This window comes from Ursus arctos, unplaced genomic scaffold (genome assembly GCF_023065955.2).
Source record: "Ursus arctos isolate Adak ecotype North America unplaced genomic scaffold, UrsArc2.0 scaffold_12, whole genome shotgun sequence".
Lineage (NCBI taxonomy): Eukaryota > Metazoa > Chordata > Mammalia > Carnivora > Ursidae > Ursus > Ursus arctos.
This window is the reverse complement of record NW_026622786.1, coordinates 9,627,996-9,771,855: the sequence shown is the minus strand read 5'-3', so window position 1 is coordinate 9,771,855 and position 143,860 is coordinate 9,627,996. Positions and strand designations below refer to the sequence as shown.

The window sequence follows — 143,860 nt, the reverse complement described above, 5'->3', positions numbered from 1 at the left end:
CATGACCCTGAGACCATGACCTGAGCTGAAACCAAGAGTCAGATGCTCAACTGACCAAGCCACCCAGGCACCCCAAGACATTTATAATTCTTAATGCACACATTAAAAAAGAAGAAAGTTTATCACTCATCCCAAGAAAGCAGAAAAATTTAAGCGAATGGAACCCAAAGAAAGTAAAGCAAATGAAATAATAAAGACAAGAGCAGAAATGTTTGAAATATAAGACAAATATACAATAGAGATAGTCAATATAATCATAGGTCAGTTATTTGAAAAGATTAATAAAATTGTTAAATCACTGGCAAGACTGATTTGAAAAAAAATAAGATATAAGTAACCAATGTCAGGAATGAAAAAGGTAGGGAACCAGGCATAAATACCTTGACCTCAGGCTCTTCTTTTCTCCAGTCTCCAGTGGGGCTTATCTTTTTAATGCAAACATTACGAAGACAGTAGGAAGATATCAGGAACAACTTTATGCCAATAAAATTGAAAATTTTGATGAAATAAACAAATAAAAAAATACAGTTTACAAAAAGGATAAAAGGAAAGAAATCCTAATAATCACAAACTATTATAGAAATGGAAGCCATAATGAAAAACCTTCCCTCAAAAAAAGAAATTCCTGGAGTGCCTGCCTGGCTCAGTCTGAGGAGCACGCAACTCTTGATCTTCGGGTCTGTAAGTTCAAGCCCTGCATTGGGTGTAGAGATTCCATCCATCCACCCATACATATATTAAAAAAAAAACAAACCCTCCAGGCCTAGATGACTTCACCAGCAAATTTTACTAAGCACTTACAGAAAAAATTAATAATGTCGATATTGTACAAACTCTTTTGGAGAATAGAAAATCAAGGAACATTTCCCCTACTCATTTTGTGAGGCAGAAATAACCTTGACTTTAAGGTTGTTTGACTAGTTCATAGCAAGAAGGGAAAATATCAAGCTGATCTCACTTATGAACACAGATGTAAAAATCTTAAAATATTAGCAAGCCAAATCCAGTGGTGTATAAAAAGGATACCACATCATGACCAAGTTGGGTTCATTTGGGAATGCAAATTGGTTTAGCTTTCAAAAAAAAAAAAATGTAATCAACACAGAAAATAGGAAAAGTCATATGAATACCTCATTTGATTAAATTCAACATGTATTTGTAATTTAAAAAAACACAAAATTTTTAGCCTTGTACATGAAATAAAGAATTGGGGGAAAATTTGAAAGGATTGGAAAAAATAAATAAAACTACCATTATTCACAGATAATATGATTGTGTGCAGAGACAATCCCAAAGAATATAACTTATTAGAATTTTTAGGAAAGGTTAGCAAGTTTGCAAATAAAAGTTCAACATACAAAAATCTTTTGCTTTTATATATATTCAGCAACAGAATTAGAATTAGAACATGAAAAATCACTTAACATCAAAATATACAAAATTTTTTGTTATAAATCTAAAAGTGATGTGTGGGTAACTGGGTGGCTCAGTCAGTTAAGCATCTGCCTTTGGCTCAGGTCATGATTCCAGCATCCTGGGATTTGAGTCCCATATCTGGCTCCCTGCTCAGTGGGGAGTCTGCTTCTCCCTCTGCCCTTCCCCTTGTCCCCTCTCGTGCACTTGCGTGCACGCGCACTCTCTCTCTCTCTCGCAAAAATAAATAAATAAAATCTTTAAAAAAAATAAAAGTGATGTATAAGATTTGCATGCAAAAAACTACAAAGCATTTTTTTTTAATTAAATGCCTAAATAAATAGAGTGGGGTATACAATATTCATGGATAGGAAGACTCAACACTAAAAATGTGTATTTTTACAAGCTGATCTATAAATTAAATTTAATTTCAGTAAAAATTCCTAGTGTATGTTGGAGATTTCTTGGTGGAATGTGACAAATTCATCCTGAAATTTATATGGGAATGCAAAGACCCAAGGATAACATAAACTCTCTTGAGGAACAAAGTGTGAAGGCTTGTTCTTGAAATCTAGACTTATTACAATACTTAAGATGCTGTGATATTGGTGCAAGAACAGACTATGAGACCAATGATAGAAAAGAGAACACAGGAACAGGCTCGTACATTTACGGACACTTGATATGACAAAGGTGGAAATGCCAGGCTAATCAATTCTGCCTCTAAATGTGAAATGTAAATAATAAATCTTCTAGAAATAAAGGAGAATATCTTCATGACTTCAAGGGAAATATATATATTTTATTATTTATATATATAAATATATAAATATTTATTTATTTATTTATTTATATTTTAAGTAGGCTCCATGCCAAGCATGGAGCTCCAACTCACGGGCCCAAGATCAAGAGTCGCATGTTCCACCAACAGAGCTGAGGGAGTAAATATTAAAAATGGGACACAAAAAGCAGTAAGCACAAAATATTTGATGAGACTGCACTAAAATTAATCATTTGTTTATCAAAAGACATCATTAAATGAGCAAAAAGACAAACCACACAGTGAGAAAAGACATTGGCAACACAAATAATTGGCAAAGGGCATATATTCAGAATATTTAAATGCCTACAAATCAACAAGAAAAGGTGGCAGGAAAAAAAAGCATTGAGTAAGCATTCCACACATCCCCCACACAAGGAACCCAAATGGCTAAACCCATACAGAAAAGATGTTTTTATTGGACTAGATTATCTTCCATTTAAGCCTCCAGATTCAGCAAACATCTCCTCCCTGTGGGGAGTCCCACAGGAATTCAGAAAAAGGAGGAAAGTGAGGTCAGGGTATTTATCGCCTGGTTCCTTTCCTCCCTCCCACAGAGCAGTGCTTTGAGCTAGCTCTATCCTTCACAGGTCAGTGCTCCTCTGAAAGTAGTCTGCTCAATGGGACTCTTAACTCCATCTTCTTGGCCTTAGGGTAGTGACAGATTCACTGCTGCTAGCGTTGAGTTTCTACATGACCTCCAGAATTCCTCTACACCAGCCCACATCTATATTAAACTACTCCTTGTGAATGCACGCACGCACGCACGCACACACACACACACACACACACACAGAACGTTATCCTAAATTGAATACGTTGCGTATGCCATCCTTTTCCTGTTGGGGCTGTCTCTTAAACATTGCTCGATCTCATTACTGAAAAGTGAAATGTAAATTAAAACCACTAGAAAGTACCACTTTATACCCACCAGAATAGCTAAAGTAAAAAGACTGACAAAACTAAGTGTAGACGAGGTATGGAAAAACAGGGACCCTCATACATTGCTGTTAATGTGTAAATTAGCCTCATCATGTTGGAAAACAGACGGACTTTATCTAGCAAACTTGCAATGAACCCAGCAATTTCACTCCTAGACACATACCCTAGAGTGCAGTTCACAGACTTTACTCTGCCATTAGCACACCTGGAGGGCTTGTTAAAACACAGATTGCTAGAGACACCTGCTGTCTCAGTCCACAGAGCCTGCAATTCTTGATCTCTGCATAGTAACGAGCCCCATGTTGGGTGTAGAGATTACTTAAAAATAAAATCTTCAAAAAAACACACACGGGGGGCCTGGCTGACTCAGTTAGGAGAGCATGTGATTCTTGATCTTGGGGTTTTGATTTCGAGGCCCACTGGGTGTAGAGATTACTTAAAAATAAAATCTTAAAAAATAACCCAGATTGCTAGACCCCCTCTCCCAGAATTTCTGATTCAGAAGGTCTGGAGAGGGAGTCCAGATTTTGCATTTCTAACAAGTTTCCAGGAGATCTGGTGCTGGGACCACATTCTGAGAACCACTCCCTTGAGGAATTCTTGCACATGTGCAGCAGGAAACATGTACAAGAAAGTCCATAGCATCATTGTCTTCATAACAAAAAAATGTGAATAATCCAAATGCCCATCAACTGTAGGTTAGACAAAAAAATTGCAATATATGGAATGCTAATGAGCATTACAAAGAAATGAAACACAGCAACACACATCAACATAGATGATTCATGAATAAAAGTAGCCAAAGACAGATACATAGAATACAATTCCATTTAATTAAAGTACAAAAACAGACAAAAAAAAAAAAGCTAAGAAATGGTCTTTAGGGATGTAGATGTTAAAACTATAAAGACAAGCAACGGAATAAAGGAGCTGCGATTGGAAAGCATACAGGGTGCTTGATCTGGAAATCGATGTTCTATTCTGACTGCTGATTGATGACACAGAAACTTGTTTTGTTTTAATTATTGTTTAAACTGAATCCATCCCCCTTGCCCCCCAGGCTCTGCGGAACACTGCCCTAGAGCCTCACAATGGATCCAGCAAAGCTAAGCATTCTACACCAGCACCTTCTCCCAGTCTGGTTCACCCATTCCTGGGAAGTGACTGTCACATAGTCCAAGTGTGCACCCTTGTCCAGCTCAGGGTGAAGGCGGGCTGGCCTGGCCCTCCCACCACCTTCTGAGTCTGTCCTAAGCAACTGCTGAGGCCAGAACACACATTCCCACCTCCACAAGTCACAATATAGCAATGGGACATGTAATCCAAACCCACATCTAGGAAGCAACATTTTTCTCCCCAAAACACAGTCAGTAGAGATGTGATTTTCCCACAAAAAATGAAAAATATTTTTCATTATTATGTGACGTAGTTTAGCATCCAAGAGCCAGGCTCTCAAACCTGTCATTCCAGAAAAGGGTCTTAGTCCTGTTGCATAACAAAAGGTTCTTTAGGAATGTTTTTTTCCTCCCCAGAACAATGAAGTAGTCTGCCTCAAAGTTAACCCAGGGCAGAAAACTAACCTTCTAATGAAACCGGACTGTGTTGTTACCTGTGTCATGAAGCCTGTTTTTTCTTTCTTCTCTCTCTCCCCTCTCTGCCTTTAAATCAGCAGTAACTTCCTCCTTCACACCAGTCACCTAACATCTGTGGATATTCTTGCCCTGTTGGAAAGTTCTTTATTGAAATATTTCTCACGAGGCGCTTTCAGCCAGTTGGTTCTGTTTTACCCCTTGGAGCCAGACTATAAATCTAATCCCTCTTCCACATGACAGCCTTTCAAATAGGTTAAGGCAGTTGTCACGTCTTCCTGGTGTTTTCTCTTTCTCTCAGTCCCGCGGCCATCCCCCATCTGGCAGGTTTGAACCCCTTCTCCATCCTGGCTGATGCGTTCTTGGGTTCTACTTTGTCTCTGCCCAACAGAAAGAGGGGAGCCTCACCTTACTGCAAGTTCCAGTTGTAGAGCAGGACAAAGTTTCCCCTACTTGTCTTACATTCATAGGCAGGCCCTGCAAATTACACTAATGAAAGACACATCAGGGGCACCTGGGTGGCTGGGTAGGTTGAGCCTCTGCTTTTGGCTCAGGCCATGGCCCTGGGGTCCCGGGATCAAGCCCAGCGGGAAGCCTGCTTCTCACTTGTGCTCTCTCTCTCTCTCTCTCAAATAAATGAATACAAATCTTTTTTTTTTTTTAAGACACATTAATGAGAGCAAAACAAACGTGCATCACGGGTACAGATGGGAGTGCTCCATGATGAGTAACTCGGAGGGGTGGTTAGAACTTAGGCTTGTATAGGATCTTAACTGAAGAATGATACGTTTGTAGAGAAGTGATGAGACAAAGGAAGCAATGAGTTTCTAGGGTGGCAAATATATGGGAAAACCAATGGTAGTTAAGGGCTAGTTTTAGCAAGATTTGTTACGTGGATTCCTTTGGTGCTGATCTCTGGGCTGATGAGGGTCTCCGTTATCTCTGGTGATTGACTTCTCTCTTTCCCAGTGGGGGGGGGGGGGCAGGGGGACACCTTTACAAGTTTACATTCGTCTTTAGGTGGATGGGGAGGGCAGAGAGCTTTCCTGTATCTGCTTCTTCTCAACTGCCTCCAGCCCGAAATAATCCTTGTGCCAAAGTGGCATCTTTGGGGGTGACATGTTCTGCTTACCCTTCACAGTTCTCAGATGACCAGGCTGGACTGCAACAGGATTACCCACCAGCCTGTTCTAGATATCATACGCCTACGAATGCCACGGGTTTAATGATGACAATGTGCAGAGTATCAGCAGCAATTATCGACTGATGCCAAGTGTAGGTACTGGAGGAGAAAAAGAGGAGGAAATGAGTGTGTCTTTTCAAAAGCAAAAGCTATTACAACCATTTTGGTGAACTGTTTATTATTGATGCCTAGTTGTCATGCGGCACAGTCACAGCTGATGTCAAAATCTGAAGGGCTGCCAAACAATGAGGGATTTGTCAGATTACATTTGCCATGCATTGAATTTGACAATAGCAGTTAACTCTAGATAAGTGTCCTCAGTCTTCATGGTGTGAAGCTCATTGTATTAGTAACAGATAAACCCTGAAGGCTCGGTGATTTAACACAATAAAAGTTTATTTCTTGTCTCTTTCTTGCAGCTTCTCTATAGGTGGCTCTCTCCTAAGCAGGGATTCTGAGATCCAGCCTCCTCTTCTGCCATTGTCAGCAGGCTGTCCCTGAGATTGTCCTGTGCTGGGGAATGGGGGGGGGGGGTGTGGAGGGAAGCCCAATTCATTCCAGCCAGCCGGAGGGCAGACCATGTATGGTCACCGAGGGAGGCCTTTGGGCCAGGTGAGGGAGTGGAAGACGTCACTCCTGCCGACAAGCCATTGGCTAGAGCTCAGTCACAGGGCCAACCTAAGCACAGGGAGGCTGGGAATAATGCAGTCTAGGTATGTCCCTAAGGAGCAGGATTATTCTGTTGCCTCTTACCAGTCCAATGTGAGCGGCTCCGTAGGGGTGGCAAATGATGTCTTCAGTTACTGTGAAAGTCACTTGACCTCACGAGCCTCTGAAAGTGTCTCTGGGACCTCCAGGGGTCTCTGGACCACACTTTGAGACCTCCATCTTAGAACATCAGATGACCCTTAGGCTAATTTCACAACACTAAAGGAAGATATTAAAAGGACATGTGGTAATCTTTGTCTTCTTAAACATTTCACATCCAAAATTAAAATGTCCTTCTTCAGTTTTCTGCCTTCCCCAGGCTCCGTTCTAGGGGACTTGGCTCACTGCCTCCCCTCCGCGTTCCAGGGACCCCCACAACTCCTCCTGCCTTCTCAGTCCTTGATTACGTCAGTGCTCTGCTCACATCTGTGGCTAGTGACCTCTTCCCATCTGTTGCTCTCAGCTCTCCCTGGGGGCAGATCTCAGCAGTCTGTCCCTGCTGACTCAGTTCCCGTCCCTGCTCTTGGAAAATGACCAACATAGGAGTATCCACACTCCCCTCTGACTCCCAAGACCCCTAATACCAGCACCCCTTCTCCTGGGCCCTCCTGACAGGCACTGCCGTCCCACTCTGACCCAACAAATTGGACTGGAGCCCTCCCTCACCACTCAGGAGACTGCGGTATCCCATGCCTCAGTGGCCTGTGCGACCCTCTGTCGCTTCCCCATGCCCACGCGCCACAGGCACCTCTGTGCACTTTCTAGAACTTCCCAGCAGGGAGCTCCTGAGACTCCACGCAACTCTATTTTAGATCCTGCCTCCCATGACCTTCTGGTGGGGGATAAAGATGGGGAGATCTTCCTGCGCCTGCGCTCTATGAGAACTCTCCCCATCTCCTCTCCCATCACTGCTTTCTCCAGGTGTGTGTCGAAAGTGGGGAGGGGGCCCTGGACAGAAACCTGTTCTGTCTCTTTGTGCTTCGAGTCTTTCAGTGTCGCTAGATATGGGGATTTTGAACCCCGAAGTCAGGAATCAGGCACCTTTCGTCGGTCTGTTCCTTGCCTGACAAGGCCCCCTGGGGGCAGGCAGCAGCCTCACACCTCCACATATGAATGCCAGTGGAGGAGAAGACAGCAGCCAAACAGCGTGCTCAGTGGCTCAAGTTATTAGTCTGCCATGGACTAACATGAGCACAAATGGGTTAAGTGGTTTCTGGGCAACAATTACCCTTAAAGGACCTTTTGAGAGAAAGAAGACTGATTCCAAAGGCATGGCTCTGAAGTGGGCCCTTTGGGGTTGTTCGCACCAGCCTGCCCGCAGCCCGTGGGGTCAGGGGCCCGTGTGTTTGGGGAAGACGAGAGGAGAAGCAAGTACTAACTCTGAAAGTGCCCTGGGGAGGGAGATGAGAAGAGCTAGGGCCCCTCTGGATCATTTTTATCTGGAAAGTTCTCTTCTTCCAACCCTGGCTCCTGCCCTCTGCCGCTGTTCTGCTTCTGCAGCCCAGACCCGCCCTTCTTCCTCCAGTCCTCTGCTTCCTTAGTCTTGACTGGGCCATGGCTGCTTGGTAGAGGAAAGCCGGGTAGCAGGAAACACTGAGAATGACGTAACCAGCGCCCGATCGGTCCCCCGGGGCCCAGGCCCAAGAGGTGCCAGGCACATATTGTCACGATACCTGAATTTCTGAGCACAGATCAACACCTGCTCTCTGACAAAGCCCTTCTCCTTGAGCAAATTCTGGCGGGGTTCCTCTGAACTCTCTTTTCAACAAGGTCCTGAGGTTGGGCTTCCATGTTTGGCTCTGCGTTGCCCAATTTTAGCAAGAATCCTGCTGAGTCAGGTTGGCAAGAATAGCTGGTGAGCCACATATCTGACCGGTTTTTCATCCTCTACCATCCCCCCACTGGCTTGCCTTCAGCAAGACTCCTGGGATGTCAGTGTAGCCAAAATCCTTCCTTAGGCTTCCTCTTCATTTTCCATCCATCACCCCCTGCCCTGCTCCTCGGCCATAAATTCCCACTACTTTTCCTTGTTGTATAAAGAGTTGAGCCCACTCTTTCCCTCCGATGCAAAACCCCATAGCAGTGGTTTCTACACCTAGCACGACAGTCCCCCTGACTAAAGTCTGCCTTACGTGGCTTTAGTGGGGCCAGGAATAATTCTTCTTTAACAGACACAATATTGTCTCTGTACCGTCTCATACCAAGAGCTCACATGCGCAACAGGAAGCCTGGGAGGCTTCTAAGGACTCCCAGGAAATATGCAGACGAGCATATTTCTCTGAGGAAGCAGGCTGATGATGTGTCCTCCCCCAGTCTTAGGTGGTTTCTTCGTGCCCAGCGAGAGAAACCTCCACTCTGTCCACCAGAGAGGATGTGGGCACTGCCTTCTCTGCTCCTAGACCCCAGAGGAGCTGGAGCCACTGGACAGAGGCCGCCCCTGCAGACAGGCTGCAAAGCCACAAAGGCTAGAGGGAAGAATAAATCCAATACAGAGTCGACCATGGGAACACAACTGCTGTGTGACCCACAGAGAAGGGAATTCCAAAGTCTAGAACTGGAATTTCTGCCAGTCTGCCGCACACACTGGACACCGCAGTGTTCCCGCTCATGCCACCAAATGCAGACTCAGGTAAAATTTGGTTCTGATACAATCGACGCTATGGTCTTGTAATGGCAGTGACAGAGCAGAAGGAATGCTGAGCTGAGCGGGCAGGGGGATGTGACGCAGTACCATTTGCTGCAGAAAAGAGGTGGAGGGCAAGATGGTGGCCGAGACGCTTCTCCTTTTGACAAGGACGTTAGAGAAGGTCGCCTCCTGAGCATAGGAACATCCAGCCAGGGCAGTAAAGCTGTACTCAAAGAGTGACCTAGCTTACAGGGCGTCCAAAAGACCAGGGGAGTGATGGTAGAAATAACTGCATTTCTTCATAGGTACCAATAAAAATCCTAGTACTTAGAAGTGTGCCAGATCTAACAGGGGCATCACAGATGCGAAAACGTTGGAATGACGCGGGGATCACCGTGGCCCCCGCCCCAGGTGACTCGCATCTTCATGAAGCACTCCCTACTTGCGGGCACTTTTCTGTGTGATTAAGTATTTCTAATAAATACAGAATATTTCTTGGTTTCTCCAAAATAACCAACAAAGTGGTAAAAAAGAGAAAAGACTGGGGAGCCTGAGTGGCTCAGTCGGAAGAGTAGCTGACTCTTAACTTCAGAGCAGGTCATGATCTCAGGGTCGAGCAAGCCAGCTGGCATTGGGCTCCTCCCTGGGCGTGGAGCCTGCTTGCCTTTGCCTGCTTAAGATTCTCTCTGTCCCTTTCCCCGGGCCCCTCCCTTTACCATCCCCCACCCCTCACCCCCAGCTCCCCACCTCCACCTCCCTCCTACCCCCACGCTGCCCTCCCACCATGCTCAGGCACTCAGGCTCTTAGAAAGAAAGAAAGAAAGAAAGAAAGAAAGAAAGAAAGAAAGAAAGAAAGAAAGAAAGAAAGAAAGAAAGAAAGAAAAAGAAGAAAGAAGGAAGGAAGGAAGGAAGGAAGGAAGGAAGGAAGGAAGGAAGGAAAGAAAGAAAGAAAGAAAGAAAGAAAGAAAGGGCAAAAAGACCAGAAGAAAGTCAAGATGTCCGTGGTGGTAATTCCCAGTGTGAGAACATGAATGTCTTTTTGTTGTTTGTACTTTCTACATCTTTTTAATTTTCTAAAAACAAAATGAAAAGGCATCAAAATAGTAAAAGCAGCACAAACTGGTTGAAACCCCTAGGGCGTCACAGCTGTTATCTTCCTTAATCCTCAAATCATCTCTATGGGACACAGATTATTGTCCCCATTTTCAGATGGGGAAACTGAGGTTGGAGCTGTTAAACTGTCCCTTAAGCTCACATAGCTAGTACATGAATGAGTCTGCACTAGAACCCAGGTCTGGTTTTTTTTTTTTTTCTTTGAGAGAGAGCATGAGGCAGGGGGAGGGTGCCGGGGCAGCGGGTGAGGGAGACAGAGAACCTTGTCCAGCATGGAGCCGGAAGTCGGGCTCAATCTCACGACCCTGAGACCATGAGCTGAGCCAAAACCAAGAGTCAGATGCTTAACCAACTGAGCCACCCAGGCGCCCCTGAACCCAGGCCTTTCAACTCTAGATTCCATGTTCCTTCTTCTACTCTCCCTGTTTCCCAAGAATAGCAGATTCTTCCAATAGCTAACACAACAAGATACGTCGGGAGGAAAGCCACCAGTCCTCTCCTGCTCATACCCAGAAGGAGCAGCAGGGCTGCAGATGCCCGTGAGTGACGAGGAGAGGATACTGGCCCACCCCAGACACAGAGACAGGTGACTCGGGAGACGTAAAGAAATACCGCCTCTGTTGGAAGGACCATGGCTTGCTCACGGGCTCAAGGAATCCTCAGATCAGAGCTTAGAAGGCAGCCTCTATTCTGCCAATCTCTGCAGAATGCTATAATTCCTGGGCCTCCCACAATCTTGATTAGGCAGCTGTCTAGAAAAAAGCCTTCAAGGCCTTTACACCCGCTACTTCTGCTGAGTCACAGATTACCGCAAGCTTGGCATCTTAGAATAACCATATTCGTTTACTTAGGATTTTCAGGGGGAAATCTCAGGAAGGACATGGCCAGGTACTTCTCACACGGGGTCTCTTGTGGTTATGTTGGCCGGAGCTGCAGTATGGAAAGCCTCAGCTGGTCTGAGCAGGCTGTCTGCACACCGCCTCTCCAGTCTAGCCACCTCGGCGTGGTAGGACTTCATACCCAGTGTCCGAGAGAACCCCGCAGGAGCTATGAGGCCTTTCTGACCCAGCCTTGGTCGTTCCCACAGCACCACTCCCTTGGCATTCGGTGAGTTAACAAGTGAATCATCAGACCAGATTCTAGGGGAGGGGAATGAGGCCCCACCTCTTGAGGGAGACTTGGAAAAGTCACGTTGTAAAGGAGCACATGGGTAAGGAATATTATTTCAGTCAACTCTGGAAAAATCTCTCAGTCATTTAACCCAATGCTTCCCAACCTTTGTCACCTCACAGCGCACAGGAAGTGGGAATATATGTGTGGCTCGAGACACAACAGTTAGGAACCGTCTGTGATTAACGAAGCTTCCTTTCCTTACTCTCTGACTAATGTGCACTCAAGAGCAAGACGTCCCACGTGCTTCAGGGTAATGTTTGAGCCAACGGAAAAGAAACTCCCCAGCTCTGATTCCTCTGTGCTATAGGTTTCTCTGCTCTAATGTGTCCAAAAACTTTAAGATCGTTTTCCATCTTATCTCCCACAAATGTTAAAGGGGAGAATACACGAGTTCTTCATGCATTGGATCTGTTTAAAATATCGGTGGCCAGTCATCAAGAATAATAATGCAATGGACCGAGCACTTCAAATATGTTAAATTCGTAAGTTGATAATGATTTCAAAACAACAACGATAGAAATCATGATGGCGGTCTTTGGACATTTCCAAGGCACTAACTCATTCAGAGAAGTGGAAACTAAAGGGAAGGACAAACCGTCTCTCCTGCCTTTCCTGCGTGAACTATATTTCATGGCACGCCAGTTACGAAGGTACTGCCTCTCGGCCCCCGATCCTGGTTCTGCATGGGGATACTGGTGCTGGACCCTGTAAACAACCCTCCCGCTGCCACCTGGCATAGTATTAAGCATTTATCAGCAGAGGATGCTAGAAGGACAGTGCAGGAGGAAGGAGTTTCTCCTGGCTCCCCCGGGCTTTCCTGCCTGTTTCTGTGGGTGCACAGAGGCTGGGAGTGTGGAGGACACCTCAGTGAGCTCCAGCAGCCCCCTGCGGGCAGCTTTCCATCGAGCTGTGTCAGCACCCCACTGGGCAGTTTCCTGCTTCCAGCCCTGGCCTGAAGTATTTCGGTGAACTTCTCCAGTATCCGGTGGGCTACAGCCACCCTCTGTCCATCCTTGGAGGTGGGGAGACCCTCTTCCGGTTTGTCACCCCTTCGGGTGCTCCGACTCAGCTCTGAAGGTGTGGTGATTCCCCGTATCTGCTATTCCTATATTCTTTAGAGTTACTTAACCCTTTATAGCTAATCCTCCATTATTAGTTAATAATTTCTTACATTAATTTTTTTCTATTCAAATGACTATGTGGTTTCTATCTTCTACCTAGACCTTGACTGATTCTCAAGGTAATCAAATAATTGAAACAGGAAGACAAGCTAATAAATGTTCAAGGAATGGTAGAATAAGAAGATTTTACAGTTTAAAAAAAATTGGATCTAGGCAATGACCATTAACGGATAACACAGGCATTCAGTGAAGGGTTGACAGGGAACATAATAAGCGATGGACCGTGCTGATTTCATCTGAATCCAGATGGAGATTTCCCGTGAGCTAACAAGGGTAAGTTTCAGTACCCCTCACTGGCATGGTCCCCTCACCAAGGCCTAGAACCTAATTTTATATTTGTAACTTCGATTTCTTGCTCTTAAAAAGGAAGCTCCTCAATCTGGAAACTTTGATCTTCAGAAAACCAGGATCACTGTGTGAATGCCCTGATCAACCTTAAGATCACAAAAAGGAGACAACCAAATGTGTGCTTCCTCGTGTGGTGGAAATAATGCATCCATGAGATATTTTCACCACAACTTTATTCACAAACTGATCAGACCTACAGATATAGCCAGTAGTTTGCGGCGCCTGGGTGGCTTAGTCGGTTAAACGTCTGCCTTCGGCTCAGGTTATGATCCCAGGACCTTGGGATCGAATCCGGCATCTGGCTCCCTGCTCAGCAGGGAGCCTGCTTCTCCCTCTCCCTCTGCAGCTCCCCCTGCTTGTGCTCACGCTCACTCTCTCTCAAATAAATAAATAAATAAATAAATAAATAAATAAATAAAATCTTTACCAAAAAAATCACTAGTTTGTACAAACACTTAAGATAGAAGAACATGAAAAAGACACTGTGAGAATATAGCCAAATACAAAATAGGGGAGATTTTGTAGGACAAATTACCCCATTTTTTTCAACAAATAAATTGCAAGTTTCAAAAAAGCTGAGGCCAGAAGGGAGACTCTCATATAGATTTTTTAAACTCAAGAAATATCACCAGAAGGAATGCGTGCAGCTTGTTTGGATTGATTCAGATTTAAAAAAGACATTTATGAGATCATCAGAATTTTGATGCTGGCTGGATATAGAGATAGTATTAAGGAATTACTGTTCATTTCGTTTAGATGTGATAATAGTATTGTGGATATACTTTTTAAAGAGTCTTTATGTCTTAGAGAGATAGATTTAAGTATTTTTTTAAAGATTTTATTTATTTATTTGTTAGAGATTGAGAGAGCACAAGCAGGGGGAGCAGCAGGCAGAGGGAAAAGCAGGTTCCCTGCTGAGCAAGGAGCCTGATGCAGGACTCGATCCCAGGACCCTGGGATCATGACCTGAGCCGAAGGCAGACGCTTAACCGACTGAGCCACCTGGGCATCCCAGATTTAAGTATTTTTTAATGAAATGATATAAAGTCTTACGACTCTTGATCTTGAGGTCGTGAGTTCGAGCCCACATTGGGCATAGAGCTTACTTTTCAAAAATAAAATGTGAAGTGATATGAAGTCTGGGATTGTTTTAAAAAATAATCTAGTCAAGGGTGAGATAGTAGAGGTTACCTAGTGCACATGATCTTATGTTGGTAAACGGTGAAGCTGGGTGATGGGTACATAGAGGTTCATTATAAATATGTTTAGTATATCCAAACACACTGTAGTGCGTGTTTGAAAATGTCATCATAAAAAGCTTAATGAAATAAAATGCATGCTACCACAGGTGACATATTATCTGCATATTAAGAATAATCAAATTCGTCTTGTACATTGCTGTTTACAGAGCACTTTCTATACGTAATTTACTGTAATCCTCACCTTCGGCCTCAGAGATGGGTTTTATTATCTTCGTTTCACAGGTCACAATTTCAGAGAGGTTAAGTCAGTGGCTCAGAGGCCTGGAGCTAGTACGAGGCAGAGCTGGAATTCAGATTCCAGGCCTTCATTGCTAATACCCATGGTCTACCTGGGGACGTAGGAGAAGGCTAGATGCTCCTGGGTAAGTCATTTAACTTCCCAGTCTGAGAAAAATGAGAATACCACTTAGCCTGCCTTCTTAGTTGCTGCGAGGTTCAAGTCTGGTATCTAGACAAGTGCTTTATAAATTGTAAAGTGCTTTATAAATGTGTCCTATACAGATGAGTTTTCTATCAGGAAGGGCCTCTCCAACAATGGAAGAAAGGGGAGAGCTTCAGGGGTTGGTCCTGGGCAAATGCGAAGCGTGCTCTTGGCAACCTCGGTATCCCCTTTCTGTAGACCTCCTCACATTCCAAATTCCATCCCTCCCATCAGCATCAACTGATAATGGTTAAGATGTTTTTCCTTGTGGCGTGTCTGAATGTTGCCACGGTCCCGGGTGTACTGTGTTGCTATGAAGCTTGTGGGAGCAGGGGCTTCACAACAGCTGTTTATAGCGGAAAGTTTTATGGCTTGTTTTTAGTAAAATGAGTAAGAAACTGCATGATATTTTCCACTGTTGTCCAGAATTCTCTATTAGATTATCTAAACTAAGTCATCGGTACCCGTGAAGTTTTATCAAGCAACACAGAAACACAAGAGGCACTCCGGATTCTCCAGCGGGCGGAGGAATGGAGTGGTACAGTTCAAACTGCTGACGTTAAACCACCACACTAACTGCAGAAACCAACAAAAACAAAACCTCTTTGGAAGCTCAGCGTGGACATCTAGACGGCCCCGTCAACATGGCAGCACGCAAACGACCCCTTCAAGACATCTTGCTCTGAAATACACCTGCGTGAGTGCAACGGAAGTCTGCTAGTGTGTACCTTCTGTCCTAATGAGAGCACTTAAATATAGCTATTTTGTTTTAAATATACACGATAAGCTATTTCACTTGTAATTATTTCTTCTATTGTCATAATTTTTGCCATAAATAACTTTGGAGGTCCCATTGTCTCCTGCCTCAATTTTCATAGGCATAAGTTAGGAACAACAATAATATTTATTTCATGGGTTAAAAATTAAATAAGATCATACATGTAGAGGCGCCTGGGTGGTTCAGTCAGTTAAGGACCTGCCTTTGGCTCAGGTCATGATCTCAGGGTCCTGGCATCAAGCCACGTGTCCAGCTCCCTGCTCAGCGGGGAGCCTGCTTCTCCTCTTCTGCTCGGCTCCCCCTGTTTGTGCTCTCTCTCTCTCTCTCTGTCAAATAAATAAATAAAATACCTTTTTTAAAAAAAGATCATGTGTAAAATACCTTATGCCTTTCTCAGGGCCTGGCACAGGCAGATACTAAATGTTAGTGCCTGTTTGAATGTAAGTACTTATTAAATTGTGCATTTAGGTCTACAGTTGCATAGGGGCTTGGAGAGGGAGAGTTTTGTGGACACCGCAGGACCCTCATGTGGTGACCGATCACCAGCGGTACTCAAAACAGGAGGCCCGCCCACGTGTCGAAACAGTGTAAAATGTCAGTTTTAGAATCTCGGTGCTCAGTATATGGCTGCTCACTGCAGCATTTTTAAAAAAACTTTTCTGAATGTTGGAAATTGTTATAATAAAATGTGAGGAGACAAAGTTAAAAATAATATCAGGTGGCCCCTCCGAGCTGCCGTGGCCAAGCGCGGCCTCAGCCGGTACAGGGAAGCCAGCTGTCCAGATCTATCAGCCCAGAGGCACTAGGGTCGGAGAACTGAAGTTCGGGGTGTCCCGGGGAGACGGAGGAAGCCGCTCTGGCCTGCCCGTGCACACGGCGCTGGAACCCCAGCGCACAGAGGGTCTCGCTCGCGGGGCCAGGAAAGTTTGCATCACTTGGAACATCTGCGCGGGACTCGTCCCACCAGCCGAGCCATGATCTTTTCCAGATCCACTTCCAGCCTGCCTGGGGGAGCGCGTTACAACGTCTCTGCTTTCGGAATGGAACATTTCAGCCCCAGGATTTCAGCAGGAACTTCTGGAGCTGGTGAAAGGCACCCCGCTCCTTGAGAACGCAATGGTGAGACTGCAGAGCTGTTGGTTACAGGGAGCCTCAGACGTCCCGAAAATGAAAAGAGCGTGTACATCACTGCTAAGTGCTATGCAGGTGATTCATCGGCACTCTGATGTCATGTGTTGGTCTGCTGGATCGCACAGGGCATCAGTCAGGAGAACGGCGCAGTATTTATGCCAAACCCAGAGCCGGGGCTTAGTATCAGAGCAGCAGTTCCAACGAACGGAGTAACGGTTCCCTTAGCATTTAGTGAAATGAGAGTACACATGTATATTTTAACTCTGGACAAAGGTTTAAATATTTTAAATATTACTGAAGCTAATAAAACCTGTCGAGCACCTACTCCCTACCCTGTCAATATAAGGAAGTAGAGCAAACACTCCTTTTTCTATAATGCGTGATTATGTCATTCCAGGAATGTGTCACATTCCAACCTTCGGCAAGCGCAGTCTCTTCACCTACATGTTCCTGTGAAAATCCCTGTACTCTTTACAGTCATCCACGGATTAAGTCAGAAGCAAAGTTGAGACTCTAAATTCAGCTGGTAAGGAGTTCTTATTATGCTCCCTTCTTGTATTGTCTGAGCGATATCATTTGTAAAACAGTTTTTAAAGTAACAATGCCAGGGATTTGAAAGGATAGAAACTGAAAAGTCAAGTCCATAGCCACGCGGCATCCTCAGTCTCCCGTCCCAGAGGTCGCCCTGATAACATTTTGCATACAACTTCTAGAATAGTTTACACATGCACAGCACATGTGTGACCCAGATGTTGGCCGGCTACCTCATCCGCATGGCTGTCTCTCCTTTGGTCCCATGCCATGCTTGACGCAAAACTCAGCCCCTTGACCAGCATTTACAAGAAACCCAATCATACCAAATCAGACCAAATATATTCTGATGTTTAAAGTAGTGTTTAAGATCAATGGGGTTGGGGAGAAGGGTCTCATTGTCTGGCATCAGCATCTCTCACTCAAACAAAACACAACTATGTTCAGTATGTATCTCCTCCACAGTGTTGCCAGCCCATACTGGGCATACTCCAAGGCCTCTGTATCCCCACCCCAACCCCTACCTTCTCCCAACCCACCCCAGTTAAAATATAAGGATGAAACACGTTTTATTTAAGCAGTCCCTTTGTGATGGACTTTTTGGTGGCTTCTAATTTTCTCTTGCCCAATTAAACAATGTCATAGTTAATACCACAGAAGACACGTCTTGTAAACTTGTGAGTCTGTTGTAAACTTAGAAGTGCAGCGTCTGAGTCAAGGACATATGCATTCACAATTTGGGTCTATTTTGACAAATTGCTGTTTAAAAATGACGTGAATGTCCATGAATGTACGTTCCCATAGTGTCTGGAACCATCTGTTTCCCACACTGTGGCCAAGACTGAATATTACTGAACATTGTCATGTTTACCAATCTCACAATAAGAAGTGATACCTCATTATTATTTTAATCTGCGCTTCTGTAATGATGAGTATGATGAAGCACCTTTCAATATTTGTTTGCCGTTGATTTTGTTTTTTCCCTGAAAACTTCAACTCAGTACTGATACCAGCAAAAACACATCTCCTAGAAAAGATCTTTTCCCTTTGCTTCCGGGACACTTCATCTTTTGAATCTTTGATACCTGTTTCTTGTCCCTTTGCCGGCTTCTTTTTCTTTACCTCTGGAATATTGCTGTTCTCCACCATGCCAGCCTCATCCTGCTTGCTTTCCACTGTACGCACTCTCTCCCTGGGATTTCATTGCTTCCTCCACTTATTATGCTCTAGACATTCTGTTAGGCATTCGTAAGGCTTATTATAACACTCTGAGGTTAGCCTTATCAGCTCCCAATTTACAAATGAGGAAACTGAGGTCACAGATTCACTTGCTTACGGTCACACCATCAGTAAATGATGAAGTGGGATTTGATGTCAGGGCTGTTCCTCTCTGTCACTCACCTTGGTATGTCCTCATGTACCATCCACAGGGAGAAAATCCCAAATCTGATTACCACTCCAGGCCTCTCCCCTGGTCTCCAAACCCAATTCCTCCGTAGAAATCGCTACCTGGACATCTGCAGGGACCTCAAAGGCAACATGCTTCCCCATGAAGCTGCCCTTCCAGTGATCGCTTCCATGGGGGGTCTTCCAGCCTCCCAGCCTCAGCCAGACTGTCACCAGATTGTGGAGAAACAGCACAGACTTCCAAATTTTTCTCTCCTCCCCCCTACTGCCCCTTAGCTCAGGGCCTCGTCATTTCTTGCCCGGAACGTCACACACTTCCTATTCTCTCTGCCATCGGGCTGTGTGCATTCTAGTTTGTCCCCCACTCTGCTGCCAGAGGTAGCTTCTCCAGTAAGCATAATAATGAATAAATGGTGATAATGCTCTTTATCTTATAAGGCTCTTACAAGGAATAAGTAAAATAATCTGTGTCAAATATATAGCTCATGCTAATTCCTCAATACATATTAGGACTCCTCCCTCCCTCCTAAAAGGCAAATCTGGTCATGTAAATCCTTCTGGCTGCATAATAAAATCTAAAGACCGAATGGGTCCCAAGGACCTGACCTACTGCCGCCGCTCTGGCCTCGCACCTTCTGCCCTACTCAATTAATTCCCTTGATTTTCCTGTCTCTGTGCCTTTGCATAGACTATTCCCTCTGCTTGGAATTCCCTTCCCCCCACTTATCCCACTAGTGAGCACCCTTGAATCTTTAAGATCTAGCTCAGACAGCACCTTTCCTATGATGCCGGCTCTGAATTTCTCCACCCAGTTTCCTGGGTCCCTTCTCTGCACCCTTTATTTACCTATAACACTGCATTGCAATGATTTATTTACCTGCCTGTCTCTGGGACAAGGCTGAGAATACGCGCTGTTTCTTAACCATCGTCATATTCTCCGCATGTGGCACACAGGAGTTCCTTTACAAATGTGTGTGGAGTTAACATGTTCCGTGTGTAAAGAAGCACCCACCCACCCCCCTTCTTCTGGAGCTCTGGAGAAACCCAATAAAGGTCATGAAGTGTCATGAACGCTCTCTGCAGGCTAGAGGGCCAGGTCCAGATTCCAAGTCCCCGCCTGGAGGCGTGATACTAGCTGAGTCACCCCAAGCCTCTGGAACCTTGCATTTAGACCCGGATGTCGGCCTCAGCAGTCTCCCAGACTACTGAGGTCAAAGGACATAATGTGTGAGAAGCCAAAATGCAGCCCCGATGTAAATAGATGTTAGATTTTCTAGCCAAAGTCAGGGGAAGAATAATCATTTTTAGGAAGCGAAAGGATGCCTGGACAGAATGCAGGCGTTGGAGACGTAGTGAAGAGAAGGGCCATATGCACCCCAATGTTCATAGCAGCAATGTCCACAATAGCTAAATCGTGGAAGGAGCCGAGATGCCCTGCAACAGATGACTGGATTAAGAAGTTGTGGTCCAATGGAACAGAATAGAGAGCCCAGAAATGGACCCTCAGCTCTTTGGGCAACTAATATTTGATAAAGCAGGAAAAAACATCTGGTGGGAAAAAGACAGTCTCTTCAATAAATGGTGCTGGGAAAATTGGACAGCTACATGCAAAAGAATGAAACTTGACCACTATCTCACACCATACACAAAAATAAACTCCAAATGGATGAAAGACCTCGATGTGAGACAGGAATCCATCAAAATTCTAGAGGAGAACATAGGCAGCAACCTCTACGACATCAGCCAAAGCAACCTTTTTCATGACACATCCCCAAAGGCAAGAGAAACAAAAGATAAAATGAATTTATGGGACTTCATCAAGATTAAAAGTTTCTACACATCCAAGGAAACAGTCAGAAAAACTAAGAGGCAGCCCACGGAATGGGAGAATATATTTGCAAATGACACTACAGATAAAGGACTGGTATCCAAGATCTACAAAGAACTTCTCAAACTCAATACACGAGAAACAAATAAACAAATCAAAAAATGGGCAGAAGATATGAACAGACACTTTTCCAATGAAGACATACAAATGGCTAACAGACACATGAAAAAATGTTCAAAATCATTAGCCATCAAGGAAATTCAAATCAAAACCACACTGAGATACCACCTTACGCCAGTTAGAATGGCAAAAATAGACAAGGCAAGAAACAACAATTGTTGGAGAGGATGTGGAGAAAGGGGATCCCTCCTACATTGTTGGTGGGAATGCAAGTTGGTACAGCCACTCTGGAAAACCGTGTGGAGGTCCCTTAAAAAGTTAAAAATTGAGCTACCCTATGATCCAGCCATTGCACTACTGGGTGTTTACCCCAAAGATACAGACGTAGTGAAGAGAAGGGCCATATGCACCCCAATGTTCATAGCAGCAATGTCCACAATAGCTAAATCGTGGAAGGAGCCGAGATGCCCTGCAACAGATGACTGGATTAAGAAGTTGTGGTCCATATATACAATGGAATATTACTCAGCAATCAGAAAGAATGAGTTCTCAACATTTGCTACAACATGGACGGCACTGGAGGAGATAATGCTTAGTGAAATAAGTCAAGCAGAGAAAGACAACTATCATATGATTTCTCTCATCTATGGAACATAAGAACTAGAATGATCAGTAGGGGAAGAAAGGGATAAAGAAAGGGGGGGTAATCAGAAGGGGGAATGAAACATGAAAGACTATGGACTATGAGAAACAAACTGAGGGCCTCAGAGGGGAGGGGGGTGGGGGAATGGGATAGACCGGTGATGGGTAGTAAGGAGGGCACGTATTGCATGGTGTACTGGGTGTTATACACAACTAATGAATCATCGAGCCTTACATCGAAAACCGGGGATGTAATGTATGGTGACTAACATAATATAATAAAAAATCATTATTAATAAAAAAAAAAAAGAATGCAGGCGTTGGAGTTGGGTAAATGCAAATTCACGGTGTTATCCTGTTACTACAAATTAACCCCCAAATATTGCCGACTTAACACAACACAGGGCTAGTTTGGCGCCTAGTAGTGTCCGTGAGGGGCACCCACGCTGAAGGAGTGTGGCAGTCCCAGGGCAAGGCCGACATTGAAAGGAAATGTACATGCGGGGAGGGGGGTGTTGGGAAGTGCCCTTGGGATCAACAGCTGTGAAAAAGAGCAGAGGGAAACTGGCTTGTGCCGGGGGAGATGAGCTGCAGTGCAGGCCTAGGCAGCAACGTTGGCCTAGGCCCGGGGGGTGCCTGTGGCTTGAACAGCCCTCCAGCGCCGCCCGGAGTCGAGCCCAGAGAGCTGGGTCCTTATACTTTCACGTCAGGCAGCGGTGGACCACGCGTCTTCCACAGAAGGGGCTGCGAACCACGCGGGACGGAGCCGCACAGGATCCACATCGGGTAGTAGCCTGGCCTCTGGAACCCGTGCCAGGGGATCCCGGCTTGGGTTCTCTCGCGGAAGCCAACCCCCAGCCTGGGATGTGAGTGCGTGCAGCTTACTTGGGAACGTGGGAGTGGGCCGGGGAAGGAAAAGAAATCGGTATGGAGCGCTTTCACGAGCAGGGCACCGAGGGCGAATCTACGAGACAGACTATAAGACGCCTGCAGCTGTCCCACTCCAGGCGCGAACAAGGGGAGTATTTATCCGCCAAATCCTGGGTGTCATGACTCACAGCCACTCCTGGAGGCTGTCCTTCGTGGCTGTTCCAACCCGCCTGGCCCACCGGAGCAGGGTCTCAGGTGACTGTGGGACACAGTAACAGTGAGCACCACGGGGACGAGTCAGCGCTCACAGAGTCTGCCACGCCAGGGAGAGGACAGCCTGCGCACTCTGAGGAGTGCGGTGTTGCCTCAGCCGGGAAGTGGGAGGACTAGTCTCCCATGACGGCTGGGCGGAGTCCACCTTGACCTCAGGGAGGGGAGGAGAGGTGGACTTTTCTGTGCCTTGGTATCATCTACCATACCGCCCTTCCCCCCACCAGCTGGGAGAGACTGAGAAGTAGCTTTATCTTTCTGAGCCTCAATTTACTGATCTGTAAAGTGGGGAGAGGACCACCTAGGTCACAAGAGTGTGAGAAACAGAACGAAGGCACATGAAGAATCTGCCACATTGTAATAGGACTGGTGACATTCTGGTTCTAATCTGGAGTCACATGATAGGTTCACTTTATTTTATTACTGTGTTTTATAACACACCCATGTTTTTATGTGTGACTATAATGCTAAAATAATAAAGACGCTCGCTTGACATCGTGTATTGTTAAAATTCTAAGACTAATTTCAAATATATAAGTATTTGAATATAAGTATTTATATTTATATATTTCTAAATAGTCTATCACAATTTTATAGTACACAGCGGGCACTCCGTAAATGATTACTCTTATTACTTGGGAACTATTGACAATCAATCTCATTAATCCCAGGCAAACAATGGATCTGGAATGTGAGTTACCCAGATAAACAATCAGCTCAAGGGTCTAGTTGGAAAAGAGAGCTGACCTATGCCTGTTGACTCACCGTGTAAACACAAGCCAGGGTAATTTACTAACAGCAAGACCTATTTCCTGCTGAGCACTTCCAGCCCCAGCTCCAGAACCAGTCACAGGGGAAGAGGTCAAATATGCTCACATGGAACGTGCTTCCCTTTCCACTAACTTCGGGGCGATTAGATGCTTGCTTGTTGCAATGTCATCAAAATGAGACGTGGAAATTCTTCACCTGCCATGAGCTAGACAGGGCTTTTGAGATGCAAACTATATACATTCCCAGAGGAGAGGAGTGAAACGGAAGAGAGAAGTCACTTTCAAAGAACCACCCCCCTGCCTTCTCCCTCTATACACATGCTAAGCACACAGAGCTTTTGCAATCTGCTACGAGAAGAGAATTTTAAAATAAACCCAAGTCTGCTCCCTCAAATCAGAATTTGGAGGAAGATGGATTTTTGTAAGGTGAATTTGTTTTTCCAAATTAATTTCATTCTCACGCATCCACATCCATGTGCACATGTGCGCGCTCCCGCGCTCACACACACCAGCATCCACAAAACGAGGCATCCATTAATAAGCCAAATATGGACCAACCAAGTTCACCCTCAGCACAAGAGAGACGTTCGATAATTATGAGGACAGGCTTGAAGCTGCAAAAATAAAACCCGTAGAAGCCAGCAGATGGCACTTAATCGTAATTCTTCCTATGATTTCCATTAATTGTTAAATATTCTTCATTCTGTCTTCCCAGTAAGATGAATGATATGCTAATATGGCATAGTAACTAATGTTTTTCCTTTGAGATATTAAATAGGCTTGTTACATACAATTTCCCCACCTATGTAACTAGCCCAGGACCCGTGTTCCTCATGCATATATTTATCATATCACAGTAAGCATATGCGTGCCCATATATCTGTGTGCTTCCAAGCATGCAGCACATTTGATAAATGTATGAAGTAAAAGCTCGCACCTTCACTTCTCTCCAGAAGCAAATCCAAATCAAGGAGCTGTTGTTCCTGAAACAGTCACATAAAACCATTGAAACCACATTGTCTGCCAAAAATAGAAATGCAGAAATACCTCAGGGAGGCCACTTTGGCAATTTCCTTCAGGGCTCCTATTACAAGCATTAACAAGGTGGGCGACCCCTTCTAGGCTGTTCTGCTTCACCTGCCAATCCCTGGATTTGCTCCCCCACCCCCCACCCCCCACCATTCCTCCGCCTACTGTGACTTTCCTTCCTTCTGCCCCGCTTCTATGATGCCTCCCCCTGTTCTGCCAATTCCTCTTCTTTATTCTGCTTCTCCCATCTTTCATCTCTCCTTCTCCCTCGTAAGCCCCGGAGTTGGTTTCCTAAGTCTTGCAGGGACAGATGCTGTACCAGTCAGGGGTCTTGGTTTCTGACACTTGAAATTGACTCTGTTAAGCAGAAAAAAATTATTGGAAAGTGATCAAGTAGTTCACAGAATCAACAGGAAGCCCGCAGAATCTGACTTGGCCAAGACGCAAGAACCAAAGGAGACTGGCACCAGAGAAGACAGCCAAGGTCACGCCACTGAAAATGGCTCGGTTGGGACAGCGCCACCAGCGCCACCGCCCCCGGTCACTAACGGCCACCAGCCACCGCTGCCACTTGACCATCGGGAATAAGCGTGCACTCATTCCAAGGGCTTGCTTCGCTCCCTCCAGATTCCCAGTCCAGGCCAGAGAGCCCGATGCCAAGGCGGGGAGGGAGGGCAGGCCTCAATGCATTGCTCTCCAAGAGCAGAGCTGTAGTTCTGGCTCGACATGAAAGTGGGGGGGGGGGGAGCTGAGAAGTTGAATGAGAAAGCAGGAGAAAGCAGATCTCCAGAAACACTAGAGGGTAGGAAACTCCCCAGTGTCACAGACCCCACTCACTTCAAACCCACCCTCGTTCTGGTGCCCAGGTGGGAGGTCTGCACTTCTGCTTTGTGGGGATACCTTTGGGAAAAGGAAAGCTTTGGGGCAGTATACAAATCCATGATGCCTGTTCTAGAAAGACAGACTGTGAGGTGAAGTTCTGCTGGTGCCGTAGCCCGACAGGGTCACCTTATTATTTCATACGTACTGTATTCTGGACAAAGCAAGGAGCCACGCTTACTAATGCCAACACCCTTTGTTTGCAGGCTGCGTGTAGCCCATTGAAACTCGGCTTCTCAGCGCCATGCCTTTGACCTCCCACATCTGAACCCTTAAAGGAGCAAGTCAAGCCTCTTTCTAGAGATGAAATTTGTAACATGATTCCTGGCGCGGTGCAGGGGCCTCTTCGCTCCTCCTGCCAGCTGGTCCCAATTAGGAGCGGGTTGGGGTAATTTAAGAGTGTGGAGGGTGTCTGTGCAGTAGGAGTGTTGTTCTCTAAGCACTTAGCTTCCCTAGCATCTCAAGCCCAGCTAGAACGAATGGATCCTTTAATATTTTGAATTACGAGGTGATTTTCACCGGGTTTCCAAAAAAAGGAAATAAAATATATAAATAAAACCACTCGGTGAAGTGCCTGATAACCACTGCCAGCACAGAGCGAGAAATGAAGGCAGCTGTTTATATCATTCCGGCAAAGCTCCAACTTCGCCTACATATCTTGGGTGCTTGCCTCGATTTTCCTCTGTGCTTTAACAGAGTGGGCTGTGTGGCGGCAAGTTTCCTTTGTGATAGGTGACACCCAGGCGTGACTTGGCGGGGGAGGGGGTGCCTGGCCGGTTTTAAAGGGCCACACGCGTATCTGAGTGCAAGTTTCTGTTCAGTCGGTTTAGTGTTTAGTGAGCATCTATTACACCGAGGCACTGCAAGCTTGGGAATTTGAAACTGGATAAAGCTCCCTACCTGGGAAGATGGATCTCATCCAACCAGTGGTATTCCAGGGCGGTGGAGGGTAGAGGGGTCCGCCTTTGGCTGGGAGGTGCTTTTTGTCACTGACATTGTTTAGAATCGCCACGGTACATGGTGATAATAGAAACCAGATGGCTTTTAGTTGGTTTTATTATTTTTAAACTCTCTACAGACGAATACACCCCTTATTGCCTGCACCTGGACTGACTTCTCCCAGCAGCCCCTTCGCCGTAGCCTTGTGCTTGCAGCCACACTCCCCCAGGTTAGGCCATCATAGGTACTCTGAGTAGGTGCCGGGTGGGGAAAAAATTGCATTTGAAGGCGTAAACGTGACCGGAAGACAAGGGCCCCTAGCTGAGTGGGCATGAGCTCGTCTGGCGGGTTAATGCCAGTGTTAGTGGGTAAGACTGTCTAAGGCACTCCCTCACCCTCACCCCTTGAGTCACATTATTGGCATTTATGAGCCAGCTTCTTTTCTCACTAAGTTATTATTGCATGTCTTTGGGCTCAAGCGTTTCCACGTGGAGAGTGTGGCTAAGAACCGTCCTTCATTTAAAAAAAAAAAAAAGAACCATCCTTCCTGGAAGGGTTGTTGTAAGGATGAAACGGGAGAATATATGTAAAGCATGCAGTACACGGTAAGCATTCAATAAATGTTGCCTGTTATTATTACTATTATTATTATTATTCCTTTTTTTTTTTTTGAGAAGCACCGACTTCATTTTATATTTTAACACCAGTAACCAATTACACGGGAAGCATGCTACATGGTTAAATCGCCGACCCTTTGTTGCTATTATTTTTTTAAATCAATGTGAGTTTTTTTAATTTAAGTATAGTAGACACACAATGTTACATTAGCTTCAGGTGTACAGCATAGTCTATACATTACTACACTCACTACAAGTGTAGCCGCCATCTGTCACCGTACAACGCTATTACAATATCATCGACTACGTTCCTTATGCTGTGCCTTTTATTCCCATGACTTACTCATTCCATAGCTGGAAGCCTGGGTCTCCCACTCCCCTTCACCTATTTTGCCTTTATCCCTTTGTCATTATTCTATTAGGAGATAAGAGATATACAGTGCTTAATTCCAAGGAATAATTTTTTTTAATCTTTCATAAAATTCAAGCTAGTGAATTAGATGATGGGCAATGAGGGAAGAGAAGGAACGCAGGAAACAGGCAGGGTTATGCATCCTGGTCAGCACTGCACATATAATTCTTTTTTTTTTTTTTTTGAGAGAGAGAGAGCGAGGGCGCGAGAGAGCATGAGTGCGTGTGGGAGGGGCAGAAGGAAAGAGAGAATCTGATGCGGGGCTTGATCTCATGACCCTGAGATCACAGCCTGGTTCGAAACCAAGAGTTGGACACTTAGCAACTGAGCCACCCGGGTGCTCCTGCAGGTGTAACTCTGAGGGACTCTTGCCTGAGCATTGCCACCCACTCTGATCCAAGAATGGCCAGGAGATAGGGGTGGAGAAGTCGGGCTCTTTCCTCACACCACTGTTACCCATAGTCACCACCATCCATTGATGTTTCCTGCCTAAATTATTACGCTGATGATCGTCAGATGGTGACTTCCTTATACGTTATTTCTTCTGCATTTATTAGTGACTTTCTATTGTAGGAAATAATTTTCTTCACATTTTTTTTTTCATTCATATGACTATTTCCGCATGGACTTACAGGCTTCCATTTTGTTCAATGGGTTATCATTATTTTGATCGTCAAATTGTCCCAGATTTGGTCAATAGAAGCCCCCTTCAAGACAGTTTCTGTGTCCTGTCGACACATCTTCATCATTCTTGGAGAAATTCCTTACATTCTGGTGCAACTAATGTTGTTCCTATACCATCTCGTTCTTTCTTTGCCCCACCCCTGAAATCAGCCATTTGTTCAAGGAAGCCAATGTCCCTTATGGTGGATAGTAGTGCCGGAAACCAATATCTGAGCATGAAGAATTCTTGTTGCTACTTGGGATGTCAATCCTTCTAGGTTCTTTCACTGGACAGAGCTAGAAAACACATATGCATACATAGATACACATATTTATATTCCCTTTCATTTCTTATCTATTATCTATCTATCATCTATCTATCCATCCATCTATACCACAATTTGCATTGGTAGATCCAGCTGCAGTCCAACACCACGAAGTTTATTTTTGTTTCCCCTTGCCCTCTTTCTGCCTCCCTTCTCCAAGAGAGATAAACCTGGCTTCAGTCAGTTCAATCTACCTCACATAGCCCATCTCTCAACACCACGGACTCACACCACTCCCCACCCCACCTTGAGCTTCCAGCTCCCTCGTTCACATTTTTTGATGAAGAAAGAAAGCAAAGAGGCCAATAAATATTTTTTTCAAAACAGGAAGAAAATGGAAGAGAAGGGAAGGGAATGGAAAAGAGGAGAGTTGGGTCAACTTTTGATTTACATTTTTAAAAAAGCACTCTGGAAGATTTGTGGAGGAAGACTTGAAAGTAAACAAGAATAGATTCACCACTGACTCATCTTGGCATTCCTAGCACTTGGTAGCACACTTTCAGAGAGGCACTATATAAATGTTTGGAGAAGGAAGGAAGGGTGGGAGAGAAGACAAAAAGAGGGAGAGAGGGGGACAAGAGGTTTCCCCAGAGGGATACATCACAGAGAAACTTGTGGTTTTCTTTTTTGTCTGTGGTAGAAGTTGCCTCCTTCTATAGTCAAGGATAGACAATCACATGAAGTGTATCTTCCTTGTTCTGTGAAAATCTCTTAAGCGGCTTCCTGCAGTTGTTTATACAAATGTAGTGGGGTTGGACCATTGTCCTGTAGAGGGACATCCTGTGGCAGATATCTCTTGCTCAGTGAAAGTCACTCACAATCTCTTTTAGTTATAGAAATGTTGGACAAGTAGGCCCTTTGTCCTGGGAGAAGTTGTAACAGGAATTTTTTCTTCCCTCCCCTTCCCCCACCTCTAAAAATGGTCCCCATTCTTTCATATGTAGGTGGAGACATTCTGGAACTGGAGGACCTATTTCCCTGAGCGCCCAGTGTCTCTTGGGAGGAAAAGGGTTAAAATTCAAGACCTGCTCCCTGAGGCTCAAAGGTAAAAGTCTGTTGCATGGCGGCATGACTCAGGGGCTAGATAGTAGAGTTCCCATGAGGCTACAGTGCACCTGGAATCTCTAGCCCTTCTAGTAAGCCTCACCAGGGGGTGGGATCTTCCAGTCAGATGAGTCCATCGTGTGGCAAAGGCTGGCACCAGGCCTGAACTTATTACTTTCAGCCAGCATGATACCAGGGAGGTGGCTGTGTGTGTGTGGACGAAAGCGTTGACTGGTAAGAGCTGTAAACCAGTGTTCTGGAACTGGTTCATACCGGCTTGCAAGAACTCATTGTTAACTTGTCAGGAGTTTTGCCAGCCAGTTGTTCAATATAGCCGTTATTCAGTATTAAATGACGTAAACTTTCAACTAAATCATTATATTAAAAACAAGGGTAATAAATACTCAAAAGTCATCGCTTACTAATTACTTGACCACATTTTACTATTATTTATGCTGTTGAGGTTATACACACAGACCGTAGCTACATGGTGGATGGGGCTTTTATACCCACTGCGGGCTACTGTGCACCCCCAGCTCTGCCCTTAGTGCTGGTAGCTTGAAAGCAGCCATGGTGGAAGTATTTACACCATGGGAACTGGCAAACTATTAATCAGCACTCCCTCCCCTCCCCCTACCCAGTCGTCAAACATTTAGCAGCACATCCCTAACTAATCCTTGAGACGTACTCATTCTCTCAGCCTTTACCTGCTGAGAGCAGCTAGGGTGTGGGTCCTCAGGACTGAGCACACGAACAGAATGTACCCTGAAAGATCTGGAGCAGTGGACTCAGGTCCCACCTCTATTCTTCAGGCTTGAAAGATTCTAGACTTGCTTCAGCTTCCTGAAATTGTTACCTTCTACCAGGAAGACTCAACCACTATGACGTTTCTGATCCAACTTTTCTTCTACCAAGTTGCTCAGTCACCTTGTGGCAATATGGCTCCCCAGCCCAAATCTCTGCTCTTGCGTGTGCAGGAAATGCCTTGGGAAAGGAACAAAATGAAGAACCGTAGGGTCTTTCTTCTGAGCAGTCCTGGCTATTTGGTTGAGGAGTATCCATCATGGAACAAACTCTGGTGAGTGGACCAGCCCTCAGAAAAGATGCTATCACAAGGCAAGGCATGGAATCTTCACGCCAGGAGTTGTTACAAGAGGGGATTTGCACAACTTCCATGCTTTGAAACATGACCCATGTTGGCCAGCATCTCTTTGCCCAGTGAGCACATTAAGAGAGGAACAAACTGGACTGGACATTCATTTGCCCTCTGAGATCCCTGGACATAATTTGGTGGTTATAGATACAGAGCGGGAAGGGCTGACTTCTTCCTCTGGACCTCCTCTGTATTACCAACATATGGGGTCCTGAATGACACGCTCTGGGAACCAACCGGACACATTATTTGCACCTTAAACTGGGTAGAGAGATGGCCCACTTCAACAGGAAGGAACAAAAGACATAAATTAGGAAATTAGGGAAGAGCAGCAAATATTCTTCCTCAGACGACTTCTTCCACATTACCCTCCCATCTCAATTAATGCTATTTAATTTTCTGATGACTTGGATCTTGGTATTCTCTCCCAACCCAAATTTAAACCATTATATCCTACGTTTTCAAAACAAACCCGGAATTCAACCTCTCCTCACCATCCACCAAGGCCACCACCCACCCAAGCCATCATCATGTCTCTCCTACATGGTCACAAAAATCTCCTAACGGGCCTGTGTTTCTGCATTTACTTTCTCTGTTTTCACCACAGCAACTGGAGTGATCTTGTTGGGTCATAGGCTTGAAGTCTTCCAGTAGTTCCCCTCTCATCCAGAATGAAGACCAAAGTCCTTCCTCTAACCCACAAGGCCCTGCTGCTCTGCACCCCCACCCTCTTCAAACTCTAACTCCAGCTACTTGGCCCTCCTTCTCTCTGTCCCCTGTACTTGCCTCTGCTGTTCTTAACTCTCCCAGATACACTCCCACTTCAGGGCCTTTGCAGTAACTGTTGGCTTCCCGACAATCTCCAGGCAGCTGCATGGCTAACTCCCACCGCTCTGAATTTCTGACTCAAAAGTCGTCTTCTCAGTGATCCTTCCCCAGCTACTTTCACCAAACCTTCCCCACCCCCACCCCTGGCTCCGCCATACTTCGGACTCCGCGTTTCTACTTTACTTTCTCACCTTGGCTTTTACTACTCTTTGTGACTTTTTAATTGACTCTCTTTCCTTCTAGCCTGTGGATTCATGAGGGAAGAGAGTTTCATTTATTTTGTTCACTCTCCAAATTCCAGAACAGTGCCTGGCTCATTTCAGTTATTGCTATGTCATAAACATCTTAAAATGTAGTGATTGAAAACAACGGTTTGTTCTAATCTCACAATCCCGTGGGTTGACTGGGCTTGGCTGGGTGGTTCTTCATTGGGAATCTTTCATGTGGTTGGAGTCAATGGCATCTGGGCTGGAGTCACCTGAAAGATATGCCTGGCACCGTGAGGTTCGCTGCTGGCTGAGGGTTCAGCTGGGACTGTGGTTTGGAGTGCCTACACGTGACATGACCTCTCCTGGTTCATTGGGGGTGGCATCTACCACAGCATTCAAGAAGTATCTGTGGGTGGAAGGAAGGCAGGAAGGGAGGGGACGTGGTAGAAGGGAAGGGAGTGGAAACTTTAGAAAGGAGGAAATGAGGAAGGGAGGGAGGGAGGCATAAAGAGGGGAGAGAAGGGAAAATGGAGCTCTACTTCCATTTCTGAGTGTGATGATTGCATGTGATAGCCCTGGAATAAAACCCTTCTTCTGCCTGCCTCTCCTTTCCCATCTCCCTCAAGTTGCGCAATGACCTGGCTTGGAAGCAGAAATTCACCCAACACTGCATATCAGAACTGGAGTGCTCTTGGCAGAATCTTTTACAATTTATGCCCCACGTTCCAATTTGAGCCAAGGCATATTTCCAAGGGAAGAACAACACAGCACTTCATCTTGATGTAGCTTTTTCCCCTTGGTAATTTCAAAGCACTTTTATAAACAAGCACTATCATTGTACAAGAGAGGAAACGGAAGGGAGCTAGTAATATTTAGGTAACCAATAGCAAAATCACTGAATCAATGCTATACCGAGGTGATTAAATAATGATGTGGAATCAGAGGCAGGCTTCAACAGCCTCAAATTAATAAAATATAATTTGGAAGAAATAGAATATGAAAATTTCCATGCAAAAACTGAAGCCAAGGGAGATATAAGGAGTTAAGGAATAAAAATAGATTTATACCAAACTAGATGGAAAAAAATTTAAACAGTTGTTGGGATATTAAGAATGGATTTGCTTTTAAAACAGTTTGGAATAGTTTAGTCATTTTCCAGAGCCACAGATATTCTATGCCAGTTGGGAAATTTTTCCTAAACCAACCTGGCAGACAGTTGTCTAATAAGGGAGCTCTGCAGACAAGCTCCCTGGCTAAAACCCAGAGAAGTAAATGAATTTGCGTTTCTGAAGCGCCAGCGTCTCAATACAGAGAGAGAGGTATTAGTGTTTCCTAGAGAGACTGACAATAATGTAAATTGTGGTATAACAGAATGTGAATTCCCTGAGCTTGGGATTCTTCTCTCACTTATGTATCATAGGACAAGGTGACATCTTGTTTACTTCAATTTGTGGCCTCTCTAAGCCACTTTTGGTCTTCAGTCTCCAAAATATGTTGATTTTAGGGAAGTTGCGATAACTCAAGAAAGTAACTTTTCATGTATTAGTTAGGATTAGATTTGGCAGCAGGAGGTTGAACTCTCCTTTCCCTTCTCCCCTACGAAACAAAAACAAAAAACACAGTGGCTTAAACAACATGAAAGTTTATTTCTCTTTTCAATGAGTCTGGGTAAGTAGTTCACAAATTGTAAAGTGCTTCACAGTATCAGGGACGCAGATTCCTTTTCCTTAATTTTGCGTGATCTCAAGATCTCAAATCATTGCATGGTCCAAAATGGCTGCGTTAGCTCCAGCCCTCATATCCCATTCCAGTCAGGAGAAAGAAGAAAAAGATAAAGACAAGGAAACTCTCTCTTCCTTTAAGAATGCTTGCTAGAGGGGTGCCTGGGTGGCTCAACTGTTGATCAACTGCCTTCAGCCCAAGTCACAATCCCGCAGTCCTGGGATCGAGCCCCGCATTAAGCTCCACACTGAGCCCCGCATCAGGCTCCCTGTTCAGTGGGGAGTATGCTTCTCCCTCTGCCCCGACCCTGCTTGTGCTCTCTCACTCTCGCTCTGTGCTCTCTCAAATAAATAAATAAATAATATCTGTAAAAAAACCAAAACAAAACACTTGCTAGAAGTTGCTCACGCTACTACTTACAACCAATTGACCAAACCTTAATCACATGATCTTACTTAACTGGAAGGCAGTCAGGAAGACTGGGAAGTGGAGGCTTTCCATCAGCATATGCTTACCTAAATATTAGGCATTCAATACTATAGAATCAAGGAAAACAAATGTTTTCAGACAATTAAGCGGTCTCTGCCATAGTTTACCCCTTTGATGTCCCCCAAATATATGTGAACCCTTCTTTCCCCATGCAGGACATATTCCCTCCCCAAAGGAAGAAACACCAAATTTTTATCAAGGGACTGTCTTTAGCTCAAAATTGAGATCAGGGGATGACGCGTAGTCTCTTCGCATGAGTCCAGAGGTGATGTTCCCTGATCTTGCAAACCACCAATTAAAAATGAGCTAACTGCCCCCGACCACACTATACCCACAGTGACCTAAAAATTTAATCACCCAAGACAAAAGAAATGCATTTCCCTTTGAGGTAACCGTAGGGGATAGGTGCTCCAGAGATTTAGGGCCCCAGACCACCCAAGGTCATCTCCATAACCAAAGTAGCCATACTAATATTAGTGAATAAGCTGATGAAGGGCCTCTTATCCTGGACCCTGGCCTCTGAAGAGGTCTTGATGGAATCTACCGGCAGTCTGCATAGCAGATTCCTATGTCGGCAAAACTCAAAAGTTTTCAACTAACAGAGTTTCATGTGTGAAAATAGCACATCCATATAAGAGAACGTCTATTCCCTAATTGAGAGACCGGCTTCCCTCAATTCCCCAATCTGATCCCACAGCCCTGGGGAACTCCTGTGAGCTTTACACAAACCTGGGATCAGGTGGGCCCTACTTTCATTATCTGCTACCTCTGTGACTTGGACAAATTACTTAATCTTTCCGAATCTCAGGTTTCTTAACTGTAGAATGCAGATGAAATACATAGAGAATTATATATATAAATTATATATTATATATACAAATCTTTGCACAACAGGTAAGTTTTGCTTTATATATACAATATATATAAATATATATAATTCTCTCTCTATATATTTATATATTATATATAAATTATGCATTTATATATTATATATTATAATATATAAATTATACATTTTATGTATTATATATTACATATAAATTATACGTTTTAATATATTATGTATTATATATATAAATTACACATTTATATATATTTTTTAAATTTCTATACCTCCCCTACATATATATACCTACATATATACATATATAATATATAAAAATGTGTTATATATATAATATATAAAATGATGTTTGGCATTTAGTAAGTGTCTATAAATGGTAGCTATACCTGTTTAGAAGAATGTGATTAGGATGTTAGAACTTGGGTCTTAATTTGGACCATCTATGTTTGGATCCTCATACTGTCCCTTGCAACTGGTGTCACCAGGGGCCAACTCTCTCCTTGTCAGTTTCCTCTTCAGTTAAATGTGAATCATAATACCCATCTCAGAGTGAGGATTATATGCAAAAGAACAAGCAGTATATAGCACAGCAATTAGCACATAACAATCATTCAAGATGAGATTATCATTTTTTAAAAATTTTTTATTAAGAAGACAATGAGTGCTCAACTAAGTTTGAAAAATACACAGGAAGGAGAAAATAAAACTCAGCTGAACTCCTACTCCCGGGGATGACACTGTCAGTATTATATCTCGATGACTTCATTATGGTCTTCCTCTTTCTATCAGGCTATTATTTGAAGACTGGGCCACGCGGTACCCTCTGATTCTGTTACACACAGGCAGTTCCCCGTTCTGTGTTACGGAAGGGAAGCCAGAAGTCTATCAGTGTGAAAGTAACTCCCGCATTAGAAACAAGAAGGCTTTGTTAATATACACCGAGTTGCAAGGGACTAGAGAGTAGCCTTTCCTAAATTAGGAGGCACTGGGACGATCCAGGGGCGTGGGTGAGCCGCCTCAGGCTACTTCTGATGAGGGACGTCCAGTGCTCATTCCAGTCAATAGGATATTCGAGTCACAGAGGGGTTGTGAGGTTTGGCAGAGAGCACAAAGCAAGAAATGCAGACAGAAACACTTACAAGTCGCAACTTGGCACAGGGCAGAAATAAAACCCCAAACACCAGATTTACATATTCTGACACACCCGGTCCAACCGGAACAAAGATCAAAAATTAAAACTGGACAGCTACCAGTCAGGACTTATTTCTTCCCCGATGGACTGTGCAGAAATTCGTACTCAAGGACTATTTTTATAATAATCAGTGATAATCTGATAATAGAATAACAGATCAGCTTGTCATTTTTAATTTCTATACCTCCCCTTACTATTACTGCAGCCTAGACATTTTGCGTTCGTCTTTAAAATGTAAATTTACCTGAAGCTATTCACTCTGCCTATTCTAAAGCCTGTCAAACAGAGATGAAAGAAAGCTGTACCAAGGCAAGTCTGAGATCTTCGTCTCAATCAGTAAAATCTTCCGTGGAACCTTGCACTACTCAAGCAAGACAGATCTGAGCTCCTGATATGGTTAGAAAATGTGACCTACTTTAAAACCCAGCAGTGTGTATGTGATGAAATGAAAGTGAATTGTTTTGCTGAAATCTGACACTAAAAATAGGGCACCGGATCCTTCCCCTGCTGGAAAGAAAAAAAAAAGGCATTAAAATGAGTGTGTGTCTGTATGTCTGGGAATATGTTTCCATAGCAACCATTGTCCCACCTCCCCTATCAACAGCATTACCCCTTTCTACAGAAAGAGGTCATATGAATGCCTTTCCCAAAACTCCTCCCAATCCCTTACTCCATGAAATCTAATTAAAGAGTGAAATGAATTTTCGTGAGGGTTCTAGAGACTGGGAGAAGTCCAAGGTTGGGGGGCGGGGTCGGGGGAAGATGGCTGGGGAGAGGGACAGGGGGACCGGCCCTTCCACATGGGAGCAGCGGCACACACTCTGTCCTCGTGCTAGAAAGAGCCGCAGCTCCCACGCTGAGGAGCTGCAAGGGAGTGATAAACCCGCCACGCGACGGTGTTATTACTTTAATGGATACAGGACTGGTGGAGCACTTTATTTCCACCAGGGCTTTTTTACATGTATCTTCTTCCCTTTACGCAACATCCAATGTTCCTCAGACACCCCCTCCCCCTTTATCAAGGAACATTGTCCCCATTTCCAATCCCACTCACACGAGGGGGAAGGAAAGCATCTCTGGAGAGAAGAGGTCTGTCTCTGGAATGAGATGGGTGAGACCATCACACTTATGAACAACCACCCCCCCACACAACACCCTTTTCTGTATAGATTAGAAATCAGAAAGAACGGGAGGGGGGGAGTGGTTTGGGGTCTTCCTGACACTCTGGGGGAGGTTGAAGCAGATTTGTGCAAACTAGCCTCAGGGTTGGGTTTTTTTTTTTTTCTTTCTTGTTTTTAGCATCTGCTGGGGACCTCCCTTCTTCCTTTCCAGCAGCTGCCCTCCCTCCTCCCCACATCTTTAATGTCCAGTCAGCAGCCTCAGGCCCCCCCCGCCGCCCTCCACTCTGGCCATTGCTGACCGTGCAGTCTAGGTGTCCGCACCTCGTTTCTGCATCTGAATGTTTGCTCCAGGTTGGCTGTCAGTCTGGCTTGAGCTGCACGGGGTCCCGGCTGGAGCAGAATTGTCCTCCTGGGAGGATGTGGTCAAGTCTGGGCTTGTCCTGCTTTTAGGCAGGAGGCGGGCGGCAGGACAGCCTGTGCGGCCTCAAGGGGAAGAGAGGAGAGTCAGGGACACAGTCTTCAAGCCCTGCACTGCCTCAGCAGCGGAGAGGAGGGGCAGCGTGGAGAGACTTGTCTCCATCCTGACGGGCTGAGTCGGGGGGGGGGGGGGGTTGCTGCGCGCATGGGGAGAGTGAAAGCCACGTTGTCACCAGGACGGGGTGGCAGGACGCAGAGTAGTCGGGTGTGGGGAAGCTGGTGTGGGACTCTGGGCCCCCGCAGGAGACGACACCAGCTGTGGCATCTGCAGTAGCTGCCACCTCAACCGTGTGGCTTCAGCGGCAGGCACCCCCGTGTCCTTGGAAGAGATAACCAGCCTCTCCGTGGTGCACAGTAGGCCTGCAGCAAGTGCAGTAGGGCTTCCCTGTGGCCAGCCCGCTGAGGCAGCAAGCACCCCCCACTTGCCAAATACCCCCGAAGCCTCCTGGAGAAAAGCAGGAAAGATGTGCAAGAACAGGCCATGGTCAAACCAGAGAAATTTCTGTGCTTTTAGTTTTTTTGCCCAGGCTGATGTGGCTTCAGGCATAGACGGCTTATGCACACTTGAATCACGGAACTAATGTTTACTGAGTGCGCGCTCTGGGCCAGGAATTTGTCCAAGCCCTGTACATATGCTAACTTGGGCTTACGTTCGCCTAGGAAATAGATATCATTCTTATCTCTGACAGGTGAGATAAGTCTCTGCTCAAGGTTGTACAGCCAGAGAGTGGCCAAGTGTCTCCAGCCGGACAGTGAAAGCCAGAGGCCACGCTCCAGCCTCTCGGAGTGGGATCTGCACATTCACTGAGCGACACAAACCTCCAGTCTTCATCAGACCATCTTCATTTTTTTCAGAGTGCTTAGGAATTTTTTTAAACCCCAATGCCATTATATAAATAACATCATTAAGAACATGCTCGAATGGGGGGGAAAAGTGATGACTGCGAAAATTTGCCCCTTTGATTCTATGCACACAATTTCCACAGTCCAGGAACCCACATGTTTCACAGAGTGAATATTTGATTCTGTATTCTGTGGGTTTTTTCGGGTGACATTATAAGGATATTTTCATGAGGTTATTTTCTTACTAATTTTAATTGCTACACAGCTTTCCTTCGAGTTGATGTACCATAAGTCACTTAGCCAGTCCCCTCGTTTGGACATTTACATTATTTCCAGCATGTCACCATTTCAAAAGGAAAGGACAAAACAAAACAATCTGGGCACCCATTTTTCTCCTTTATTGACCACGTCAGCTGTGTTTAGGCAGAGGAGAGCTGCGAAATGTGCAATTGGGGCCATTCTGATAACCTTTGGCCTGCACCCAAGGTTTACTCAAGGGTTAGAGGTGTGTGAGCTGGAAGGATTTCATAGGGCCTCTTCTTTATGGAAGGATTTGGAAGACGCGAGTGACCGGAAGGACGTGCATTCTGGAATAGAATGTTGCCGCCGAGGTGGCAGAAGTGGTGTGGGTGACCGAGACCAGCAGAACAGGCTGAGCGCAGACTTGCAGAAGTGACATTTTTAACTTGGTAACAGATGGCCCACTGGCCAGAGCTCAAAAGGTCAGGGCTTCTTAAACCAACGGGACGCCGGCATATGATTCGAATGCTCTCCGCAAACTCAGGAGCTGCTGCTGTCCCCTTGCCAAGGGCCACCATGCCGTGCGTGAATATGCAGGAGATATGAATTATTTCTGCTCCTCTAACCTCCCTAAGCTCTGCGATTTCATTTTCCTAGCCTCAGGTAGAGGCTTTTAAAACTAGGAATCACCACCAAATGCATTCCCAACTCCATCTGGGTTCGGCTCCTCTGGACTGATGGGAAAACCTCTCAGGACTAGTGTATGTTTAGACCAGATGGAATTCAGCTTAAACCCTGGTAAAAATGATCCATCTCCCCCATATCTTTTTTTTTTTTAAGATGTATTTATTTATTTGAAAGAGAGAGAGTGTGTGAGCAGGGTGGGGAGGGAGGGGCGGAGGGAGAGGGAGAGAGAGAATCTCAAGGAGACGCCTCACTGAATACAGAGCGCAACGTGGGGCTTGATCTCACAACCCGAGCCGAATCATGACCTGAGCCGAAATCAAGGGTCAGACATCCAGCCAACAGAACCACTCAGGTGCCCCACCATCTCCCCATATCTTAAAAGGCACCTCACTGGCCTCACAGCAAGGCTCTGGCTTGATCATTGCCACCCTCCAGAAGCCCACCTCCCCACTGGACTCTCATTAAATGTGGCACGTTTAAAAAAAAGGTCACCTCCACTAAAAGGTAGCAATGATGGAAGGGGTAGACTGACAGCCTTTCCGTGCCCCATTTGCAAGTATAAGCCTGTGTACTCCCTCCGGATGCCGGCCAGGGCTTTTAGACAAACAAGAGGTACAGACACCCCAAAGCCTGCTTCCGGCAGACTGGTCCTCATGCTTTTAAGCCTGCGGAGAGAGTTAACATTCAACTGCTGTGCATAGTCACACTGCTGAATGCGTATTACACAATATTATCAGACATTCTCCTACGCAGAGCAGCATTATTGGCCCACTGGGTGATTCACGAGGTTCCAACACCAGCCGCCAGAGAAAGAGACCTATCAAGATTTTGGTGATGAGAGAAATTGGAGCACGTGGTAACCGAGGAAGATAGACCAGATAGTTTTTCAGGATGGATCAAGGAAAAGCTTTGACAGGATGAGATATGATTTTCCTTTATTTGAAATGTTGCAGGTCTAGAGAACTCGGTGCAATTTGCTCCGTGTGTGGAACGATGCGATGAGTCTTCCCACCTGAACAGCTGGGAAAGGAGAGACGTGAAGAGCATGGAGGGAGCCAGGTGAGTTCACGCTTGAGTAAGGGGTTCTTTTGGTAACAAAGCCACAGGGAAGGCTAGGGCCAGCGCAGGTCCGGAGATAACCAGCTCCTCTTCTGGAGTCTCAACTAGCTTAGATTTCCTTAGAGGCCACCTTGACCATGCCTGTCCCTGGAGCAAGAACCTTCAAATGGTTCCCAGGGTCTGAGCCAGTGGCCTCCACGTGGCATGTGTGTGTCGTGATCAATTGGGATACAGAAAATAGATAGATTATCTTTAATACTTATTTGGCCTCTGCCTCAATTTCTAGTCCTGAATGGGTTGTATATCATACATCGTATGTTAGTACAGCTGTGATGAGTATTCATTTCAACCAGGGGTGTGCAAAAGGTGTCATATTTTGATCAGGTTGCATGATGAAAAAGGTTCGGAAGACTGGTCTAAGCAAGATGAACCACCTTAGCTTGCCGTTTGAGGTCCGCTGCAATTATCTGTCCTACCTCCTGTCCTGCCATTTCACTTCTCAGCGCACCCACTGTAAGAAAGTGGATCCGATCATCCGGAGAGTCCTGAGGTTTTTGGTCTGTGTTTGTTTTCAACACTTTCTTGCTTTTGCGTCTTGGCTGGTCGAACACCTGCAAATGAGGTCGTGTTCGCTTAGATCCATTGAGCCTCCAACCACTGTACCTACCAGCAGAGATTCCAGTCCTTTCTAGAATACCCCGTCCTAAATAAGCTCCCCAAGAGTCACTAAGGTGCTCGTAATTCTGCACGAAACAGAGCCCACTGTTGCCTGGATAGGTGGTGACTCAGCTATAATCAACTCTCATGGACAAATGCTACATTTACCACCTCCCCCACTCACAGCTGTCCCCAGTGCTTGGGAGACCACAAAGCATCAGTGTCATGGGAACGATTACCAGCTATGTACCTAGCCACACCAGCCTTGGTGATAAGATGCCGGTGTCATGAAGTAAAAATAATTCCAGGAGGTACAATATGGAGATCCAGAAAACATTCCTCTCCTTCAATTCACGCAGTCAGGGGTCTTCCCTGGGGCCAAGGGTGCCACGTATGTTTCTGTAGCAGGCGCACTGCACGATGGTGCTCAGTGGGGCGGTAGATCAAGCCTTCAGTCTGCTAGCTTTTTCCAAGCCCCCTGGCAGCCTGCATTTTCCAAATATGATAGCCTTGATATCTCTTCTCCATCTTGTTCTTCTGACAACGTGATCTGGACCCTCCTCCCGTCTAGTGGTGAGGCCGAAATCCCCTCCGTTCAAGCATGGGGAGATCTCTGTGATTGCTTCTATTAACAGAGCATGGCGGAAATGACGTGTGACCTCTGAAGTTAGGTCATAAACATGCCATGCACTTCTACAAAGATCTCCCCAGATGCTTCATCGCCTGGGGCACCTACCACGGTACGATCCAGACGAGCTGTGTGACTGCGGCCAAGCTGCCTAAACTCTAGGAACCTTCATTTCCCCCATCCATAGAATGGGGATAATACTCATGCCTGTTACATGAGGGTGAAATAAGGCAATCCATGCGAGTGCTTAGTGCAGTGCCCGGCGTATAGTAAGCACTCATGGTTAGCAAGTCTTACGATCACCACCTGCCATTTGGTAAGTGGCCAACTGACATTTGCCCACTAATTAGTCAAATTGTGCTATCCACAGACTGAAAGAAGATAAGGATCCAATCTGTATGCAAAGGCACGGGAGGCTTTTTGTGTCCTGGCTCCGGGAATGCCTCCGGCCTCAAGCCTCTGCACCAGCGGCCAGGGCACACCACTCCATGGCATCACCGGGGCACCCCCTCCCCCAGGCTTCTTTGCGTCTGCCCTCAAACTCCATGTTGGCTCTGGGCATTGGCTTTCGCAGTTCCCTTTTCCTGAGGGATTCCCTTCAGCTCCTCATTCCCCTTTCAACTAATTTTTACCGGGACTTCAGTTCTCAGCCTTGAGGGCACCTCTTTAGAAGCCTTTGCTGACCTCAAGATTAGATAAAGTCCTCACTCCGCTCCTCCTGTTATGACAGGAGCTCCCCGTACGGCAATTGCTTGCTGATTCTCTGTCTCCTGCAGCACCCGAAAGCTCTGGGAGGGCAGGATTTGTGTCCTGTTCACCACTGCATTCTCCGCGGGAGCAATAGTTACTCAATAAACACTTGTTGAACATATAATTGCAAATGAATAAGAACCCGAAAACATTAAACCCCAAATAGCTATGTAATATTCAGCACCATCACTTTAAGAAAACAGAGGCCTGTGTAATACATTTTGAAAAGATTTCCATCAAAACAGATTCAAATCAAATCTTGGCACATAATGGAGTAAGCTTCAGTTATCTGGAAAAATAATTTGCTTGCAATGCTTTAACAGAAGATGTTAAGTAAACGCGAGTGTTCTCCAGTTTTTTCATAGGCTTCTCAGATGGAGAAGCTCTTGGGAGGGTAGGGGGGGTGGGAAGGAAAAAAGCACATAATTTCCACAGTGCCAGGGATGGAGCACTGAACACTTAGTTGCACAATCAATACTTGATGACAGACTTGTAGAAATTTAAAGCTGAAAGGGACCTTGATGGCTGACAGAAGATTGTTTGGTTGAAAACTGAACCGATTAGGAGCCTGCGGAGAGGACCACAGAGCAGCTGTCACTGGCCAGGAGAAGAAGGGAATACCTCTGTTGCTCCAAGGATGTGGCCTCAGGTGTCTGCACTGAAGAGCTTTCCAGGAACCCCAGCGGTCCCTGCCAAGACTGCATTTTCTGGTTTAACTGCTACAGCTTTCTGTATGGAACAAGGAAATCTCTGCGATACTATTTGTCCAAATGTGATTAGCACAGCATTCTGTATATTCCTTCCCAAGGAAAGCACACCCTACTTATAAGGGCTGGGAAAACACCCCAAATTTCCATTGTGATAGGGTCCACCAGGGTGAGGCAAACTTCAATTACTGACATAAGTCAGGCCATTTAAATCTCCCACGGAAAGGTTTCTACCACCCACCCAAGGTTCCACCTTGGCTCGTGTGGCCAGAACCTGTTGGAGCACTGCGTGCCCTAACCTGTGCTCCTCGGTCTGCCGCCTCTTATCAGAAAGCCCGGGACTATCACATCATGGTGGTACTCTGCAGAATGCCAAATGAGTCTCCTTCTTGCCTGGGAAAGCCCTCTTCTAGACAGGATGTGACATGTTGATCTGGGAGACCTCGGGTTACATTTTTCTGCCACCACCCAGGGGAATATGGAGGTCGGTATGTCCACTCACACTGGGTCCATTGTTTCTAAACCTTCTTTAGGTTCTTCTCCCCCCCTCCCCCCCAAAAGTACCACACTGACAGTCCTGCCCAATAAAGCCTAGGATAGGTGATTCAACACACATCATCAAGTTTTAGTACAATAGGAAAAAACGTGGGGGTCCAGAGAATCCAAGCACAACTCCAGGGGGCGTTGTTCACACACAGCTATTCTGCCGACAACTTGGAGTGGCTGTCTCACATCATTTCTTAGTTCTCTTGGCACAAATATAACATCTCTAACATCGGATTCCTAGATGTCTCTCTCCTCTTACAGCCCCTTCCTCTAGGCTGTGACCTTGGGAGTTGACATTTCTTCTGGTTAGTCATAATAGCTTGCTTACTTTCATTTACAGTTAAGAAAACACTTTCAAGTACTTCGTATCACTAGAAACTCAATACTCCTTTGAAGGGGCTAGGCAGTTATTGAGAACAGGCTCACAGAGGTCACGGACTCGCCAATGGTCCCCCAAGCCAGGAAAAGCAGAGTTCTTGACTCCTGGTTTATTGTTTATTCCATCAGACAAAGGAGCTTTAGGATGCAAGCAGAATTAGCTTTGTAAGTGCTATTGCTGGCTCTCCAGTCAACCTCGAAGTCTCTCGTCCTTATTTTTGGGACGCCTGGAAGACGCATGTGTGCTCACCAACGAGCCCTTTCAGCTGTCACGTGACATCCTCCATTCTCTTCTCTGCTTTTCCATCCGTCCCAGATGCTCTGCTGCTGGTGCCGGGAGTGAGGAACCCTAGTCCTCAATGCCAGAGCTGCCATTCTGGGTCAGGATCACCATTCTAGAGTGGAAAGAGGAAGGGGAGGAAGCCAGGGAACAACCCAAGAGCCCCTGCTCTTGTCCTGGGGTAGAGGGGTATCGCCAGAGAATGGGAGGTCTGGGCACAAGATTGTAGGTCTCACTCTTTGGGATGACTCTTTTTCCAACAGTTGAAACACTCCCGACCCCTTCATGCAAATCGTCTGCTGGCAGCCTGTGCTTTTAATCCTCCAGATATGCCCAGACGCATCTGAATTTCAATCAGAGATAGATTAAGAAGATCTAGCCAAGCAACTGCCCAGGGTAGCAGAACACCAGTGTTAGAAATGGGAATGATTGCCACTTAATTCGGATATCCCCCCAAGTCATGTGAACATGGGTCTCTTTCCTGAAAACACACAGCATGCTTGCGTGATAAATTTAAAAACACTACCAGACTGACCTATCTCTGCGAATAAGACTCAGATAGGCCACCTCCACGTGCTTGATGTAACCAAACCGAAGCCAAAAGTCGCAATTAAACAAATTCGGAACCAGAATGGGGCAGGGCACCCTAGTGCTACTTACTGAGACTGAGTGATCTAATTCTTTTTGTTTAAATTTTAAACCCTTTCATATTCTTCTCATGAAGCTGCCTTGTTTAGAAAATTGTGAAAGAAAACTGAATCGAGAACAAGGACATCAGAAGAGAGGAAAATATTTTGCCAAAAATTTTTTTTTTTTTGCAAAAACATCGAGTCTGTGTTGGCCAGTGGGTGTAAATGAACAAGAGAATCTGTTTCTAGATGCAATTTTTATTAATAGAAGATCAGTTTATTCCTCGAGTCACTAAATAAATGTTGAACAAATATTTTAAAACAGCTCTGTAGCCTGCCAGGTGCTGACGGTTTTGGTCTAGCACTGATGCTGTGGGGGCAGAGCACACAGGCTCCTTCGACCTCAGTTGGCCTTTGGTTTGCTGTCCTGTGAAAGGAAGGAGTTAAAGTCGAAGCCTAACAAATGTTGGTTAATTGAGTACCTTTAAAAATCACATGAGTCTTTGAAGATCTTCCTCGGGAGACGTAGACAGTTAGCTGGAATGTAGAAATCGTGATGGTGCTAGGGATTCTGCGGTAATAAGATTGGATCTGAGGAAGGAGTGACGGTTTCATTGCGCTGAATGGAGCCCCACCCAGGCCGGCGGGATTCCCCTCCATTGCAGCTCATCTTTCGATACTTCTTATATAATTTAAGGAAACTGTGGACAAGACCAGAAGCCAGCTTGAGTGATAGAGGGGATGCTTCTAGAGGCTGCCAATTAGGACCTCGCTTGGGGGTGGCCAGACCCCATAAAAAGTGCATGGGAATTCATAAACACAGGCTCACCATTCACCTCTATCAGCCTCTAAACCATGGCTTCTCAAAGTGGAATATGCATGCAGGTCGCCTGGGGATCCTGGAAAAGGCAGGTTCCTACTGAATCAGTCTGGGGGACGTGAGGGGTCGGAGAGTCTGCGCTGTTAGTCAGCGGCCAAGGACGCCAGTGCTGCTGGTGTTCAGACCACACCTTGAGGAGAGAGGCTCTCATCTGACCTTGGAGCATAGCCCCCATGGCATTAGGGTCCAGGGACGGGGGTGAGTCAGGGAAATGAGTGTCTAGAACGGGAGATAAATACATAAGCCCGTGATTATATTAGAATGCAGGGAGTGTTAACAAAGGTTCATACAAATGCGTGTAAGTACAGGGGCGAAAGGAACAGAGTAGAAGGGCACAAAGACTTGAAAACAAGAAAAAAAAGAAAGAAAAGGTCAGGCGGGATTAGATGGATTTCTATCGATGGGTTCTCTGGGCGGGGTCTAGGGAGGAAAGCAGGCCAGTCTGGCACGGCTGTATTTGGCACCTTGGAAGGGGACAGTAATACTTTGGACTCACTTCCGTATTCTGCTTAGTACAGCACTGGCATATAAGTTCTTCAACAATGCTTGTTGACTGAATGAGTTACTCAGTTACTTATTACATTTCATTTCGCTTTTTTGTAGTTGGTCAAATATACAAAACATACATTTACCATTTTAACCATTTTTAGGTGAACAATTCAGATGGCATTAAGTATATTCACCTATGCTGTGTGACCAACACCAGTATCCATCTCCAGAATTTTCTCCTCATCCCTAACTGACGTGCCATACTCATTAACAATAACTCCCCATTCTCGCCTTCCCCCGGCAGCCACCATTCTATTGTCTGTCTTTCTCAATTTGACTACTCTAGGTACCTCATAAAAGTAGAATCATAAGACATTTGTGGGTTTTATGTTTGGCTTATTTACTGAGCATAATGTCTTTAAGGTCCATCCATGTTATAGCACGTGTCCCAATTGCCCTCCTTTTTAAGGCTGAATAATATTCCACTGTGTATTTATACCACATTTTGCTTATCCACCCACCTGTCGATGGACATTTGGGTTGTTTCCACCTTTTTGGCTATGGTGAATAGTGCTACTGTGAACGTGGGTGTGCAAATATCTGTCTGAGTCCCTGCTTTCAATTTCTTGGTGGAATTGCTGGGTCATATGGTACTTCTATGTTTAACTTTTTCCAGGAACCTCCCTACCATTTGATTTCATTTTAAATTTTAAAAACTTAATTAAGTAGTACAGGGGATAAGCAATTTAAACATCTAGGTTCTCCTTGTTGGGAGAAAGGAGGAATGACCTTCAAATTCGGTGATTTATAAAATGGCTTAGCTTTGCTTCACCTCCCCTGTAAGATGCCCTAAAGGAAAAGCTGGAAGGCTGGCTGTAGGTCACATCATCCTACCCAGCCTGGATCATTTAGCAAGGGAACTGCCAGGCCTTCGCATTTCTTGACTGCCCAGCCCATGCCTTTCGGAAAGTCTCTCTGCTCACCCTCCAATGCAGAGAAGAGAGATGGCCCCATGTCAGTGCTGCGTGGCTTTCTCCCACGGGAGAGCCTGAGGAAAGCGAAGCCAGTGAGGCTCCTTATGCCAAAGGCAGGATGGTTTCCGCAACTGGTGACTCTAGCAGTAACATTTTCCAGGGAGCCAATCTAACTCAGAGACAGCCAAACCTCGGGAAGCACACATTCTGCCCAAAAAGCAAAACGCAGAGCGCCCTGAGGGTGTGGCTAAGGCCCCAGGGAGGGGCTGGTCCAGCAGCTGGAGGCCATTAAAATGTGGCAAAGGCTCCCTTCTTTGTTCTCAGGATCAATTTAAAGTGCTACCAGCCTCTTGGGCAGGGGCTTCAATTCCAGGAACAGGGACTCAGGGCTCTCCAGACAGAATCTTGACTCAAGCACAGGATGTCATTTTTAAAAAGCTCTTTTTTGAAATAACAGACTTAAGAAAAAAATCATGCACAGTCCCACTCCACACCCCAGCAAATTCACTGTTTTCATTTGTCCATGTTCTCCTCCATAGCTAATGAGTTTTTAGTGCTCTTTTTACTCAATCAGTCACACCCAGATTTCTCTTGTCTCCTCCCTACCTCTGAAGGCAGTTCTACCCAAACTATTGTCATTTGCAGGTTTCTGGAATCAAAGGGGGGAAAGAGTGACGGTTCTCCTTCCTTCCCTATGTCTCTTGGCTCACTCCCCCCAACACACACACACACACACACACACACACACACACACACTCCCACACTCCTTCCGTCCAGGTGCCCTCCTTTCTGCTGGTGATGTGTCTTCAGTGACCAGCTGACTCCAGCTCATTGCCCACCTTCTTTGGGAAGGGCACTTGTTAGGAACAGAAATGTGCTTTTCCAGCCGCCTGCGCGGTCTGTGTGTGTCATTGCAGAAGGACAGGTAAGGGCAATTGACCTCCTGACCTCCGGGAGCCCAGCCTGGCATGCTGCCCCGGGCCAGAATCGCCCCTCCCCGTCCCTGCTCCAGCTCCACAGTTCTCTCTCCCTGTCCTCTGATAACAGCTCTCAGAACCTCCGTTTACATTAAGTGACTAAGGGAAGGGTTTTCGAAAGGATTTATAGTGTTTGTGTACCATCATAATGCATCCCATCTTTTACATTTCTCAAAGTCTTAAAACCATGACTTCGGTATTCCTAGCAGGCACAGACTATGATTTAGGGACGGTGGCTTTTTGCAGTATGTCTAAACTAGCACCGTTCATGTCTGCCCATAACGGGACCATTGACACAGGTCTGGGGCCTCCCTCCCCCCACCCCACTCCGCCCCTGCAAATTCTGTTTCCCACTTCCTGTGTCACTCACTCCCAGTCCTTCCTTAGGTTCTGAGCCCCCTCCCCGCCCCCCCCCCCCCCCCGTGATGCTCCCCCTTGCTGCTCATTCCAACCTCACCACACATCCATGCCTCTTGTTTCAGGGGACCTAACTATTTCATGGGTGCTGGCTTGTTTAGGGTTTCTGTTGCAGTAACTGTCTCACTGCGCTGACTGTCATGACTTAGCAGAAGGTGTGCAACCCGGTAGCTCAGAAATGGGCAGGCGGGGAAGTTAGGACCCAGGACTCAGTTTGGAACTCTCCATCCACTGAGTCTGGACTAATACTCAGTGTCCTGGATCCCTGTCTTGAAGAGTATTTCTTTTTCATTGATCAGTTTTCTACTTTTTAGTGAAAAGAACTTTGGTCTAGATTAAGTTCAAGGACCTGAAAACCAATGCTGGAAGACTAAATAACCGTGTAACTTTGAAGGCAGAGAGGCCGGGATTAGACCCTGGCCGTGCCATAGACTAAACATTGTAAGCCTGAAAAATGTTCAGATCCTGCATGTGTAAAATGGGGTTACTACTAACTCCCTCGTAGGTTTGCTGTGATAGTAGGTGAGATAATGGGTGTAAAACTCTTAGCACACCACCTAGGTGGCACACAGTGCTTGACAATCCTATTTTAAAAATTACCTCCTGGCAATTACCAAGCAATCACAGTTTTATTAGTACACTAATTTGTATTAATTAGGGTACTTTTAATGTCAAATCGCAAAAATCCCAACTCTACTGGCTTAAAATTAAGAAAAAAAATTTTTTTTTCACGTAGCAATAAGTCTCCAAAGTGGGGAGCTCCTGGGTTAATTGGATCAGTGGATCAACAATGTCACCAAGGACCCAGGTAATTTCCATCTTTGTTCTCTGCCATTCTTGTCATATTGGCTTTGTCTGTAGGCCAGCTCTCTTCATGTCTGTAAATTGGCTTACACATAACCAGCACCACAGCCAGGCACAACAACATCCAAGCAAGAGGAGAGCATATGTGTATATGAGTTTTTGTTTTGTTTTGTTAAAAATGAGACTTTTCCATTTCTGGCCATGAACGTGTGGCTGATATTGAAATTGCCTTTTGCCATAAAGAATTACAAAATTGGACAAAATATATGAAAAAACTGTTTTCCACCATTGTACACAGGCAGTGCAGGATGATTCTCAAGAGAAGTGGAAAAATTAGATGAACTCTACAATTGCCCTGGCTTTCTTCCTGGAGACACTTCTGGATCCCAGGGCAAGAGGCGGACCCACACGGAGCATGGCAACCTCTAAGTTTAGGAGACAGAGATCAGAGTTTGGGTACATGGAGTTTAGAATGGGGGGGGCAGTCAGAGCCCTGGAGAGATGAAAGCCACACAAAAAGTCACCCCAGCAATCTGCTTGAGGGGAAATTTTGAGTCTTTGGTTGAAACTAAGCTGTGTGAATTCAGAGTAAAACTGCACGGGGCTGGGTAATAAAACAACTCTTGAAGCTGCCTAATTCTGTGTTCCCACGGAAATCACAGTTGTTTGTATCCTGGCTGGCTAGAGTGGAGAATCTTCTCTGGGCATTCGCTAGGGACTCCTGAAGGGTCATGCCTTAGGAATAAGGCTAAACTAACTCCGGATTAAAAGCAACTTGCTTAACAATAGTTAAAAAGTGCTCAAAAGAATCAAGTTGTTTGTTTTTTGGGGTTGTTTTTGTTTTGTCTCATGCAATACTTAGGATATACTTGTACTAAAAAATTGCTCATTGAGGTTCAAGATTAACTGGGCATTCTGTGTTTTTAGTTGCTAAATCTGGCAACACTGGATAAATGTACTGGAGTTATGGAGATGTTAACATCAAGGGAAGCTAGGGGAAGGAGATGCAGGAACTCTGTGCTACCTTTATAACTCTTCTGTAATTCTAACATTACTTCAAAATAAAAGGCTAAAAAATTTGAGTTTATAAAAAATTTTCAATGACACAAGAAAACGTTCTTATGTGAAAAAGAGCAAGAGACAGAACTGTGTATTCATTGTGATAATATCTATGTATTTTTAAAAATAAGATGTATCCTTTAAAAAGAGAAAAAAGACATTGAAAAGAAATCTGTAAATATTAACAGGGGTTATTGTTGGATAATTATATTCTGGACTGCTTTATTTTATTTTTTTATACTTTCTAGATTTCTGACTCTTGTATAAAAAGGAAACATTACTGCTAATAATAAAAACATCTGAAGTAGTTAAAGAGAACTGAGCCGATCTGCAGGTAACCTAATTGACTCTTCATGCAAAGCCTATCACTCTTTCAAGGAAGACAGCAAAATCCAGATACTTAACATAACACTCATAATACCTAGCATCCAATAGTTACTAAGCATACAAAGGAGCAGAGAAATAGGACTCTTAACCAGAAGAAAAATCAGACTTAAAGGTGATAGTCATGGTGGAATTTTCAAAGAAGGAATTTAAATAGCTATTATAAACATGTCCAAGAATTTAAGACCCAACATGAAAATAAGAAAGATATAAATGGGGGGCACCTGGGCAGCTCAGTCGTTAAGCATCTGCTTTCGGCTCAGGGCGTGATCCCAGGGTCCTGGGATTGAGCCCTGCATCAGGCTCCCTGCTCTGCTGGGAGCCTGCTTCTTCCTCTCCCACTCCCCCTGCTTGTGTTCCCTCTCTTGCTGGCTGTCTCTCTGTCAAAAAAAAAAAAAAAAAAAAAAAAAAAAACTTAAAAAAAATAAAGATGAAAATGGAAACTACTACAAAAATAATGAAATAGAACTTCTAGAAGTGAAAATACAATATCTGGAATAAAAAATTCACTGGATGGGCTTACCAGAATAATCAACACTGCAGAAGAAAAGATGAATGAACTTGAAGACATAGCAATAAAAGCTATCAAAACTGAAGCACAGACAGGAAAAGCTCTTCAAATAATGGGCAGAACTACAGAGACCCATGGAATAATATCAAATGACTAATATACATATAACTGGAGTTCAGAAAAAGAAAAAAGGACAATGAGGGCCAAAAATATATTTGAGGAAATAGTAGCCAAATTTTTTCAAAATTCACTAAAAACTATAAAAGCACAGATCTTAAAATTTTAATAAACTCCCGACAGGACAAACACAAAATCACAGCAGAACACATCAGAATAAAATTGCTGAAAACCAGTGATAAAGAGGAAAACATAAAGAGAAAGAGATACATTGTAAACAAGCAAACAAAGATAAGAGTAACGGCTGACTTCTTGTCAAAAACCCTGCAAGCCAGAGACAATGAAATGACATCTTTAAAGTTCTGAGAGAAAAAGAAAGCTCACAACCTAGAATTCTATATCCAGGGGAAATAATATCCTTCAAAAATGAAGACGAAACAAAGACATTTTTAGGTAAACAAAAGCTGAGAGGATTTGTCACCAGCAGACTTACACTACAAGAAATGTTAAGAAAATTTTTGAAATGGAAGGAAAACCATACCAGATGGAAGCTGGGAACCACACACAGAAATGAAGAGCTCTGGAAATGTAAGGATGTGGACAAATAGGAGGCATTTTTCTTATTAAAAAATTTTTTTAAAGTAATTGTCTAAAGCAAAAATAACAATGTTGTAGTCTGAGATTTATAACATATATAGAACAAAATTAATGGGAAAAATAGTACAAAGGAGGAAAAGAGGAAATGGAAGTACAATGTTGTAAGACTTTCATATTTACACGAGGTAGATCATGACGAGTTGAAGACACATATTGTAAACGCAGAAACCACTTTAAAAAAGGGTAGCAAAGAGGTATAGCTAAAAGCCAAAAGAAGAAATAAAATAGAATACTAAAATACATAATGAAAATCAGACCAAATAAAGGCAGAAAAAGAAAAGAAAGAACAGATGGGACAAATAGAAAACAAATAGCAGGGCGCCTGGGTGGCTCAGTGGATTAAGCATCTGCCTTCAGCTCAGGGTCCTGGGATCGAGCCCCATATTGGGCTCCCTGCTCAGCAGGGAGTCTGCTTCTCCCTCTCTCTCTGCCCCACCCTCCCTGCTCAGGCTCTCTCTCTCTCTCAAAATAAATAAATAAAATCTTTAAAAAAAAAAAAAGAAAACAAATAGCAGGATCATAGACTTAAACTCAATTACATTGAAAGTGCATTAAATGTAAATGTTTCAGATATCCTAATTATAAGGCAGAGATTGTCAGATTGGATAAGAAAGCAAAACCCAACTATATACGATCTAATAAAATTGCACTTTAAATATAAAGCCACCAACAGGTAAAGGTAAAAGGATGAAAAAAGATAAACCATGAAAACGCAACTCTGGAAAAAACGTCTGTATAACATGTATTGGATGAAGAACTTGTATTCAAAATGTCTAATGAACTTTTATAACTCATGAAGAAGGACACGAACATCCCAATTTAAAATTGGCAAAGTATTTAATTAGACATTTTACCAAAGAAGATATACAGATGGCAAATAAGCACATGAAAAGATACTCCACATAGTCAGCCACTAAGGAAATGCAAATTAAAACCCCAGTGAAATTCTACTACAGACCCCCTGGGATAGTTTAAATTGAACATGTCTCACGATACCAAGTGTTGCCAAGGGCACAGAGGAACTGAAACGGTACTTCAGAAATAGTTGGGCAGTGACTTATAAATTTAAACATAAAAGTTGACATATGATCCAGTAGTACCATTTCCAGGTATTTTCTCAAGAGAAACAAAAAGGTATAGCCACACAAACACTTTCTTGCAAGTGTTCTAGTACCTTTATTCATAATAAACAAAAACTGGAAAGAACCCAAATATTCATCAGCTGGTAGATGGATAAGCAAATGGGGTTATATCTACATAATGGAATATTCCTCAGCAATAAAAGGGAGAGAAGTGCTGACCCATACAACAACATGGATGAAGTTTAGAAGCATTATGCTATGTGAAAGAAGCCAGCATACAAGACTCTATCTGTATGATTTGACTTACATAAAATTTGGGAAGGGTAAAACTATAGTGATAGAAAATTAATCAGTGGTTGCCAGGGCCTAGGTGTGAAGGGAGGGGATTGACTACAAATTGACTACAAAAAGGGGCACAGGGATCTTTAGTGGGAGATGGAAATATTCCTTTTTTTTTTTTTTTAAGATTTTATTTTTTAAGTAATCTCTACACCCAACAGGTGACTTGAACTCACAACCCTGAGATCAAGAGTCACATACTGTTCTGACTGAGCCAGCCAGGTGCCCTGGAAATATTCTTTATCATGATTGTGGTGGTGATTACATGACTTTGTAAAAACTCCTCAAACTGTATACTTAAATTGGTGAATTTTATTAAATATGAATCATGCCTCAATAAAGCTTAAAAACGACTAAGAAGAAAAGAGAAACAAGGAAAAGCAATAATCATAAAAAAGCTGGAGGGACATTGATGTAGGAAGAGATCTTTGCAAGACCCCTCCCAGAAGACTTTGCCTTAGATCTCTATGGCCAGAGTTTTCTCACCTGGTCATGCTTAAACTGATCACTGACAAGGGAATTAAACTTATTAAGTCTTCAAGTTTAGAGCTTTAGGGACCTCTAATTGTAGAGCAATCAAGAATTCCCCTGGGGATGGAGCCAGCCTCCCTTGGGGCATATGGTTCAACAGAGGTGGGCAGACTCCTTGGCAACAGTGAGCTTTCTTAGAAAAGAAGGCGGGAGGTGTACTATTTGGGGTAACTGTAGCAGCTGGAACAAAGAAGCCCCACATTCCAGTGACTTAACACCATCAAAGCTCATTTCTCCCTAGCATAACAGGACAATGCAGGTGTTCCTGGCTGGGGGCAGCTTTCCTCCGTGTAGCGATTTGGGGACACTTGTTTCTTTCCCATCTTGAGGATCTGTCATCGTAAGCCTCTGCTTCCAACTAGCAGATGGGAAGAGAGTATAAAAAAAGCCACATAACCACTTTTTAACCTACTCCCCTCCAAGTTACATGTGTAATTTCTGTCATATCATCTAGGTGGAAAGGGAGCTGGAATTGTAGTCTCCAGTGGGAGAACCCATTGCCAGTGATGATTCAACAATGGGGAAAGGGGCACAGATTTTGTTTGGTAGGCAGTCGTGGTGGAGGTGGGGACACTCACTGTTGAGGGACAAACCAACAGCTTCTACCGCATGAATATGTAATGAACCCTTTCTCAATTCCTAAAATAACGCTTTGCCATAAATATTATTATCGTTCCCATTTTACAGATGTGGAAACTGAGACCCAGAGAGGTTAAATAACTTGTGCCAGGTTGGAGGGCTTTTGTAAGTGGCAGAGCATGACCAGTCTCCTACACTGTGTGACTTCAGCCCTCGTAACCTTCATTTCTACATTGCCTGAAGAAGACTGTCACCACTTCTTTGTCACTTCACTTTTGGAGCTTCTGGCCGAGGTAAGTGTCAGAAGGAAAACTTTAGAGAACAGGCCATGCAGATGAGAAGCAGGAGTCTGCTTTACACTCTTTTTTTGGGGGGTTTTGTCACAGTATTATGGACTCTGAAAACACTAAACCAGCTCCTCTTTTCTAGACTAATGTTGGTGCATGTCCGGGCAAATGAGAAAAGTTTAGTACAAGTTCAAATGAGTCCTAACTCTCTCATTTGGCAGGACGACTAGTTCTCCCACTGCCCGCTTAAGTTAAAGTTTTTCACTGTTGTTGTTGGTTTTGTTTTTGTTTTTGTTTTTAGCATGCAGTGAGAAATGGTAAACTTTTATTTTTCTTGGTTTTCGTCATAATCTTTGACCATCCCTGGCATTCTGTCCCTCACACATGTGCTCAAGACTGCAGCAGCGGGTTTTCCAGGGGTAGGAAGGAGCACAGGTGAAGGGGGGGGCTTCGGAAGGTTTTTTCAATTTATTAAGATAGTAGAATCCACATCTCATTTTTGTATTAAAAACTAAACCGCCTCTCCCTATAGCTGCCACTGTCGAATGAATGGGTTGGAGGAAGAGAATGCTAAGTAAGTTCATTCTGATTCAAAGTCCTTGGTACATTACTTGAAAATGTGTTTACAGAGGGTGAATTCCTTCTCCTCGAAGAGAGAGCCCCATTCAAGCCATTCACCTCTTTAATCAGAGCTCAGGAACTTTCCAAGTTAATTTATTTTAAGCAATTTCCTGCTGGAAATTCAGCACAGAGTGGTCATACCCTCCATTTGAAGTGCTAATAATTTACATTGTAACTCCCACCGGCTCCCTTGTCCGCATTTGGCGTTCTTTGTGGAATCATTTTAATATTCCATAATCACTTTAATATACTGTGTAATCTCAGACAAGTTACTCAGGCTCTCTGGGCCTCCACTGCCTCATCTGTAAAACAAGGGAGTTGGACTAAATAAGTGGGTTTGGATTATTTTTTTTCCCAGATAAAATGTTATGGACACCAGTCCGAACGGACACATTTATTGAACAAATCTACCCTGTGTTAGGCACTGTGCTGGGCGCTGGGTACAAAGCTGAGCAGAATGCAGCCTCTGCTCTCACTAGCGGGGAGACAGACACATACAGGGCTGGCGTTTCACTCTAAGGCACACATTAAATGAAGAGCTAGGGATACCCACAGGGCATTGCGGGGGGAGGGACACCAGCCTGGAAATAAGAGCGAGGAGTGGCTATAGCAGATGCCCCGAGTCGCATCCCTTGGCCTCTCCTGCGGTTTCCACAAAGCTGTGGGGGACAGCTCAGTGCATGCCATCAGTGACCCACCTCCAGGACACCTGTGTCTGCCCCGCCCCCCCCCCACCTCCACCTGCCTTCATCAAGACTCTAGGCTAGGACAGGGGCAGACCAGATGAATGGAGGAGTTAATGCCACGGAGTAGGGGGGAGCAACTCCAGCTGTTGAGGCTGGAGAACGAGAGAGTAATGCCTGAACCTTCTGTTTCCACTGGGGGCAGAGGGGACAGTAGAGAGGCCCGTTCTACACAGTCGGCCCACAGCGGTACCCCGTCGGTAACACATGCTTTACTGACTCTCTCTCCCCCACGGACTGCCTCCCCCTGCTTCCTCACTGCGGCTTTCTGAGCTCACTTCCCAAATAAATGACTCACACCCAAGTCAGTGTCTCACGTTTTGCTTTCAAGGGAACCCAGCCCGGCAGAGTGGCCATGGGGAGAAGTATGAAGAGCATTTCAGAGGTTGGGCAGGGTGGCAGCAAACCAGAAGTGAGAAGCAGCAGAGGGTGGGGAACCCTGGGCAGTTCAGGGCTGGCTGGACCTTCACAGTTGAGCCGTTGACTGTGTAGAGCCCGAGGTCAGTGACCACCCATCCACCCAGGACCTGCTCGGACCCCTCCAACCCTCCACCCATCGTGTGCTTAGAGAAAGCAAGTGAATTCTAATATTCGCCAGCCAGTGTGGACAGGTGCCCAGGGCCCTGTGCTAGGGTGAGGGGAGGAGAGGCAGCTGTCTGCTAGTCTCAGAGAGGATGTCCTTTCTCAGGAGCTCGTGGATCTCTGATGGGATGCCACACCTTTCCCACACGGGAGCCTCAAGTTCCCGTTCAGCCTCATCACATTGCAGCCTTTCCCTGGAAGCAGAGTTCATTATGATTATTACCTCATTGTATTTAATCTGCAAATGAGGAGTTAGAGTGTAAAATGTCTCTTGAAGGGCAGGAGGCGTGCAATAGAATATGACGGTAGTAGGGAGGATGGGAAACGGTTCCTACCGTGTGCATGTGCATGAGACTAAAAGAAAGGACAATGGAGAGAGTCAAACGAGAGAAAGGGAAAATAACGGTGGCAAGTAAGGTTATTCAAAATTTGTGCTTTTTGTCCTATTCATCTGTTGGGGGAGGTGGGGGCAGCGAGGGAGGGGGGCATAGATCTGACCAGAAGTGTTCTAATACTGCCATGAAAAGAAAAACACCACCAGTTATAACATTTACAGAGTCTATAAGGTAAAAAGAAACCAGTCGCTAAGGAAAAGCACAGTCATTTGTAGTACTGAGGATAGAGTAAACATTTTCCACAAGTCCTAAGGAGAGAGGCTGGTGCCTGATGTAATGAAGAGCATCTGTAAACCTGTCCTTCCAGGGAAGACGATGACAAAGTGCACAGGACTGTTTGTTAGGTCATCCCTCAATATAAACTGATGGCATCATGACAAAATGGAATTCAGTAAAAGCAACTTTATGGGGGTGCCAATATGATCTAGCTAGGTATCAAGCTTACGGATGGTCTACTTAATTCATAATTCAGGGGGATCTTAGGGTAGCTAGAAGAATGTGCAGGCTGCATTTACTTCAGGGAATCTTCCATAAATATTGTTGCTCTCAGCTGGGCTTTTAAAAATATTGAGGAGCAGTAAGTTTGCAATTATCTGGATGATGGCTGTTCCGGGTGGCTGGTTGAGCACAGACACGCTTACCCTACCCATCAATCAGTCCAGCTGGGGCGGGGCTGAAAGACTCTGGCGAAGACGCTGGGGCCACGCCCGGATAGCCCGCCGCGGTTCAGAAGTGGACCCCAGTGTTTCCATGGGTAAGGTGCCCAAGAGGGTCCTCAGAAAGGAACTCTGCGTTCTTCCTAACTCAGAGGCAAGTGGCTGATTAAGGCCCCCACAAGCTTTATGTCACAAAGCATGGATACAATTTCAGGCCAGAAAAAAATATTAAAGCAGGTGCTACAAAGCTGCTTCTGCGATAGGGGACAAAAGTCATTCGCTCAAGTACCATGAAGTGGCTGGCTGGCAAAATGCCACTCCCCACGCACCTTCCAAGATAGACAAAATTGCAAAATGTACCCCTCTGCTAAGTGACTTGCTGAGGGGGATTATGAGCGACAGAGTGGATAAAAAATGGGAGACATCTCCCAAAAATAGCGGCTGGGTTTTAGAATAACTCATCTGAGTACTCTCCAGTAGACAGTAGGTAGCAGGGGTAGTAATCCTAGTTTTTCCACAATAAAACTGTGGCATCTGCATGAATTCGCTATGTTCTCTGAACTGCAGGACAGCCAGCCAGCCCAGCCCCAAGGGGTAGAAGTTCCAGAAAAGGGAGGAGCGGCATAGACAAAGATTTCACTTTGGAAGAGGGACTAGGAAAGAGTTGGCTGGCCTTAGATAAATCACACGATCTTGAGGTTGGAAACGATTGCCTCTGAGATCGGCTTCTCTGAACCCCCTATCCAATGCAGTAATCCCCCTGTGGCTGCCCTCACAGGTAGGCATTTAGTGTCTGGCGCACTGCTTTTTAGAGAGGAGAGGATTCCAGCAAATAATGCGGCTCCCCCATCATTGAGCTCCCTCTGGTTACGGCAAATGAGGCCAATTCTGTCTCTTGGCAATTTTTACCCAGTGACTCAACATAACGCCCCAGAGCGAGTCTATTCCTCCTTTGAAATGCAAAACTCCAAAACAATCGGAAGATAACTGCTTAGAGCTCCCTGTTGTCTTCCAGAAGAACCTATTCCCATATAAGGTAACTTCTCTCTGGTCAAGGGTTGCCAGATTCAGCAAATAAAAATACAGGATGCCTAGTTGACTTTGAGTTTCTGATAAATGAGGAATACTTTTTAGGTATGGTGGTGCTCTGTGCAATATCTGGGGACCTATTTATCCTAAAAAGCATTCCTCGTTTATTTGAAATTCAATTTAACTGGCCCTACTGTATTTTAGCTAGCAGCCTTACTCTGCATGCATTTTAGGTTGCAAATATTTTAAATATGTAGTGCCTAGGACTCGAGATGGTGTTCCAGTGGAACCCTGAAGCAGAGCTCAAATGGGGTGAGAGAGGCTGGTGGGAGGAAATGGTAAGGGGAAGGAAAGAGGACCTCCCTGCTTCACCTCCCGCCCCACCCATGCACACATGTGAATGCTGTGCTGAGGAGCCTTCCTAGGAGGGCGTGAAGGCCCTGCCCTGGCCCATCAGCTGCCAGGCACAAGTCAGGCCTAGGGGGCAGCCGTGGTCTTGGGTAAAGAGCCTCCCATGACATCCTGAAGCCCCTTCTAGAGGCTTCTAACCTCTGGCACGTGGCAGCTCTTCTTCCTCATCACTGAGGCTGTTGTGTCTGTTCACTGGGGGAGGTGTTTCCAACCCAGGGAGGGTGTAGCTGCAGAATGCTACACACGTTGGCTGAGCCTCCCTTACCTACTTACTCCCCGTTGGATTTTCTTTGCTCTGGCCTCAGTCTTCTTCCCTTCCTTTGCAGCACTGCAGCTCTTCTTACACATTCAACTAGATTAGAAGCCCCTCTAGGGCAAGGTCCAGACAACGCTCTACTTCATGCGAATGCTTCACTTTTCTAGAGGGCTTTTATTGCAAAAGGCCTGCCTCCTTCCATTCTTTTCTTTTCGCCTCCTGCTCTGGCTCTGCCGTGTCTTGGGGGGAGTCAGTGCTGCAGGGCGGGGACTCAGGAGACACTTTTGACCTGGTGGAAGTGCAATCAGCGGCAGGTCTGGTCATCTAAGAGCACTTTCTCCACTATCTCCCTGTCAGCCTGGGGCTGGAGGTCACAGAGCACAGCCCTTGGAAGGACTGTGCTTACCCCATTCAAAGAAATGAGGCCCTTACCGTTTTCCAAGCTGGTCGGTTGGGCATTTCATAACTTCCCCTGTGGGCTTCCCGGCAGTGGTGAATGACTGTCACTCCTCAGGAAAGGAAGGCCTCCTCTCCCCACTCTTCCCTTGTAATTCATTGTTTTTAAAGATTTTATTTATTTCTTTGAGAGAGAGAAAGAGAGCAGGAGAGGGGCAGGAGCAGAGGGATAGGGAGAGAATTTCAAGCAGACTCCACTCTGAGCACAGAGCCTGAGGAGCTGGGCCGCGATCTCCTGAGAGCATGACCTGAGCTGAAATCAAGAGTTGGTCGCTTCACTGAGCCACCCAGGTGTCCCCCTCTCTTAACTCTTAATTCCATCCTCTAATTCTATGATTAAATCTTATATTTCTTTTTAATTAGTAATCCCTTAACTTCCGTAGGGGAAAGACACCTGGAAAAAAAAAAAACAAGGGCTTATTTTAATGAAAATGATTAATGGAATGAAAGGTTGAACACACTCCTTCCCCTGCCACTCTGCTGAAATAGGGTCAGGGTCATCTGAAGACTTTGTGTGTGTGTGTATGTGTGTACATGGGCTGGTGGCATGGCAGAACTAACACACCAGGTCTCAGTGAATCTTAGAACAATCAGCAAATTCATTCATTGGGACCTTTTAATATTTCCATTGCCAACCTTAAATAATAGGGTGACTTTCCTGATCTCAGCAGGAAAATCTGTCAGGAGTGAGAGTGTGAGAACTTCATGGGGTTTTCAGAGGCAATGCCTGTAGGGAGATAGGTATAATCAAGAGACAAGGATTGGCTGTTGTGACCAGAGCCTCCCAGGGTCACTGTGATCTGGCAAAGGAAACCCAGGGTAGGGCTCACGTCCTTGGGGATGGGTGTGGGTCAAAGCTGCTGGAGAAATGAGCCCTTCTGCCCCAGGCAAGCCTGCAGACTAACCAAACTGAGAACAACTGGTTGGGGCGAAAGCCTTACCTGTATAGGAAGTTACTCACTCCGGCAAATAAATATCTTTCATAATAAAAGCATCATCGGATTCCAGAGTCGTGAATTAACAAAGTATGCTGGTCTGCTGTGGGTGTTCTGTTCCTTTAGGATTTTATCCTTTGGTAGTCAGGGCTATGCAAAGGGTGGTGGTTATGAGCGACTGTCTGGAGTTGACTTATTAATTTACACCCATTTTCTGCTACAAAACGGCTGTCTTGGGCTGACTCTTATGACACAGCTGACTGCCCACTGCCAACAGGCTATCCACTTTAGTCCTCATTCTGCTTCCCTTGCCTGGACAGTCTTATTTATTATTTCCATTTCAACTACTAACCACTGTTATTTCCATGATTGAAAATGCACCATTAATTTAATAACACCTGGGGGTGAGAGGGGAGGGAGGAAGAATCCCTACCATATTAAATATACAACAACAGCTGTAAGCACATCCCCACACCTCACAGCTAAAGACTTCCTGATTGTTCCAAACTCATTTCACAGACATCCCCTCTGAACAAGTTTTTTGGACAACCTTTCCCAGGACTGACCACTCCCTGTGTCACACCTGCACCTCACATCTGCTGTCACACCTACCAAGTCATGAAGCACAGACTGTAAGGGCCTTAACGGTAGGGACTGTCTTCTCCATCTCTGTATTGCCAGGGTCTAGCCCCGTGCCTGGCATGAATTCAGTCTCTAAATATTTATTGAAGACCTATCACGTACCAGGCACACCTCCAGACTTGTACTTATTTGTTAAACAAAAGAGTTTTTGGCATTGACTCATTCCTTTATTAGACAAAAATGGGAGTGGTGTATATGTTGTGCTGTTTTAGTCGGCTCCAGGTGCCATGGCAAATGCCATAGACCAGGTGGCTTCAACGAGAAACATTTATCATAGTTTTGGAGGCTGGACGTCTGAGATTTAGTTCCTGATGAGGGCCTTCCTCCTGGTTTGCTCGCAGATACTGTCTAGCTGTATCCTTACACGGTGGAGAGATCATCTGTTTCGTGTTTCTTCTTATAAGGGCACTAACCGTGAGGGCTCTATCCCATCCTCAGGACCTAATTACCCCCCAGAGGTCCCACTAGGGATTAGGGCTTTAATATATGGGGGGGGGGGGATACAAACATTCAGTCCATAGCATGTGCTAACCTGAATGTGACCAAGTGCCACAATGTGTGGTCCAGACAGTAAGTGCTGTCGGTGGTTAAGAAAGGAAAAGATCCGTGTTTCCCGAGGGGCCAGGCCTTACTCTTCCTTTCTGTAGTTCCAGCATCTCCTAAGGCCTAACTTTAGGCTTGCATTTGAGGTCCATTGAATTCAATTCAAAAACTTCCCAGAGATATTCTAGAGGGTTCCATGAGATGGGAAGTAGAAAGGGATTTCAGGGTGGGTGAACAGTATGAAGAAAGGCTCGGTGGCAAAAATGAAATAAAATTTTTTTTCTTTATTGTGTTAAAACAGAATTTACCATTTTCACCATTTTTAAGTGTATGGTTCAGCGGCATTAGGACATTCACAGTGTTGTGCTACCAGGAAAGAATTTTTGAGTCCCTTTCGGAGGGCTCCATACCTGGCTAATCACACACTTGTGAGTGGAAGTAAAAATGGTGGATCAGATGGATTAAAGCAGTGCTCCTCTCCCCAGGCTGGGCAGCTTGTCCATGCACATCTGTGATGTGTTTTGCATGTATTAATGAAAGGCTGTGGTCTTGGGGGGCATTGGGCACGAGGGTTGCTCACTATAGGAGCACCCTTGTGAAGTTTTGAACAACGAACACTAATTTTTTTTTCAATACTGGGCCTTTTGTATTCAAATTAGAAGCACAAAACCCTATTGTGGGGAAAGAAGTCTTTACTGGTAACCGGTTGTGTCCACTTCAAGTAACACATACTCAGCCTTAACAGTACATTCCATATGAAGAACTGTAGCTATTAATACACTTGGTTTGTTTGTTTTCTTCCCCATGGGTGTACTTGTGGGAAGTGTTCTAATCCATGCCATAGGCACCCTGGAGAGGGAAGGGAGGCCCGCAGCCTGTGAGGGCTAGGTTCTGCTCTTGCCACTTGGCTGCGAATCCTTGGGTAGGTCACCTGGACACTGACGGCCTCTGGACTACGAAGAGGTTGGAACCCATGACCTTTAAAGTCCTTTCATCTCTGGGAAAGTCCTACCTGAGTAATTTTTAGCAACAGCCCAGCGCGTGGTTGGTGGGATGCTGAGCCGGGGACGAGTGGGCGGACGGCGGGGAGGTAGCTGAGGGCATAGCAGACACGCGTGGGTGACTCCAGAGGGACCGGAACGCGGGGTGTCCCGGAATGGAGCTCAGGCGTTGGGGTTTCCAGACGAGTCCTTCCCAGGGCAACTTTTAAAGGTCGGAGGAAAGTTTGTCGTGGGGCGGGGGCCCGAGGGGAGAGCGGGGTGGGCTCCGACGCCTCCTTCCCTTTAAGCGGGTGGCCGGGCGCTGCCTCCGTTACCTGGAGCGGGGAGGGGCTTGGGAAAGTTTGTGTTTGTTGCTGGCAGAGCGCCGGATGGGAGGCGCGGGCGGGCGGGCGCTGCGGCTCTTCCCTTTTGCTTTCGGGAAGCGGCCGGGGCTGCGCGCTCGGCTCGGCGGGGCGGCTCCGGCGCCCGGCTCCCGGTGCCCGGCCGGCGGGAGGCGGGAGGCGGGCGGCGGGCGGGGGTAGGCGGGCGGGCGGCGCGGAGCGAGGGGCGCGCGTACGGCCCAGCGCTGGGATTTCTCGGCTCGCGAGGAGAGCGGAGCAGGCGCGCGGCCCAGGCGGGGGAGCGCGGACTCTGGAGCAGCTGGAGCTGGAGGAGGAGGAGGAGGAGAGGCGGCGGGGACGCAGGAGGCGGGGGAGAGTCGCTCCCGCCCGGCGAGCATGGGGCGCCTGGCGCCGAGGCCGCTGCTGCTGGCGCTCCTGGGGCTGGGTGAGTGCGCGCGGGGCTCGGCGGGGCGCGGGGGCCGGGGGAGGCTCGGCGGGGCGCAGCCGCGCCGCGCGGCCTGGGGCGCCGAGGTGTCGGGCGGCTCCCGGGAGAGGCGGCGGGGTCCGCGGGCGGCGCGGGCCGGCGGGGAACGGCGCGGGGCCGCCCGGAGCCGGGCGCGAATCCGGCCGGGCCGCCCCGCCAGGCCGCGCCTCGCCCCACCTGTGCGGGGGGGAGTGGCCCGTGGCCGGCTTCCCCCAGCCCTCCCTACCTGTTGGCCGCCGGGAGCCCGGCTCACCTTGAACTCTGGGCCCCGAAGGTGCCCGCGGTCCCCCGCCGCGTCCCCAGCAGGGGGGGCGGAAATATGCGCCTTTGATGTGCCCCGCCATAGCCGAGACAGGCCGAATGGTCCCTGGCACATGCCAGCCAACGCTGAGTTGCCTTTCCAGGGAAGGGAGACAATCCGCCAACTTCCTTCTACGAAGGTCACGGGGTGGCCCAGAGCGCTACAGGAAAAATAGGTGTGCGCGTCCTTCGTCATGTTGGCGGTGGCTCGATATTCTGCCTCAGTCTTTTCCTTTAGCTCTTCTTGAGGCTGCCTAGCTGCACATTTGCACACAAAGACCTGAGAGCCTTGGCTTCTCCAACTTTTCCTACCTGTTACTTTTCTTCCCTTTATGGCCCCCTGTCTTCCACCCTCCCCGAACCTGGGTGCCTCTTGATAATTTGACCCAGCGCCGTCCCCCAGCCCAAGGAATCTTTGGTGTTTTTTTTTTTTTCCCTCCTCTCCATTTTCCTTTACCCCATACTCACAGACACCATTTTCGTGTAGATACACATGATTATGGTAATATGGTTATTTAACATAACTATGCAGTTATCAGCCATAGAAATACATGTTTGTTAAGTCCCCGTCCAGGTGCTGGAGGACGGACCTTAGTGTTTTGATATTCTTTAATACTCTTGGATCCCTTTGGTCTGTGTCAGCCAGGACAGAAGGAGTCCTGTGACATGACCCAGGGTTCCCTTCCAAGCCCCTAGAGAAGGCAGATCTGAATCTTTTGCAGAATGCATGGTGTGTGGTGTTTGTCCCAGCCAGGCCCCAGCTGCACACAGGGCAAATGACTACTCTGCACTTACAGTCAGAGGGTCCCAGTGGAAGCTTTCCACAGCCATTCCCATCCTGCTGACACCAGGGCCCACATTGTCCCCACCCCCATGACTCCTGCTGCTGGTGGGCCAGCCTTTCTAGCTGCTACTGTGTTTTCTTTCTTCATCTTTGAAGGGTTTTCTGGAATTCACTCCCCAAGAGAGCTCATCCAGCCATATTGCTTGAGCTGCAACCATGTCCAGAAAGCTACCAGATCTTTCACTTAGTTTTGTAGCATGCCTTGTATGGTCTCGGGTCCTAGAGCTTTCTCTTTCACGCTGGGACCCCTGAAGCTCTCCGTTTGTTGTGATAGTCCATACCCGTTAATTGGCTAATGTGTCTGGGTCAAGCCAGGCCATGCCCCATGGTCCCAGTTGTGCACTGCGCAACTCTAGGACTGCTCTTCCCTTTGTAGCCAAGGTGAATGACCCCCTAGAGTTGTGCGGTTGACAGCCCATGTGCCAGCTGAGATGGTGGGCTCACGGAGAAGTCTGGAAAGAATGCCCTTGAGGAACTATCATGGGGGAGAAGAAGGGAGAGGGGGCAGAGAGAGATTGGCAAAAGCAAAAATAGAAGTGGGGAAAGCATAGCTTGGAGAGGTCTTGGTTGTATGTGCACCCGTGTATCCTGTGCTGATGGGGCATTTCATGTTAACTACACGTAAGCAGGAGTCGCCAGCCAATGCCTTTCCACCCATCAGCTCCTGAACTTGGTGTTCAGGTGACAGACAGCTCTGCCTCCAGCATCTCACTCAGTGTGGCTTCTTTGTGACCTCTGGGAAGCCCTCCATGTTATACTGGCTCCGGAAACTTAATATGTCGATAAACAAGCTCATCTTTCCTCTTGTATTGCATCCTGGGTATAATCTTGCCATCACTGCCCTCTGTGACCTCTGTGTTCACACTGTCCCTCAATTCTGTGGCTTTTCCCCTAGCACAGACTCAGGCTTTTTCCCATTCTTCCTGTTTCTACAGCTACTATCCTCGCCCAGGTTCTGATAATTCCTCACACAGATAACTCCAGTTGACCTTTTCCTCCAGCCTCCCTTCTTAGTTCATCATTTTCCAGAAGGATCAGTTTTGTGGGTCCCACCTTTGCTCATTGGTTCTTTATGGTTTTTCTTCCCAGGCTATTCTGCCCCTTGTGTTCACTTCCCTCTGAATCAAACACTTCATTCTAAGGAATCTGTTTGTGTGAACTTTCTGGCCTTTCCCTTTTCCATGGCCTGGGAACGTCCCTCCTGCTTCTTTTCTCTCACCTATGTATTCCCTTTCCCCCTAAAACTCGTTTCCTCCACGAAATTTTCCTAAGTCTCCCTCTCAGCGATCACATCAGAACGCACTCAGCTTCATGGAGCAGGTATGTGTGTCTGACCTGTCTTGTCCATCCATTCACTATGGCATTTCTTGAGTGCCCATCAGAGTCCACAGAACATCCCAGGCGCATGTCTCCCCGAGTGGTCGGTGCGGGTGGACGGACAGATAATAAGTAAAATGGCTAACTGCAAGACAGAGCGAAATACCTGACAGACACACCACGTGCTGGTAGGCATTAGGGAAGAGGATGATTAACTTTGACTTGGGGTTGGGGTTGATTTTGCCGAAGAGGTGACTTGTGAGCTGAGCCTTGAGGGTGATCAGAATTTTGAAAAAAGGGTGGGAGAGCATTTCAGGAAAGACATACTTGTGGAAGGGCGTCGAGTGTGGCCGAGTGAAAGTGCTCGGCTCATTCAGGAGGGGCGTGCAAGTTCCATGGAGCTGGAGGTCAGAGGGGGAGGTTCTGATGGGAGAGCAAGCTGGAAGGGTGGGTTTCTGAAGGCTTTTGGTGCCGGGCCGAGAAGTCTGGGCTGTGAGGGGTGCGTCAGTTGGTTTTGGTGAGGCTGCCAGGCAGCCCGTACTTTTCCTGTCGGGTCACCGATTGATCTCACTGTATATAATTGTCTGTTTCTGGTCTGAATCCCCACCCTGATTATATCCCCAGGGACAGGGATCACATTCATCCTGATCACTGTAGTATTCCTGTTACTAATTGGGCTTCTGGCGGGCAGCGCATAGTAGGTATTTGGTAAATGTTGGCCAACTGAGTGGATACGTGCATATATCCCTTTATCTGTGGGTAATGGGTAGCCATTAGAAGCTCTCAGGGTGAAATGACCACAACACAGCAATGTGCTTGTGGAGGTCAGTCCTCACTAGTGTGCAGCATGAATTAGAGAGTGAAAGGTAGGAAGATTGTGGGGAGGGATTAAGATATTCTCTTCATTTGTGTCTTTAAAAAAAAATACTTTCAAATCCATTGAAATGGTTTTTAAATGACAAAAGCATTACATCTGTATTTTCATATTCAAATGAGATAGAAGAGTTTTATATTAATTAGGTAGGCCAAACTGCTTTAACAAAGGAAGAGACTCAAAGCATCCTGGTTCAAACAATAGAAGTGTCTTTCCTAACAGTGCCAAGGGGATTCTTCAGATGACAAGGTGAGGGGTATCCCTGCTCCTGGTAGCCATTCTGGGCCCAGGCTGAGGGCAGCTCTCCCGTCTTCAGCCCACCTAAGATCACTTTGGGTGTCCTCATCCCCTCTCCCGCCCCATAAAGGGGCAAGAGCATGGGGGAGAACACATGGAGGTTTCATAGGCCAGGCTTGGAAGGGGCACGCATCATTTCTGCACATATTCCACTCAAGAGAACTTAGTCTCATCACACTAGCTGCAAGGGAAGCCGAGAAATGCCAAGTAGTCTGGCAGCCAAGTGCCAGCCACGGTGGGAGAAAAGAATGGATTTGGGGGGAGAGCTAGCAGTCTCTGTGTCAGTTACGAAGGGTGTAAGGTAAGAAGCTTAGCCCCGGCTAAGCCACTGCTATAATGTGCGTGGGTCTGTCCTACTGAATGTTTTGTTTCTTCCCTTCTCTTAGTTTTTATAGAGGGGTCTGTACCGAACAGAGTAATAATAGTTGCTGTTTAGGGAGTACATATCGAGCATCAGGTTTTATGTGCATTCTCTTATTTAATAGTCACAACCCTTTGAGAAAGGTACTGTTCTTTGCTCCACATTGCCCATGAGGAAAGCGACGCCCCGGAAAGTTCAATCACGTGTCCGGAGTCCTCCAGCTGTTCGGAGGCAAAGCCAGGATGTGATCACCGGACTCCATTGTGCCTGTACTCAGAAAAAAGTTGACTGATGCTCGCCTTAACCTCATGCTGTGTGTTGCCTGAGACTAGTTATTGTACAGAAAAGGATGGTTGTGCCTTGACAGGCAGAGTGGAGTTGCAAATAAGAGGGTCTGAGGTAAGTGCAGTCGGGGGGCAATTCCCAGAGCGGCTGTACCAAGCACCACCTCCCGGATGTGGCGACTTCTAACCCCTGGCAGGTCACCACACCTGCTCAGAGGATTGGGACCCAAAGGCAGCTTCCTCCAGAAAGTACAGGGGGAAGGCTGGCAGGAGGAACCCTAGTGAATCCATCCAGCTTAACAGTCTTTGAAGTGCTGTGGCCTTCAGAGATTCCTTGGCACTCATTTTAGCCTTGTTAACAGAATTCCTGTATCTGCCAAGCTGATTAATGCCTGCCCTGGCTATAATTATTCTTATTAGCCTGCTGAATAGGAACCCTAGTTGTCAGTGATCGTTCCTTACAAGGCAGTCGGGCTGGTCGGCATTTATATGGCTATTTTGTTTTAGTGACGAGCTGTGGAGCTGATTTTTACCCTGTAGATTGGATGTACATTTTCATATTGGCGCTGTGTCTGGCAGTTAAATAAGGTGTGTGCTTGTCCGTCAGTGTGTGTCTGCGTCTCACTTTATCAGATGAAGTTGGGGGGAAGCTGTCAGGGCAGTTCATAGCCATTCAGTTTAATTGCATCGGTTTCTTAAAGGCAGGGTAGCAAGGCCATTCGACTCTCTGCTTTGGGAAAATAACTTGAACTGGCAAAAATTCTTCATAATTTATCTTCTGGAAAAGGCGAAGTGCTGCAGTTGGCACAGTCAGTGGTTTTTAGATCTTGGAATATTTTTCCCCCACACCAACTGTATAGTCTTTGCAAAGCAACAGACTTAGACCCAGTAGTTAACACTGTTGTGGACCAGCGATGTGATTTCCAGTAGGCTAGAGGTAATGGCACTGTGTACACGTTTGTGTTCTTCGAATGCTGATGTCTCCACAATACTCCCTAAGTGTTTGTGTGAGATTGCGGAGTCGCTAAGCAGCATGATTGGAGTTTCAGCATGATGTTCTGGGACCTTAATTGCATCCTGCTTCGCACCTTTATAAGCAGCTGGAATGTGAGCATTTGCATCACGAAGGATATTTCAGGGGAGAAACACTGGCTAGTGTGTTGCTGTGTTTAGGATGAATTTGGCTTAGCACCGTGAAGAACAGAATTATGATTAAGGTTCAGGGCACATTTCAGAATGGGCGCTACCTTCGAATCCTAATGAACCGGAAGCGGTGCGCAGACAGTCGGGTTACTTCTCAGACCTCAATACGTACGCCAGGCCAAGAGCATCCTGACAGTGGCTCTTCTTTGTCCTGACTTCGAGCTCGACGGGGCCAGAACTTGGCAGCTTGTGGGCCATGGTAAGGGGACCCAGGTGGAGGTGTGTCGTGATGCCGAGGCCCTCGGCCCCCAGAGCCGAGGTCAGAGCTGCCTCTAAACCAGAAGCCCTGTTTACTGAAGAGAGTCATACAGACATTATCACTGCCCCTGTGTTCTCTGATCTGATGGGGATTGCTAGTTGTCTTTTTTATCCGGTGAACCTGCAGCCCGTTAGCCCCAGCCTGGCCTTGGGATGAGCTGTTCGAAGATGGAAGTTGAGCGGCCCAGTGACCTGGCGAGGAGGTCATTTATTCATTCAGTGACTTCCGAGAGAGTGCACACTGCTTCAGCCCCAGCATTGTTCCCAGTGCTGATTCCTCAGTGACGCGAGCTGACTCAGGGCTGCCGTCCCGGGTGGGACAGGGTGCTGCACAGATGTGTGGTGGGTGATGTCACCATGAGGTGCGGCACCACCTGGATGACTGAGATGAGGGGCAAGGGCAAGTTCTTGGGAATGATGGCAGTGAGGGGGCAAGACCAGGAAAGGAGAGTTCTAGAAGGAGTAGTCAGGGATGGAGGGAGAGCCTGGAGAGCACTCTGTCAGAAGCAAGCAGAGAGGGTTTGAGGAGACTCGCTAAAGGGATTGGGCAGATGCTGATGAAAATGTGGGAAGATCGGGATGAAGAGACGCTCTGGACTGGGAGACTGTGAGTCTGACTCAGCAGTGAAGGAGGAGGCAGGATCACGGATGTGGAGGAGTGAGCGGGGTGGGGTCCCCCGTGGGAGACCACCGTGAGGGGAGAAGCTTGGGGTGCAGCAGGACCAGGGACTCCAGCGTGCCTACAGGGAGGGCCAGGCTGAGTCTGACTGCTGGGGCTGCACTCCGGGGAAGGTGGAGCAGTGTGGGGTGGGGGTGGGGGGCTCCCAGGGCACCCCTGGCCTTGGAGGTCAGAGTGCTAGGCCTCCCAGAGAGGAGGGAAGGGTGAGGTGGAGGGCGGATGTACAGGGAGCACTGTGGTGTGGGAAACATGGTCTCCGCCATCCTCTCAACCCTTTTAGCCTGAAGAGTGACCACAAAGTCCCCAGACGTACCAGTTAGAGGTTATCTGTGTGTTCCCTTTCATTCCCTGCACAAATGGAACGTTTTCCCCCCTGTTCCCCTGGATGTCTTCTTCCATGTTGATTGGTGGAATTAACCTACTTTCTGAGAGCTGCTTTTAGGCCTTCAGCTGTTAGGTGGCCTTGCCAGCACAGGGACTCTGTGGTCGTTTTATAACCCACCTTTATCTCATCCTCATCAACTAAGAAGATTGCGTGTTATGAATAAGCCATTCCATGTGCTTTTCTAAATGATTTCTGCTCCTGGAAATCCCTTATATGGAGCAAAAGTAGGCGTCAGGCTTTGGAATCTGCCCTCTAGCAGCCCTCCGGCCTTGGACAGGTTTCTCACCTTCTCTGAACCTCAGTTTCTACAGCTGTAAAATGGGCTGAATATGTCTCTTGCAGTCTTGTCATGAAGATTAAAAAGAACAGATCTAGAACGATGCAAACATTAAACTCTATGTGATCCCTCAAACTCCGCCACTCAAAGTGGGGCCTGGGGACCAGCAGCGTTGGCAGCACCAGGGGGGATCTCAGGGCCCAGTCCAATCTGCTAAATTGGAGTCTGCATTTTAACCAGATCCCAGGGGATTCGGATGCCCGCTGAAGTCTGAGAAGCCCCAGTCCGGAAGAGAGCTTGTCATCTAGGTTGTCTGGTAGCCTTGGCTTCCTTGGTGAACTCTGAGGCAAAGGCCATGGTCAGAGTCAGAGCTAGAGGAGAAAGGGCTGGGGTGGGCTCCATGGGAATGTGGCAGGCCTCCAGTTAGCCGTGAAGGGTGAGGTTAGCATACGTCTGTTCTGGAGGCAGTCGGCCTCGTTTCTTGACTGTTCCACCAAGTTTGGCAGCCTGGGAGCGATGTGGTATGATCTCTCCATGAGATGGGGGCTGCAGGAATCTTGTGGAAAGCTGGTGACAGCATCACAGAGAAGGTTGGTCAGGGAGTCCAGGTAGGACAGGCAGGTAAGCGAGGTTAGAAGGCCTTGTGGTTACAGGAGGTTTGAGGGACTAGAGTGCATGGTGAGGGTAAAAAAGCGGATCCCAAGGCTCATAGGAGTGGGTGGGGTTGGGAAGGTAGGAGGTCTGAGTCCACGGTCTTGGTCTTGGAAGTGGAAATCTGAAGGGGCAGTAGGCCAGGCGGGCAGTAGCCAAAATAGACACTTAGCCATAATTTGTACCTCTGGGGATCTTAGCCAGTTTACCTCTAATAACTGACTGGGTTGGGCCTGAATGGATGAAGAGGCAGCGGTGTGAGGTTTTAGATGCGTTATGTCCAGGTATTGTAGGGAAAAGGCGGTAACCTGTGATTAAGATGAACTGGGGGCTGGGGAGAAACCAATATCCTCCCTAAGACATTCCTTCCTACCTTTTCCATAGTGCTTATCTTGTGCCAGGCACTGCACTTAGCACATATGACCTCATTCAGGAGGCTTCCATGAGATAGGTGGTTATTACCCCCAGTTGACAGATGCGAACACTGAGTCGCAGAGGCATGAAGTGACTTGCTCCAGATTACAAAGACTGACAGAGCTGCTGGGATTCAAACCCACAGGGCCCGGCTCCAGAGTTGGGGCTCATTACCACAGTAGGCTGTTCGCATCTCTGTGTCAGTATAGATACTCAGAGGCAAACGTGTGTCTGAAAACATTGGAGAGAAATTGATACAATTAGCCAAAATGCGATAACACATGTTTCCTTGGCTTTTAAAGCAAGAGGTGTAGACTCTGGCCCTTGACCTTCCATGCACCAGCTTTGTGTCCTTGGACAAGTCAAGACTAGCTCTCAGCCTCAGTCAAGTGGGGCCTGGGCTGGTTGATCCCAAAGACCCCCCTTCCATCTCCAGAGCTCACTGAATCCATGCTGACCCCTGCTGGTGGCCATATGGGCTGCTTCGTGCAGCCCTGGAGTCCCTGGCTGCTGGCCCATCCCTCTTCCCCAGCACTCCCCCTGTCTGCAGCCTACCTTTCTCACCTCTCACCTGCCTGGTACCTGGTGCCTCGTGCCTCAGAGGGCTCTGGGAAGCGGTCCTTGTTTTGTCCCCATTTGGCAACTACTTCCTCCTTCCAGACTACTTCCCATGCTGGGAAACAGGGCATTTTCCCCTGTGGCTCTCCAGCTGATGGAGGTGTCCCCACCCCCAGGCTAACTGCACCTTCAGGCAGACTTCTGGGAGAAGTTGCAGAAACAATGAAACCAATAGGCTTATCTAGATGGCAGACTTTTTCTTATTGCTATTTGGTTTTTTGTTGTTGTTTTCTGCACGTTTTTGAGGAAATCAGCCATGAGTAAGTTGGGGTTGAAATAATCGAGTCTCGGGGCGCCTGGGTGGCACAGTGGTTAAGCGTCTGCCTTTGGCTCAGGGCGTGATCCGGGCGTTATGGGATCGAGCCCCACATCAGGCTCCTCCGCTATGAGCCTGCTTCTTCCTCTCCCACTCCCCCTGCTTGTGTTCCCTCTCTTGCTGGCTGTCTCTATCTCTTTCGAATAAATAAATAAAATCTTTAAAAAAAAAAAGAAATAATCGAGTCTCAGCCCTCAGAAATGTGACTTGTGGGTTCTTCCCCGTTTAGGCTTCTAGTCTAGGGGAGAGCCTGGCAGACAGTCATGCTGCGTGAGCTCCCCTTTCCCGAATACTCTCCACACCACAGGGAGAAGAGACAAAGACATCCTCACTGTGTCCAAATATTGACACTAGTTTGGATTTTCCACTTTCCTAAAGGACAGGAGAGTCGAAACTCAGACGTTTCCAATCAATAGCCTTAATTGGCTAAGAAATGTGTTCCTAGTGTTTGGGGACTTTCTTCCTTTTCATTCTCTTCATCTGAAAAATGACAGGGGATGCAACACCAGCTAAAAGGGTGTAACCTGGAGAACCTCCATGTTGTTGCTAGGGAGCCGTGTTTATGGCCTTCGTCTTCACCGCAGCCTGGCTACTTGGGGATGTGACGCTTACTGCTGACCCAATGGTGTTCTCTCACTCATCTTGGATGCGGAGATTTTTCAGACTAAGCAAGAGCCTTCCAGGAGTGAGTTCTCGCAGATGTTTCAAGTGGCCTGCTGGCTTGCTCTGTTCTGGAGGTGAAGGCGTGGAGAGTGCTTTATAAATTCACTGTCCCCTCGGATGTCCTAAGAGCAGAATATTAGCCGATTTGGTGTCTGTCCAGTGTGCCGCGACTTTGCTTAGGTTGCAGAGAGGACTTAAAAAAAGAAAACAAAACCAAGGCACTTTTGGCACAGCTATTCATTTTTCCATTTCCCGAAGGTTGGCACGTCCAAATGTTTTCTTATTTATTAGAAGACATTACAGTCCATCATCTTCGATTGAGAAATCCACCCAGTAAGTTTCAAGTTCAGACCACAGTGCCTAGCCCGGAGCCTGGCGCACGGTGGGCGTGCACGGTGGGCAAAGTGAACACGGTGGCGAGTAAATAATTTGTGCCCAACTACGACCCTACTTTACAACATAAGACATTGCTGCCCTTTCCTGTGATCTCAATTTTTAGAACTTCAGCAGCAGTTAGGGACTCTTTACCATGTGTCTGACACCAGGAGACTACAAAGGAATTAGGAAATGGGGGGCCAACATGGAAACTGAACCCATTGTATCAGAATGGATCATTGGTGCTTTTTAAACATCAAAGTGGCTGAGTCATTAGCTAGCTGTGCATATGGTTCTGTCAGAATCAGAGGGATGAAAGGGAGGCCAGGAGCTGTGATTATGGAAAGGCTCCACGGAGCAGGTGGGACGAGAAAGCAGTTTGAGCCAGGAGCAGGCGAGCGTTTCAGGTAGAATGACCAGCGCGGTTTCTCTGAGGTGGGAGTGGATCAGTGTGTGCGGGTTGGCATTCCATTCGGGAGTTAGCTGACTTAAACCGGAACAGTAAGAGAGACCTCAGGGGATGTGGATATTAAACTCAGAGGAGGGGAGGTTGGCGGAGAGGCAGAATGTGAGCAAAGTCACCCTGGAAGGTGTTGGCAGCATCGTCAGCGCCCACAGAGCAGCTAAGAGCCCACGTGCGTGAGGCTGGCGAGGTCTGCTGGGGCTTACAGGAAGCTAGCCTGCTAAATTAAGGTGATAAGTCAGGCCATAATCCTATTTTGGGTTGTTTCTTACAAGGAAAATGGCTCACAACACAATTACCGATACTCCCCTTAGGTAGTGGGTCGGAGCGTTTCTTCAGAGGACTAACACCTGATAAGAGACACAGATAAGTTTTAGAGGAAAGATGGGGAATTTTAGATGCTTTACTGTGGAAACAAGGTTTATGCAATCATGTGGCCTGTTCATCAGAGTCCCACTTTAATAACAGTTTATCCCACAAACAAGCTGCGTTCAGGGGCATCCGTGCGAGTCCCAGAAAGCTTAGTGCTGTATCTGGCTTGTCAGTAACCGGAGGAGGCACTTCTTGGCACATCTCTGGGATTTCACCGGGGTAGCAAGGTGGTGTGAGCCGTCCGTTTGTAGCCTCAGGAGCCACAGGCCTAACGGGGGCTCTCACAAAGCCACGTGTGAGTTTGGTCCTAAGAAAACAGCAATGCTAAGGCAAGCTCTGTGTTCTGTCCAGCGTGTTCGTGGAGGGCATCTGGGCCTCCAGACAGAGAAGGGTGAAAACGGAGCACATAATGGAGTCGTGAGGACCCCTCTTGAAGTTTTCCCAAGTAAGCCTCGCTCCGTGTCCGTATGCAGCCCCTCCTTTGTGTATATGTTGTCTTGGAATTAATTCCATTGGTTTGAGTCTTTGGAGCCCAGGCCAAGCCTTGCTGCCCCAAGAGGCTGAGAGGACGACACATTCTGATCCAGGGGGAGGCTGCCAGGGGCACATTCCTTTGTCCGGGGCTCTCATTGAGTCCCGTCCCTTCAGAGCACAGCCGTCCATTGATAATGCTCATTGCAGCTGTAAGCACCATGCATCCCAGTATCTAGGAATTCAAGTCTGTGAATGATCGGGTTAATTGATGTGCGTAGACAACACCTGTAGATCCATATACAGGTCCACGTAGCATCTGTGCTGTCTGTGACCTACGACACCCATGTGGAATGCATGTATAAAATCTGTATTGTGGGGGCGCCTGGGTGGCGCAGTCGTTAAGCGTCTGCCTTCGGCTCAGGGCGTGATCCCGGCTTTCGGGGGATTGAGTCCCACATCGGGCTCCTCCGCTGGGAGCCTGCTTCTTCCTCTCCCACTCCCCTGCTGTGTTCCCTCTCTCGCTGGCTGTCTCTCTGTCACATAAATAAATAAAATCTTTAAAAAAAAAATCTGTATTGTGGGACCGTAAGTTGTAAAGGAGGCAGAGGTGAGCCATGTGTCCTTGCTTGCTTTTTTTTGTTACTCCCACACTATGTCTGAGAGAATGGCTTGTCACTCCATTTCTAGGACAGAGGTGTGTGGAGTAGGGTAGGCAAACATGGAGCCCGCATTCCATGAAATGAATGGATGGGAAAGTCTATTCTTCCTCGTGAGAGTTTTTCCAGTTTCTTCCTTGGCCGCTTGTGTGGAAGACAAATGACTCACAGGTCCTCATTATTGTCCCTGCGCTCCCTCTACCCCTTTCTCCCTTGGTGGGTTGACACAGCCTCTCCCATCCCAAACAAGCATCCTCCTCCCCTCCCGGGCTTGGTCTTGGTTGTCCACGGTGTGGAGAAGCAGACGTCTTTCCTTGCAGGACAGGCTTCAAGGGCTTTGAGGCTGCGTTAGTCCGGACCACAGATCGTCTGCTTGTCATCGCTGCTCCAGCCGGCGAGCAGCCAACTCTGGCCACGTCGGGCAAAGGGGCAGCAGTGCTGCTGCAGGCGGCATACGCCTTGTCTCTCCGTCTGCCTGCTTCGCCACTCCTCCTCGTTATCCACCCTATGCCACGCATTATTCTAGAGCTCTGGGCACAGAGGGACGTAGACACAGTCCCTCGACTCCTGTAGCTGCCCGTCTAGATGTGGAGGCGTGACACATGCACAGGAAGAGAGGTGGCATTGAAGAAGTGTCCAAGATGATTAGAGACAGAAAAAGGTCAGAAGTTTGGAGAAAAGGGAGAGTACTGGGGGCTAATTAGCAGAGGTGCTCTTGCGGAAAAGGTAAGATGACTGACTTAATCCCCTATACTTGTTTGTATTACTACCTGTGTCTCTTCTGCACCTGTCAATGCATTTTTTTAGGCTGCGGTGCCATGTCTGGAATGAGAACCTTCTAGAAGGTTCCAAAGCACCGAGGTACATTGGCTTCTCTAGCCCCGGCGAAGAGTGATAATAAAACCGATGTGTCAAACTTTGGGATTTGGAATATTGTGATTGTGTCACATCCGGAGGTGCTGAGGTCCCCACCCCAGGATCTCTTGACTGATCCTGTGTGTTATGGTGGCTCTAGCCATGGGCTCTTCGCTTCCTGTGATGAGCTTATTAGCAAAGAGCTTTTTTAAAAATGGTTAATCCGGATCGTTTCTGATATAAATGAGATTAAGTAACGCCCGTTAACCCACCTAGACGATGACCCAAAGATCAGTTTTGGTTCTAAAATTCCAGTTTGCAGATGTTCCTTGAGATCCCAGTGATCACAGCATTCTATCACCAGGCGTGTTGCTGGGCTGGGAATGTGATGATGAGCAGGGAATGAACCCCTTTGAGGGTTCCCAGTCCCGTGATGGAGGCAGATAAGCAAACAGGCTCAGGCGGTTAGCGGTGGCCGAGCCAAGTTGACCCTCTGCAGACACATTCAGAGCTCTGGCCGGGGACCGAGGCAGGGGAGGACCGGGAAAGGCCTCCGCAAGGTGGACTCACGTGAGCTGACTATGTCTTGGCCAGCACTGGGGTTTTGTCTGACAGAGAAGGAGTGGGTTGTTTGTTTCAGGCAGAAGGAAGACCTTGGGTAAAAAATAGACCTGTTTATAAGAGCACGCTGGTCTTGCATGGAGAAAACTTTTTGTGGTTGGAGTGGGGGGTTGCGTTGCGGATTCTTCAGAGGGAAAGAGTTGGGACTGGAGAGAAAGTCATAAGATTGGGAAGCACTTTGAATGTCACCTGGAGGAGTTTAAGCCTGATGTCATGGGTGAATTTTTGTTTTTGTTTTTGTTTTCTGGTTCTGTCTTCCCTAGAATGCCCTAAGCCTCTCATGTCCTTTATTTACTTGTATTTTAAGATTCCCATTGTTGGAGAACTCATCTCCTCCAGGCCTTTCTGCATGGCTGCCACCCTGTTCCCTCCTCGTCAGCTCTGACACTTGGCTAGGCGTTGGCTCAGCAGCATCCCTGGTGATGGGGTTCAGCACACACTAGGTGTGCAGTAAAGGTCTGCTGAGTGGAGGACTGAAACATCAGACTGATGGAGCCCAAGTCTTCTCCCTGAAGGACATGTGAACGCAGAGTCTTCTGTTCAAGCCAGATTACCACAGTGTATTCCTCACTGGGCCTCCGTGGGGAAGCTGGGCAGAGACCTCCACACCACCCATGGCATCTGGCAACATGCCTGGAGATGTCGAGAGTGGGCTTAAGGCCTTGTTGGGAAAAAACGGTGGGCAAGGCAAAGGAAGAGCAGGAAAAGGGTACAGGAAACAGTCAAATAGGGAGAGAGGACAAAGCTGCCCACAGTAGGGAGCGGGGGAGAATTTCAACTGCTACCTCAGGGGCCTTTCATGCCCACATGCAAGTCTTAACCCAACATGAATCCCCCATTCTCTTTAAACTGGAGGCTGAAAGGAGGACCAGGTGCTCACACACAACTTGGCAGACTACGTTGGCTAGTTCGAACATGGGGAGAATTGAAAACGGCTGAGTAGTGAGGGATGCTGGGCAGTGCTTGGTCTGCTAGCAGCTGTTAATTTTATAGAACGCTCTAGAGTAATCCTTGTGGATAGATCTTGCCTCAGCCTTTTAGGTCTCCAGCCCTCAAACAGAGAATTGTCTAAGTCATTCCATGTGTATTGAGTTATTTTGGTTACTCATCAGTGCAGATTGCTGCAAAGTGGTTTTTGCATCTGTCCTTTGGTCACCTGACTTCTCTGAACCTCAGTTTCCTTATTTAATCCTCTCAAGGTTGAGTATTCGATCATGTGAACAGGATTTGCAAACCGTAAAGCAGTGCTATAAATGTAAGGTGGTTTCTGTCAGTTCCTGAGTCCTTGAGGGCAAAGCTGTCTGCTTAGTTCTTGGCTTACTGTATCAGTTAGGGTTCCATCAGGGAAGCAGAGTCACAATAAGTATTACGGAATAAGGCATGTGTTGGAGGAATTAATCTTTACACAATTATGGGAGGAGCCAGGGAAGTGACAGCTTGGAAAGGCGAGCTGGAGATCAGAGGAAAACCACTAGTCAGCCCTCCTGAAGCACTGGTGGGCAGGTTGGGGCTTGCAGAGGAGCCTGGGAGCAACGCAGAGTGGAGCGGGGAAGGGGGGATGGCATAGGAATCTGTGGAAAGCTACCACCTCCTTAGAACTCTTCAGAGCTACCATCTGCGACTTTGCAGCCAAGCATCTGGTGGTGTTGGGGTCACGTTGGTTAGTAAGGATAGTATTTGGGAAGAAACATGGAGCAGAAAGAAGAACGAGGACAAACTAGTGCCCACCAGCACCTGTGCATCCGTCTCTCGCCACTGTTAACCATGGCGACCACCAGAGCATAATGGCTTCCCTTTCTTCCACCTCCCAAATCTCACATGCACTTCTGTTTTGTCTGACTCTTAACCCAGAACTGCACAGGGAGGAGGATTCTGGGAAATGTAGTTCCAACTTGGCCAAGCTGACATAGTAGCCAACCTCACAATTTCATAGTAGAGAATTAAAGATTTGGCAAGGCTCTGGCCTCCCAGGATCTCTCAAAGGCCACGGAACTGGACGCGATGTCTTGGTTCCATGATACAGCATTTTACCAGTAAGAAGTTCAGTTAGTTAACGATCCAGTCTTTTAAGAGGTGACTTGCAGTTGTGTTTCTCAGTTGCTGGCGACCCTGCATCTCTCCTGGCTGATGGTTGTCTTGGCACCAAAAGCTAAGTAAAGGTGGATTGGTCCCGAAGAGCCTGTCCGTTCTGGTGGAGTCAGTCTCCTTTCTACTGGGGAGTTCTTGTTTGACCCAGGGAATGTAGATACTTAATCCTCCTCGCCCTGTGGGAAGACTCCAAGATTTCCAGTTGTGAATGGCTACAGACTAGAGCCAGAAGCTATCATGTAGAGGTTAGGTGAGAATGAGGTTTAGATCTCTGGACCACCCTTCTCCACCCCATGGTCTGTTAGGCACCCCTTCCTCATGCTTCTGCAGCCAGTCTGGGCCAGCAGGACCCAGGGAGTGCCTTCTATGGTAGTCTTAGCCCCTGCGAAAGAACACGATTTGTGAGATTTAACGGTCATACCTGGACCTTGTCGTCACTCAGAAGTCTTTCACCTTTTTGATGGTCATCTCTAAAATTGTCCTCTGTGACCACAATCTCTTCTCTTTACTCCTTCCAAATTTCCCCGTGTCTGTGGAACCTGCTCTTCATCCTCCCTGTGATCCCTTGATCCTGAACGTCCCTTTGTCCTGCCCACCAGGCCACTCTCACGGTCCTGGGCTCTGCCCACTCTCAGTCCTGGGCTCTGCTCCGGTGGTATGCATTGCAGCAGCGGGCTTGTAGCATCCCAGGACCCTCTCCCGTGCTCCTCTGCCAGTCCTCACACTGTGGTTGAGTGATCCCCACTGACCATTGTCTCTGAGCCTCGGCTGTGTCATCTTGCTGTGGAAAATCTCAAACCCTGCCCACCTGAGTGTCCCAAAAGTCAAGGTCCCTGTATCTCATGTCAGCCCTCCCTTGTGTTCCTTCTGTGATGGCTTCTGATCACATTCCCTCTAATGCTCGTTCGGAACCTTTTCTGTGAGAAGGGTCGCAACCCCTCTCTGCTACTTTACTGACACATTGGAGACAGACCTAATGTGCCTCAAGCTTTTGCCTCAAAACTTTTCTATAATTTTACCCATCCTTTTCTCCTAAATTCGAACAAAAGTAAGGGCTCTATTTTTGGCTCCTTTTTCCTCTTTATGTATATTCTCTCTCCCTGTGTGAACCCATGTGACCTGTGGCTTTAGATGCCATCTATGTACTGATGACTCTTTAATGAAGGTCTCTGCATGGGCCTCCCCCCAGCTCCAGACACACACAGTTGACCTTGGAACAACATGGGTTTGAACTGCATATGTGGGTTCTCTTACGTGTGGATTTTGTGCAGTGTAGTACTATAAACGTATTTTCTCTGTCTTATGATTTTCTTAATATTTTCTTTCCTCTGCCTTACTTTATTGTAAGAATACATCATCCAGAGAACATACAAAATATGTGTTAATCGACTGTTTATGTTATTAGTAAGGCTTTCAGTCGAGAGTAGGCTATTAGTAGCTAAGTTTTTGGAGAGTCAAAAATTATATGTGTATTTTGGGCAGTGTTTGGGGGGGTCAGCGCCCCTAATCCGCATGTAGTGTCAGGCTCCACTGTACAAGCTGGACCCTGCCTCCGACCACTCCTGGGAGTCACCACCACTACAGCCTGAGGCCAGGTGTCTTGTCCTTGGTCTACCGAGACTTCCCCATACTGGTGTCCTGGCTTCCCAATTCGCCCCACCGTAAGCCACCTTTCACACAGCAGCCGGCGCGAACTTTCTACAAAAAAGCAGGGTCTGTCATTCCCTAGCTTCTGTGCTTCCCATTTCAGCCCGAGTCCATTGTAATCTAGGCTTCTGTGCTTCCCATTTCAGCCCGAGTCCATTGTAATCTAGTCACGCTGATCTTTGTTTCTATCCCGGGGACACACCAAGCTTGCTCTGTCTTAGTGCCTTTATATTCGCTGTTCTCTGTGCCTGGAGCAGTCTTGCCCCAGAGTCCCCCCACCCCCAGCCTCCTTCTCATTCTGGTCTGAACTCAAGGTCAAGGTGACCTTGTGAGAGGGTCACCTTTCCTGACGGTGCTGGAACAGCCTACCCCCCCCCCACCCGTCACTATCATATCAGGTTATCTATCTTGATAGCGTTTAGCCCTCTGGATCTGTTCCTCACTCCCTCTGTACTAGAAAAGCAGCTTCTGATGAGCAGGGACCCTGAGCTGCATGTCTGCAGGGCCTTGAAGGTACTTAGGGAACCAACAGGCTGACTTTCCAGAATAAACTTCCCACTTGCGCCCTTCATCTCCTCTTGCCTGCTTTGGATCTTTCTCGTGGTTGTGCCCTCTCTTTATGGCCTCCTTGATCGGTGCCTTTGCCCTGGCTCTTTCTCTGCAAATCCCACATGGCGTCACTGCAAATGCATGTCTGCGGCGGTTACCAATGATCAGTGGTCATCAATTCCATCATCTTTTCTCAGCAGTTCTCTCCCTTGACTTTTCTGCAGGTTTGACATTGCTGTTCTTTTTTTTTTTTCTTCCCCAAACCGGAACATCACAGGAGTCTGCTCTAGATACCGTGCAGGATGCAGGGTGGGCAGGAAGCGGGTCCTGCCTGGCGGGCTTGTGGGCTACCGGGAGCGAGTAGGTGCGTATGTCCAGGAGTGAATGGCAGGTGTATTCTCAGCCCTTCCTTTTTGAGATCCTTGCGTCCTGTGGCTGGTAGGATATAAGCCTTTTCTGGTTTTCTTCCTAACTGCCTGTGATTTTTTTTTCTTTGCTAAGTCTTTTCATCCTGCTTGTGTCTTAAGTACACGAGTTCACGATGGTTTGTCCTTCCCTCTCTTCTCTGTACTCTGTCCCTTGGTGACCCCAGTGATCCCACATCTTCACCTTTAGGCAGATCTGCTCTTCACCTCCCTCCCTCCCTGCATGGGACTCCACATTCATTTTGGGCTCAGATACCTTTTGGGGTTCTCTATCCCCACTGCCTGGTGGACCTTTCAACTTGCCTAAATGTCACTGGCTCTTTCTCCCCTGTTAGCTTCCCCTCACTGTCTCTCATGCCTCAGGCCTATCAACTGGGGCTGTGTTGAGCGTGGTCCTCAGAGCTGCTGTCTTTCCATTCCCGGCATTGCCCTAGTTTGGGTTCTTATGTGTCCCCTGTCCTCTTATAGAGGGCTCCCAGCAGACCTCCCATGTGTCTGTTCCACTCTGCCCTTGGTACACTACCCTCACCCCCTGGCTCCCCAATTGCCCCCTCCCCCCCCACTCCAGGTCTTTGCTGTTCCCTTCAGCTCTAGTCACCTTTGTTCTCAGTGTCCCCTGTCCCTGTCCAATGCCCTACCCCCCAGCCATTTCCCAGAGGCCTCATTTGAATGTTGACACCATGCGAAGCTTTCCACTGATCCCTTTGGATGGACACTCGCTCACTTTTGAACCCCGTGGCACTCGTTGGTACCTCTCTTTGCTTGCTTATATGCTTCCTTAGATTGCGGTTTTCACGTGGACTGCATGGCCCTTACCGTACTCTGAGTCTCTTAGAAGAAGATTCAGAGGCTGATTTACCGTTCCCACGTCCTCTAGCACGCGGCTTCTTGCTTGATAGCTCTTTGTTGAATGAGTAATACCGTCTTGTATTTGTCTAGTGTACCTCAGTGAGGTCTTTGCTGAACCTTCGTCTTTTTTTCTTTTTAACGATTATACGGCCTGCTCTCGTAGAACCTTCTTCGCGTTCAGATGGGATTTTGAAGTACTGCCATATGTGACTTCATTACACATTCTCTGCTGGCTGTAACTTGTTTAATGTGTACATTGCTGCATTCTCCTCACTTAGGGAAAGCTGGCACGCTCTCTGCCTGCCAGACCTCTCAATGGCAGACGTGAAGAGACAAAGGTTTTTCATTTGTCGAGTCCGATACTCCAGGTAAGGCTCTGTGAGAGCTTACAGATTTGACCTTCTCTGCGCTCATCTCTAGCTCCCATGTGGACTGGGGACTGCACATGCAAATCCACAGCCCCCCAGCCTCTTTTGAGGGCCTCGTAAGGACTCAGAAAGAGGAATTTAGGTGTCCTTTGACAAGGCAAGCTGAAAGACCGTGAGCTCTCTGTTGCAGTGTTTCAGCTCTTCCTGTACCAATGGATTCCGTAACTGCCAATATTTATCTTACAAATGGCTTGGGTTGGAGAGTCAGATTGTTTGCTTCTAGGCAGCTCAGCGAGATGATAAAATTTGAGCAATAATAGAAACAATTGCGAAAAATCCTTCGCAGATATGCTGTTCTCTGTGGGTCTTGATTTAGAATAATGTTGATGATAGCCCAAGAAATAAAATCTACATATTTCCCATGGATATCATGAAGGGGTGGAAGAGGGTAGATAAATACAGTTTCGTCTTCATTAGCTCGTCTCTTTTAATGATTCCTCACGGTTGCCAGTAAGCACTTACTGAAATAAGCATTGTAGGAAGAGCTTACCTTGAAAAACTTGCCGGCCTTTCTTTCCTCTCCCCGTCCGTTCTACATGATAGAAGAGATAGAGGAAAGTTGAAGGCATTTGCTTATTTCCTTGAGTACTTCAAAGGTAGGGAAATGGTAATCTGGAAATGATTACCTCTTGCTTCATAGTTACTCCTACTGCTGAAAAGTCACAGCAGTTAGGATTCCAAAAGTCCTTCCTCTATGATTTGGGATAAAGTTCTTTTCACCTTTTTTTGAATATGAATGTGTGAGATGTTCGAGTTAGTATCAGTTAAAATAGTAAAGGCGATAGATCAGAAAAGGTTTTGAAGAAACTGGAAATTATCTGTAACAATTCTGTTTCTCTCGTCTATCCCTTTCATACTGAGGATCTGTAATATTTCCTCTCTTGGGCCCTCATTGTTGTTATTTTGCTGCCTATCTGGTTCACGTTGCCCTTGGGAGAATTTGAAATATTTTATGGGGAATTTCAAGCTGTTTCTTCTTCCAAGGGCAAGGGCAAAACCAATGGAAGGTGGTAACATCAATAGTGCAATCGAAAGCAGACCAATCCAGCCCATCTATGTCTTGACACGACAGCGTAGAGGCCAGATGAAGCTGGGTTCGGGTCTCTTATTTGATAGCTCTCGTGACCTTCAGCAAATTATTGAACTTCTCTGAATCTCAGTTTTCTCAGTTTCAGTTCTTAGTCTCGTCAGTTCTATGATAGGGGAGGTAGTATCCACTTTGTGGTTCTGCTCTGTGGATCGATTAAAGTAAGTTACGAATGGCACCTAGCTCGGTGCGCGGTGTAAGAGACATGCAGCATATTACACCTCCTTATACTCCATCCCAACCTTATTGTTGAGAGATATTTGCTGATGAATCCAAGTGAACAGGTTATGAAATAAATGAGAAATGCTTATGTGGTTTTAGCTGAAATTATGGGTTCTTTGATTAATTAGATATTTTGTATTATTCCCCTCCTTCCATTAGTTTGTTATACATTCTTTCATTTTTGTGGCTATTTTAGAGATTAGAATATACATTGTTGACTTATTAGTATCAACTGGTGGTCCTTTTATCACTTCCAGGATCATGCAAGACCTTAGAACATGGAAGCTCCATTTGTTCCACTCTTTCTCTCACTTTTTGAGCCATTGATGTCGTATATTTTAATTGTGCATATATTTTAAATTCCAGAAGGTGTTACTAATACTGTGCTATATAGTCAGTATCCAGTTGATTTACCACATTGTTATCCTCCCCGCTCCCCCCCGCCCCCGCAGCGTTATCCTTTCTGTTGCTCTTTATGCCTTCTTACATTTCCATGATTCCATCTGGGATCATTTTCCTTCCATTTGAAGAACTCCCTTTAGTATGCCTTTTTGGTATTTCTTTAGTACTTTTTAAATTAATTCTCTTTCCCTTGTTGAGAGTTGGTTGAAAGCATATTTATTTTGCTTGCCTTTTAAGGAAATTTTTTTCTGCGTAGAGTTGTAGGTTGGCAGTTATGTTCTTTCATTACTTTAAAGATGTCATTCCATTGTCTTACGAGCAGCATCTGTTAAAAGTCAGCTGTCAGTTGTGTTGTTGCTCCATTCTCTGCCATTATAGAGTGTTACCACAATGTTCATAGGTGTGGTTTTCTCTGTGTGTATCCTGCGTAGGGTACATAGGACTTCTGAAGTCTGTGGCATGATGTCTTTTGTCAGTTTAACATCTTGGTCATTATCTCTTCAAAAATTAATTTTGCCTAATTCTACCACATTCTTTCTTTCTCCTGGAGGACTCTCTTACACATGTTTAACTTTTTTACTGTTTTGATATGTATTGTACATGATTTTCTGTACTTTTCATCCTTTTTTTTTGCACCTTGGGCTTTAGTTTGGATAACTTGTACTGACTTTTTTTCTGCTACATCTAATCTGCTATCAAACCTATTTGAGCTTTTAATTTTGGTTTTATATATATATATATATATTAATTTGATTATTTTAAGAGATTTTAATTAAGGGGTGAAATCCTGTTATCTGTTTCTTTAGTAAAATAATCATAGTTATTTTAAAGTCCCTACTGATAACACCAACATCTATTTCTGTTGTCTGTTTCTTTTCTCTTCTGTATCAGTCATTTGGTCCTGTCATCTGGAATGTCTAAGTTTTGGTTGGATACTGAAAAATTGTGGAGACTCTGCATGATGTTTTCTTTTTCCTAAGAAGATTCACTTGTTTTTCTGACAGTCCAATAGAATAAGAGAAGCTCACCATGATCCAGTGAAGAATTGAGAGGTTTTGACACTGGATTTCAGTGTGGATGAGAGCTAGTGTTGTCAGCTTTGCTCTCACTCCAAGGGCATGGCCCTTCCAGGGTTGTAACCAGAAGCTGGGGTGTTTACTATCGTCTACATTCCTTTGTAAAGTCAGAATTCCAATTTTTGTCTCCCCAGTACTGGGAGATGGTTGAAAACTTTGCTTAACCTTTTAACCTCCTACTATTTACTTTCTTCTTAGCTTCTTAGCCACTTACCCAACCCCAGTCCATACCCTCCCAGTGTAGCTTTCATATTGTCAGTTTGCAGCATGTCAGGCTTGCTTCTCTCCTGCTGCCTTTTTCTCTGGGGTTCTGGCTTCTCAAACTACGACTTTCTAAAAGGGTCCTTAACTTTACTTGTCTTCTTGGCCCTGGGAGGTGTTGGAAAGCTCTGGAGCTACACTAACTTCTACTTAGTCTCTCTGGCCTCCATCACTTAAACATTGGCAAATGTTTCAAGAGAAAAAGCAGTAGGGCCCCCTTGGTGTTTTTCTGTGATCTTGGCCCCCTGAGCCTATATACCTTAATTACTCACAGTGCATTCAATTAGCTGTTTCTTGTATTTTTTTTTTAAGATTTTATTTATTTATTTAACAGAGATAGAGACAGCCAGCGAGAGAGGGAACACAAGCAGGGGGTGTGGGAGAGGAGGAAGCAGGCTCATAGCGGAGGAGCCTGATGTGGGGCTCGATCCCAGAATGCTGGGATCACGCCCTGAGCCAAAGGCAGACGCTTAACCGCCGTGCCACCCAGGCGCCCCTGTTTCTTGTATTTTATCCATCTTTTGTAGTTGTTTTCAGGGCCAGAGTTGATCTGATGCAAGCTGCTCCATCACAGGAGAAAGCAAAAATCTCCTAGAAGAGGAAAGCTGAATTACTCATCTTTTGAAATTTATACCCTACTTACCTCTCCTCCTTCCAGAAAAGTATTTGAAACAATTTACAATGAAATACACATACACATGCAAGAAAAACCTTAAAATAAAGGTAAAAAAAAAAAAAGTGCAAGGGCAGCAGGGAGGACAAAGGAGGGTATAATATAGAGTTAGAGAAAGGGGATTATTAGAAGTTTAAACTATGTATGGTTCCCATAGTTGACTATCATCTTTAGTACTGGACTTGAAGCTAAAGTACAAATGACACATGAATTTTATATACGTTGGGGGAAATAGGACTTGGAAGTTGGGAGAGAAAAAAGAGAGATGAAGTTGGCAGTAACAATTACATTGGGTATTTTTTGTTTGTTTGTTTGTTTGTTTTTGTAGCCTTAGGCAAATTTTTTTTAAAAATAGGAGTTAGGAGACAGGAGAAGATACTGAGACTTACCTATAAGGGTCTAGCTGAATCAGGGCATTGGGATGTGGTGCTGGGCCACTTAGGAATTGGGAGTGCTAATGCTTTGGCCTAGAAGCCTTCGTACCACTGCACGGATGTGATGTTCAAGTGCCCTTATTTTGTCTTAAGTTTCAGAGGTACTCTGGGGCTGGCTTCAATGCAAGAGACACCTACATACTTCTTGTTTTCTGGGGGAAAGAATGTACAGTGTTCCATCAATAGGTATTTTTTTTCTGGTGCTGAATTTTGAAGGAATTTTATCATATGGATTCTTGTGTCATTGAACAACACAGTAGTTTCCCCAATAGTACTTTTAAGGCTGATAAAGACATGCTTTTCATAGGAAGGTTTCTTATATTGACCCCTAAAAACAAATGAAACCGCAGTTTAAAATTGTTACTTTGAAAAGACATATTTATGGAGAGCTAAATTAATATAGTTCAGTTACCTTTAAGGGTGTGGGGCTCTTAATTTGAAATACTGGTAGAATTTGGAAAACCAGAGGAAAATTTTGTTCTTGTTCCCCTCAGTTATCAACTGTTGCAAGAGGTTTTGACAAAAATTGGCAATGGGTGGCTATGCAGATACTCTTTTTGATTTGAAAAGAGCCATATGCTTTAATTTTTTTACAAGTTCTATTTATTTAAAAATATTATTAGCTGTTATTTAACAATATTAAAGGAAATCTGTGCTGAATACCAGACTGCTCATAGCAAGTTGAAATTCTGTTACCGAAATTTAAAATCTTGATTTGTACGGATGAGGGGACATCTCTGTTCTGCATGCAAGACACTGCTTGGGTTTATATCTTTTTAGATTAGAATTTGATCTTTCAAGCATCTCTTCATACCTGCTTTACTTTTCCCAGTGACGCGATAACATAGCCAGCATTGGACGGATTCTTGCAGGTTGAGTTGGAACATGGAGGCAGGAGGGCCCAAGTGATCCCAGGAGAGATGGGGAGGGCTTCACAGAGGAGGTGGTGCTGGAGCAGTTCCTTGCTGGGGGATGAGGAGCATTTTAAGTGAAAGAGACACAGAAGCAGGGTCCGTGGGGCACAAGAAAGCAGGGCATTTCCAGAAAATGAAGGGCCGTTTGTTTTGTTGGAGGATGAACTTGAGAGGGTGGGAGAGTGGCAGGAGATGAGAGGGTTGCTGTGGGCCAGACCCTGAATGATCTTGTATGTCTTTTATTATTCACTCATTGAGCAAATATTTATCGAACCACTGCTATGTACCAGGCCCCGTTCTAGGCACTGGTGTTCAGCAGGGAACAAAGCAAATAAAAATCACTGCTCTTGTAGTGATTCTAGTAAGGAGAGACAGGCAATATACAATAGTAAAAATATACAAATACACATTAAGTATATTAGTGGTAAGTGATAAGAAAATTTGGCAGTGCAAGAGTGTGCATACGTGTGTGTGTGTGTGTGCGTGTGTGTGCCCATGCATGCAGGAGGCTGACCCAGGAATAAAGGTCCGAAGCTGGTGAAGGAGCCTGTAGGGGTGTGCTGTGACTCGGGGAATGTGGGGAAGTAGACCTGGTTTGTTCCAGAATTAGGGGGAAACCTGGCTGGCTGCAGTCGAGGGAGGGAGCCATGGGAGAGGAGCAGGGGGTTCTGGAAACAGAGGGCTGGGTCCTGTGAGGCCTCCGTGGGCTTGGGCTTTCACCTGGGTTGGGGAGCAACGGGCGAGTGTGCAGCCGGGTGATGACATAATCGAGCGTCAGTGTTTAAAATAGCACATTGGCTGCCGTGATGGGAGTGGAGGGCACGAGTGGAAGCCAGAGGTGACAGGGATGGTGGCTTGAACCGGGGTGATAGCGTGGGGGCCGCTGGGAAGATCGATTGTATCCTGGAGGTGATGAGGAGCTAATACAGACCTTGCCCAGTGAACTGACGCATGATTTGTGTGTTAAAAAGATGATTTTGGCAACCATGTGGGGGAAGGATTACAGAGCTGAGACTAGGGGCTGGGTCAGTTTCCAAAGCTCCAATCACGAAGAAGAAAGAGAGGGGCCTTATAAGGGCTCTAGACTCCTGCCTGAGGGTGTTGTGGGCAGCTTGTTAACCCTGGTCAACTTCTTGACAAGGGGACAGGAATTGACAAGATTACACGTTAGGGAATTCCTTTGTAAGCTTGCCAAGAGAGCGAGTCGAAGGCTCGTGATCAGGTTATTCTCGCACAGTCTGCAAAGCTGATAGCTACGGCTCCTTCCCAATGCAGGGCTCTGTGGGGAGGGTGCACAGTCTGGGGGTGGGGATGGGGGTTACTGCTGTCTCCGCTTCACAGATGAAGCGCATCGGCCCCAAGGAGGTTAAGCACCAGGTCGCACTGACTCTGAAGGGTCTCCCCCCACGACAGTTCCTTCTGAAAGGTCTCTTAGGGAGATTCAGAATTGTCTGGTCATGGCTAAAATTAAACATAAAAAAGAGATCGCCTATTTCCTTTGTGAACTCTGGTGACGAACGGCTTCAGGGCTGGATAGTTCTGTATTATTTCAAGGCCCTGGGTTGCGAGTGACAGAAATTCACCAAAGGAATGTAAGCGGAGAGGAGAGAAATTACAAGAAACTGAAAGGTGCGGGGGAGGAAATGTGTGCGTGTGTGTGTGTGTGTGTGTGTGTGTGTGTGTGTGGAATGATTAAATGGTGTGGCTGGGTCCAGTGATGCTGTTGGGTCACTAGGTCACATTCATTCCACCTCTCTGGTCCAGGTGCTGGCCTGGCTCTCTTCACTCTGGATGGCCTCCTCACCTAGTCAGGAGGGGTGCCCAAGTGAGGCTTCACAGCAAATCATCTTTCTCTTTTTTAAAATGAAGTATAATTGACATAAAGTATCAGATTTGTATCAGGTGTACAGAACGGTGATTCAGCCTTTGTGTATATTGTAAAATGATCGCCTCAATAAGTCTAGTTACCATCTGTCAACATACAGAGTTAATATAATACTATTGACTGTATTCCTCATGTTGCACATTGTTTCCGCATGACATACTTATTTATAACTGAAAGTTTGTACGTCTTGATTCCCTTCACCCATTTCACCTCCCCCAACTCCCCTCTGGGCAGCCACCCGCCTGGGCAACCACCAGTCTGTTCTCTGTGTCTAGGAGTCTGGCTTTTGTTTGATTGCTTTGTTTTTTAGATTCCACGTTTAAGTGAGATCATATGGTATTTGTCTTTTTCTGTCTGATTTGTTTCATTTAGCAGGACACCCTCAAGGTCGGGTAGATACCCAGAAGTGAAATTGCTGGAAAATACAGTGGTTCTATTTTCACTTTTTTGAGTGACCTCAGTACTGGTTTCCACAGTGGCTGCAACAATTTACATCCCCACCAACAGTGCTCGAGGGTTCCTTTTCTGCTCATCCTGGTCAACACTTATTTCTTCTCTATTTGGTAATACCCATTCTGACAGTTTTAAGGTGATATCTCATTGTGGTTTGGATTTGCATTTCCCTGATGATCAGTGATCTTGACCATCCTTTCATAGGCCTGTTGGCCATCTGTATATTTTCTTTAGAAAAATGCCTGTGCAGATTTTTTTACCCATTTTTAAATCAGATTGTTTGGTCTTCTTTGCTATTGTATGAGTTCTTTATATGTTTTGGATATTAACTCCTTATTGGATATATGATTTGCAAATATCTTCTGTCCAGTATGTAGCCTTTCCATGTTGCTGATGGTTATCTTTGTTGGGCAGGAGCTTTTTTTTAGTTTGATGTAGTCCCATTTGTTTATTTTTGCTTTTGTTGCCCATGCCTTTGAAGTCAGATCCCCCCAAAAAACATCACTAAGACCAAAGTCAAGAAGCTTACCACCTATGTTTTCTTCCAGGAGCTAGGTGGTTTAATGCTTACATTCAAGCCCTAAATCCATTTTGAGTTGGTTTTTGTATATGGTGTAAGATAGAGGTCCAGTTACATTTGTTTGCTTGTAGCTGTTCAGTTTTGCCCGGCACCACTGTATATTCTTGCCTTTTTGGTGGTAAATTAATCGACCAGGTATGCATGGGTTTATTGCTGGGCTCTATTCTGTTCCATTGATCTGTGTGTCTGTTTTTATGCCAGTAACATACCATTTTGATTACTATAGCTTTGTAGTATAGGTTGAAATCTGGGAGTGTGGTACTTTCTGACTTTGTTCTTGTTTCTCAAGATTGCTTTGGTGATATTGGGTCTTGGGGTCTTTTGTGATTTCCTAAAAATTTTAGAGTATTTGTTCTAGTTTTATGAAAAATGCCATTGGAATTTTGATAGGGATTATACCGAATCTGTAGATTGCTTTGGGTAGTATGGACATTTTAGCAATGTTAATTCTTCCAATCCATGAGCATGGAATATCTTTCCATTTATTTGTGTCTTCTTCAGTTTCTTTTTTCAATGTCTTACAGTCTTCAATGTCTTTCATCTCCTTGATTAAATTTATTCTTAGGTATTTTATTCTTTTTGATGCAATCATAAATGGGATTGTTTTCTTGATTTCTCTTTCTAATGTTTTATTATTACTGTATAGAAGTGCAGCAGATTTTTGTATATAAATTTTGTATCCTGCAACTTTCCTGAATTCATTTCTTCTAGCAGTTTTTTTGTGCAGTCCTTACGTTTTTCTATCTCTAGCACCCTGTCATCTGCAAATAGTGAAAGTTTTACCTTTTTTAATTTGGGTGTCTTTTATTTCTTTTTCTTGCCCAATTGTTGTGGCTAGAACTCCCAATACTATGTTGAATAAAAGTGGGGAGAGTGCGCTTATTGTCTTATTCCTGATATTAGAGGAAAAGCTTGGACTTAGCTGTGGACTTGTCATGTATGGCCTTTGTTGGGGTGTGTTTCTTCAGTACCCACTTTGTTGAGAGTTTTTATCATAAATGGATATTGAATTTTATCAAATGCTTTTTCTGGATATATTGAGATCATATGATTTTTATCTTTCATTTTATTAATATGGTATATCATATTGATTGATTTGTGGGTGTTGAACCAGCCTTGCTCCCTGGAATAAATCCCACTTGATGGTGGTGATCCATTGAATGTATTGTTGATGGTATATGATGGTGTGGGTGTGAGTGTTGTGTGGTGCATTCAGTTTGCAGATATTTTATTGAGGATTTTTGCATCTGTGTTCATCAGGGATATTGGCCTGTAATTTTCTTTTCTTTTTTTTTTTTTTTATTGTGGCAGTGTCTGGTTTTGGTATCAGGGAAATGTTGGCCTCATAAAATGAATTTGGAAGCACTCCATCCTCTTCAGTTTTTTGGAAGAGTTTGTGAAGGATAGGTATTAAAGCTTCTTAGAATGTGTGGTAGAATTCACCAGAGAAGCCATCTGGTCATGGACTTTTGTTAGGAGATTTTTGATTACTGATTCAATCTCCTTACTAGTAATCAGTCTTTTCAGATTTTCTGTTTCTTCCTGATTGAATCTTAGAAGATTGAATGTTTCTAGGAGTTGATCCATTTCTTCTAGGTTGTCCAATTTGTTGGCATATATTTGTTCACAATAGTCTCATTATCCTTTGTGTTCTGTGGTATCAGTTGTAACTTCTCTTTATTTATTTATCTAATTTCTATTTATTTGATTCCTCTTTTTTTCTTGGTGAGTCCAGCTAAAGACTTGTTGGTTTCATTTATTAAAGAATTTTGTTTATCTTCTCAAAGTTCTTAGCTTCATTGATTTTTTTCCCCTATTATCTTTTTAGTCTTTATTTCATTTATTTCCACTCATGATCTTTATTATTTCCTTCCTTCTACTAAGTTTGGGCTTCTTTTATTCTTCTTTTTCTAGTTCCTTTAGGCATAAAGTTGGAGTTCTTATTTGATATTTTTCTTGTTTCTTGAGATAGCCTGCATTGCTATGAATTTACCTCTTAGAATCATTTTGCTGTATCCCGTGGATTTTGGTATGTCATATTTCTGTTAATTTTTCTCTAGGTTTTTAAAAAAAATTTCTCTTTTGATTTCTTTGTTGACCCAATGGTATTCAGTAGCATGTTGTTTAATCTCCATGTAATTGTGGGTTTTTTCATTTTCTTTTTGTAATTAATTTCTAGTTTCATACCATTGTGGTTGGAAAAGGTGCTTGATATGATTTCAGTCTTCCTGAATTTATTGAGACTTGTTTCATGGCCTAACATGTGAGCTGTCCTGGAGAATATACCATGTGCACATGAAAAGAATGTGTATTTTGCTGCTTTTGGATGGAATGTTCTGTATATATCTATTAAGTCCAACTGGCCCAGTAATGTGTTGTTTAAAGCTGATGTTCCTTACTGATTATCAGTCTAGATGATCTATCTACTGATGTAAGTGGGGGGTTAATGTCCTCTACTCTGATTGTATTGCTTTCGGTTTCCCTCTTTCAGTCTGTTAATATTTGCTTTAAATACTTTGGTGCTCCTATGTTGGGTGCGTGAAAATATATAAATGTTATATCTTCTTGCTTGCTTGAACCCTTTATCTTTTGTAGTAGCCCTCTTTGTCTTTTATTACAGTCTTTGCTTTAAAGTCTATTTTGTGTGATGTGAGTATAGCTATACCAGCTTTGTGTTGTTTTCCATTTGCATGGAATATCTTTTCCCGTCCCTTCACCTTTATTCTTTTTGTGCCCTAAAGTGAGTCTCTTGTAGGTGGTGTATAGATGAGACTTGTTTTTAAAAATCCATTCAGCCACTCTGTGTCTTTTGTTTGGGGAATTTAGTCCATTTACATTTATAGAGAGGTATGTACTTCTTGCCATTTTGTTCATTGTTTTCTGGCTGTTTTTGTAGTTCCTCTCTTCTATTTTTCTCTTCCCTTGTGGTATAGATTTCTTTCTTTAGTGTTACATTCCTTTCTCATTTTCGTTTGTATTTACTGTAAGTTTCTGCTTTGTGGTTACTGTGAGGTATGTATTTACTGTCCTAAGTATATAACAGTCTGTTTGGATTGACAGCAACTTAAATGTGAACACTATCCAAAACTCTACAGTTTAACTCCCTGCTGGCCCGTGTTTTGGTTTCGATGTCACATTTTACCTCTTTTTATTTTATGCATTTATTAACTAATTATTGTAATTTTAATTTTACTACTTTTGTCTTTCAACTTTCATACTAGCTTTATAAGTGGTTAATCTACTAGTTTATCCCACATTTACCTTTTCTAGTGAGATTTTTACTTTTGTATGTTTTCTTGTTGTTAATTAGTGACATTTCTTTTCAGCTTAAAGAAGTCCCTTTAACATTTCTTGTAAGGCTGGTTTATGTGATAACCTCCTTTAGCTTTTGCTTATCTGGGAGACTCTATTTCTCCTTCAATTCAGAATAATACCCATGCCAGGTGTAGAGTATTCTTGGTCGGAAGTTTTTTCAGCATTTTGAATATGTCACTCCACCCTCTTCTGGCCTGCAAAATTTCTGCTGAAAAATCTGCTGATAGCTTTATGAGGGTTCCCTTGTATGTAACAAGTTGCTTTTCTCTTCCTGCTTTTTTTTTTTTTTTTTTTTTTAAAGATTTTATTTATTTATTTATGTGACAGAGAGACAGCCAGTGAGAGAGGGAACACAAGCAGGGGGAGTGGGAGAGGAAGAAGCAGGCTCATAGCAGAGGAGCCTGATGTGGGACTCGATCCCGGAACGCCGGGATCACGCCCTGAGCCGAAGGCAGACGCTTTAACGACTGCGCTACCCAGGCGCCCCTCTCTTCCTGCTTTTAAGGTTCTCTCTTTATCTTTAACTTTTGACATTTTAATTATAATACGTCTTGGTGTGGCTCTCTTTGGGTTTATTTTATTTGGAATTCTCTGGACTTGCTGGACCTGAATGTCTGTTTCTGTCTACACGTTAGAGAAGTTTTCAGCCATTATTTCTGGAAGTAAGTTTTCTGCCCCTTTCTTTGCCTCTCCTCCTTCTGGGACCCTTATGATGTGAATGTTATTCCACTTGATAGTGTCCTATAGATCTCTCATCTTCATTTTTTTTTTTTAATTCTTTTTTTTTGTTTTTGTTTCTGTTTTTTCTTTTTGCTGCTCTGGGTGATTTCCAGTGCTTTGTCTTCTAGTTCACTGATTCATTCTTCTGCTTCAGCCAATCTGTTCTTGAACCCATATAGTGTGTATTTCAGTTCAGTTATTGTATTCTTTAGCTCTGTGACTTTTGCTTGGTACCTTTCTTTTTCTTTCTTTCTTTCTTTCTTTCTTTCTTTCTTTCCCTTTCCTTTCCTTTCCTTTCTTTCTTTCTTTCTTTCTTTCTTTTCTTTCCTTTTTTTCTTTCAAGTAAGTTCCATGCTGGGCCAACACGGGTTTGAACTCATGACCCTGAGATCAAGACCTGAGCTGAGATCAAGAGTTGGATGCTTAACCAACTAATCCAGGCACCCTGCTTGGTACTTTCTCATATCTTATCTTTGTTGAAGTTCTCACTGGGTTCATGCATTCTTCTCCCAAGTTTGGCAAGCATCTTTATGACCACTACTTTGAATTCTTTATCAGGTTGTTTACTATCTCCATATCATTTAGGTCTCTTTCCAAGGTTTGTGTGTGTGTGTGTGTGTGTGTGTGTGTGTATTCTCTTGCTTGGAACATATTTCTCTGTTTCTTTGTTTTGCTTGACACTCTGTTTCTGTGTATTTGGTGAAACAGCTACCTCTCTCTGTCTTGAAGGAGTGGCCTTGTATAGATAATGATCCTTCTTGTTCAACCTTGCCCTAGCCCTTGGTTGTCTCTCAAACCTTTGAGATTGTCTAAGTAGCCTGATTTATTCTGGATATGTCCCTGTTGTTGAGGGTATGCCAAGACTTGTCAGTGTTCCAAGGGGACAAATCTCATTTATCACCTAGTTTCAGGTTGATTCGAAGCCAGACCCTTAGGCAGCAGTTTTTAAAGTATGCAAATATATACAGTCCCGCGGGGCTGCACTTGTAAACCCTGCTGGCCTCCAGACCAGGAGATTTGCAGGTGTTCCCTGGGCAACAGTTGCAAAAATTGGGGCTCCAAGGGAGTGTATAATCTCACTGGAAAGTCTCATCAAGCTGCAGTGAGGCCAGTGGGGTGGACAGGGATGGTATCTCTTTGAGAGATACCCAGGCACTTCCCTGGGAGTGCCTTCATAGCCTCTAGATGTGTTGGAAACCTGAGGGTTGTCCCTCAGGCTGAAGCTTCAGGATAAGTAAATAGGCCTTTTTCACAGGAAGACGGTATGTGTGTTTCAGTCTGCTGTCTGTGCAGTGCCCCATGGGTGTTGACCTGCTAAGAACTATCTTGCTGATTGTTATAGTCCCTTGGAGCTCAGGAATGCTAGCCCCCTTGGCCAGCAGGGCCAGGCAAAGAAGGGGTGTCTCCTGTGTGGTTTCTGCGTGTCTGCTGACTTTAGCAGGGCAATCGGAGGTTGTAGGGGTGGGGCACACCCACCAGCTTCAGAAAGGCAGCGGGAAAGTGCCCTTGCCGTGCATGCCTACCGGGTTCAGCAGCGCAGCAGGAGCAGGCCCTGTCTGCATGCGTGCTTGGGCCCAAGTTGGGGATGGGGAATGCCATGACCGCTGGTGCTCACCAGCCCCAGGCAGGGGGTGGGGGAGTGTCACAACTGCCACCTGCACTGACCGACTTTAGCACAGGAGGGAGAGAATGCTGTGATTGTTCATGCTCGCTTGCCCCTGCCAGGAAGCCGGGCAGTGCTGCAGCCCCCCAAGATCTCCGGCCTCAGCAAGGCCCAGGACAGTGTCATAACCATTCACCCCTGCCCGCCCCAGTGAGGCAGTGGCGGGGTGTGTGCCCAAGCCCCCAGTCTGCGCTAGCAGGGCAGGTGGAGAGCTACAAACGGTGTCCACCAGCGCCTCCATCTCTGGAGAGAGCACCGACTGTCCCCTGCCCCCCCAGCAGATGCCCCCAGGCCAGCAAATGAATCTCCTTTACATACAGTCCAGGTGCTTTTGAAATGGGTGCTTTTTTGCTGGATTCTGGGGCAAGTGAGACTGCAGGTGATCCCTTTAAAAGGCGGATCTCAGTTTCCTGTGGCACTTTGGGTGCCTTGGATGTCAGCTCTTGGTTTTCTAAGCCAGATGTTTTTGGGAGCTCGACTCTCTGATACAGATCCCAAGGGTTGGGTGCCTACATGTGGGCCACTGTGACCCCCCACTCCTCCAGGAGAAGTGCCCAACTAGTGAGATCCTTCCCTCTGGTGGGTCACTGCAGTGGGGGTGGCTGTTTTGGAGAGACCATGTCCCTGCCTCCCCCACCCATCTCAATGAAGTCCTTTTCTCTTTTGTTGTGGAGAGCAGTTCATCTAGTTTTCAAATCTTTTCCAGAGGGAAATTGTCCGTAGGTAGCTGTTGATTTCGTGGGCCTTGGCAGGAGGTGAGTTCAGGATCTTACTGTACGACCGTCTTGAACTCTTTTTTCGCATATCATCTTTATAGTACCCTGACTCTGGAGGAATTGAAAGTTTCTGAATAGCTGCAGCAAAAATGAGCCGGGAGGATCCCGACTGACCTAGTTTGAGCCGGTGTCCATCCCCGGGGCTGGGGCATTCAGGGTCAGTCCCATCAGAGGAGCGGTTGAGGAACGCTGGGCGGCGGGCACAGATATGCTGCGGGTTTGCCAGAAGTAGTAAGTGTGAGGTCATGGGCATCATCCTATAGGCACCGAGCTGCCTTAGGAAGAAAGTAGCAGCATGTTTCGGCACTGCTCCGCAAGACTATTTGGGGTTGGTTCTATCGTCTGCAGGAAGAGATGTGACCCAGAGGCCCGGGTTGTGACTCTGTTTTTAAGAAGAGTGGTTTAGGGTGCAGCGTCTTTTCTTCGAATTGAGCAGCAGTCTGGACTTGCCCCCCCGCCGGGCTGGCTCACAGCCCCCTGCTCAGAGCACACACTAACGTTATCACCATTTCTCTCCTGTGGAGGCTTTCCCTTTTCCAGGGTAATGGTAATGGGCGGAGAAAACAAGACATGGCTTTTAAAAAGTCTTCAACTTCTTTTTCCTTTTTTACTCCAACACAAATTAAGATAAATGTTTTCATCGTGATCTGGTACACACACACCTCTGTGTATTTAAAATTGAACAACCGTATTTACTCCTTACTAAATGCAGTGGACTCTAGTATTTCCTCTTCTGTTTCACTGTATTCACACACACACACACACACGCTGGCCACAAGCACCATAAATTCATTTCACAACCGCTAAATGGGAACTCAGACCTTGAAAAACATGAATTAAATCATTGAAAAACAAGCAACAATGGTATATTCGTTTGCTCGGGCCGCTGTCACAAAGAGCCACTGACTGGGTGGCCTAACCAGCAGAAACGTGCCCTCTCGCAGCTCTGGAGACGAGCAGTCCACTTGTTGCTCCCTTGGCGGGGGGAGGGGGAGTCCGCCCCAGGCCTCCCCACCAGCTCCTGGTGGTTTGTGGGCCATCTTTGCTGTTCCTCGGCTTGTAGACACTTCACCCCCATCCCTGCCTTCATCCTCACCTGGTGTTCTCCCCGTATGTGTGTCTGTGTGCAGGCTTCCCCCTTTTTAAAGATACCAGTCATTGGATTAGGGTCCCACCCTCTTCTCACCCAGTGGTGTCTAATAACCACTGATAACGTCTGCAGTGACCCCGTTCCCAAGTCAGGTCACGTGTTGAGGTCCTGAGGCTGGGACTTCATCATATCCGTTTTGTTGGGGGAAACAGAACTCAAACCATCACAAATGATAAAAATACAAAATTGAAAAGATATAATAGAAGTTCCCATCTTATTGAGCTCTTATTACATGGCAGACTGTCAGCCAGGCATTTTATTTCATGAACTCAGTCAATCTTTCTTGCCCCATATGATAGTTGAGGAAGCCAAAGCTGAGAGAGGTCAGTCTCTCAGATATAAACTTAGGTCTCCTTCAGAGTGTATCCGTGAGGGTAAATCTGGTGTGGTAGTTGCTCTTGCAGCTAAACTTTTTGGGGAAATTACTCGATTTTGTGTGTGATTTCTGCATAAAACATAACATTCCCTTATAAAAATGTAATCTCTTTGTATCAAGAATGAGTTCTTTCCAGTCATTCTAACGACTTCATGCTTCCTTTTCTTTCCGTTATAATTGTTAGCGTAGTGTTGATTTTGTTCAGTTTTTTAAACAATGAGTATTTTTTTAAATTCTTATAATTTTTGAGTGATTTTTTGAAAGATTTTATTTATTTTAGAGAGAGAGAACTTGAGCTGGGAGAGGGGCAGAGGGAGAAGGAGAGAGAGAATCTCAAGCTGACTCCGCACTGAGCGCAGAGCCCAATGTTGGCTGGATCCCACAACCCTGAGACCATAACCTGAGCCGAAATCAAGAGTTGGACACTCAACCGACTGAGCCACCCAGGCGCCCCAAGTGATGTTTCTTTTGACATAGCTATGCCTGATGTTAACATTGAAGAAGAAGAAGTTAATTCAGAGAAACTTCGTGAACGTGCCCTATCCTCGTACAAGGAATATGTGTGGAATGCGTGTGTTTTATTTTGTGTTATGTCACTCAAATACAAAAGAAATTTTTGAATTAAGAAACAAACTTAGGTCTCCTGAATTTCAGAGCCCATGCTTTGCCCTGTTTGCGTTAGTGCTGTACCTGTTTGTGGAGCATTAGGCAGAAGCCAGACAAGCACATTTGGTCCAAATTGAAATGCTATGCACAGGTAATAAACGCACTACAAAATCGCACTGAGGTTCGTGGCAAGGGTGACCCCTTAAAGGACACTCAGGTGAGGGTCCCTATCAGAGGCCTGGGAGGTATGTGCTCTTGGGGCAGGGAGTGCCAGTAAACTCTTGGCTTTGTCCACTGAACTCATCCCCAGCAAGCTGCTGCATTCCCAACGCCGCCCAGCAACCCGCCAGACAAGGCACCGTCTCCCTTTGTGCTTCCCTATCCTCATTCTGAATTTAGATCAGGGTGAAGAGTGGAGAGAAGGAAATGAGCCAGAAAATAGAAAATTAATACTTGGTGGAGTCGTCATATTTTAATATTAATTTATAGGCAATGTCAGATAACCAGAGTTAAATCTTTTTATCAGCAGGCTGCTCTAGGGTTTAAAAATTGGCATCCATCATTGTAAATCAGGTCTCAGGAGCCCTGGGGAATGGTCTCTAGGGATGAGGGTTGATCTAGGGTGGACAGAAATGTAAATACTTGATTAGCTGTGTCCTTTTCTTTCACACCAACCCTGAAATACTTCTACGTCCCGTTGAGTGACAATGGTATGTTAAATAGTAACGGGAGGGAAGAAGCTATTCAGGTTTATGGTTAGCCTACTTTTAGTACTTGTCTTCTTCCCTGTCAATCCTAGGAGACTGTTGTGTGAGAGGCACTCGCTTCAGGATCGTGTTCCTGGCTTGCGGTTCTAGGGGTGGGCTTAACCTCTCTCTGCTCTGGCCCAGGCAGCACACCATTTGTCCCAGCTGGCTGGATGTCACTTCTTTTTTTGGGGGGGGGGGGCCACGAGCCCGTGAGCAGGAGCACCCACAGGTTTGACACATTTATACTGGGATGACCTTCCGTGACTCAGGTCCCGCCTCTCATCTCTTGTCATTGCAGCTCTTTGTCGCGGGCGCGTGGTGAGAGTCCCCACAGGGAGCCTGGTGCGGGTGGTGGGCACTGAGCTGGTCATCCCCTGCAACGTCAGTGACTACGACGGCCCCAGCGAGCAGAACTTCGACTGGAGCTTCTCGTCTTCGGGGAGCAGCTTCGTGGAGCTTGCCAGCACCTGGGAGGCGGGCTTCGCGGCCCAGCTGTACCGTGAGCGCCTGCAGAGGGGCGAGATCGCGTTGCGGAGGACTGCCAACGATGCCGTGGAACTCCACATCAAGAACGTCCAGCCCTCGGACGAGGGCCACTATAAATGTTCCACCCCCAGCACAGACGCCACTGTCCAGGGCAACTATGAGGATACAGTGCAGGTTAAAGGTAACATCCTCATGGGGCTCATCACGTCAGGGGCCAGACTTTTCTCTGCCACCCGGCTTTGTCAAGATACTGAACTCCCCTGCGACTCTGCTCCCTCCTCTGTCTAAAGGACAGCAGTGTCTCACCTGATTAAAAGCAGAGGGTAGGCCAGGGCATCTGTGAGGGCCCTTTCCCTGCACTTGGATTCTGAACCATCCGTGTGGCTGGCATGGTGGCAGAGCCCAGCTCTGAGCCAGGTTGCCTGCACTCAGTCCAACTGCTGGCTCTGTCAGTTGTCACCAAGTGGCCGTGGGCATGTTCCGTGCCTCAGCCTCCTCCCCTGAAACAGTGCTTCCCTTCAAGATTATGAGGACAAGGTGAGTTAGCATGTGTCCGGCCTCAGAGCAGTTCCATAGTAAGCATTCATGAGGTTTGCACTGGGAAGGTGAGGTGAGTTAGCATGTGTCCGGCCTCAGAGCAGTTCCATAGTAAGCATTCATGAGGTTTGCACTGGGAAGGTGACGGTCATGGTGATGTTCACTTTTATGGGAATAGCAGATAACTTCGAAACTCATGACTTTCTTTGGGCCCTTCATGATTTAAGTGCCAGTTTGTTCTGGAATTTGTGTGGGTTAGATGTAGAGAAAGAACGACGGTAGTCGCTGCTAGCTTATGATGGAACCCTGCTAGCTTATTGGCCTGACTCTGCAGAGTCACACCTCATATATCTGGAAGGTTTGGGGTTTTGTGGGTTTTTTTTTTCCATTTTCCATGTCCTATTAGATTTAGTCCCACATTCAGTTCTCTAACCCAATGAAGATCCAGTAGGATAGTTCCCTGACTTACATGTGAGGAAACGGAAGAGCATAGGTTAATTACTTGCCCCAAAATCAAACAGCTACTTGGTAAATGAACAAGAACTAGCTATTTTAATTTGGGGCCAACAAAACAGAAACACGATTATTGTTATTACCTAACTATGCATTTATTTGTATCCTGCCTTATTCCAAAAAGCATATATATCAGAGTAGGGAATGTAGGGAACGATCGGGAAAGTAGATGTACGAGATGCTCTAAAAGGAAGGGCTGATCCCGGTGTTCATCCCCTCGGTAATGGTGTACGGAACCCTGCCATGTCTCGGGGGCTATTCTCCCCATTTGACGTGGGAGGGAATAAAATAGCCATATCCATTATATAGGTATAAAAACATCAAATCTACCTCTTCTTTATAGAAAATCCTGAAGATGATTTTTTAGAAAAAAGTCCTGTGAGACATTCTTGCATTTCAGTTAAGTAACATGTTGCTTTTAGTCCTCACACGCGTGCTGTCCCTGCCATTAGGTCAGATGCATGCTTGTCTCCCCTGTAATTCTCATCTTGAGGAGTAGGGGGCAGCAGAATTCCCCCTGCCCCTGTCCCCCAGTGTCTTCCTGTTTCTTCTCTAGTCTTTGGAAGGAAGGAGCAAGGAGAGGCTTTCCTTGAGTGAGGAAAGCAGATAGATGGCCATGAATGAGACTGGCTGGCTGCCCAGGTAGGGCCTCTGGTGGTTGCCATGCCGGGTCCAGGGTCTGCCTGGCCTTCAGCTTTGTGGGTCTTGCCACTGTTCAGCCGGTTGCTGACAGATACCTGGCCACGAGAACTGAGTCCTGTTAACTGGCTTGCAGACTGGTGGATATACTAGAAGGTCATTATACTCATTTTGCAGTAGAGATGGGTCTTTGGGATAGGTCTTTCTAAAGATGGAGCAGTTTTTTCTCAAGGACACTGAATTAGTTTTTAAGTGTGGAATTTCGAGAAAAACCAAAGGCATAATGAATAGTAGCGTTGGAGGGTTCTTTTATCCAGCTTGTAGACAAGCCTCAGAGATTGTCCACACCCCTGGGGAGAGGCCTTTCTTCTGGTTATCTCCATTATCACTTCCCGTCCTAAATAGCACTCACCAGGACTTTCTGGATTTCTGGCCTCTTCATTCTAGACTCTTTAAAGAGCCAGCCTTTCCCCAAATGGCCCTAATAGGCTACATAGCTGAGGTTCAGTTTTCCTTGATGGGTTCCTTTCCTGCTCGCACTTTGTGCTCACCCTACTTGTTCTTAGGCATTTCCCAGGCCTCGGTGCACAGGCAACTCCTGCCACGCTTTAGCCCTCTTTGGATCATGCTGCTTTAACTGGTAGAAGATTCTTCAGGCTCCCTACTGGAGCCTACTGCTCTAACAGAGGAGTGGTTTTTTTTTTTTTTTTTTTGATTTTTTATTATATTATGTTAGTCACCATACATTACATCCCCGGTTTCCGATGTAAGGCTCGATGATTCATTAGTTGTGTATAACACCCAGTGCACCATGCAATACGTGCCCTCCTTACTACCCATCACCAGCCTATCCCATTCCCCCACCCCCTCCCCTCTGAGGCCCTCAGTTTGTTTCTCATAGTCCATAGTCTCTCATGTTTCATTCCCCCTTCTGATTACCCCCCCTTTCTTTATCCCTTTCTTCCCCTACCAATCATCCTAGTTCTTATGTTCCATAGATGAGAGAAATCATATGATAGTTGTCTTTCTCTGCTTGACTTATTTCACTTAGCTTTATCTCCTCCAGTGACGTCCATGTTGCAGCAAATGTTGAGAACTCGTTCTTTCTGATAGCTGAGTAATATTCCATTGTATATATGGAGCACAACTCCTTAATCCAGTCATAACAGAGGAGTGTTTGACCCTAACAGCTGTTGCTGAGCGCCAGGCACCTCTGCTCACCATACCTTCAACTCTGTCATTTCCCTGAGATAGGTCCACTTGTCAGCCCTTTTTAGAGATGAGGAAACTTAGGCACAGAGGAGTGAAGTACCTTGCTCAAGGGTGGCAAAAACCCATCCGCAAGGCACAACTCCGAAAAGGGAGTGTTCTCCACCCAGTTCTAGCAACGGGGGTCTTTTAGTGCCTCTTCTTTTTCTTTTCTTTTTTTTTTTCTTTTTTCTTCCTTTTCTTCCCCTTCTTTTTCTTTTTTCCCTTTCCTCCTCCTCTTCTTCCTCCTCCTCTTCCTCCTCCTCTTCTTCCTCCCCCTCCTCCTCTTCTTCTTCCTCTTCCTCTTCTTTTTTTTCATTTTTTCCTCCTTTTCTTCCCCCTTTTTCTTTTTTCCCTTTCCTCCTCCTCCTCCTCCTCCTCCTCCTTCTTCTCCTCCTTCTCCCCCTCCTCCCCCTCCTCCTCACCTCCTCCTCCTCTTCTTTCTCTTCTTCCTCTTCTCCTTCTCCTGTTTTTTCTTTCTTTTTTCTTTTCTTTTCCTTTTCAGGTCAGAAAGTCGGTTGGGGTTACACACGAATGAATGGGAGAGCGTTCCCCCGCGGGCATTAGAACAGGGTGGGGGCGCCGCGCCCCGGGGTACAGCAAGCCCCACAGGGGCCGGGGCGCGGCGCGGCTCACGGCTGTGCTTCCTCCCGCAGTGCTGGCCGATGCCCTGCGCGTGGACGCCGGCCCGCCGCCCGCCCCCAGCCTCAGCCTGCGCCTGGGCGAGCCGTTCGAGCTGCGCTGTGCGGCCTCCACGGCGTCGCCGCTGCACACACACCTGGCGCTGCTGTGGGAGGTGCAGCGCGGCGCGGCCCGGCGGAGCGTGCTGGCCCTGAGCCACGAGGGCCGCTTCCGCCCGGGGCCCGGCTATGAGCAGCGCTACCGCGCCGGCGACGTGCGCCTGGACACCGTGGGCGGTGACGGCTACCGCCTGTCGGTGGCCCGCGCCCTGGCCTCGGACCAGGGCTCCTACAGGTGCGTGGTCAGCGAGTGGATCGGCGAGCAGGGCAACTGGCAAGAGATTCAAGAGAAAGCCGTGGAGGTGGCCACCGTGCTGATCCAGCCAACAGGTGAGCTTCTGGAACTTGTCTGGCTTACACTCTGGCCTCTGTTTTGGCCAGGGACGGGGTAAAGAACCAGGCGGGAGTCGGGTCCTTTGCTGACGAGGTCGGTGCTGGACACGTGAGGCCTTGCGTTGCGGTGGTGGGGAGAGTTTGGGAAAGGTGTGTTTGTTTTATGCCGGGTGCCTACGGTTTTGCTTTACAGCGGCTTCTCGTCGGGATTTGTACTCCGGGACTCTGCAGGTTGCCTAAAATACTAAGACAATTTGTTGACTGAAAGATTAAGTCCCTTCAAGTCCCAGAATGAGGTCTGGACTGGTGTTCAGGGGGGCTTTGGGGCAGAGCTGCCCCCACTCTGCTCCCTTTATTTTGTTTTGGCCTTATCTTATTTGGGTGTTTCCTGAATTTCTGGATCTGCCATTTTGCACAGCTGTTGGAGTGTGTCTGGCTTACCCCCAGACGTCTGGTCTACCGTGGATCCTCTAGATGGGCCATCCCAGCTAGGTGAGACTTCTCTCCGGCTGGGTCTTTTCTTGTTCTGTGTATGACACATACCCCAGGAATGTGCATCCAGCCCTGGGGTCTCACTGCAAGAGGTTCTCAGCCCTCTCACCTGTGAACCAGCCTTTGTTTTTGGAAAAACACATGTGTACTTTCCTATTCCTACTAGAAAGCAAGAAAATACAAGATACATTTTAGAAAACCCATAAAAAGAAAAGTAAGAGAGGAGAAACAAGCTATCATTGACTGTGTCCAACAAGCATTAATAAAGAAGCTCCTGGATGATCAGCTCTGTCTGGGCCCTGGGGTTAGAGGTGCTTGAGGAATGTTCCCTGGGCCCCATAGAGCTCCAGCCTCGGCAGACACAGTGTAAAGAGACCATCTCAGGATGATGTCATTGCTGTGGATGGATGGATGGCTGTCCTTGGTTTTCTGGGAAGCTAACATCTTCAGATCTGTTGCTGCCGCCTCCTGCTTTGTAAACTGGGAAGACCTTGGGCAGACTCATTTCCTGAGTATAAATGTGAATGTGTGGCCGCTCTGTTGCTCAGATGGAAAGGAAAGCAGGAGACAGTCCTCACGGGGAGTATTTTTCCCCTGCAGGCTGCACGGTCCTGAGCACTCCACTCTGCATTTGTACCACTGCACAGGAGTTGAATTCGGTAAAAAGCAAGGCTGAGGTTCTTGAGTGACTGCGGCCATCAGTGAGGTGGGAGGTGCTCTTGCCAAGGAAAGGGGCTACCCATCATGCTCAGTCTTCCAGTGGCCATAGAAATCACCTTCTGAGTGGACTCAGGTCAGCTTCCTTTGAGGATGTGATCTGCCTGAAATATGTCCTAAGAAACTGGGGTCTTCAGTTTGCATCACACAGCTGTTCCCAGGGGAACAGAACAATTAAGAGTTTCAGATTTGCAACGAGTTGTCTTCTTATGTGGAATTTCAATTGTAAAGGTATTCTTTATTTCAGACAGGCCACAAAACCCATAATATCAAGTGTAAGACTTGAAAACTCTGAACCTCTTAGGCACGTAGTATCACCTGGCTCTGCCCTAAGCCTGGGGTTCATAACCATTTTGTTGCCATGGGCTTCTTTGACAGACTTGAAGCCCACAGAACCCTTCTCAGAATTAATGTGTTTTAATTCATTAAAAATGTATATAAGATGACAAAGGAAAATGATTCTACTGAAATAGTTATCAAAATATTTTAAGACAAATTTGTTACATAGTAATATTGTGCTTTATTAGCGCATTAAATGATATATAGTGGCAGGCTTAAATTACCGCCGTAATTTCCAAGTAGCAACGAGTGCAAATGATATTTTAAGATATCTGCAACAATTGCAATGTAATTTGAAAATTTCCCTGACTGCTGTTGGGCCTAAGTCCCAGGGGCAGATAATACTATAGTGGTTTGTTGCTTGGTTTCGTAATGAGAGGAGATGCTGTATTTCAGGTAGAGATTAGTAAAAACAAAGACAAGATTTTTTTCCCACCCAGGTCACAGACTTCCTAAATTATCTTCTTGGACCCCAGGTTAAGAACCACCACACTAGAGTGCTGGCCTCTCTCTTTTTGTCAACACCTACATTATCCATAACTAGCTTCTTAAATATTCTTATTGCGTTATGTAAACAGCCCAAAGCTCCTTACACAGTGGGGCTGTGTTATGTATGCAGCAGTACCCCTCCCCCCATGTTAGGAGTGGTCCGCTTCATGTGGATCTTGGTATCTAATTTATGGCTTCAGTTATATCCAACCAGAGAAAGCTTCACCACCACAGGCTTTGTCCGGGGTATCCCCTTGCATTACAAACCCTTAGAAATTATTCTTTTTTTTCCTCCCACCTGCTCCATCCTGTCTCCCAGCTGTGAATTGCCCCCCAATCCAGAACCTTCCAGGAACAATGGTTAGGGATGTGGCTAGCTATTTAGCAACTTGCAGGGAGAAGATTACAAAGTGAACTATTTGGTTGAAGAGACATTTCTGCCAATATTCCTAATGCTAAGAATCCTCTTTCTCTGTATGTGCAGTCCACAGTGTGTATTTACCCCTTCTTCGCTCCACATGGTCCCCTCCTGAGCCTTCTTTGACTTCCAGCCGGCACAGAGGGCCTCCAACAGTGTTCCAGGATCTTTGACCATAGGCATTTTTCTTGGAGGTGTTCAAACCCCACACCGTGCAGGCTCAGAGCTTGGTTTCCATACTGACTCCTCTCAAAAGATGCCCTCCAATTACTTTTGGCCCCTTTAAAGGGGTGAAGGAGATGGAAGAATTTGGAGGGTGGGTGGAGGTGGGAAATCAGACTTTTTCAATTCCCTTTTATAATACTATACCCACCTCATTTTCTGTCTTCGTCATGGTGGTGTAATCCTTGTTGGAAATGTTGTCAGGCTTTGGAAAAACTCATATGAAAGCAATCTGCTCGAAAGGGCATGGGCTTTGGGGTTGGGCCTTTTCTGGGCCAGGCAGCAGCCTTTGTTGCTGGGTTTACTCAGGATAGCTACTGATGCTGAGCCAGTCTTGGAAGACCAGGGCTGTGCCTTCACTCGAATCCCCTGGGAGGTGTTAGCTATTTCTCATCTAAGCCGTGGTTCCCAGAGCATTACCACGAATTGAATGTTTTTCTACTCTGATTACAGATGTTCAACTTCCTTTTTTTAAAAAAAAGCACTTGAATAAAGTAAAATGTTTGTATGTAAAAAGCTTTGACAGGGGAATGCTGAAACCAGATCTGCCTTGAGACTGACACCAAATACTTCAGTGCTTCATCTAAATATAGGCTACTTTTAATTATCCACACTCATGCGAGAAGGCAGTGTCGTGGATGATCCAAAAGTCATTGTGTTTTGGTTTTAGAAAATCTGCTTTATGTTTGGCTTCAAGGTGGGGGTGTCTAATGGAATAAATGAGGCTCTGCATTTATCCCATTACATTGCATTTCGAGGGCTTGACTCACAAGGCATATTGTCTGGTTTCACTTTCCTGGTCCTTCTGTTTAAGATTTTCTCCTCTTTTACCCAGAAGATGGTTTCACCCTTAGCTCCTGCAGTCCAGCCTCCAACCCCCAGCCCCTGGTCCCCAACTAATAATACACGCCAGTCAGCACGAGCTGTCCTTTCTCTGTAAAATCACCCAAGTCTTAACCATGCACATGGAGAAACTATCATTTTAGTTTGGTGATGTTCCAACTTCTCTTCAAACAAGTGTTAACAGTTAAGAGCAGAGTCCCTGGAGGCAGACAGCCTGCTTTTGAATCCCTGATTTGCCGTGTATTACCTGTGTGACCTTGGGCAAGTTATTTAACTTCTCTGTGCTTCGGTTCCCTTATCAGCAAAATGAAGATAATAATAGTACTTAGCTCCCAGTGTTGTTTGGAAGGTAAACATTTCCAAGGCACTCAGAGCAGTGCCTGGCATTTAGTAAGTGTACGTAAGCGTTTGCTGCTGTTAGTATTTTCATGGAATGAAAAGAAATGTGTTATAATTTCCTTAATTTATTCAGTAACTATTTCTCAAGCACTTAGAATTGCACAAAGCTTTCTAACTTTAATGCCATAAATAAGAACCTAGAAGGAGATGATCTAAAGGGAGGGAGGGGCAAACCTAACCCAGATGATCTAGATGTATTTTGTTTTCCAAGTTCTGCGAGCGGCCGTGGCCAGGAGTGTGTCTGTGGCTGAGGGAAAGGAGCTGGATCTGACCTGCAACATCACAACGGACCGAACAGACGATGTCCGACCCGAGGTCACGTGGTACTTCAGCAGGTCACCCGACAGCACTATGCCTGGCTTGCCCGTGTTGGCGCGGCTGGACCGGGATTCCCTGGTGCACAGCTCTCCTCACGTTGCTTTGAGCCATGTGGATGCACGCTCCTACCATTTACTGGTTCGAGATGTTAGCAAAGAAAACTCCGGCTACTATTTCTGCCACGTGGCGCTCTGGGCACCTGGACACAACAGGAGCTGGCACAAGGTGGCGGAGGCCAGGTCTGCGCCGGCCAGTGTGGACGTGACCTGGCTAGGTGAGTGTCCGGGAAGAGGGCTCTTAGCCTCTGGGGCTTTCCTCCCTCCTCTGGGATATCAGGACTGGTCAGAACGCTGCACCTTTTGCATTATCTTGGCGTTCTTTACATCGGGACAAGCATACTTTAGCCTGGAGAGAGCCCAAGCTGGGGGGAAAGCAAAGCAGGCTGAAATAGAATCTGGCAGGCAAGGGAAATGTTTAGATAATGTGGCCTCAGTTGTCTCAATGCCCTCATTTGAGAGGATATAGTTTCCTTTTGTTGTCAAGATTTGCAGGGTCAGCCCTGCTGAATGGCTCTTTGAAATGGATCTTTGTTGGAGTGAGAGCACTGCTATTCTTCCTTTCCTTTTCCTAGATTCTGAGGTGCTCTCTGGCGGGAGCGGGTGCTTTCCTAAAGCCAGAACAGAAAGAGAATTCCTTCAGTTAACGGATTGTGGTGTTTTTGGTGGTGGTGGTGGTTTTTTTGTTTTTTGTTTTTTCTTAAACCTGAATGCCTTGAAATCCCAAAATGATTTTCTTTGCAGATACCAGTTAAATGGAAGGGCCTTCCTGCCTCCCCAGGCCGTCCTGGTGGGCTCTTTCACCCAGTGGAGGAGCAGAGTGGCTCTCAGCTGTTGGCCTACCGTGACCCTTACTTTATAACAACTTGGCATATATGTGAAATTGTCATACCTTTCTTTCATTCTCATCTTCCCTGGCCCTTATTTTCCTAAATGCTTGCCCTTCAGGCCTATCTTTTCTAATTTTTGTTACTATCTTATAATGGAATACAGGTAAGCTTAAGCAGGATAGGGGCGAGTAGGGGATGGGGTGCTTCGCCTCCCAGCTCTGCCATCACAGAGGTGGAGATGGGCCTACCAGTCAGACGCTTCTGTTCTGAGCTTGCTGTTTCTGCTGTCCCACGGCTGTTCTGAGCCCTGATGCGGGCATTTGGCAACGCTCTGATGTCAGTAGGTAAACCAGCACTTTCAAAGCCAGGAAATCATTTCCTCCATCGTCTCATGCTAAGCATCCTCCCACCGTGACCCCCGTCTCACACTTCGCTCTTCCTTGTCTCCGCGTCAGATACTCCCGGGTTCGTGGCACATTCACTGTCTGTTTCTTCCTAATAAGCCTTTATTTGGCAGAGAGGGGGAGTTGGCAAGTGGGGATGGGGGTGGGGGGCAGGGAGAAGAGGAGGAATAAGCGAGTGAGCAGAAGGTATGGCCAATTCAGAGTGAGCCCAGGCAGGGTGTTAATCATCCCTGGTAGCAAAGTGATTCTTTGATATCTGCACAGTAAAAGGAGCAGGGTGTATCTGGCGAGCTTTTATTCCTGCCGTCTGAACCCTGTGCGAGAGTCTCGCTATGAAGTACTGAACTGGAACAATGTTGGCCCAGCTAGAACTCTCCTTAGCAACCTTCAAAATAAAACAGATGTTGTCAGCGCCGAAAGAAGATTTTTCATCTCTGGAGCTGAATTTGTCTCACGGCTCTGATGCTTGGTGCATTGTGTGGTGCCGTCAAATCCCAGCGCTGATTCCCGCTACCCCCCGTCCCCCCTCCACTTAGAATCACAGCTCCGGTGGATTTTTTTTTTTTTTTTTTTTTTTTTTTTAGAAAGCGCTGCCTGCACTCCAGTGTGAGGGCCTCTTTGAAGTGCTGGTGCACTGATCCCGGCATCGCCCGGGGGAGACGCAGGGACTGTCAGAAAGCAGGAGGGTTGCTCCAAGAGGGAATGGGGCTCTTTTCACTGGAAGGGATTTGTTGGTGGCTATGTCCTCCAGACAGTGAGAAGACATAAAGAGGCTAAATTGTGGGGAAAGGCTCCATTATGATCCTGAGGATCCAGTCGTTTGTTTTCCTGCAGAGTGCCAGCACCCCTGTCATGAGAGTCAGCAGCGTGCTTTAGCTTGACCCACGGAAGGGACGCAGAACCCGCACCTTGTGCAGTGCTTTGCACGTGATGGGCACTGGGTAAACGTTGGCTGAATGTATAGAGAAACCTGGCTAGTGTGAAAGTGTGTGTCTAGGAAAACAAGAGTTGCAAAGACAGCAATAACGTTCAACTTACAGAATATGCAGAGATGTTTGCACGTGGGTAAACCTTCTGGGCACAGCACCTGACCTTTCTCCAGCACCTCCAGTCTGGATTCTGCCCGGAGATGGATGGGCCTGGCCTGCTGCTCTACGATTGTCTCTAGATACACACCATGTATGTGGACGCCTTACCGCATGATCCTGGGGCCTTGAGAAGTGTCCTAAAGAGACAGGAAGACAGGTGACCTTCCAAGGACTCTATTTATGTAGGTCATCTTACGTGATGTGATTATGGGATGTTGGCACAAAAGAGTGCTTGAGAAAGTTGATTCTCTGTGCAGGTGTTATCCAGAACTTCCAGTTTTGCTGCTTGATAGATTAAAAATAAAAATTACTGTATTTCAAACACTCACTGTACACTGGGCCTGGGGCTAAGGGCTTTACATGCGTTAAATATCTGAACCCCACAGTAACCTTGTGAGTGAGGTACTGCCCCTATACCCATCTGAAAACCACTGATTTTTATTTTGCTTATGATTTTGACGGTCAGGATTTAGGGAAGGACTCAACAGAGTTCATCTCTCATGGACACAGGGACAGCTGGGACGAGTAGGGCTGGGGATCCCCTTCTGGGTGGCTTTCTCATGTGCATGACGCTGTGCCCCCAGCCCTCTCCGTGTCCACGTGGCATCTCATTCAGGCCCTTTCCACGTGGCTTGGGCTTCTCGCAGCATACTGTGCTTGGGACAGTCACACTTCTTACGTGGTGACTGGCTTCCAAGAGGCAGGAAGTGGAAGTGCCCAGCCAGCGGAAAGCTGTCCCAGGAACTGGCACAGTGTCACTTTAGCTGTTTTCTACGGGTCGGAGCCATCACAGCGTCTGCCCAAGTTCAAGGGGGTAAGGAAGGAGACCCCATCTCTTAATGAGAGAGTAGCAAGGTCACATGGCAAAAGGGCATGGGGGATGGGAAAAATTACTGCAGACATCTCTGAAAAATAGAATCTACCAAATGTTGAATGCTGGTTTCTTTTATTTCAAAAGAAATGTTTAAAATGACTTACAGAATTATGTCCCAAAGTCGTCTGTCTCAAGTATTGTCATGTGGAAACATTATGGCTTTGGGAGTCAGCTTTATTCCTGAAACGCTAGAGCCCAGAGTCCTCAAAGCTGGGCCATTCTTGCCCGTGTTTGCTTGGGGTTGGTGCACAGAGCAGAAGAGGGAGTTGAAGCTAATTGGGGTCTTCTCATATGTTCCATCGTGTTAACCAGACAGAGATCAGGGCAGGGATGTGCGTGGGTCCAGTGAGTCCAAGAGCACTTGCAGCAGCGGGAGGTCTGATGATTTTGTAGAGGGTAAGAAAAAGCCTCTTTTACTAGGATTTATGTCCTACTTTTGCAGGAGGGGAAAAAAAAGATTCAAGTTGGCTTGCAAAATGAAGCCCGATTTAAAGTAAGAGGCGTAAAAATAAAATCAAGATCAAAAGGGGTAAAAACAAACCAAAGAATAGATATCGCATGGTGGTTGGGATGCATTCGTTAGCCGCACTTGAGCACTGAATTTGCCTCTGAAGTTTTGAAGAGTTGGAGCAAAGAGAAATGTGACTGCACAGTTCACCTCTGATGAAGGAAACCCGGGAGAGCCAAACTTTTTGTTGGCACTGAATTTATCATGCGCTTTTTTACGTAAGGGCATTGGATAACATAATGGACAGTGCTTTCAACTGTTCTTTTATGAAAGGCTCTGAGTGATTGTTTAAATGGATGTTTCTCATATCCACTCCTTATAAAAGCCGAGGGCATAAATCTTCAGTGTGGGAAGGAGTTTCTGTAAGAAGCTGAGTTACTATGGAGGACAAACGTTGCTTTGTGTCGATCCAATTTAGTATATGGCTAAAACTGAGACTCTAAGGAGGCATGGCTAGCTAATGCGCATAGTAGGCCATCTCTCTCTGCAATCAGCTGTCTCAAATGAGTCTTTGGCACGAGTTGGATACTAATCAGTTTATGGTTGAGCTCTCTGCCCAAAGTACCAGGCTTCTGTGGTGTTAATTGGAGGGCGTTCCACGGGTTTCAGCTACAAGAGCAGGAGGAGGCAGAGCTGAGCTGGGCTTTTTAGTCTTAAGAACCTGATTTGCATTCCTCCCCACTAGAGGACTGTCCCCTCTTCCAGCAGTGTGCCAGCAAGGAAGGTAATTATTTTTCTTTAAAAGGAGCTGCTAATCTGCTCAGTACTTGGTAGAGACTTCAGAGTCCTGGTCCATCCACAGGAGATAAGATTCAGATCTGCAGACGTTATGGGCAAGTATTCTCAGCTCTCTGTCCGCGGTTCTCTCTGAAGGCAGAGTAGCAATGGGCAAGTGCTGGAGTCCTGCTCCATCACTTTCTAGGCGTGTTATCTTGGGTGGGTTGCTTTGGTTTCCTTGGTTTCTTGAGATAATGCATATGAAGTGCTTAGCACAGTGCCTGGCACTCAAGGTCTCTGTACGTTCTCAGGGTGGTGATAATGATACTGGTGTTTGGGGAAGGCAGGGTCAGTATGTAACATACTCTTCCACACCGAGTTCTTAACCTAGCTAAGACATACATGTCTGTCTTAGGGCATGGAGGGACGAGGGATGCGTGTTCTGGAAAGCAGCTGCTCCCAAGGAGAAGGGGTTAGGCCGACCACACCCAGCCCCCTTCATGCCCCTGCTCCCCAACCTGGGAATTCATTCTTCCTCCTCTGGGTGCAGCGAGTGAGGATGAAGAGAGAAGAACTGCACCAACGGTCATCCCAATGATACTATTTCCTCCGAAATGGCTAATGCTGAAAGTAGCCTCATAATAAAGGTTCTACGCAGGTGGGGTGAAATGTCTCCCCCAAACAGCAGGCTTTAATAGCCTTGTCTGTTTAAAGGTGAGAGAACATTGTTATACAAATGACGGGAGCAGCAACTCTGACAATTAGTCAAGTTGCTCAGCTGCCCCCAGAGCACCTGCCCAGTTCAAGAGAATAGAACCAGCATCAGCAGAGACGAGGGCACGCCTTCTCCTGGTTTCCTTTAACTCGTGCACGCAGCCTGCTTCTCTGATGAGCTCTCCCAAGTTAACGAAGCTTCAAAGCGGATATTAGAACAGGGCCCTGTTGTACACGGTTCGGGATTAGTGCCTCGGCTATGATTACCACTCTCGCCTTCGGGGACAGAGTGGCTTCGAGAAAGCATTAATAACCGGGTGTGTAAGGAGGTTGTGTGGTTTGGTTCTGATGGGAGCCAGGCCATAATTCTGCTCACACGCACCGTGCAAAACCTGAGGCTTCCAACCTGACTCCTCTGGGCTTTGGGTTTTTTGTTTTGCTTTTTTTTTTTTTCCATTTAGGAAACATACATGAAAATTGTACCTGTGTCATAAGGTTGTTAAGCTTAAGTGAGAGAAGGCAAGGAAAGCGTACGGCACGGCCCCTGGCATATAGGAAGCCCTCAGTCAACGCCAGCTGCTGTGATCGTCGTTGTCAAACAGGGATGATGATAATACCGCCCTTACGGAATTATTGTGAGAGAAAAAGGCAGTCTATGTGAAAACCTCCAGTGCGGGTCCCTGCACACAGTAGGCACAAAGTATCTGCTTTAATAAATTAGCCAAGGATTCTGACAGTTTTTCACTGTTTTTGAAAGTTGTAACAAGGGAGTTTAGACCCGAAGTCTTTCCTTGGGCAGGGGGCAGGGAGAGGGTTACAGTGTTGGAGGCCCTAGCTTCAGGGGGTGGTGTGTGTATGAGCAGACAGCATCCTGGAGCCAGATTTAGGGAGCAGATCCTTATTTCTAAGAATAGAAGTGATGATGTCATGGTTAGACTGGCCTCAGTATTCTGTGAAAGGGCTTACAATGTGGGTGGGTTGGTTGTTAGTTTTTTTTGTTTTGTTTTGTTTTTTACTTTATATTTTGGAATATAAATTAAAAAAAAAAACTAACACAGAAGTAGAAAGAAGCACCAGCTTCAATAATTACCAGTATTTTGCTAATCTATTTCATCTCTCCTCCCTCCTGCATAGAGAGAGAGACACACACACACTCTCTTTCTCTCTCTCTCTTTTTCTTCTTCTGGAAGAATTTAAAGCATATCCCAGACACATGTCATTTTGACATTAAGTACTTTAGTATGCATCCTTAACTGATAAGCATTTTTTAAACATCACCACCATTGCATTCTTAGCTGATTTCTTGATGAGATCGAGCAGGATATAGCAGTAATCAGTAGTGATGAAATGCTTATGCCAAAAATGAGCATTTTTATGCAAAATATTGAATATACTCCAATTCAGCAAGCGTGTTAATGTCTTTTATGTACAAGGCGCTACAGGCATAGCACATACAGATGAATTAGGTAGGGGGTCCCTGACCCCAGGCAGAGTCCTATAGAAGGTCCATACGACATATATACAATAATAATCAAAGTTCAAGCAGCATTGAGATAAAATCCTTAGAGAGCAGTAAGCCTGGTGGGTGGTAGGGTCTCTGTGAAGGTTTGTTGAACACGAAGTAGAGGTATGACAGGTGAGTTCAAGGTAGGCATTCTCCGGGACGTAGGAAAGGCTATATAGGAGAGGTACGTGCGCGATGGATTTCAAGGAACAGGCACAGTTTCTGCACAGAATGGTTAAAATTGTCCAATAGCAATAAAGGAAAATGTCTACACGTGCACTAAAACAAAAACCAAAGAAGAACCCACCTGCACTCCCACCACTGTGACTTAGTGGAGCCATTGCTTCTTCAGGAGTGCAAGTCCAAAGTCGACCTGAAAGCCTGGCGGGTAGTTCAGATGACCTTTGAACGTCCTTTAAATGCCTCGAACCTGGGCCATATGAGTTCCCAAGCCAAGAACCCACTGATTTTTGTTTGTCTTTGCATTAGGGTCCTCCCTTTTGGGGGCCTGAGATTTAGTCTTAACAGAGGATGAGACCAACCAGTCAACGAAGAGATTCTTGTCTCCTGCCCGGCTGCAAGTCCTATAACTAGACGTGCACACGCCACAACCCCGCTGTGCTCCCCCTTCTCTCTATTTGGATCCATGGGGTTTAAGCTGACTCACTTGGAGGTGGAGGATGGAGTAGAACAGGGGGGTCTGTTCAGTCATCCATTCAGCAACCAACAGAGTAGGTGTCCCAGGTGCTGAGGCAGAGGGAACAGCAGGAAGGGAGGCAGACAACCGGGAAGCATAGGAGGAGGTGGTTAGGGAATGGCGAGAGGTGTGGTCTCAGTGGAGCGTAGAAAATATATCAGAAGGCAGGAGGCCGTGAGCCCGGACAAATGGGTTAGACTCACACTGATGGCCACTTCGCATGCCAGGCTGGGGAGTGTGTTCTACTCAGGAGGTGAGAAGAAAAGCCACAGGATTGCGCAGCTGGCCTGATTACTGTGTCTGCCTAGACGTGCATTGGGAGGTTATCGTAATTGTCTTGGCTGGAGGCAAAGAGAGCCCGTATGAGGATGGTGCTCATGAGGTTTCCACTTTTGTTCACAGATATTTATAGAGCATCTACTGTGTGGAAGCCCCGGAATGGGAGTGGTGTGAGAGTTAGGGACCCTCAGTGGAGAGTCCAAGATGACACACATTTTAAGCAGAGGTGACCGGGAGAGTGAATGGTGGGTGTGGCAGCAGGAACAGTAATTGGCTAGTTAGGAGGAGGAGTTGGCCATGTCTGTTTGGAGTGGGAGTCATCCGTGTGCACGCGCGTGTGTGTGTGTGAGTGTGTGTATGCATATGAACATGTGCTTGTGTACGTGTGCATGGATATATGAGTGTGTATGTGTGTGTGCCTGTATGAATGAGTGTGCCTGTGTATGAATGTGTGTGTGCATGCACGTGTGAGTGTATGTGTGTATGAATGTATACTTGTGTATGTACACTGGCACGTGTGTGTGTGTGTGCCTGTGTGCATGTGTGTGCATTGGCAGAGGCGGGGGGGCAGTGAGGGGGTCAGGGTACAAATGTGCTATGCTGGTGACGCCATGGAAGCACGAAACCGAGATGCCTAGAAGGCTGCTCTGTGCCCGTGTTAGGGTCTGAGCCTAAGGAAGAACCCAGGGGAACAGCTGGGTTCTGGAACAAGGAGTGCGCCCTGGATGTGGCCTGGCCAGGGTGTAGGAGGAGAGGGCAAGGGCTGCTCAAGTGGTTGGTGCGGGGGCTAGTTTTGCCCACCTCTTCCACGTGTCCCATAGTCTGACACTGACGTCACTGCTTCTCTACCGTCTTTCGTGCTAGCTTGGACAGCCTTTATTTTCAGAGTGCCACTTTGGAGGACTACGCTCGGGGAAGGAAGTAAACCCTGAAGGACCGAAGGGTTTCTTTTTAAGAGCTGGTGACTGATAAGGAGACAGACAGGAAATCCGACAGGTTGCCTCCTGGCCGGTTGGGTTGTGCTGGTCATCCAGGCTGAGGGGCCTGCCTGTGGGGAGCGGTCTTCCTGGATCAGATCCCTGGTGGCAGGACCACAGCCGTATCATTGCCAGTGACAGCATTCCGTGTTGCTTCAGGTCACGAGCCAGTCAGTGGTCGTGAGAAAATAGGCACTTTAGAAGACAGGGAGCTTGGCTCACCTGTGAGGTGCAGTTGTCCTTGAAAGGTGATAGAAGGGGCATGACCCTGGGTTCAGATTTGCCACTTTTGAGCTGTACGGTCACGTGACTGACCTCTTCAAAGCTCTGGGTGGTGAACAGTAGTTCACAAATACGTACGTATGTGTGTATATACATGTATGACTATGTGGGTCATACACATACGCACATGTACCAGGCACTAGTTGAAGCACTTTTGTGTCTAGTTTTAAGTCTTTTTTAAAAAATGCTTTATTTTTAGGGTGGGGGGATGGATTAGCCCGGTGATGGAACGTATTGCATGGAGCACTGGGTGTTATATGCAAGCAATGAATCACGGAACACTACATCAAAAACTAATGAATTACTGTAGCAGTTCAATAAAGTCTCAAAGGATTTAAAAAAATAAATAAAAATAAAAAATACTTTATTTTTAAGTAATCTCTACACCCAGCATAGGACTCGAATTTACAACCCCGAGATTAAGAGGCGCGTGCTGTGCTGAGCCAGCCGGGCACCCCCGCATATTTTAGCTCTTAATCCTCCCAGCCAGCTTGTGAGCTAGTCACTGTTCCTGTCTCATTTTTACAAGTGAGGCACCAGAGAGGTGAAGGAATGTGCCCAAGCACACAGCAAGCAGATGGCAGAGCCAGGATCCCCACAGGCTGGCTGCACACCCCTGGCTCTTCACCCCTGCTCTATACAGCCTCAGTTTGTCGTGGAGGGTAGCCTGGGAACACGGGAAGGGCCCCTGTGTCATGCTGCACATGGGAGGTGGGCTTCGTGAGTGGCAGCGGCGGCCGCTGCCGTGTCCCAAGCATTGTTGATGGTGCGGCCTTCCGGGCCAGTCCTGACAGAGGGGCGCCATCTTGCCCAGCGCACAGCCAGTTCCTTCCATGGAAGGTACCTGGTTGCCCTGCCGGAGTCCACCAGGAGAGAAGGGTCTGAGGTGTGGGATGTGGGGTCATTCGGAACACCTTGTCTTTTGCACGTGATGGCGCAAAGGCATTTCGGTGGTATTTACTCCACAGTAGGTGTTCCTGCAGAGGCAGCGCCGGGGTGGGGGGGGGGGACACGCCCGAGCTGTCCAACTGCGGCACACTCGCCTGTCAGGAGGAGGGGCCAGGGTGACGTTCTAGCAGCCCGCGGTGTCTGCACAGTGCCCCCCTCACGACGAGGCGTGCTCCTGCTGGCGGCCGGGTCCCGTTGGTTTGACTGTGTATGCCACAGGGACCACCCTCATTGCGGTTAAATGCTCGTGAAGATGACATTTGAAGGAGTTAGGATTTTGAGTTCTTTCCATTTCCTGGCCACTGAATCATTCTTGGAGAAGTCACGATGTTACACATTTTATTAGAAGCGTAAATCACAAAAGAACAGTTCTTTGACCTCAGCGGTTTATAATCTGAATGAGTCATAAATAAAAGCAACGTTAAATAAAACTAAACAGTTTGATAGAGGTGATGGGAATAAAGATAGTGGTGGCAGATGGAAAGTCCTGTGTAGGGAGAATTCATGTTCTCCTAGCAGGCCATGGGCCACAAGAGAAAAAACGTGGCCTTCTCTAAAAGCCAGGCAGCACACACTGACTGAGTGCCTACTGTCTACAAGGCTGTGTATTTGGAGCTTGGGGACAAGAACTTCAACAAGGTGTCATAACAGGGAGGGGCTGTTGCTGATCAGTGTCTTAGATCCTTCTTGGAGGACTAACTTCCTAGGGAAACCCTATGGAAAGGTCCAGACTCTCGGATTGCGGACGTTTGGCTTCTGGCCTTGGAAGGTGTCCTGGGGACTGTAGTGGTGGCAGCATCGTACAAGGTTTGCCATAACAACCTCTTTCTGGATCCTTCCTCTCCAGGGTGAAGACTTTCATTTCCATCACTGTAGTTAGTAGGAGGGGCATTTGCTTGTCAGGGCAAGAGTGGCACTCGTCTTGTTCCTTTTGCTAATTCTTAGTGCGTTGCTGTCTGATTTTTCTTTTTTATTTTTTAATCCCGGCCCCTCTCTTGTTCAGAACCAGACTACCAGGTGTACTTGAATGCTTCGAAAGTCCCCGAGTTTTCAGACGACCTCACAGAGCTGGAGTGCCGCATAGTGGACATGAAGAGCTCGGAGGCCAGCGTCCGCTTCACCGTGTCCTGGTACTACAGGGTGAACCGGCGCAGCGACGACGTGGTGGCCAGCGAGCTGCTTGCGGTCATGAACGGGGACTGGACGCTCAAGTACGGAGACAGGAGCAAGCAGCGCGCCCAGGACGGAGACTTCATTTTTTCTAAGGAGCACACGGACACGTTCAGTTTCCGAATCCAAAGGACTACAGAGGAAGACAGGGGCAATTATTACTGTGTTGTGTCTGCGTGGACCAGGCAGCGTAACGACAGCTGGGTGAAGAGCAAGGATGTCTTCTCCAAACCCGTCACCATATTTTGGGCGTCCGAAGGTAGGCGCTTTATTCTTGTTCACGGAGGTTTGGGGTTTTCGTTTTGGCCCAGGTATCCCACTGTGTGGTTTTAGATGCTGGGTCTCCCTGCTAGGAATCCAAGAACATGCTAGGAATCCAGAATAGGATGAACCCCTTTAAGATGCTGATGCTGGCGAAGGCTCAGTCCAGTGAGAGAGCTGGTGCCTGGTGGGTGGTAGACGATCATCTCAACGGTGCCCCTTGACACTGTTGCTCTGCTGGGTGGTCTTGGGCCTTGGGGGTGTGTTCATGTCTGCAAGCTCCTGCAAATTTGGGGGGGGGGGACAGACCATCACACCTGCCCCTGAGGTGCCAGTCATCTCTTCAGAGAGATGGTTTCCGGGCAGGGCTGACAAGAACTTGAGGGAAACAGTGTCTTTGCGACATCTCCACCCGATGCTCAGAGCACTGTGTGCCCTGGGACATCAGACTTGTCCAGTCTGACACTACAGGAAGCCCAGGCCTCCTAGGTCCCCCTTGTGCCCTGGGTGTGAAGTACCACATACCCCTCGACACACCTCAGTTGACTGATTGGCACCCCCTGCCTGTCCCCGACCCCAAACAGGGCCCTCTCGGACTCGGCAGACTCTCCTGTTGCCTGCCACTCAGCTTGGAAAGTTCCTTTCTCTTTCCCACATTAAACAGGACCAACCTCGCTCTCCACTGAGACCGCCGTTTGTCCTGGGGTCTCCTGAGCGGAGGTGTTTTCTCCCCATGTTCCTCATACAGTGGGGCCTCTTCATCAGCTTGTCCCCCCCACCTTGGACTCCTGGGTCCTCCTTGTTCCCTCAGGGAAGTGGTTAACTTTTGTTTTGCAGCCACGCTCTCAAGTACTCTCACTGACTCATAGCTTCTTCCATGCACAACGCTGGCCCACACTTGGACTGTGCCTCATGATTACCTAAGGACCTTTAAAAAAAAACAGTGATGTTTGAGTCCCACCCAAGGTCCTATCTTAGTTGGCCTGAGGCTGTGTGCAGTCTGAGCATTGGAATTTTTTCTTTTTAAGATTTTATTTATTTATTTATTTATTTATTTATTTATTTATTTATTTATTTATTTATTTATTTTTGGGAGAGAGCATGCGTGCACACAAATGGGGAGAGGGACAGAGGGGGAGAGAGAATCCCCAGCAGACTCTAGCCAAGCATGGATCCCTATGCGGGGCTCTATCCCACAACCCTGAGATCATGACCTGAGCAGAAACCAAGAGTTGGATGCCACCCAGGCACCCCTGGGCATTGGAATTTTTAAGCCAGTTCTCCTGAGCAGCGAGGGTTGGGAACCCTGGTGAAGATCAGCCTTTCCTTCTCAGTCCCCTGTCCTCCTCTTGAGTCATCATGTCTTCTGTCTGGTTTGGTCATTTCCTCCTGTGCTCACGCCGTACAGGAGACCATCTCAGTTGTGACAACTGAAAGCCCTCCGTGCTCTCAATTCCAGGCATCCTGTTCTCTAAACATACCTTCTGTTTTTCTACATCACTCCCTCCACTACTCTAGCATCACCACTTCAACCCCACCAGACTGGCTGTCCATGAACCCTATCATCTTATGTTGGCCCCCATTTCTCTCTCATGTAGCCGGACTAGTTGTCCAGGGCAGCCCAGTCTACACCTGTTGCCCTGTGTCATCTCTAATAGCACCCTCTCCATTCTTAGATATGTTCAGGGGTGGAAGGGAGGATAAGATGGGCAGTCACCCACTTAAATTCCCGGCCAGCTATAACACCCGTTGCACCCCGAGCTTCCTTGTCCCACTCTTGTTTGCATTATATTCTGGCCAAACCACAAGCCAGTTCAAAGCCAACCTTCTGCTACCTCCCTGCCTACATTTGTCGTTGGATAAAAACATTTAAACGTGTTGACTAGCTTCACTTTAAATCTGTGATCATTTATGTCAACGGGGCTCTCAGCGCTGCCTGGAAATTGTTCTGCATTTCCATAATCTGTTTACTTCCCTCCTCTCCAAAACGATTATTGCATACCACCTTCTCTGTCTGAAAACCTCCTCTCCCAGCTTATTCTCCAGCTGTTGGTCCTGGGTTCCCTTTCCTTAAAGAAACAGAAACAATCAGGAGAATTTCTACACACTTGCCCCCGGCCCGTGTCCTAGCAAAAGCCAACCCCTCTCACTGGTCGGGTGCGTGGCCCCTCTCTCTTATGTCATCAACATTCCTCTCTTTTCTGGACCTTTCCTGTGGGCCTATAAACATTGTTAGACCTCCTGTTCCTGTTTTTGTACTTTATAAAGTAATTTTGATCTCACTTCTCCCTCTGTCTTCCCTTCCCCAAACCCCTTTGCCCCCACCCATTGCTCTTTCTTTCCTTTTATAGCCAAAGCATTTGATTTGTCTGTATTCCGTGTCTCCACTTTCTCTCTTCCTGTTCTCTCTGGCAGACTTTTGCCCCTGGTCCTCGTGTTAAGATCAGTAGTGACTGACATCCTGCAAAATCCAATTGTTTGTTATCTCACTTGGCTTAGCAGGATTTAACACAGGTGGTCATTCCCTCCTCCCAGAAATACCTTGGTTTTTCCTTGGCTGTGGGATGCCACCCGCTCTGGGCTTTCCTCCCACCTCACAGCAACTCCTTCTCCGCCTCCTTTGCTGGATCCTCTTCATTTCCTGACCCTGAGACATGAGACTGCCTGAGGACATAGTCCTTGGACTTCTTTTCGTTGACTTCCCTCCCTTGGTGATATCTTCTAACCTCGTGAATTGAAATGTCACTTACACACCAGTAACTCCCAAATGTATATTTCTGCCCCAGACTTCTTTCCAGAATGCCAGATTCAGCACTCTGTTGCCTTGTTGACACCTCCGTTTGCCTAAGGGGCATCTCAAACTCTTGTTCAAAATGGCGCTTCTGGTCTTCTTTTGGCCTTCTCTGGCACCTTCGTTGTAGTCGTTCAGTCTAAAACCTTCATCCTCCATTCCTCATTCTTCTGGGGCAAGGCTCTCAGAGTCTTGCCACTGCCACGCTCCCCTGTTAGCAAGCCACCACCATCTCCTGCCTGGATTGTATCACGGCTCTCCTGACTGTTCTTGCTTCCGCCCTTGCACGCGGCAGCTGGAGCAGTCTTGTTAAAATGTCAGTCAGATCATGAGACTCCTCTGCCCTAACCTTCAAAGGCTACCCATCTCACTCAAAGCAAAACCCAGAGTCCTGTTGGTAGCCTTGCACGCCCTGTGGCAACTAGCTGCCATTACCTTCTGACCTCACCTATAACTCTCCCCAGCTCTCCCTCCTCTTCATCTCCTCTGCCTTGCCCATGGTTCCTCCAACACAACAGGCATACCTCTGCCTTTTGGCTTTCTGCTTGCTCTTCCCTCCGCCTAGAATGCTGTTCCCCGACATGGATACAGGGCTTGTTCCCTCACCTTCTCAACTCCTTGATGACTTGTCGCTCGATCCCTGGCTACTCTCTCTAAAATTGCGTTGTCTCTCCCTGCCCCCCCCCCTCTTTCTCCTCTTTCCATGCTTTATTCTCTCAAACATTTACCACCATCTAACCATACTATATATTTTACTTATTTATTTTGTTCACCTTCTTCCACTAGAATATAAATGGAGGGACTTCTGTATGCTTTGTTTACGGTGGCATTCCCAGTGCCTGGAATACGGGAGGCTCTCACTCAGTACTTGTTTAATGAGTGGGTGGATTGCCAAACTCACAGGAGAATCGGGAAAGAATGTGGCTGGCTCAGTGGAACCTTAGGAATCTGTGATCCTGGAGAAACACTATAACACACGTGTTCTGCTTAATAGGTTTGGTGGAACAACTTTTCCCACAAAGCCCAACATAAAAAATTCATTTTCTAACTAGACAGATTATAGAATTAATAATCTTATTAAAGGATAAAAAGTATGTGTTTAATTCATTTATTCATTCATTCAACAAATATTTAAGTACCCTCCAAGTGCCCGACATTGAGCAGTTGTAATAGAGACGGCTTCTAATGTATATATGCTCAGGGATTTCCTTTTTCACAGAGAAGCAGGGAGTAACGTACTTAAACCTAAAGTTAGTGTAGCCATGGACACTTGCTCAAAATGTTAAAATGGCATCTCTGTAGAAATCACTAGATCGGCAGGTGTGTGTTCCAGTCACCTGACTAATCGTCTGTTCTGTACCGTGACCATGATATGATTAAACAGAAGGAACCCATTGCTGTGCTTTTCCAAGCAGACGTTCCCTGCACCCAGCAGAACCTCGGGCTGAGGAGGCCCCTGGCATGGGTCTAGGGCCTGCCCTGGGTGTTCAGGCACAGTTCGTCCTATTCATGAAGAGTGAGCCCTGCCTCACATCCTGGAGGGTACCGGCAGCCTCCCAGATTCCCTCACACCCATTAAATCGTTGCACACCGTTCTGCTTCCTCCAGCGTGGTGCTTTGTAGCCTGCTTCCAGATACACGTGATTTTCTTTCTGAGTTTCCAGGTTTTCTGAAGTGCTATTGTGCGGCAGTTTGCGAATAAATTCCAATTTCCTTGTCGTGCTTTCAGATGCCTATCCATTTTCACTGGCCCTGTTGGAAATCACCTCTTTCTGGTACTTCATTCCAGATTCTGTGCTCGTGGTGAAGGCAAGGCAGCCAAAGCCTTTCTTTGCTGCAGGAAATACATTTGAGATGACTTGCAAAGTGTCTTCCAAGAATATTAAGTCACCACGCTACTCTGTTCTCATCACCGCTGAGAAGCCTGTGGGGGACCTCTCCAGTCCCAACGAAACCAAGTACATCATCTCCCTGGACCAGGATTCTGTGGTAAAGCTGGAGAATTGGACAGACGCATCACGGGTGGATGGCGTTGTGTTAGAGAAAGTGCAGGAAGATGAATTTCGCTACCGAATGTACCAGACTCAGGTCTCGGATGCGGGGCTGTACCGCTGCATGGTGACAGCCTGGTCTCCTGTCAGGGGCAGCCTGTGGCGAGAAGCAGCCACCAGTCTCTCCAATCCCATTGAGATTGACTTCCAAACTGCAGGTGAGCCGGGAACCCTGTTGAACCATGGACTGAACTAGAACGCAACCCTAGGATTTTGAGCCAGTGGCCAATTTCTCTTAAACAGCTTTCTTTATTGAGATGTAATTCACATGCCATACAGTTTACCCATTTAAAGGGTATCATTCAGTGGCTTCCAGTATATTCACAGAGTTGTGCAACCATCACCACATTTGATTTGTAGAGCATTTTCATTATACCCTGAAGAAATGCTGTCTCCCTTAGCTGACACCCTTCAATTCCCAGCCCTCCAGCAACCACTCATGTGCTTTCTGTCTCTATCAGCTTGCCTGTTCTGGACGTTTTACATTACATTGATGGAATATAATACATGGTCCTCATGTCTGTTTTCTTTCACTGTAACATAGTGTTTTTCTCTTTCTTTCCTCTCCTTTCCTCTCCTTTCCTTTTTTTCTTTCTTTCTCTTTCTCTTTCTTTTCTTTTTTCTTTTCTTTCCTTTCCTTTTCTTCCTTTCCTTCCCTTCCTTCCTTCCTTCCTTCCTTCCTTCCTTCCTTCCTTCCTTCCTTTCTTCTTTTCTTTTTCTTTCTTTCTTTCTTTCTTTCTTTCTTTCTTTCTTTCTTTCTTTCTTTCTTTCTTTCTTTCTTTCTTTCTTTCTTTCTTTTTCTTTCTTGTCCCTATTCTTAGTTGTTATACAGTGTTTTCGAGAATCATCTCTGTTATAGCATGTATCACTACGTCACTCCTTTTTATGACTGAATAACACTCCACAGTCTGGAAACACACATGTTGTTTGTCCGTTTATCAGCTAATGGCCATTCGGGTGTTTCCAGTTCTTGGACTATTAGGAATGATCCTGTGAACATTTGTGTACAAATTTTTGTGTGCACCTACCACCCTTATTTCCTTTTTTTAATAGATGAACCCAAACTCAGCTATTTCAGCTCCTTTAGAGAACACAGTGGAGTGTAAATAAAGAGAAGAGGGCACTGGACCTCCAGAGGGCTTCCGTGATTTGTCACACATGCAAGGAAGGTCCAGAGCCAAGTTCATCAGGGATCCCTAGGACTGAAGATGATGGGCACTATTTTTGGCCTGACTTACAGAGCAGTCTTTCGACACAGGGGATAAGTATCCCAGCCTTGTTCCTCACCTGGCTTTGGGACTGGAAAAAATGTCCCATCAATTAATCGAGTTGCCAGAGCTGTGGTGGTATGGATGAATGTATCTGTCAGCCAGCTCGTTAAGGATAGTTACTGGTGGTGTTCATGTGTGGCAGGGTTAATTAAAACAAGGGCATTTTTGTGTCTATTTGGAATTGATTTTGTTCTTGGTTAACTAAAATGTTTTTATGTTATAGGATGGAAAGAAAGGTCAACTTTTTTAAATGGTATGGACACATATTCTCAAGTAGAAATATTTCTTATCTGTGTAATTCATTAAACTCCTCTGAAATATCTGTGTGTGTGTGTGTGTGTGTGTGTGTGTGTGTGTGTGTGTTTTAGCAGGTAGATATTTAAAAGTTTTTGATTCCCCAATTTTATTTAGGATATAAAGATAAAAAATCATCATTTATGAGTTTAGTACTGAATGTTTTCACTATATCTGCCGTAGATTCTAGTTAGAAAATTCTGAATGTGTAAATTTATACTCACCTGTAAAAATTCATGTATTAATTGAATCAGCATAATGAATACTAGATATTTGTTGAATTACATGATTACCTTTTAGAGTAAAGGTAAACTAGACCTTAAAGTTAATTTTTTTCTATTAAAGTTTTTTATTGATATTATTTTGTATTAATATAGACTATTTCTATATATGTATAATGAAATTATCTTCTAGCATCCTCCAAGCTGTTAACATTTAGATTAATAAAGAGAAAATATTGACTTAAACGCTTAGATTTGGAAAGAGCAAAGAAAGTGCAGGTTTCTTTTATTGCGTATCTGCTTGTTTGTTTTCTAATAATAGCTTCATTGAATTATAGTTAAAATAAAATTCACCCATGTAGAGTGTACAATTGAGTGGTTTTTAGTATATTCACAGAGTCGTGTGGCCATCGCCACGATCTTATTCCAGAGTTTTTAACCACTCCAGAAAGAAACTGTATACCCGTGAGTACTCACTCCCCACCCCCAGCCCCTGACAGCCACTAATCTTTCTATCGCTGGAGATTTGTCTCTTCTCGACGTTTCACATAAATTGAATCATGTATGCGGACTTTTGGAACTGGCTTCTTTCATTTGACATAACGTTTTCCAGGTCCATCCTCGTTATAGCATGCGTCCGTACTTCGTTCTTTTCTGTGGCTGAACGATACTCCCTCGTGTGGATGGACCACGTGTTGTTGGTCCATCCATTGACAGACATTAGGTTGTTTCCACCCTTGCGGCTACTGTGAATAATGCTGACATACATATTAGTGTACAAGTTTTGGGGAGGACGTCAGAGTTCATTTCTCACTTAGGAGCGGTGCTGGGTCCTACAGGCTCTGTTTAACTCTGAGGAACCTCCAAACTGTGTTCCAAAGCAGCTGTACCGTGTTATATCCCCACCGTGATGCATGAGGGCTCTGCGCGCACCACATCCTCACTAACCCTGTTATCCTCTGTCATTGTCATCCTGGGCAACCTGGTGAGCCTGAGGGCATGAAGCTGTAGTTTATTGTGGTTTTAATTTGCATTTTTCTAACGACGGTTGATGTTAAGCATCTTTTCATGTAGTTATTGGTCGTGTGTATATCTTCTGTGGAGAAATGTCTGTTCGGATTGTTTGCCCATTTTTAAATTGACTTATTTATCTTTTCATTGTTGATTAGTCCGGTTTTTCACAGAGGCTGGATACAAGCCCCTTAACAGATACATGGTTTAAAAATATCTTCTCCCACTCTGTGGGTAGTTTTTTCATTTTGCTCATGGTGTCCCTTGAAGCACCCAAGCTTGTCATTTTTTTTTTTTTTTTTAAGATTTTTATTTATTTATGTGACAGAGAGACAGCCAGCGAGAGAGGGAACACAGCAGGGGGAGTGGGAGAGGAAGAAGCAGGCTCCCAGCGGAGGAGCCTGATGTGGGGCTCGATCCCATAACACCGGGATCACGCCCTGAGCCAAAGGCAGACGCTTTAACGACTGCGCTACCCAGGCGCCCCCCAAGCTTGTCATTTTGACGAAGTCCAATTTATTTTTCTTTTTGTTGCTTATGTGTTTTGTGCCTTATCTAAGAAACCATTGCCTGATCCAAGGTTGTGAAGATTTATGCCTCTGTTTTCTTCTAAGGAATTTGACAGTTTCAGCTCTTACATTTAGTGCTGTGACCTGTTCTAGTTAATTTTTATAAGATATTTTATTTATTTATTTATTTGAGAGAGAGAGAGAGAGAGCACACATGAGCCAGGGTGGAGGGGTGGCTGGCAGGGAGGGACAAAGGGAGAAGGAGAAGCAGACTCCCTGCTGAGCAGGGAGCCCAACGCAGGGCTTGATCCCAGGACCCTGAAATCATGACCTGAGCCGAAGGCAGATGCTTAACTGACTGAGCCACCCATGTGCCCTGATTTTTGTGTGTAGCAGAGGATAGGATTCAGCTTTATTCTTTTGCATGTGAACACCCAGCTGTTCTCACACCATTTGTTGAATAGCCTCTTCCTTCCCCCTTGACTTGTCTTGGCACACTTGTCAAGAATCATTTAACCATGAATGTAAGGATTTTTATTGACTGCCAGTTCCGTTGCATTGCTCTGTATGCCTTTTCCTATACCGGGACCACATTGTTTGATTACTGTAGCTTTGTAGTAAATTTTGAAATCAAGAAGTATGAGCCTTCCAACTTTGTTCTTTTTCAAGTTTGTTTTGGGTTATTCTAGGTCCCTTGTATTTCTGTATGAATTTTAGGCTCACCCATTAATTTCTGCAAAGATGACAGCTGGGACTTTGCTAGGAATTGTGTTGAATCTGTAGACCAGTTTGGAGAGTATTGCCATTTAACAGTATTGCCTTCCAGTCCATCAACATGGAGCATCTTTCTCTTTATTTGGGCCTTTAATTTCTGTCAGTGGTGTTCTGTAGTTGTCAGTGTATAAATCTTGAACTTCTTTCATTAAATTTCTCCGAAGTATTTTATTTTTTGATGCTATCGTAAATGGAATTGTTCTCAATTTCCTTTTCTGTTTATTCGTTGCAAATATACAGAAACACAGCTGACTTATATATATGATGTTGGATTCTGCAAGCTTGCTGGACTTACTATTAGTTTTAATTGTTTTTTGGTTGATTCCTTAGGGTGTTTTAAACACAATAAAACAGCATCTGTGAATAAAGACAATTTTACTTTTTCCCTTCCAAACTGAATACCTTCTAATTCTTTTTCTTGCGTAATTGCCCTGGCTAGTGCCTCTAGGATAATGTAGAATAGTAGTGGCACAAGTGGACATCCTTGTCTTGTTCCTGATCTTACAGGGAAAGTTCTCAGTCTTTTTGCATTAAAAATCATTGTAACTGTGGGTTGGTTTGTTTGTTTGTTTGTTTCCTCATAGATGTCTTTTATTGAGTTGGGGAAGTTTCCCTTCATCAGTGGTTTGTTGAGTGTTTTTACCATGAAGAGATGTTGGATGTTGTCAGATGCTCTTTCTGTGTCTATTGAGAGTCAGATGATTATGTGGTTTTTGTCTTTTATTTGTGTGTCTGTGTTATATAGTCTGTAGGAGTTTATTCCATCTTGTTTTACATTTGTTATTTGATGTTTCTCTAGAATTGTTATGGGAAACAGGGGAGACATAAAATCTTCTGTATTTCTGGGTGAGGGATGGGTATTGAATCTATTTCTCAATTCTTTACATCTCTGCATAACAGACAAAATGACTGTAGCTTCCAGGTTGAATAGACTGGCTGAGATTTTTATTTTATTTAGTCCATGGAGTTGTCATGGCCAGTTTATGGTTTAATTAGGAGAAGTTGCCTTCCGATTCACCCAGCACCGTGCCCTCTCCCTGAATGGCTCCCAGAAAATACTGACTTGCTCCTGAAGGGTCTTCACTTCCTAAAAATCAGCAGCAACACCGTAAGACACAGATAGCAAAGGGGTCCTTCCTGGTGTCTACCTTTCTATCCCCTGGTTTTGGGGTACTTGCCTCTTGGTATGAGGACCGTGTTTCCCAAAGGGTGCTGCTGAGTCATGAATTTCACTGACCCAAAGTGTCAGGGAGGAAATACGGATTAAATGTTATGGTGTTCAAGGTGTTGGCCTTTAAAAAAGGATAATAATAAAGTTTTTCTCCTTAGTAGAGAAAACTTGAAAATATGGTAAAGTAGAAAGAAGAAAGAGAATTAGTTAAAACCTACCCAACCCTGTTAATATGTGTTGTTTATCATCGTAGAAATTTTCCCTTGCATGTTTTCTTCATGGCTGTATGTACAATTTTGTGGTCTGCTTTCCTCCCTTTAACCTTCTAAGATAAGCGGTTTTCATGTTAAAGCTAATTCTAGGTAAATAACAATTTTAATGACTACACCTCCTAGAATTTATTTAGTCATTTTACCCTGTTGATGGATGTGCAGATGGTCTGCCATTTTGGCTTTCACAAGAATACTCCTATTTACAGCGCTTTTTAGGGGCTGGAGTTAGAACATGGTTCTGTCAATGTTTGTGTTTAAAAGCTGAGTGTGGGCCATGTACTCTCTGCAGACTAGGAATTGCGGGACATCTAGTGACTCTGGTCCACTTAAATTTTCCGTGCTGTAGTCTGTCATCCGTGAAGTTAACCAAATACCCTCGCAAAAACAGCATTACCACAGAAATTGACCATAATAAAAATATTTCCAAGCCTGGGATAATGACCCACATTAACAGTGCGTTGTTGATTTCATTAGAAGGAAATCCACTGCTGTGACTATTTTACAATGAAGGCCTTTTCCCAGACCCATGTCCGCATGGTGAGCCCCAGCACAAATGCTCTGTTGTTCCCACAGCCGCAGCCACTAGGGGAAATGAGAGCCATAACTTGTGACCTAGAAGGCATTTGGGGTTTTCTTTGGAAATATAAAGAAAAGAAAGTGAAATTTGTCCAAATTGGTAAGTCTTTCTGTGCTGTTTCAAATTTAGAAACCTAAATCCATTACGAGGATCTTAATGTTTTATCATTTTGTGGTCCCTTAGAAGGGGTCTCGGACACTTGAAGAAAACCCTTTGGTGTAGCTCTGTTTATTACCATGAAATTTCTAGTCAGAGAAAAAACATGGTCCTTGTTGTTCACCTGTTTTGCTGCTAACCTGTCCTCCCAGGTGGCCATATGTGGTATGAAGTGCTCCGCAGTCATGAACACTGGGCCTAGTCAGAGTCACTGGCTTAATCCTGTCCCACCTCGCTGCAATAAGCCGAGCAAATCCAGGGTGGTCGTGACCTGTGGGAACTGTGGCTGGGAGAGGGGTTGATTGAACGGCAGGCTACCCACAAGTAGGTCAGGTTTCCTCGTCCTCTCTGCTTTCCTCCCTTTCCCGATGCCCCGTGACCACCATTCTGTTATGTTCTCCCCTGCGCCCAGAGTTGATGCCTTCCTGCCGCTCTCTGGTTAATCTGAACTCTCCGCCACCTGCTCAGGGCTGCCCCACCTCCCTGGGTTGCCATCTCCTCCACCTGCCGTTCGCCTTTCTCCCAGCAGAACTCCAGCTGCTCCAGTTCTTGGTTTGAGAAAAGCAGTCCGATGAGTTCATCTTAGCATTCACGGTGAAGTGAAGATACAGCCTTTTTAGGTCTTTGCTTATTGGTTTGTGTGACCTTTACACACTTTCTCAGTCTTTTTTTTTTTTTTTTTTGTATGTTAAAGTACTTTTTCCTTTTTGGTAATCTCATTTAAAAGGTAGTAACACTTGTATTCTTAGCTTCTAATGAGTTTCAGAATCAGTGTCCAGGGCCATCTCTTTTTGCGTCCCAGGAAACCCAAGGGAAATCGCATGGCACTGGTATTCTGGAACCTTTTTCAGGTTTGCTTGTTCTTATTAGGATAAGGTAAATATCGGGCTCTTAGGATCAGGTTGACTTAAAGCTATGCAATGCTGTCACCTAAAACTGAGGAGTAAAGGGTTTAAATATATATATATATATATATATATATATATATATATATATAGTACGTAGCCCGTCTCTCTAAGAAGGGGATAGGAGCCAGATTCCTTCCATGCAAGGCATACTTTTTTAAATTTAATAAATCACTTATTTATGCCTAGTCATCAAATAGCATCATAATAATTGTACCTTCAGTCACCTGCATCTAACTGACTCTGTGGTAAATATTACTAAATTCTAGCACTAAATTCTATGTCTTCAGTCTTTATACTTCATATCTTGTTGCTCATTTTTATGCTCACAACTCAAGAAGTAGGAGCGTCTCGGCCCTGCACAGTTAGCTCAGTTTGGGTAGACACGTCTTTTGGCCTCTGCAAGAAGGAAAGAGTCTTTTTTAAAGCAAACTGAATATCAAGGGGGTGTTCTCAGGAAGGTGTGCGAGTCTGGGTAGTGTTTTGAAGCGATACCGTGCTGCCTCTATTTCCCCTGACAGATTGGAGCCGTGCCTCTGGTGCTCCCACCGTCCCCTACCGAGTGTCGTCATGGGTGGCATGTCTGTCTGCTGACTGCATTTCAGCCTGCTAATGGCAGAGCCCCTGTCCCCAGCACGGCAAGGCCTCCTGCCCCATTGGGGCCAGAAGTGTCACCGATTCAGTCCCGTTCACGTCTAGGCCGAGGAAGTGAACCACGCAGAACCAGAAGCGGCAGCCGGGGTAGCAGGTGGGGGTGGCCTTCCAAGGGAACCGTGGCTGTCATCAGAGAGGGGGTAAAGGAAAAGCCAGAAGCAAAGGGCATTCTGGAGGCAGAGTTCTGTTGTGGTTGTAATTCAGATCATGCTCATTTTGGCTCTGCCTGATGCACGGTGTCTCTGAAGAGAGGAAAGGCAGCCTGAGAACACCACCCAGCCCAGTTCCGAGGAAGGTGGGCTGCCTGTGGATGCCCCGTGAGAACGCCAGCAATGGAAGTGAGACAAAAGCGTGAGCGGGACTAATGAGGTGATGTCACTCTCTTCCAGGGCCTGTATTTAATGCCTCCGTGCATTCGGACACACCATCGGTCATCCGGGGAGATCTGATCAGACTGTTTTGTATCATCACTGTCGAAGGAGCAGCACTGGACCCAGGTATCTCTGTCTCCTTGCCTCTGTCGCTTTCTCGAAATGCCCCTCATGTCATCCCCACTGTGTGAAACAGACGTGGAGGGGACGGGTTGGACGGTGTGACTCCCCAAACTGCCTCGCTCTGTACTTGGTACTCAGTAGGTGTTGAATAAATCCTTGTCGATGGACACATCTGTTAGATGATCTGGAGCCCATCCGGACATTGGAGTCGGCGTCGTCAGGGCGGTCGGTGGGCCTCTTCCAGAGCAGCTTCAAGTTCACACTGGTTTGAAACCTGCCGGCCACGTCCAGCCCCTTTACCTTGTCTTTCATGCACTGATTCATTCAGATATTTATTGGGCGTCTTCTAGTAACAGGTCCTGGGAATAGAGGAGGGACCAAGGGCTCCCCATCATGGAGCTTGCAGCCTGGTTAAAGAGACGGACGAGAAAGCAGTCCTCATATAATATATTAGATGGTGTTAAGTCTATGGTGGAGGACAGAGCAGAGCAAACTACTCGTTTAGTGACCAGGCGGTGCTTTGGTAGTTTAAATTCTTGGGAAATCTTTGTAGACCTTTTCTTGGCAAAAAATATTAGCATTGCCAGCAGAGGGCCCGAGAGCTGTGGGCCGTCAATCTTACACCTTGTCTTCAGTGGCCAGTTGGTGTCCCCATCTCACTCATAGACCCTTGGGATTTGAAAGAACATGAAAGCATGTAAGGTGTCTGTTGCTGAGCAGGACGGTACCCACCACTGCCTTCTTCTGAAGAGGCTGTGGAGAACCCGATTCACTGCGTGGGGGCTGCGCTCTCTCCCGCACGCGTTGTCTTTGGACATCTTTGTACCGCCCACCCCATCACAGGCAGAGCCCGGGCTTCTCACCAATCGGCGCCTTGAAGAGGCCAGATTGTGTAAGGCTCTCAGCGTTCTCTGCAGAGACCATTGGGTGTGTGGCCCTGGGGTGGAAACTGGAAGCGGGTTTTCATTCTGTGGTAAGGGCAAAGAGAGGATGGCCCGCAGTGAAACCAGAGTGGACAGCATGAGCAGGACTGGGTGGCCGCCAGCCGAGGTCTAGCTCTTACGGGACTGCCGATCAGAGGGGCAAGTGGTAACTAGTTCCAGGACGCCAATTACTCCGGTAGGAAGTCTCTTTGGCCCCGTGGGCCAGATGGTCTCCGCAGCAACTACTCGGGTCTGTTGCGGTTGGCGTGGAAGCAGCTGTAGACAGTAGGTAAGCAAATGGGCTTGACTGTGTTCCAGTGAAGCTTTGCAGACAAACAGCGGCGGTGGGCTGGCTTTGGCTGCGGGCTGTAGGCTCCTGAGCCCTGCATGAGCTGATGGATACCGGGTTGGTGCTCTTGGGGAACCTGAACATGGCTGAGCTGCAGAGGTAGGAAAAAGAAGGTAGAAGAAAAGGGAAAAGAATCCATCCATCCAAGCCACCAGTGGGTGAGCTGTGTTCTCAAGGGCACAGGGTGGGGAGCCCTGGTCTTGAATAAGCTGAGGTGCAGAGGATCAAGGACACAGGGTGGGATTCTCAAGGGAAAACGAAAGTGAAAGTAGACGAGGCTGCCAGGAAACTGGGGAGGGAATCCGTTCAGAAGTTGGCACCATGTTTACCCTCGAAGCTCATGGATGATATATACAAAAATAAATCATTGAAATGTTCTTTCTCAGTAAATTAATGGGTCACCAGTTGTGCCCTTAATATAAAAGTCTTTTCCTCCAGGGTAATTACAGAAGCTATAGGTGGCTGTTCTCATGCAGATCACAGTTTTCCAGAACTTTGCACTCTTGGACTGTGTGGGTGGAAGATTCTGAATAATTAAGCACACGCTGTAATTTACTTTTTCCTCACGCACCCGATGGGCTGTGAAGGAATTCTCTTTTGGAAAGGACATACCGCGTCAGTGGGCCGAGCGCCAAGGCACTCCTGTGCCCAGAGGGGGAGGGACAGGGCACATCACTGCCCTTTGGAGGCAGTGTCTTAGGTCAGGTTCTCTAGAAGCAAAGCCTGAGACAGGCGTGCAAGTGATTAATTGAGGACATGCTCCCAGGGAGCGAGGGAGTCAGAGCAGGGAAAGAAGCCAGGCCAAGATGTGCATTCAGAGCAAGTCTGACCCCCCTGGGGAGCTCTGGAGCGTGGGTGGTGCCACAGAGGACGGCCTCCGTGAGGTAGGGTGCTGGGCTTTTAGACTCCGCCACTCCTCACTGTCCACAGGCTGAGTGGTTGGGGAGCAAGGGTGTTTCTTGACCTCCAGGAGGTGGCTCCCATCAGTCGAAGCTGGTCCTCTGGAAGAGGGCACGGGTGCGAGAATGTTAGCAGCCAGCAGCCTCAGCAGCTGGCCAGCTTTCTCCTCTGCTGCGGCGGTAAGGGCTCCCTGTTCGCAGCGTCTGTCCGTGGACCGTGTATGCTGTAGTGTGGAGCTGAGGACGTCCGTGGTGGGCAGGCAGTGAGCACTTACTGTGTGCCAGGCAGGTGCAGTTCTAAGCATTTCGCAGAGATGACTAACTTAACCGTGGGCGAAGTCGTGATATTCCTTCTACAGCAGAGGAAACCGAGTGGCAGAGTTAAGTCACTCCTGCAGGCCACGTGGCTAGCAGGTACTGGTGCTGGGAGTCTAGCGCGGTAGGTGGCCCTGCAGGTGGCCACAGCCCCGTGAGGCATGGCGGGCCTGGGGCTAGAATCCGCGCCCACGTAATGGGGACACAGTTGTGACTTCTTGCCGTCAGAACCCACCCAGCCCCTGCAGGTGACGGCAGTGCACCGTGGGGGTGTGAGGGCACGAGGGCGTTGACAGCACTCCCTCTGCCCCCAGGGAGTTGGTCTCTTGGTAAGAGATGACCCTGGCACTGGCAACAATCACATTTCTGCTCAAGTGCCACAGCGGGCCGATGGGGAGGAAAAGAAGGTACTTGGAGCGTTGCAGTGGAGAGCTGTCATCCTGTAGGACGGGTTGAGGTTTGCCCTGGCCCTTCACGTGTTCAGAGTGAGTTAGAAAGGAATCATTTCATCTGGATAATTTTGTAGAAAGTCTTGCTTTTCATTTTGCTTCTCTATTCCTTTCTAATACAGAAGCACCTGAATATGATTTGCCTTAAGATAGTGCTTTTTGAGGTTATTAGTGTATTTTCACGAAGCCAGTAAATGTGACTTTTTGTGTAACAAAAGTGGTGTCATTTAACATAGAGAAAGCCTTCTCAGGCGAATTGAAGATAAAAAGTGTGCGTGGCCTTGCCGCCCTTCCTTGCCGTGCTGAATGCGCCCGGGCCCGCCACAGCTGGTGTCAGTAGGGAATGGCCAGAAGAGGAGGTCAGCGGCTTACGATGCGTGCTCCGTCTTCACGTGCCAGGGTCATCTTCCTCCTGTGCCCATGTGAATGTGTTTGAGGCTGTCAGGACCTTAATTTTGCAGAGTGCTTTCACAGCAGCAGCCTCCCTGGGACTGTGCACCTGTGTTCCACTTTCTCAGCTGGACGTGTTTTTCCTCTTGCTTTGAACTTAAGCACATCTGCAGGGGAAAAAACACAGCGAACAATAAAACCTAAACTGTTGGGACGCCTGGGTGGCTCAGTCAGTGAAGCGTCTGCCTTCGGCTCAGGTCATGATCCCGGGGTCCTGGGATCAAGTCCCGCATCGGGCTCCCTGGGAGCCTCTCCCTCTGCCGCTCCCCCTGCTTGTGCTTGCTCTCTCTCTGACAAGTAAATAAATAAGATCTAAAAAAACAAAAACCAAACAAACAAAAACCCAAAAAAGCCCTAAACTGTTTACAACTCTAAATTTTGTACGGTTCACTTTACGTAACGTACCTTTTGTCCTTGACTGCGTTAGTGTCCTCCCGGTCTTGGGCTCTTCTGCCTGAAATGTCAGAGGATCCTGCTTTGGGAAACGGAGCATGCAGTGTCGCCACCTAGCCGCTTTACGTCCTGTGTTCCCGGGAGATGGTTTTGGGTGTTCCTTAGGTTGGGTGGTGGCGGCGACGTGGTTAAGAGGCCGACTCTGGAGCTACACTCTGGGTGAAGCTGCGTGTTGTGCTGCTCCTGGCTCTGTGACCTGGAATGAGGTGTTTGGCCCCACCATAGAGGGGGGAGTGTGGTGTACCTTCATCGTGGGGCTGGCCTAAGCTGGCCCCCGGTGACGTGACGTGTGTGGTAGCCACACGTGGGATTTCTGCCCATGGCACTGACCCAGGGTTTCAGCTTGGTCTGTCCTCCACAGACGACATGGCCTTTGACGTGTCCTGGTTTGCGGTGCACTCCTTCGGTCTGGACAAGGCTCCCGTCCTCCTGTCTTCCCTGGATCGGAAGGGAATTGTGACCACGGCCGAGAGAGACGGGAAGAGCGAGCTCAGCCTGGAGCGCGTGAGCGTGCTGGAATTCTTGCTGCAAGTCCACGGCTCCGAGGACCAGGACTTTGGCAACTACTACTGCTCCGTGACTCCGTGGGTCAAGTCCCCAACGGGTTCCTGGCAGAAGGAGGCCGAGATCTACTCCAAGCCCATCTTTGTAACTGTGAAGATGGATGGTAAGAATGACGTGCGGTGAAGTGTCGGTGCTGCGCCGCGGCTGACGGAGTCAGGTGGCCACCGTTTGAGAATGTGCCGCAGCACGGCCTGCTCTCTCCAGACCTGGCCTGGGCCCGTACCCCGAAGGAGCGCACACAGTTCTTGCTGTTTCCCCAGGTGTGGTACTGTGCGTGGGAGGCACCACTGGGAAACGATTTTTAAGACTTCCTGGAGAGATTTCTGATGCTTTCTGTAAATTCTGTGCAAACCCACTTTCCTTGTCATAGGGTTGGCATGGATTCTGCCCGGCAGAGGCAGAGAACATCATCGAGAGAGTGGGTTCTGGTCCCCAGCGGAGGCAGTGAGTGGGTTCCTGCCGCTTCTGCCCTCCTCTTGGTTTTGCTTCTTGGAAAAAGAAGGCTCCACCTGGTATCATTAGCATAGAGGGGGTTCTTTCTGGACCCCTGAGATGGGAAGGGTGCTCCCTGCTTTGTTAGCCCACACTGCCTCCAGAGTCATTCTAACTTGGTGGTCAAGGGCCCCCTTCCCACCCCTGTGTTCCCCGAGCATCCAGAAGGGGGGCAGTTGTCCCTTGGCTAGTGAGAAACTAGTCTTCTTTGCAAAAAGCTTCAGAGTGAATGTTAATGGGGAAATTCCACAGAGAGCATTAAAACCCTAGCACTTCCGAGAGTTGGGCGGGGCCTTGGAGTGTGTTTCCCTGATGGGATGTGGGTCTGGGGGAGACTGGAATTGGAACCCCAGCTTGTCCGCAGATGACTTAGCCCTTGTGATCCTTTGTTTCCTCTCTCGTACAATGGGGTAACAGTCCTTCGTCGGGCTCTTCTGAAAGGTGAGCCGTGTGAAATGTGAGGCAGCAGCCAGCATGCCAGCATCCGCCCCAGGAGTGCTGGTGCTTCTGGGAGGAGAGACTCGGGGTTTGAATGCGGGCGATCTGTGCAGTGTTTGTGCCTTCCTGAAACGTCGTCATTTATACCCTGTTTGCATCTTAGAAATTCCTTGCTTGAGGTAGCTCCATGTGAAAACCCAGATTTCCCGAACAAGGGAGCGATTATTCACTTTGCTGGATAATTTACTGTAGTGTTACTTAAAATAGCTCCCCGAGTACACTTCAGTTATCTGATGCATCGCGTTGAGTTATGAACCGGTTTTTTAAGGGTGCATCTGCTGCTGAATGCACGGTGCCCTTAGCCTGACTTTTAAAAATCCATCTCCTGCCAAAACCCTAAAAAGCAAGTTGACATTCAAAGACATCAAATGAATTCTTTTTCCTGGTTTTTTTGTGTCTCCCCCACACAACCTGGTGGGGTGTGGTCTGCTCACTTCGTGCACAGATAAGAGTGCTCCTGTCGAGAGAGAGAGAGAGAGAGAGAGAGAGAGAGAGAGAGCTCGCAGGCTGTGCTAGGTGCTGGATACAGCTCCAGCCCCCTGGGGTGGGGGGTGGGGGGCGGAGACCCACTCCTGTAGGGAGGGGAGGGAAGGGAGGAGGGGACGGGAAGGGAGGCCAGGCGGCGGGCTTCCCGTGGCCACCTCCTGCACCACTGACCGGGCATCCCTTTGCTCCCGCCCTCCAGTGCTGAACGCCTTCAAGTACCCGCTGCTGATCGGCGTGGGCCTGTCCACCGTCATCGGGCTCCTGTCCTGCCTCATCGGGTACTGCAGCTCGCACTGGTGCTGCAAGAAGGAGGTCCAGGAGACGAGGCGCGAGCGCCGCCGGCTCATGTCCATGGAGATGGACTAGGGCCCCGCCGGGGAGCGGCCGGCGGGCCGGTGTCGGAGCGATTTGGGCGGGAAGAGGACAGCGAGCTTTTCACGCGCAGTGTGTGACACTAAAAACCAGTCCTCTCTAATCTCAGGTGGGACCTGGCGCGCTCCTTCTCTGCATGTCCAGTTCTGAGCGCGGACACGTTTACCAGCACACGGCTCTTCTTCCCACGGCACTTTCTGGTAGAACAATCGCGTGTGTGTTTTCCCAGCTGCGGCTTTTTAATGGTTACCCCTTCATCTAATTTTTTTTGTCCTGCCGGTTTATAGATCTCTGACCTGTGTGTGTTTGTATGTTTGGTTCCGAGGGGTTGCGGGGAGGAAGGACGATGCTCTCAGAGTTCTTGGTCTCAGGGGGGAGGATGGAGCTGCCCGCCGGGAGCCAGCTCCCCCACGGGGGGTCCGTGTTCCGAGAGCTGCCAGTGCAACCCTCTGCCCTGCACAGACCTGTGCCGAAGGCTAACTGGTGGCTTTTACCACCCTACCCACCCCGGATTTTCAGGGGTTTAGACGACATTTGAAATCTAAACTTGCAGTATGTAACTTCTTACTGAGCCCAAATGCTTTTCTTTTTTTCCTTTATTTTTTCTTTTTTTAATGCTTCTTTGCCCCCTTTCCATTTCTTTCGTATTTGCTTTTATGTGAGCGTGCTGACATGGCCCTGGAATCTAGAATTTGGCTCTCCACCAAGCACCTTATCTTGCCACCTTAGCCTTAAGAATGAATATGAATATGAAGAAAAATACACAGCCGCCTCTATCCAGGGCAGTCAGACGGTGCTCCAGGAAGAGGAGGTGGGGGACAAGGGAAGGAGGAGGCACTCGCTGCGGTGGTTCCAAGGCCACTGTGCCTCAGGGGCCCCCTGGGAGAGCGGAAGAGGGTCCTGGGTGTTAGATGTCCGCAGCTCGTGCCGGGAGGGGGCGGTGGTGCCTGGGCTGTGTCCGGAGGAGGGAGCCACTCCCGTCCCCCTCTCCTGCCCTTTGCGGGCGGCCAAGGCCTCGGCCACCGAGGGACCACCAGCGGCACCCGCGGGCTGCTTGGGCTCCTTCACAGGAAGGTGTATTGCTGCTTGCAAGACTGCCTGACTTCACAGAATCAGAAATTGCCTGGAAGAAAACCATGCATTTTCCATGACCTTTTCAGTCCTTCAAGTCTTTGTAAGATCCCCTGCAGGGGTTAGCGAGAAAGGGTATGCTTTGTGATATGTTTGCTTTCCTGTTAGGAACACGGAGGAAACCAGCAATTTACTGCCGTGTGAACAGCCTACAAAGTAGATCTGAGAGCAATCCGTTTTGCCCGATTGCTCGTACCCGGAGTAGGACACGAACCAAAAGAGATCCTCTGCTCCCGGAGGCGGCTGCCCCTGCATAGCCCTGGCCTTTCGGAAGCATCCCAGTGGGGCTTTCTGAGGCTCCCTGGTGACTCATGCCCTGCATTGCAATCCTCTGTGCTTTTATCCTGGCTCTGACGGATCTAACACTGCTCTGTCTTCCAAAGGGAAAAAAGATTCGTTTGTTTTGAGCAATAAAGTCATACAAATGATGGCCATTCATGTGTGGCTCTTTGTCACAATGGGCCGGACGAGCCACACTCCTCCCACTCGGCTCACCATCGTCCCAGTCCCCGCCACTTCCCTCACTGTGCTGCCCACAGTCCATTCTGCCCTTGTCACTGAGTCTCCCCTCCCCCTCCGGGGGGGGGGCGGGGTGTGTGCAGAGCGCCACCCAGCTTCCCCTTTTTGTTCTGCCCACCTAGGGGACCCCTCCTGGTCGACGCTGTGCTCACGGTAGCGGCCCAGATGATTCCAGGCTCAGTGTCTGCCCCACCCGAGCACGGGCGACCAGAGGAAGAGGGGGAGGCCTTGACAGCGCCAGATTCAGGTCTTTTCTACCCGTCGTTTCCCAACGATGCGATTTCAGAGGAGCTGGGACACAGGTGATTGTATATTCAGGAATGCAAGAGAGAACACGTATTCACAAGGTGCTATGTTAGTGACACTAGTGCCCTTTGAGCCCACATGGTTATCACTCCTAAAAGAAGATTCAGGGGTGTTGTAGTGCAGGTCCTTCTTAGTAGAGGAGAGGGTACTTAGCTGTGAGTGTGACCAGGTGGCCCCGGGTCGACGTAAGACCATGGATGGGTCCCAGCGGACACTCAGCAGGAGAAGTAACCTGTGCTCACGCACTGTACCGTCTCCTTTCAAACTGCCGTTGCAGCTCAAGGCTGGGGTGGTTCAGGCATTGACCCCCACCCCACCCTCTGATCGTGGGCCCAATGGCAAGTCGCCTATAGGGGCCGGGCCGGAGGAGGAAGAAATCCCAGGGTCTTGTCCCAGGGAGCACATTCCTTCCAGAGGCAGAAACTGGCCTGGAATGTGTGTCCTTTTAAAAGTGTGAGATGCACTCTTTAGCTGTACCAAATAGGGCTCCCCACAAAGTGCTCTTCTGCAAGGGGTTCCTGCCAGAGGCACTTGTATGAATGGAAGAAGAACCTAGCCACAATTCACGCGGATGACATTGCACTTCTTAACAAAAAAGAAATTTTATCGAAAGTTTGGGTTTTTGTTTTTTTTTCTAATCACAAAAATATCCCCAGAAAGAGCCTGAGGTGCGTTCAGATAGAAGCCTCGAAATTACTTTAAATTGTTTACTTTTTAATGTTTACATACACTTTTCACTTTTTAAAAAAAGAAAAAAAGAAAAAATGCAAACTCTGACTTTTTAAAACTTTTCAGATTTTTTCATGGGACGGTGGAACTCTGACTCACCAACTGGATTTAAATCTTACTTTAGAAATGTATTTATTTGTGTGTTTTTTTCCCCTCCCTACCCATGTGGCTTTCCCCTAAGATCCTGGCAAAGGACGCCCCTCCTGCCCAGACCCTTGTCTGTTCTCCCCGGTGGCTCTTGCTTCTTGTTTTGCAGACTGCCTGCAGCCATGATTTTGTCACTGACATCCGTGAGCCAAAGACTGAGCCTTTTTGGCAGGAATAATAAGCAATACTACACAACTTGCTACTTTCAGAAAACTTTTTTTTTTTTTTAGCTTCACCGATGACCACAGAGGAAGAAGGGAACTAGGATTTGGGTAAGTTCTCCTCTGCTGTTTGAGCAGATTCTCAGTGATAAATATTGTATGCAGATCACTAAGAGAACAAAAGTTGACCTTCCGTCTTTCTTAGCGTGGCACATAAGGATCTGCCGGATTTTACGTAGACAAAGAAAGGGTCTTGTGTATTTTTGTCCATATCCGATGTTATCTGAACTAATTGTATTGTTTTATACTGTGACCACAAATATTATGCAATGCACCATTTGTTTTTTATTTCATTAAAGGAAGTTTAATTTAAAGTGAAGTTGTGTGAGGAACTTGATCTTGGTCTCCTTGCCCTTTCATCTCCTCTGCGTGAGGGACCGTGGCTGAATTCGAGGGGCATCTCCAGCACCTTCCAGGCTCTCTGAGTGCTGTGATAGTGCTGGAGGTTTTCCCTCAAGATAAAAGAAGTGGATTTAACGGGATCGGTACTGGACCCCCGCCAAGCGGACAGCTGAGGGCCAGAGTCCTGTTGCCTAGCAAGGTCTCCTGGTTCTTTGGTGAATTCTCATGACCTTATGAGTCTCTCGTCATGAAAGGGGGAAGTTAGATGTTGTTCCTGTCTGTGGATGAGGAAACAAACACAAGGTTCTGTGACCGTATCGTGACTGGAACACAGCGGCTCTTCTGACTCATGACCCGGTTTGGAGCCAAACTGGTCCAGAAGGTGCCAGCCCCTGTGATGTAAAAACAGTGCTCCTTCCCAGGCCGCCGGCTTCCGGAGTCCGGACAGGAGAGGACACTGAGAACCTGACTCCCTGCTGGCCTCCAGCCCAGGACACACACA

General features: G+C 46.6%; 1 protein-coding gene across 1 annotated transcript; it reads left to right on the top strand.

Moving 5' to 3' along the window:
• The first annotated feature begins 63,372 nt into the window (after positions 1–63,372).
• On the top strand, positions 63,373–143,335 carry PTGFRN (prostaglandin F2 receptor inhibitor). The gene is made up of 9 exons (XM_026483661.4): positions 63,373–63,596; positions 100,819–101,187; positions 104,600–105,013; positions 109,147–109,527; positions 120,135–120,560; positions 125,143–125,562; positions 133,609–133,716; positions 137,913–138,218; positions 139,791–143,335. The coding sequence occupies exons 1-9, from the start codon at positions 63,548–63,550 to the stop codon at positions 139,955–139,957; spliced, it is 2,640 nt and encodes an 879-aa protein (XP_026339446.1). The 5' UTR covers positions 63,373–63,547; the 3' UTR covers positions 139,958–143,335.
• The last annotated feature ends 525 nt before the right edge of the window (positions 143,336–143,860 follow it).

What these genes read in the sequence shown, in the direction of transcription:
- PTGFRN (XM_026483661.4), top strand. Translation starts at nt 63,548, where the DNA reads ATGGGGCGCCTGGCGCCGAGGCCGCTGCTGCTGGCGCTCCTGGGGCTG. An exon ending in TGTGGACGTGACCTGGCTAG is followed by an intron (nt 109,528 to 120,134) that starts GTGAGTGTCCGG and finishes TCTCTTGTTCAG; the next exon opens with AACCAGACTACCAGGTGTAC. An exon ending in GATTGACTTCCAAACTGCAG is followed by an intron (nt 125,563 to 133,608) that starts GTGAGCCGGGAA and finishes ACTCTCTTCCAG; the next exon opens with GGCCTGTATTTAATGCCTCC.